Source organism: Chelonoidis abingdonii, chromosome 18 (genome assembly GCF_003597395.2).
Source record: "Chelonoidis abingdonii isolate Lonesome George chromosome 18, CheloAbing_2.0, whole genome shotgun sequence".
Taxonomy (NCBI): Eukaryota; Metazoa; Chordata; order Testudines; family Testudinidae; genus Chelonoidis; species Chelonoidis abingdonii.
Genome location: NC_133786.1, coordinates 2,525,139 through 2,666,150, shown reverse-complemented (window position 1 = coordinate 2,666,150; position 141,012 = coordinate 2,525,139). Strand labels below are relative to the sequence as shown.

Here is a 141,012-nt window from a genome sequence, read left to right as displayed (position 1 = left end):
CCTCCTTCCCCTCGGAGCGACTTTGTTCGAGGGCACGAGCTCACACGACTTCACCTCCTGGGTTTCTCCTTGGGCATCGCATCCCTCTGCCTCGTGCTGCTTCCACAGACCGAGCTCCACAGGCTGGGTTCCTGGGGAAGCCACTGGTTTCTTGCACCCCCACTTTGCGTCAGACTGACTCTCAGCCAGCAAAACAGAGTTTATTCTGATGGACAGGAACAGTAGTCTAAACAGGAGCTTTGTAATACCGCGATCCAGACCCTCGGCCGGGTCCACTTCGGTGGGCAGTGAACCAGACCCTAGGTGCTGCACTTCCATCCTTATCCAGTAGCTCAACTAACCAACCCCTCCAGCCCCTCCTCTTGCCTCTCTGCCTCCCAGGAGTCACTGATCCTTTGTCTTCCAAACCTGCTAGTGCGCACCTTATGCAGGAGGGGGGCACGGCATCAGTGCTTAGGATACAGAGTTGCCAGGCATTAGGTGTCAACTGGCCTTTGCTCTGCGAGGATAACTTAAGAACCTGCATAGGGACACTGATGGCAACCAACACGTATTCCAGAGCAGCAACATTAGGAACCAGATACCAGTTCGTCACATCTCTCCCCCTCGAGACCCGAACTGACCCAGGTCACTCTCAGCAGTGACCTCGGGGAAGTTCGAACCCCACCAACGTTCCATGGGAGTCCCCGCATCTATTCTCCAATTCCTTCGGTGTGAGTTACACCAGTCTCTCCCAGTTTGTCGCCCTCTCTTGGCTGAGTAGTGCTTGGATGGCACCTCGCAGGCCGCATGTGGAGGTTTTGCGGCCTTGTACCTTTTGCATCCCCATACTGATCTCGGGAGGGGTCTTCTCCAAGCACTCTGGGCTGCCAATCTCGGGCTCTTTGGTTAAGAGCCCAATTATTGGCCTTGCCAGCTCTGAGGCTGCGGCAGCCACGTCCCCACCTTTGGCCCAGATAAAACATCTGCCATCCCCATCTATATACTTTCCACTTTTTACATCAGTTCCACTCCTTGAGTGCCACGCGGTCGGAGAGGCCCCCTCTTCAGCCGCTGGGCACTGTTTCCTCCCAGGTTTGCGCTAAAGATGCACAAGTTATCCAGTGTCTGCCAAGTGCCAAGTTCTCCTCCCCCTTCTGCTGCGTCTAGAATCTCCCCTGCCTTAGGCGTCTTGTGTCTTTGCTGGCTAGGTTGGACAGCTTGTGATGGCCTTAAACCCGAAGTATGAAATCGTCTACCTAAGGATCACAATGGATGAGGTCCATGGGCTGTTAGAAAAGACGCCTGGATCGCATCCTCAACCTGCAGTTGCTCTCACTGACCATATCTCTCTCCAAGTGGATCTGGACTGTTGATAAAGAATCTCTCTCCCAGTGTAGTTACTCGAAACTGATTTGGTGCACTTGATCGCATGAGGGAAGATGGTTGCCCTCGGGGAAGAGAGTGCTCGAGGGCGTTCTTTTCCGCTTCATACCCAAATAATACCTCCTCTCGTCGGATTTCGTCTGTTTCCGGGTCTCCCTCGTTCTCTTTCCTCAGTGCTCCGAGCTAGCTTTGTAACTGTAGTGCTAGATTAGATGGGGAATTCCATGGCACTCTCACAGTCTATCCTTGCGCGCTTAGGGCCTCTTTTGATCTTCTCTCTCTCAGTAATCCTTCCTTGCTCTGTGGTGCGAGTCGATTCCGAGGAGACAGGGTGGATCCTCCTCCCCCACAGGGCCTGTCTACTGTGATGACCTGCAAGTGCTGTATCCCGAGGAGTTTGCAGCGCTGGTGGTACTGAGCCTTGTAGGGGATGGCATCAGCTCTGCGGTGAGCCCATCTTTATAGCAGTGGAACACATATTGGCCCCATTGTGTAAGGTCAGGGTATTGTAGGAGAGTCTCTGGCTTTTCCCAGTTAGGGCTTAGGAGCCACACTTTTCTTCAGGCTTGTCAGGCTGTTGGCTTTTATATCTTGCATTGCAGAACTTGGGGAAGATGAGCTTGTGCACCCTGGGAACAAAGGCTGTCACAGCTGGTGGAGTGAGCTTGGGGCAGCACAGGAGAGTAGAGACCCTGGCACACTTAGTTCTGACCTGGGTCTGGCTTAAAATCTGCTTCACTAAGGAAAGCATCTCCAGTTGTAATGCTGAGCCTTCGGCTAACGAACTGGAGCCCTGATCCATGCAGACAACCATCTTTCAATCCTAGACAAGCTCCCTGCTTTCCTCTTCCTTCCAGTCCGTGTAACATCTCTCTGCTTGCAGGGACATCAAATTGACTTTCAGTCCTAGAGGAACAGAAAGAGACCCAGACTTCCTGGCAGTTCCCCCCTTGCCAGTGAGGACTGGTGACCAGCGCCATATATGCGCTCCCTCGTGCTTGTCCTCCAGCAGAATGGTATAACGTCATTGACTATCTTCTGCTCTCGCTCACTGGCATGTGCAGCTGGGATTTCAGGCTCGCTCGGGTCAAGGGATGGGATGCTTCCCTCTCACTGTGTGAGCTGGAGGTCACAGGCATGCGATCCCTGAGCCTTGTCCCTTGGATAGCTCCCTCTTTGAACTTACTTTGATCGGTTTCGCTAGCAGACATCTGGACAGGCAACCCTGTTGTGGCAGCTGCCTGCCTTGCCTTGGGGTTCCCCCACTCAGCTGGGTCTCCTCCCCGGTCCTCCGAGCGCTGCCTGGCTGTGCCCTTGCGTTAGTGGAGGGCAGGCTAGCGAGCTCCTCTGCTCTGGTTTTCAGGCTATCAGAGCCAGCAGTGAGCCCCCTCTCCTTCTGCTGCTTGGCAGGGAATGAGCGGGGTGCATCTCGGTAACGCTGGCCGTCTTTGTCAGTCCCTAGTGGTGAGTCTGCGATCTCCTCATCACGGATGAGCAGTGCCAATCTTATTATGGTTCCTGCTGTAAGAGCCTGCCTCGTTCTAGTTGTTGTTTGCGCGCGACCTGAGCCTTACCCTGTAACCTCACGCGCCGTGTTTAAATTGGCTTAACTACACTCCTCTCTAGGGCGTTAATGTTTCACACTCCAAAGGATCATAGCTAAAGTCCAGCGTAAGTTTTTTAGTGTATACCAGGCTTAAAGCCTGAGTGAAACCACACACCATGCTGCCCTTTAGTGTTACCACTCCACTACTGATACCTTGTCCGCGCATTGAAGCTGACTGGCATCGCTCATGTCTAAAAGCACGCCCAAAGTCCTGACTGGCTTTGTGGGGAGCAGTTCCAGAGCATCGCCCGGGGACTCCGTGACATGGAGCACCAGTCCCTTCCTTCGCTCAGCACCACATGGCCTCTCAGCCCTTCTCCTCCAGCCGACAGTGTCTGGTTCACATGCAGTGGATGCACCTTGCAGTGGGCTCCCTGGCCAGTGTGGCTGTCCTTGGGCCTGGGCTGGTGTTGGGGAGCCGTGTGGTACTGCCAGGACAACGCTGTGCTGTGCCTGGGACAGTCAGTGGCCCCACTGCTGTCATGTGCTACATATGCCCTGAAAGCTATTGCAGAAGGAGAACAGACAGAGGCTTTGCGGCAAGCTGAGCCGGAGGGGGAGCCCAAGGCGTGGGGCTTGTGTAGTTCACTGGACAGGCCCCATGCCCTCCCCCCTGGGCTGGTCTGGGACTGCCATCCTCTCTTTGCTGGGCCCAAGCTCCACGGAAGCAAAACTGCTCTGAAAATGGCAAGTCAAGTGTCAGAGAGTGGCCAGGATGGGGTTTGTGAACAGCGAGTCCTGGTCTCCAAATGGGAGCTGCACTCCTCAGTGGCTGTGCGGAGTCCCTGGCTGAGGGTGCTCTCCTCTGGGGGCTGGTGTCCATCTCCCCCCCACTCCCCGCCTTCAGCTTTTCTCTCCTTCCGTCTTTGTCCGGGAACTTTTCCATGTGAATGTGTCTGCAGAAAGTGATTCTCCCTGGGAGCAGGACTGCACAATTGCAGCATTGTCCTGCCTGGAGAACAGCCCTGACAGGCAGTGAATGGCGCATGGCCCCACAGAACCAGAGCACAGGGAGAGGCTCCAGAAAACAAACCAGGGGCCATTGATCCCTGGGCAAGATCCATCCCCAGGAGCACAGGCCCCTCCTGGCACAATGCAAGGACCCACTCGCTGCTGTCAGCCCAGCCAGGGCAGGGTTACAGCGAGGCTGGGGCCTGGCCTCACTGCCCGCGGGGTCGTGTCTGAACAGCACTGGGGCGGCTGATGTCAGCAGGTCACCAGAGAGCTTGGTTCATGGTAGTACATGTACCCCTCATCAGAACCCATGCAGGGGATCACAAACAATTACAACCCATCTTGGGACCAACACGGCTACATCTAGTCTGACCTCCCAGGGGCGGCTCTAGGTATTTTGCCGCCCCAAGCACAGCAGGCAGGCTGCCTTCGCCGGCTTGCCTGCGGGATGTCCCCAGTCCCGCGGCTTCGGCGGCACGCCTGTGTCATAGCTTTCCTACTCCAATTTGAACCTTAGCGTTCATAACCTGAGAAGCTAGCATGAACCCCTCTAAGTTTAATTACCAGCTCACATTTGATCTCGTTGCCACCATCCAAAAATTCCAGGGTTTTGGCTCCCTCTGGTCTCCCCAAACCCTTCCCTGGAGAGACCCCAAGACTCAGAGACTCTGAGTCTCACAGCAAAGGGAAATAACCCACTTCCCTTCCCCCTCTCTCTCCCACCCAGACTTTCCTCTCTGGGCTAACCTGGAGTTACTGATGCAATCTCTTTACATCACAATACCAAGAAGCATGTCTCCTCTATTCCACAAAGAGACAAACCCCAAATACAAGGAAACAGAAATGATTCTATCTTCTTCCCCTCCCACCAATTCCCTGGTGCTGCAGAGTTTCACCCTCCGTAGATCTAACACAAAGAGAATTCCCTCCCCTTCGTTCCTTAGCCTACCCAGAGAGAAAACTCAAACAAGTCTTAAAAAGAAAACTTTATATAAAAAGAAAGAAAAAAGACATAAGAATATAATCTCTGCATCAAGTGACATACAGGGCTATTGCTTATAAGAAAATATGAATAAACAGTCTGATTCAAAAAGATATCCAATTTGAAACATTCCAGCAAGCTACACACATGTAAATACAACCAAAACAACATAAAAGCCTTATATTGTTTTTCTACCTGTACTTACAATTTGGAAACAGAAGATTAGAAGATAGAAAGAACCTCTCATAGCTGAGAGCCAGACAAAAGACTCAGACCCCAAAAAATTCCCTCCCTGACTTTGAAAATCCTGTTTCCTGATTGGTCCTCTGGTCAGGTGTTTGGTTCCCTTTGTTAACCCTTTACAGGTGAAAGAAACATTAACCCTTAGCTATCTATTTATGACAGCCTGCGGGAGGTCCGCTGAAGCCGCGGGACCAGCAGACCCTCCGCAGGCAAGCTGCTGGAGGGAACCTTCCTGCCGCCCTCGCGGCGACCAGCATAGCGCCCCCTGTGGCTTGCCGCCCCAGGCACGCGCTTGGCGTGCTGGTGTCTGGAGCCGCCCCTGTGATCTCCTGTATAGCACAGGCCAGAGATCTGCCCCAAATAGTCCCAAGATCAGAGCTTTCAGAAAAACAGCCCATCTTGATTTCGACATTGTCACTTGTCAGTGAGAGAGAATCCACCACAATCCTTGGTAAATTGTTCCAAAGGTTAAGTTTTCTCAGAGTTAAAAACTCATGTCTTATTTCCAATCTGAATTTGTCTAGCTTTAGCTGCCAGCCATTGGATCACATTAGACCTTTCTCTGCTAGACTGAAGAGCCCATTAGTAAATGTTTGTTCCTCATGTAGCTACCTATAGACTGTGATCAAGCCACCCCTTAACCTTCTTTGTTAAGCTAAATAGATTGAGCTCTTTGAGTCTCTCACTATAAGGCAAGTTTCTAAACCTTTAATCATGCTGGTGGCTCCTCTCCAGTTTATCCCCATCCTTCTTGAATTGTGAGCACAGAACTGGACACAGGACTCTAGCAGCAGTAGCACCAGTGCCAAATTCAGAGGTCAAACAACTTCTCTATTCCTGCTTGAGATTCCTGTTTATGCATCCCAGGATCACATTAGCTCTTTGGCCACAGCATTGCACTGGGAGCTCAAATTCAGCTGATTATCCACCACGACCCCAAATATTTTTCAGAGTCACTGCTTCCCAGGATAGAGTCCCCCATCTTCTAAGTATGGCCTACCGTCTTGATTCCTAAATACACACATTTACATTTAGTTGTATTATAGTGTATATTGTTTGCTTGCACCTAGCTTACCAAGCAGGGCCGGCTCTAGCTATTTCGCCGCCCCAAGCACGGCGGCACGCTGCGGGGGGCGCTCTGCTGCTCACCAGTCCCATGGCTCCGGTGGACCTCCCGCAAGTGTGCCTGCGGATGCTCCACTGGAGCCGCAGGACCAGTGGACCCTCCCCAGGGACGCCTGTGGGAGGTCCACCGGAGCCAGCTGCCGCCCTCCCGGCAACCGGCAGAGCGCCCCCCCATGGCATGCCGCCCCAAGCACGCGCTTGGCGCGCTGGGGCCTAGAGTCAGCCCTGTTACCAAGTGATCAGATCACACTGAATCAGTGATCTGTACTTTTCATTATTTATCACTCCCCCAATTTCTGTGCCATCTGCAAACTTTATCAGTGATGATTTTATATTTTCTTCCAGGTCATTGATAAAAATGTTAAATAGTGTGGGGCCAAGAACCGAACCCTGTGGGACCCGACTAGAAACACACCCAACTGATGATGATTCCCTGTTTACAGTTACATTTCGAGACTTATCAGATAGCCAACTTTTAATCCATTTAATATGTGACATGTTAATTGTTTTAGTTTTCTAATCAAAATGTTGTGTGGTGCCAAGTGAAATGCATTACAGAAGTCTAAGTATATCCCATGACCACTGTTACCTTTATCAGCAAAACTTGCAGTCTCATCAAAAAAAGATAGTTTGAAAGGATCTATTTTTTGTAAGCCTTAACTCTGCCGGCCAGAGATTTCTTCTTGTGTCCCTTTGCTTCCCTTATTGATTTACTACAGTTCCTAACTTCTGATTTATATTACTATCAACTTCCAATTATCCACTGACATATCCCATTATCCAGAAAGCCCCTCGTTGGGATGTGTCATTCCATATCCCACCCTTTGGCCTGCACAAGGCACCAAGGCCGCTGCAGAATTCAGTAAACCAGGAGACGGATCTCCCCAGTCACAGCAGCACAGAGCAGCAGAGGTCAGATGGCGTGCAGCAGTGAGCCCAGAGCTGGAAGCCGGAACTTGCTGACTCTAGTCCAGTCCGCCGACTGCCTTTTCTAATAATACTGCACATCCACTGCACTTTGCAGGCCATTTAGCCAGGCTGCCCAGCCCCTGTGAGGTCTGGAGAGTCGTTAACACCCTGCCTTGCCAGCCGACAGGTTAGGTGACATGCCCAGCGTCCTGCGGTGACTCAGGCTCAGAACCAGGCATTCATGCCAGGCCCAGTGCAGTTGTACCACCCTCCCAGCCAAGTCACTCTGGGCCTGATTCTCCAGCCAAGGCAAGGCCCCATGCTGACAGGAAAAGAGGTCTTAGTGTGGAAGCAGGTCACATTTCCTGATGCTGCCAGAGTGCGGCAACAGAGCCCCTATCCACTTTTCCTGTGGTGGTGGTGGAGAAGGCCTCTCCATTGAGCCGCTTTGACATCCTCTGACTGTCCCTCCCCTCCCACACATTTCTGGATGTGGGGCTTTGGACTATGATGTGCTGGGCCATTGCCTCCCTGCACCAGGGCCCTGACGGTGGGAGAATCATGGGATTTGTTCTTCACCTTAGAATCTGAATGTATATATAAACGTGGGCAGGTCCTTACCGGTGAAGGGGATGAGAGGTTGTGTCTGCAGCTGCCGGAGATGCACACAAGGGCCATAATATTAGAACAGAACATAAGAATGGCCATACTGGGGCAGACCAATGGTCCATCTAGCCCAGTGTCCAGTCTTCTAACAATGGTCAGTGCCAGGTGCTTTACAGTGAATAAACAGAACAGGGCAATTTATCGAGTGATCTATCCCCTGTCATATAGTCCCAGCTTCTGGCAGTCAGAGGTTTAGGGTCACCCAAAGCATAGGGTTGCTTACCTGCCCATCTTGATTAATAGCCATGAACGTATCTCATTCCTTTTTTAACTCAGTTATTCTTTGGGCTTTTGCAATGTCCCCTGGCCATGAGTTCCACAGGTTAACTATGCGTTGTGTGAAGAAATACTTCCTTATGTTTGTTTTAAACTTGCTGTCTACTAATTTCATTGGGGGTCCTGATTCTTGTGTTATGTGATGGGGTAAATAGCACTTCCTTATTCACTTTCTCCACACCAGTCATGATTTTATAGACTGCTATCATAGCCCCCTTAGTCGTCTCTTTTCCAAGCTGAACATTTCCAGCCTTTTTAATCTTTCCTCATAAGGAAGCTGCTCCATACACCTAATCATTTCTGTTGCTCTTCTCTACACCTTTTCCAATTCTAATATATATTTTTTGAGATGGGGCAACCACATCTTCATGCAGCAGTATTCAAAAGTCCCATGGATTTATATAGTGGCATTATGAAATTTTTCTGTATTATTGTCTATCTGATCCCCAATGGTTCCTAACATTGTTCGCTTTTTTGACTGCCACTGCACATTGAGTGGATGTTTCCAGAGAACTATCCACAACAACTCCAAGATCTCTTTCTTGAGTGGTAACAGCTAATTTAGACCATCATTGTATATGTATAGTTGGGATTATGTTTTCCAATGTGCATTACTTTGTATTTATCAACACTGAATGTCCTCTGCCATTTTGTTGCCCAGTCACCCGGTTTTGTGAGATCCCTTTGTAACTCTTCGCAGTCTGCTTTGGACTTAATTATCTTGAGTAGTTTTGTATCTGCAAACTTTGCCACCTCGCTGTTTACCCCTTTTCCCAGATCACTTATGAATATGCTGAACAGCACTGGTCCCAGTACAGAGCCCTGGGGGACATCACTATTTATCTATCTTCATTGTGAAAACTGACCATTTATTCCTACCATTTGTTTCCAGTCTTTTAACTAGTTACCAATCCATAAGAGGACCTGTCCTCTTATTCAACGACAGCTGAGTTTTCTTAAGAGCCTTAGGTGAGGGACCTTATCAAAGGCTTTCTGAAAGTCCAACTACACGCATCAGTCACTAAAAGCCCATAGTGCCAAAGAGCAGGACAGGGATGTGCCCCCGTGGCTGCAGTGCCTGGATCCCAGCCACAGCCTGGGCTCCGTGAGGACCCAACGGGGGCCATACAACCTGCAGGCTCTGGGGTGAGATTGAGCCCTGAGGGTGATGGGGTGGAGGTGACACTGGAGCTGGCTGCAGCAGGGCTCCAAGGTGCACAAATGAGAGCAGTAGCTCTCCCACACTTTGTAGAGTGTCGTGTGCTCTCAGCCAGCTCTGGCAGCCATCGCCCCTCAGCCTGATCCCGCTGCCTGGCCTGCAGCTTGCCGCAGGGACCACCCTCCCCACTGGAACTGAGGAGGAAAGGGGGGCTTTCGGACCCACTTGCACAGTGGACAGCAAGAATGTGGCACTGGGGTCCATTCTGCTCCCGGAGTAGGGTGACCAAATAGCAAGTGTGAAAAATCGGGACAGAAGATGGAGGTAATAGGAGCCTGTGTAAGGAAAAGCCCCAAATATCAGGACTGTCCCTATAAAATCAGGACATCTGGTCACCCTATCCCGGAGACACTGTTGAGGCTTCTTATCTAGCATCAGGTAGAGCTGCAAAACCCCAGAGGCCTCAGCCCAGGTGAGAAGGGTTGATGCCGTGGTGCTGGGTGATGCCAAGAGAGCAGGGAACTGCTGGAGGATCAAAGAAACTGAAGTGTGCCCCACAGTTAGAGGAGAAGAAGGCTGGGCCAGTGCTTTGGGCACTAGCCTGCCACAGAAACAACCAAAGTCAAGTCCCTGCTCCCCTCAAGCTTCCTGTGTGACTCTAGGCCCTCCTCTTCCTCAGCCCAAACAAACAGAAACTTCTGTCCCAAGCAGAGCTCTGCTCTGGACCTATAAAGAAAGAAATGCCAGAGCCTCCATGGAGCCCTCTCGGGAGTTTGCTAGTGATTTTCCCCTGAAAGGCGTTCAGGTACTCCAGTGATGGGTAGCAGGACAAAACCCTAACACAGAGAGCAAGATAGTTCATCTGGGTAATAGGGGTTCACATCACTGCCCTAAATCGTGGGGGCTGTGTGGATAAATACAGCCAACTCTTTCCAGCACTCCAATCCCATGACAATGGGGCCATGCCAGTACCAGAGACATGGGATCTGATCCTGCCACTAACATGTGAGCGTTCCTTCCTTATAGGACTAGGATGGTTGCCACCTTTCCAATTGCTGGTAACTGGCCCCCGAAGCCCCCCCCCCACCTCTTCCTCCCCAGGTCCCACCCTTGCACCACCTCTTCCCCCAGGCCCCACCCTTTCTCTGTCTCTTCCCCCAAGGTCCCTCCCCCCCGACACTCACTCCTCTCCCCCTCCCCTCATCGCTTGGCTCCCTCTGCTCTGGGGCTTGGACAGGAGCTGCTGCAGCCCGACAAAGAGCCTGCCTGCAGGTAGAAGGTGGCCCTGGCTGAGCAGGGACTGGCACATGTTAATGACCTGGCGCCTGCCCCCATCCTGCGGTAGCTGGACTTTTGGTGTCCGCTCAGTACATCTGACTGGACATTGCAGGTGCCCTTTTCAACTGGCCTTTCTGGTCGAAACCTGGCAACCCTAAATGGCACCTGGACACAGAAACCAAAAATTGAACTGTCCAGGTAAAACTCAGATGGGAGACAACACCACAAGGCCGCCAGAATTAAAAGGTTGGGAAGCGCTTGCCTCATACGAAGTGCTGGCACTACAAGGGCAGAGTTAAGGGTATCGGACTCAGCATTTCCACGTTGTTGTAGGTTTGCGTATGTGCATGTCTGTGTCTGTGTAACATTAATTCTGAATTTCCTCCTTTTCAGTTGTTTATGTTATTTTAAAACACACTAATGCTGCATTCTGCTTTCTTTCCTTTCTCGCTTCTGATTCCTGTTTACAGCCCTAACTGCAGGAAATGAAGGCCCTTTTGTCTGGCAATTACTCTCCGTTCTGTAGAGTAGCTGCAGGGTCCGACCCCTGGAGCGAATGCTCAGGGACGCCAGCGGGAGCTTGGCCACTGAGAACGTTTCGAGCCCGTGTGAAAGAGGATAATTTGCAGTGACTCAAAGCTGCATTGTCCCTATTCAGAGTTCCAGAACTGCTCTAAGTGTTTCCAATGCTTCTGTCACCCGCCTGTGAAGGGACAAAAAGCAGCTTTGCCACCTCTGTGAGCAGAGACTGATCCGGCTGGTGGGTCTGTGCCGACCCCAGGCAGACTCGGCTACACCCCAGCCCAGCGCTCAGAGCACTGCGCTGCCAGCACTGGCACCTGAGCTGAACACAGAGCAATGGAGGTCGAGAAGAGCAGCCTCTGACCTCGAGGCACTCGCTGTTTGAGACCTACAAAAGGAAAGACAACAGCTCCATCCCAAGGAATCAGCGTTTCCCTGGTTGGTCTGCTCTGGTGTTCGGCTGATGGGCCAGACCCAGGAGCTGTGCTACATGGGAAAGAACTGCCAATAAAATGGGTTAAAGACAACCCCAGCCTGGCAGTCTGTCCTCCCACGGCCACACCCGGTGGCCACTGCACATTGCCCAGCTCTCTTCTGCCAGTCTCAGGGGAAAGGCAATTCCAAGCAGTAGGAAATAGCTCGCCAAGAGCAGTATGAGCACTCGCTCCTCCAAGGACACCAGCAGACGTTCTAAGGCAGGGCGTTCCCGTCTTACCCGCAGTCAGTGCGGAGAAGGAAAGTAACAGGCTATCCCTGCCTGCCCCGGTCAGCCCTGCTGGCTATAACCTGCCACAAGGACAGTGCCAGGGGCCTGGCCTTGGGAACGAACTCACCTTCCAGCTGCAGCAAGGCTGCGCCCAGCAGTAGCCCCTGCAGTGCAATCCACACTGCTGCCATGCTCTCCCAGGCGCTGGGACGGTCGGTGAAGATGGACTCGAGGCAAAGGGTGAACCTATTCACTCGCCCCCAAGCTGCTGCGCTGCACGTGGGCCTGGGGCGCTGTAGCTCCCACCAGTTTGTCGTCCACACACCTCAGAAGGCTCCTCTCCCTGCTGGGTGCACGCTGGTGCCTGTTGGCTGAGTGGAGGGGAGTGTGTGTGTGAACTCCAGCTTTGTTGCCTGCAACTTCAGTTTGAAAACAGGGCTGCTTAATGAGCCCTCCTCAGAGCGCAGGCAGGAGGGGGTGAGCACAAACCTTCCTGTTTCCTGCTGCATGGCAGGAGAGCTGGGATCCGCCCCTGCCAAGCCAGTGTCGCAGCCAAACAAGCCCCTTGCCGTAGGAATTTGCTTTTTCTAATTCCTTGAACGATAACTAGCTGCCCACCCCTAGCCCCAGGCCCAGGCCTGGTTGTATTTACAGCCCATGTCCTGTGCTGTGTCCTTGTTTAAACGAGTGGTGCAAAATGAGAGTAGGTTTCTTCTCTGCTCCCCCCTTCCCCGGATCCCTGGTCTGCCAGACTAACCAAGCAGGAGCATTTGCTGCACTCCAGACAGACAAAGAGACAGACAGACATTTACCAGGGTGCCAGTCCCAGGCTGGGACCGCTTTTTACCATAGCGTTGAGCTTTACGCATAGGCAGTTCTGTAGCATCCGATCCCCTGATACAGGGTATAGTGTTGCCCAGCAGTTAGATCACAGACTCACACCTTAGGAGGTGTAGGCTGTTGTCTCGGCTCTGTCACACATGTGCTGCTCCAGCACTGCCCTACCACACTGGGAGGGCTTCTTCATGAATGCTGGTGAAGTGCTTTGAGATCCTCGGCTGGAAAGTGCTACAGAAGGCAGTGCCCGAAGTGCAGATCAGTGCTAGAAGGATGCAAAGGGCTGGGTGGGCCAATGGTGCTGGTGCTGTGCCAATGTCGGTGCATGCCTCATTGTGGCTAGCCCTGGGCTGCCCCAGGTCCCAGTCCCATGGCGTGTCCAGGGACCATTCCCTATCCAGAGAGCTATGGCCATCCTGCTGTGCAGAGACTGGTCTTGGAGCACACACAGAGCTTGCAGCACCACTGCTCTCTGGCAGTTTTGACCTATCAGACACAGGGATCCCGCTGGGTCGAACTAAACCCCAATTTTTTTTTTTAAATGTCGACAAATTGGAAGCACCATTGTTTTGTTTTGGGCATTTTTAACAAAAGCAAAGGAATTAAGGGCTAGAGTCACAGACCTGGAGGGGGGCAAAGAGGTGGTGGTCCTGTGCCCCCTGACACTCTGGAGTCCAGTGGTTAGAGAACTCCCCACGCTGGTATCCCCACTCTAGACAGGGACTTGAGCCCGGCTCTGCCCCCTGCTGGGTGAGTAGCCTCTCACCTTCGCTTGTTGACGCTGTTCCACGTGGCATCAAATCCTTGCCCAGGCCTTGGGCCGGAGTGAGACAATGAGAACGACTCTGTAGCCCAGTGGGCGGGACACTTAGCTGGGGGTGAGGGAGACGAGCCTGGGCTTCAGTTCCTGCTCCCCTGAATACTGATTTATTATACAAAGTGAAGCAGCTTCAACAGGAGAGCCTGAGAGTGACCACCCGCCAGTAGTCCATAGCTGGTGCTTAGCACTGCTCCAGAAGGGGGGTCTCAACACGGGTGCGTTACCCACTGGCTAAGGGTCACGGAAGGGAATGGGACCGGAATCCCCTTGGGAATCCAGTCCAAAGTCCCAAGACACTTCACTTGGGAACAATTGAAACCCCACACATCCCAAAACCAGGAGTCCAGCCCCCAAAGCGTGAGACTGGCTTCCAATCAGGAGATTCAGAAAAAAAATACACTGTGGAGTGGGGGTGGAGCTTTGCTTTCTGGGGTCCAAGCATGGAGGTTGCACTCGGACCACATTTTTCCACATCTCTCCAGTCCCAGAGGCTGGAACCAGGCTCCTTTTTTCTATGAAAGTCGAGATTTATTCTCCTGGTTCCAGGCGAGGGGACTTCAAGAAAAAGCCCAGTTATCACGAGACTTGAGATAAAATTGCAAGAGTTGGTGATGCCTTGAATTGACTAGATGTTGCTTGGCTCTTGCCCCAGCCAGGACGGCGCATCGAAGCCCTGCGCTGTAATGTGGCCCCACCCACCCTAGTTCCACAGGTGTTTAGTGCAGGGCAGAGGCCGGTAGACGCTGTAGTGCCCGCAGGCGGTGTCTGCACTTGATTTTGCACCATTTCCACTTTGAGGCAGGCTGGCCCCAGACCTTCCAACCAGTGTCAGTGAACCCTGTGTGACACTGGACAAGGTAAAATATCGGAGGCTGCTGGCGTTTTTCTAAGCCAGTGCCCCTCTCCCCCCCCGACTGCTGCCCTCAGCAGAGCTGCACCGGTTCTAGTGATGATGGGAGACTGGAGGGAAAGAGACAAATGCAGACAAGGCCCTGAGTGCACAGAGTGGCACTGGGATGTTTGGCCAGTCCCTGCAAAGGGAAACACCCCACTCAGAGCACATGCAGCGCTCCTGCTGCAGAACCAGACTGCGCAGAGAGCCCCTGCGCCGAGCGCACTGGAGACTGGGTCACAACACGGGGGCAGGAAGGACGGGAGGAGTTTGCACCATCCCATTTTAAATGGTTACTACCGAGGTTTGATCCCAAGGACTATTCCTATCGTTCACCCCATAGCAGGACTTGGCAGGGAGCTGGGGCTCACAATAGCAGGACATTCCAGAGCAGGCAGGAAGTGCTGCAATGAATGTAAACAGAACATGCTTGAGGAGAACACGGCTACCTAGCAGGAGAGGTGCTGGGGCAGCTCTAGCCAGCCCTGGTTTGGTTCTCAGATGCTCTCTCACTCCCTAGCACCCCGCTCTCAGCCTCTAGCAGGTGGCAACTCTCGAACAGTCAGGGGTCCCTCGCATGGCTTCAGAAATCCACCCGCCTCCTGGCCAGGGCATGAGCTTGTGATGCAGGATCCTGCAGGGAGGGACCAGAGGGGAGAGACTGGGTGAGTGTGTGCATCAGCGAGGTACATGTAGGGAAGACAGTGAACCCTTGTCCTTTGTCACCTGCCCCTAGCATGGTCTGAGCCATCAGTGGCAGCTCTGGGGAGGGCAATTGGAGACTGCTGTGCAGTGTGCACCTGCTCTGAGCATGACGCTTAATACACCCCCCCGCACTAGCTTCCCACTTGGGGCAGAGGCAGTCGACATTTTTGGCAGCAAAGCCCATTGTAACTGCAGCCTGAGAGACGCTGGTCGCTGGTGAATGACAACAGCGTTGTCAGAGGTGTGTTAACTGGCCATCAGACAATGCAGAGCGGTGGAGGGAAACATGGCCCTGATTACAAGGAGTTTGTTTAGAAACAAGAGAATCCTTTATAGAAGTGATCCACCCCAGAACACGGTAGCAGCCGCAGTCTGACTGGGGCAATTCGAAAGAGGGTAATAGGCTTTGGGGAGATGCTCCCCTAACACCTGCTCTCAATTTGGTCCATAAGAGGCAGGGGTCAGTGCAAGGAGGCTGCATTTGTAGCATGGTGCAGTTGCAAATGAATGGAAATAAGCCGCATGTGCAATTGGAAAGAAGTTTTCATACAAAAGTGGGGTCCTAGTCTGAGAATGACACCCAAGTCTGCCACGTGCGTGTGCAGGTGCCACACACACTGTAGCAGGGAGAGGGGACTGTGCTTGCATCTCTTTGCTCACTAGCACAGACCTCCTGTCCTGCCTGGGCCGTTGGGTGTGTAATGTCTGTGTCTCTCACAGCTCCTGCTCCCCTCGACGTCTGCACCCACCGAAAGAACCTCTGAGCTTCTCCTAGATGCTCTGTGATCTGGATGGGGCAAGCCTGGTGCATGTTCCTCTTGCTCTGTAGGAACTTGACCTTCTGCCATGTCATTGGCAGGTGATTTACCTGGGCTGAGCAATGTATTCTGGGGCCTCTCTGCATTGACCATGACATCAGATGTGCAGAACTTCCAGCCTCGGCGAGCAAGATCGTGGCTTATGAGCAACATGGGCCCCGATGTGGCAGCTGACCTCAGTTGAACTTGAACTCCTGACTCTGGAAGGCTGAGCCATTTCCTCTAGCTGCTCCCTGGCACTCAGTGCCATGCTTGAGCCGTGCTGATCCCTTTAACCTGAACACACCCAGCAGGTGCAGCTGGGTGTTCCTCACCCCCCTGTTCTGTAGCGTGGGGTTTGTACACACCCCATCGCAGTCTGACACCGCACAGCTCACTCCTCTAACAGGTGTTATCCAGCATGAGAATGACCCTTCCAGCTCTGACACCCGCTCACACCCCCAAACCCCAACACCCCCCCAACAACCTACACTTGCACCCTCTTCAACCCCCAAACCCTGACACTAAACCACCCCCCATTCTACCCCCCAACCCTGACACCAAAACCCCTTCTACCCCCAGACGCTGACCAACCAAACCACAAACTCAAACAAACCCTGAAAATCCATGGTAAGAAAATACATTAATAACGGTGAGCTAACAATATTTAACCTCCCCCCTCTCCAGCAGAGATTTCACCCCAAAAAGGGAGAAGTGCCACAAACTCCGTGAAGTTCATTAGGAACTTTGCTGTTGTTCTTGATTTGACATGGAAGCTGGCAGAATAAAGCCCTGCGATAGACCTGAAGATGAGCTCGGCATGGCTCAAAAACTTGTCTCTCTCACCAATGGAAGTTGGTACAATAAAAGCTATTCCCTCACCCACCTTGTCTCTCTCATATCCTGGGACCCAGACGGTTACAACGACACTGCATGCGACAGGCCGCCAGACGGTCAGATCAGACAAAGGCAGAACAAGAGCCAGTGCCTGGAAGCTGGAGTCAGCCAAGTTCAAACGGCAAATAAGACGCTGTGGATACCAGTGAGGGGAATCCCTAGATTGCAAGGGATGTGGGGGTTTCCCTCACTGGGGAATGCTCTGTTCTGACCAGTCCGAGCCATGAGGTTGGTGCAGGGATTTTGGGGTGAAGTTCTTGTGATGCAGTAGGGATGGTCTGCATGGGGGATGGGAGAGCAGAGGATGACTTTAGATGAGGAACAGTACCTGAGCCTGTAACCTGAGCCAGGAAGCGGGGTGGGGGGAGTCAACACCTTTGCCCGGGAAGCTGGACAAAGGAAGAGTACCTGCTGGAGAGGTTTTTAGTTTCAGTTTTGGGCTGGCTGGGAAGAGGCAGGGAACCCCAAGTCTGGGGTCTAAGATCCTTGCCCCCCAGAGGGCCCTGACTGAGGGGTCCTGGTTGTACCTACAAGCCCTACTTGGGACTGTGTTCCTGTCGTCTAATAAACCTTCTGTTTTACTGGTTGGCTGAGAGTCACGGTGAATTGCAGGAAGTGGGGGATGCAGGGCCCTGACTCCCCCACACTCCGTGACAGTTCTGTGCTGGCAGGTCAGCCTGGGTGATCAGCTGAGAGCTCGCCGCGGAGGTCCTTGTAGGGGGATGGGCGGGAGGCAGCACTAATTGCTATAAAGGGCAAAAGGATTTTTTCACCCTCTCAAGATCCCGGACTGGCTGAGAGGATTGGGGGGAAACCCCAAAGCTCAGCTGTGGGCAGAAAGATGCCAGCTTCCCTGGGACTCAAGCAGAGACTTGGGCACTGCTGGGCTGGGGTCATGGGGCGGCAGGGACTTGCCCAGGGGCACGTGGGGAATTCGTGGCAGCGTTTGTATATTTGTGTTTCTGCATTGATCAAAGTGTGGCCCAGGGCTCCCAGTGCCCTGAGAGAAACCTGCTCACCCCACGGTGTTCTGCCCCCCACAGAAAGGAGCTGCCCATTGGCACCACAGCGATGGGACCACTACAAGGAATCCCTCAAGGCTCTGCAATGGCTGGCGGGCTGTGCAGCCAAGGGCTGGGGGTGCTCCACAGGCGGGGGCACTGTCACTGTGAATGGGGCACAGGGCAAGGGAGGAGAGACGAGCTTTGCTCTCGTCTTATTCTCCTGTTTTCTGGCGTGTTCAGGACCCCCCACTCCACCGCCCTACATGACAGGTGGTCCTCCTTGGAGCTTCCTTTGAGAGAGGGTGGATCATCACACTGCAGAGGTCTGCACGGCTTCATGTCAGGGGCCGAGCCTGGGGCCTCAGGCGTGGGAGCTGCTGGCTCTTCCTGGGAAGGGGGAGGAGGGGTGCGATGGGAAAGGCCAGGATTGTCAGATGACTCAACGTTTCCAGCTCTCATTGTGTTTGATCCGGCCCACTGTTGCCATTAGATGGTCTGCTGAGCGTGGCTCAGCAGATCAAGGCTGGGACAGGAAGTGTCCCTGTCGCCTCTCCATCCTGGGGTCGCTGGGGAGCAGCGGTGGGACCGGCAGCTGCAGGCAGGATTTATATATCTGGTAAAGGCTGGGGGGAGGGAGGAACCCCTCACCTGGACCTGTCACGGAACTGAAGCTGCAGGGGGACCCCCTACTGGATACAGAACAGAGGCTGTTGGGGGGAGCCCCCACCCAGCACAGAAGCAAGGCCACAATAGGATCCAATCTGGAACAGAACCCCCCAATCCACTGCCCCACACACATCCAGCACCGTGACCCCCCAACCTCTGTTGCTCCCTCACCCAAATACGAGTAACCCCTGTACTCAAATCCATACTGAGCCTCTCCCAGCCCTACTGTGTCCCTCCCCAGAGGCATTGTGTGCCCCCTGCTACTTAGCCAAGAAGGGCCAGGGCTGAGCTGTGTTGGGCCTATGAGGGTGTGAGGGGGATGTCAGAGCCTGAAAATCACGAGATTAGCTTACGAATCACGAGACTATACACTCCGAACAACACTGGCTCTCGTCCTTCACCTTCTGGGGCCTGCGCCTTTGGGGGATGGAGAAGGTTCAGGACCAACTTATTCTTTGCAAAGGACACAGAGATTCTCATGCCCCTTGGAGCTGGGGGTCCTGGGCTGCGAAGTTACAGTAGCAGCTGCTCAGTGGGCTTCCAGCTAGGCCAGCCCGTGGGCACACCTGGCTTGCCTGCCCGCTGCGCTGTAAAGGTGTGAAAGTGCCACACGTTCTGGGCAGGGCCACATGCGCTGCTGACTCCCTCCGGGAAAGGAGCTGGAGCAGAGCCCAGAGCCTGCAGCAGCAGGACGGGGTCAGGTCACTTCTCATGGTCAGCTAGAGGATGCGGGCAGATGGGCCAGCCCCACCCCTCATGCCCTGAGCAGTTAGGGGGAGGGCACAGAGGGCAGTTGGGTCTTACCCAGAGCTGCCAGCCTGCTCCCCAGCTGAGGAGGGGCATGGCACAGTGGGAGCTCAACCCTGCCTGCATGGGGACAGGGATGGACCACTGGCCACCTGGTCAGCTCTGGTGGAAGGGCAGGGCTGGCAGAGGGCCATGTGGCTTGAGCTGAGAGCCCAGCCTGCTGCTGCAGGGAGCAAGCCCAAATGCAGCCTGGTCCTGGGGTTGGGCGCGGGCGTGAGGGGAGACCAGCCCAGGGAGCATGACCACAACCAGACTGGGAGAGCAGCCCAACCCTCAGGAGGGAGCCCTGACCAGCTTGGCCATGCAGGGACAGACCCTGGCATTGCAGCAGGGCCTCTGGACTTGCACTGCACCCAAGCCCCAGTGACACTGCATGGGCCAGGAGGTGCCTCTGTGAGGACTACGGGCAGAAGCTGGGCTGAGTGAGTGGAGATTGGGCTGGTGGTGGCTGTCTCAGGTGAGACCCGGCTGCTCTGCACACTGACGGGTCAGGGAAGCAGTACATTGTCCTGCCTCCCCTCAGGCTGTGTAGGGGAACCAAGCAACAGGGCCTGGTGGGAGGCCAATGGAGGCCAAGCTCCTCCACCCTCCAAGCTTAGAACCTCCCTGACTCTGCACTGAAATATCCTGGCTCCTGTCCCAGCCACTCTAAGTCTGCCTCCTCCCCCTGCCTTCCACGGAAAGAGCCACAACTCAACTCACTAGGCTCCTGGGGGCACTGTCTGGGGGATGAGACCTGGCATGGGACTGCTCTGCGAAACTGGCACTGCTAGCAGGCATAGTAGTAAGGGCGCTGGCTCCCCTCCCAGCTGAGAGAGACGCACACACACACACATGCACATACCTCCTACCTTCCTCCATGCTCCCCAGCCAGATCACACTTTGTTTGTCATGGCAGCAGGGTCTGAATGAATGCTTCCCTGACAGCAAGCTGGGTGTATTTATGTAAATACATAACTGCTCCTGCTCTGATTACATATTCAACTTTGGTGGGTGTTGGGTACAAATCACCTTGGTACTGAATGCAGGAGTAGTGAAATACGGTTACCAATGTTGTAATCATTGTAGGAATACAGGAAAGCAGGACTGTGTTTAACCTGTCCCAAATGAGGGGGCCACCCTCAGTTGAAAGAACCCTGTTAAGCTAGGGACTTGATTGTCAGAGCCCTGTGACAAGAAAAAGTGGGGGACAGATATCTCCAGTCAGAAGGCTGTACATCCTCAAGGGTCCTCCCCACTGTTCAAAGAATAAAACTAAATAGGCTTTATTTATTAATTGCTAAATGCCCCAGCAGAGCTGAAATCAGTTGTGGTAGGACCGTGTTTCTACCCTACCTGCTAAGAACTAAAAATCAGTGAGAGCTGAAATCACTTGAGAGGGGGCAGTGTTTCTGCCCAGACAGCAAAGAGCTGAAAATTACTAAGAGACTGATGTGCGGAGAGGCAGGTGGCAGCCGAAGGTACGAGTGGCTGCTGCGATAGAGAGGTGTGAGGTGTGATGAGTGAGCCGTGCAGGGTGGCCGGCAGAGCGGCGTGGCGAGCGAGTGCCCAAGCAGCGGAGCGAGTAAGGTACGTCTTTACCCCACCCAGAATCACAGAATGGTTTTAACACAGTTACGCACAGATGTCACAAAAGGCACAGAATTAAGGTAGCCAAGCCAAGTGCTCCAAAGTCAGGAACTGCCAGAAGGAAGGTCACCTGAGCAACCTGACTCAGACCCTTGTGCTTATACACCCAATCTTTAGTGACATCAGCACATGCCAGCTTTTCCAGAGGACCCTTCCCCATCAGTGCCCAGGCTGGGCAGTGCTCGCTGAACCAGGCAGCTGGTCCCCTTCCTTATTTACTGCCCACTGTTCAGATCCTGGTCTGAAGGCAGGGGAATCCTTTGTTCCTGGGTCTCACTATACCACTCATCACTGGAGCATCGGAGTACGTCCCAAACATTAATTTACTCCTCTTCCCAACTGTAAGGATAAGGCCTTCGTCTGCAGCCAGATTAAAAGAGCAGCCGAGCAGCAGCCATTAGCTGAGAAGCAGGAAGTCACATCCTCACATTCCATCTGAATTACATTAAAACAATGTAATATCAGGTTGTTAAGAAGGAGACTCTGTCCTAATGGCACCCACTGTCACCAGATAAAGAAACAGATCTGAAGATGGTTAAAGAAAACTTAGTTTGGCAGCATCCTGTCCGTCAAGAAACCACTTTTCAATAGTTGTGGTTGTGAAATCCCCATTTCTTTATTGTCTTGTCATTATGGTCCCCACTTTCCGATTGTTTATCTCTTATGGTCTCTGTCCAGTTCTTTGATTGTTCAATGCCTTGTCCCACTGCCATGCATCAGAGTATGCAAACATGGTCACTGTGAGATATGAGCTCCTTAGGGAGGGACTGGCTTCACTTGTGTCTTCCCCAGGGCTGAGCACATGGTCAGAGGTAAGAACTCACACCTGACCAATAGTCACAGGAATAAATAGTAAAGAACCTAGTTCCTCAGTGTGGGTGTCAGATGGCATCCGGAGCCCAAGTGCCACTGAGAGTCATGGGGACCTGTGCTCCTAAGTCCCACAACCCCTTTTGAGGATCCTGCTGTGAAGGACTCTGTCCTCTTGCATAGACGATAAGTCAGTAAATTCTCCCCTCTGAAACTCCACTCTGTGTTGAGTGTCACACCAAGATGCCCAGTTGCTAAAGTCTCTCTAATGCACGCACAGTCAGAAATCCTGCTGGAGGAATATCCCATAAGGACGTGTTCTCAGCACACCCAGCCCCAAACAACCAAGTACCGCTACAGCTGCAAGCCAAGAAGTCACAAAAGAAAAGCTGACAGCGCTTCACACACACAGCGGAGTCTTTCCTTTTGTTGTCAGCCAGCCAGGCTCCCCATACCTTTACATACAGACAGAGAGGATTATTCCAATGGTAGGCGCTCACTGCATGAACAGACCCGACTCTGCGCAGCCCTCCTTAATTACAAAAATCAGCCACGAGTATAAAGCACATGTCTCTCAGCTACTGGTGATAACAATAAAGATGCTATTTAATCTCAGCCAGTTACACTGATGCATAATATAGAAAATAAGGCAGGTGAAACTTAAATTGTTAGAGAGGTATTTCTTATCTAGGAAATATGGGGCTGGTGAGAAGTCGGTGTGACGGGTACCTCCTGGGTGCCACCTGGAATTAGGGTACCATTGAGCCCACTGACTCACCAGCCTGGGCTCCCTATTAGCACTGTACTGCTGACACAATCTGCAGACCACTCCGGGTCCTACACTCCCACCAGCATTCACACAGGCAAGGACACACCCAGCTGCAGTTACATGCAGTCTGACCAAACACTGCATGAACCAACAGCAATAGAGAGGCTACAGCCAAGATACCCCCAGCTTCCCAGCCTTGTACCCCAGAGCTCTGCCATCTTCCTCTGGTCAAAAACCCAACCAGTATGAATTTATTACTCCGTTTACCCCTCCATCAATGTGGAGAGGAATATGTGCACTTGTGTTAACCAAGCTGAGATTTTTCCCCAGACACTTCACTCAGAGGCACACTGGTTTAGAGAAAACAAAAAATCCCCAAGTTTATTAACTACAAAAAGATAGATTTTAAGTGATTATAAGGGACAGCAAACAGATCAAAGCAGATACCTAGCAAATAAACAAAACTACAAACTAAGCCTAGAATACTAGAAAGACAGGATATGAATTAGCAAATTCTCACCCCGGCTGATGATACAAGCAATCCAACAGGTTTCCATACACAGGCTAGACATCCTTTTAGCCTGAGACCATCACTTCCCCCAGTTCAGTCTTTGTTTCTCAGATGTTTCCAGGGGTGTCCTTGTGTGGGGAGGGAGTCCCCCAGATGATGTCACACCCCACCTAATATAGCTTTACTATATGCCAGGAACCCTTTGTTCCAAATTCAGTTCACAGCTCAGTTTGTGGAAAAATGCAGGTACCCAAAATGGAGTTCAGTATCGTGTGGTCTGATCGCATGCCCTTGCTGAGTCATAGCAGCCGTTACTTACAGGCTGGCTGAAACATTTACAGGAAGGCTAAGTCCTTTCATAGTCCATTGTCCTTGCTGATGGGCCATCAGCACTGTCTAGCTTCTTCATTGTTTATCTGAAAGGCTACCTGTGGGTGTTACTCAGAGTAAGCATATTTGGAATATAGATACATAGTAAATATTTATAACTTCAGATACAAAAAGGGTACATGCATACAAATAGGATAATCATATTTAGCAAATCATAACTTTTTCAATGACACCTCACATGACCCATCGGGTACAAAATGCATCATAATTACATCATAATCATACAACTATGAAGACTATGGGCTGCAGTGGCACAGTCAGTATCCATAAACACAAGAAGTTCATTAGCTTTCATATACAACCAGAATGATGTAGGGATCCTATAATCCTGGACTCACATGAGTTGTCCTTCCTCCTGTGCGTAGGGCTTGGAAAGGGTTTCATTCCAGGATTCATCCACAATCATGCGCAAAGTGTTACAAGAGCTGCAAGCTTTAAGCCACCCTCTGTGACCACATTCCTACTGCAAGGGACTGTCTCTCCGCACGCAGGACATGACAAACACCCCACTGCCTTTGGTTCTACACGGATCCTTCTGGGCAGGGCAGCATGCTCCAGGAATGGGGGGCAAGAGAATAGGTGGCTGTGATCCAGCTTCAGACTAATGAGATGGAGCTGTTGGAGTCAGGGCAGCCCATGCTGCCTTTAAGACTCTTGATTTTCATGCACAATGCACTAAAGTGACTCTAGAGGAGGCAGCTGCCATTACTAGCAGAATGCTAGGTGGAAATGACACTGTTCAGCCACTAGGGGGTGCAGTGTGTAAAATACTGATTAAGCGAATCTCCAGTGAGCACCTCTGGTGCACACCTGTCTGGGAAGGGTGTTCTGTAGTCAGTCTGTATCTGCTACTCCTGCAGTACTGTATCTGGTACTGTAGCCCTGCAGCCTAGGTCCCAGATCTCAAACCAAACACCCACAGTCTCTGGGTTTAAACCTGGTGCTAGGAATGTCCTTGAGCAGAGCTGGTGACTCCAAAGCACCAGCGTGGGTGGCCAGGTCACCTCCTGGGGCGGGACAAGTTCCCTTCCTTTGCCAAACCCTATCCCTAAAGGAAGGAAGCCCACTACCACAATGGACAAGAACTGGTGCCCCCTGCTCTCCTGTCTGCGTAGCGCAGGCATCTGTGATTGGCCTTTGATGTCACATACCAGGCAATGCAGGTCAAGGAGGGCCATGCAGCCGCAGCCTGGAGTGTTGATATTTAGAGGCCACAGGAATAGGTGTCTGAGAAATGGTCTAAGGAATACCTCAGACATGCAGCAAGGCAAACAGTGCTGTGCTGTTGTATTACACCTGCAGTGTGACTCAGACACAGGCTTTGGGGTGGCAGAGTCAGCTTTTCCAGTCTGCAGAAAAAAGATATTACACCACGGTGCTCGAGTGGTTGGCTGATTCACCCTGCTGGGTGCACACTGTGTGCGCACAGTGTACGACATCTGTGTGAAAGCCAGGCTGGGTGGCAGCATTTGTGCACACGTCCTGCGTTCTGTCCAACACCAGTGTTTTCTCCTGCTGCTAGTTTCTGAGGGCATAAAGCAGTGGTCTCAAACGTCTGTATTGGTGACCCCTTTTGCACAGCAAGACTCTGAGCACGACCCCTCCTTATAAATTAAAAACATATTTTTTATATTTATCACTATTATAAATGCTGGAGGTGAAGTGGTGATTGGGATGGAGGCTGGCAGCTCGCATCCCCCATGTAATAACCTCGCGACCCCCTGGGGGTCATGACCCCTGGCTTGAGAACTCCTCGTATAAAGGATCAGTGTGAGCCCCCTGGAAGTTCTTGGGGCTTGGGTCACAAGTACAGTTCTGAAATCAGATGATCTGAGCTTTGGGGATCAGTTTTGAAAGCCATGAAGAATAAAGAGAAGGCCCTGGCTGGTCACTGAGTTTCAGGATAAAGATTGACTGAGGCAATGGGTTAATGACCACTCAGTACAAACAGAAAGCACTTCCTCCTCTCTGACTGCCTCGTTCTCTTCTAACGTGGCCTGGTAATTACAACTCTCTTCTCCAGATGTCCCCCAGACCCCGGTCATTAGTTTGATCACCATTTTACTGGGAAGTGTCAGGCTCTTGAAACTTTGCTGAGAAAGTGCATTGATTCACCTACCTGGCTTTTATCTGAAGAGCTACTTGGAAACAACGGAAAGAGACACAGTATCTATGAGGATTGGAGGGGGCGGCAGTGGGGACACCAATGGGGTCAACATAGCCTGAAGGACAAATATGATCAAATCCCTCTAAAAACACCTCTGTGGTGCCCACCAGTTCTGAGTTCCTCTCCCTCCGAGTTAGTCCTTCCACTGGATTTCCCAGTACGTCCTATCTCCTAGCTTGTAAGTTCTTTGGGGCAGGGACTGTCTCTTTGCCATGAATGGCTCTGAGCACTGGTATCTAACCAAGAATAAGTAGATAATAAACAAGTAGCTTTTCTCCCTATGCTTGGAGAATCCAGCGCTGCCATACCAGTTCTCCCAGTGCAGTCACTACTCCTACCCCCATCACCAGTCCTCATCCCCAATCATTGCTCCGACCCACCACGATCACCCAGACCTCCCTCTCTGTCACTTCAGACATTGCTTGTGCATATAGGCTGAGACAAGCTTTTACAAGGAGGTAAATATTTGGAGTCTCTTTCACCAGCCTCTAAATCCCTGGGGTGCAGCATCCTCTCAGCCGAACAATTCCCCAGAGGTAAGAAGTAGTAAAAGAACCATCCCGCAGCCTGGTGGCTCTTCCCACATGCGCTGCAGTGACAACAGCCACTTGGGGTAGCCAGGTGTTTGTGGGGCATGCTGCTCCACGGGCTGCCTGCCTCTAGTCGAGCCGGCTGTGGGACTAGGAGTCTGGTGAAAGGTGCTTACCTCGCAGCCGGTGCCGATGCCTGCGCTGATGGTGCTGGAGCTGTCTCGTCTGCCTGTTGGGCCCCTGCAGGCCCCTCCTCCCCTGTCCCTCTGGCCAGGTGCAGCAACACTGGCACACCTGGAAGCCCCAGCTCCAGGGGAGGGAAGCCAAGCCCAGCAGGAGGAGTGCCGAGAGCATCTCGAGGAGAAACACTCCCAGCCAGATCCTGGCTCCGAGAAGCAACTTCCCACAAGAAGTTCTTTCCAGTCAAAGGATCCAAAGGCGAGGCTCCTGCTCCCACCCTGCCTGGGCGGCTCTCCCCTCTGCCTGGCTCCAGCCCCTCCGCTGGGGAAGGTATTGGGAATTTGTTATGAAGCATGTTTTTCAGTTGCTTTTGTACTTTTTTCCTCCTTTTTTATCCCCCCTTCTTCTTTTTGAAGTTGCGGACAATGGGGGAGGAAGGCATGTAGGCCCCATGCTGTGAGGGGGCTGCGTGGCGCCACAGGGGCTGCTTTCTCTGCACCATCTGTGACATCAGAACAGCGAGGGGGGGCAGCACCACCAGGAGTTGGGCGCAATATTGTGCAGAACTAAATTAACTGATCAGTGGAGAAAAAGGGCAAACAGCGTCTTTGTGGTTCCTTCTCAGCACCAGCCATCTCTGCCTTTAACCCCTTTCTCTGCCGTGTCTGCGCTCTGAGCTGGCCCAGCGAGACTGGCTCCATAAAGGAATGCCCTCCGCTTTAGAAAAGGCTGTTTTCAAACAAAATTGACCGTCCCCTGATAGATTTAACCGCTTGTCGGTTGCTCCTTTGTCAAACTGGTGTGAGACGGTGCAGCTCGGAGGGGGCCTTGGACATGTTCATTTGTCACAAGGAGACAGGCACTTTAAATGGTTACAATTACAGTTACTGCACTGGCTCCAATTATTTCATCATTCCACTACTGAAAATCATGGGGGCTTCTTTTGTTCTTATGGTTCAATCCAGTTTTTCTCCAGCCCAGTTTCCCTTTCCCCTTGTTTTCTGGGACTTTTTATTCACTCAGACAGATTTAGCAAACATAATTAAATGAAAGATTTGTACCCAGTTAGCTCCTATGCAAAGCCATCTAGCTTCCCAGCTTCACCTAGCTCCTCCCCGCCCAGCCATCCGCCCACCCAGAATGCAGATGCCCAACAAGGAAAAAACTCTCTCCTCCGGGCCCCTGCCTGCCCCCAGTGAGCAGAGCCATCAGCACCCTGCCTCAGCTCCAAAGGCAGAGCCACGTCACCTCATCTCTGTAGCTTAGTGCCTTGAGGGCTGACCCCAAACTTGAAAGTGCCCAAAGCGTGGGGCTGTTGGGTAGCACAACGCCGGCACGGCCCATGCACAGACAAGGGCCTGTCGGAAGCTTCCTTCCCTGCTGCCCAGTTGTGGGTTTGGTTTGGGCCCATCATGACACAACTGGAGCTGGCCCAACAACGCACAGAAGGAGTCACAGCCTTGTTGACAAATGTCTGCTGTGAGTTCAGTGCACTCCTGTAGATTCATAGCTGACAAGGCCAGAAGGGCTCATCCTGACCTTCCAGTCTGACCCCCTGCATAGCCCAGGCCAGAGACATCTTCTCCCCACCGCGCCCCAGTGACTCCTGCCTCCAGCCCAGCACTTTTGGATGGGACACCTCATCTCGAGCTAAAGATTTCTGGAGATGGAGCCTTAGCCACATTGCTGGGTAAGCTGTTCCAGTGACTAATTCCCCTCGCTGTGAAACATTTATTTCCAGTTTGAATTTGTCCAGCATCAGCAACCAGAGTCATCTGCTCTCAGAAAACTCCTCCCCGCGTAGGCACTTGTAGACCCCGATCAAGGCACATCTTAGTCTTTCCATTGTTAAGCTAAATAGACTGAGTCCCTTCAATCTCTCTCACTATTAGGCATCCATTCCTGTGGTTCTTCTGTGAACCCGCTCCAATTTATCAATATCCTTTGGCTGGGTGGATGCCATTTCAGTAATGGCCTCACTAGTGCCCAATACCGAGCTAAGCCTCAGCTCCCTGCTGCTGCTTGATTTCCCTTTTATACATCCCTGGGTCATGTCAGCGCCTTTTGTCACAATGCTACACTGGGAGCTTGTGCTCGGCCAATTATCAACAACGACCTCAAGGTCCTTTTCAGCAAAAGTCAGAGTCTCACGAACTTTAGCCCCAGTGTGAGTGGGACGGTGTTGCTATTTACTCTCCTGCTTAAGAAGTGTCTGTAGTCTGGTCAGAGAGCAGACACAGTAGTAAGTGACTAGCCACACGCTACAAATTATGAAGAGGAACTTGCTGGAGTGAATGGGGGCTACAGTTGTCCACAGGAATGACTTGGTGAATACTTATGAGTAACAAAGAGGCTCCTAGAGACCAGGATCAGGACATGAACAGACAAAAATGATTTATACAAATGGAATAATTCCCCCAGATCTAACTACAGCAATGTCTGTGGGGTGTGTGAGACTGTGCAATGCAGTCTTCTTGTGATGTGCAGGGGAAGGCTAAGTTGTGGTTGCTGCTGGAACATCACTGCCTGACCTTACAGCAGACTTATGGCCTGAAAAGGAATGCTATAAAAATGGCATCATAGGCTCCACTTGGGCCTTGTCTCTAGGTGTCTCCACACCCGTCACAAGGCTGCTTTTCGAACTGCCTGCCCTGCAGACTCGAAGCTGAAGCAGGAGCTGAAAGTCAAACTGTGTTCTTTCTGAGGCTTAGGCTACGTCTTCACTACCGGCCGTATCGGCGGGTAGCAATTGATTTCTCAGGGATCGATATATTGCATCTCATCTAGACGCAATATATTGATCCCCGAACGAGCTCCTGTCGACTCTGGACCTCCACCAGCGCGAACGGCGGTAGCAGAGTCGACAGGGGGAGCCGCGGATGTCGATCCCGCGCCGTGAGGACGGTAGGTAACTCGATCTGAGATACTTCGACTTTAGCTACGCTATTCACGTAGCTGAAGTTCAGTATCTTAGATCGATTTTCCCCCCAGTATAGACCAGCCCTTAGTCTAACTAGAAAGGCTTTGCCAGTTTAGCTACACAGGTCCATCCACACTGGCAAACCCCCACACCCACGCCACTTCCATGGCTATCAGTGCTGGGTGACATTGCAAATATCTGACAAGACACTGCGACAGTTAGGGAGTACATAAAGATCATGGCAAATCCCACACTACTGCCCCACCATGGCTGAGAACGGCCCTCTTGCCATCAAGAAAACCCATCTGGTCTTGTGCCCCAGCCCTCCTTACAGAAGAGGACATTCACAGAAGATGGTCTGAAGCCTGGACAGCTGCCATGCACCAAACAAAAATCTAATCAATGACCCAGCTGTGCAAGTGCCAGGCTTTCCTCCCCACAGTGCATATTGACAGCTCTAACCCACACATGCTTACTCTGTAGAGGGAAGGTGAAGGAATTGCTGAATGATGACTGTGGTGTGGTGCAAACTATTGGACACATCACAGATGACTGCCCAATTCATGTTCATCCTGGAGGTGTTGCAGCCATTCACATGGCTACCCTCTGCTCTTGATAAGAGACCTTGAGATCTAACTGGAGCCACTCTGTTGCTTTTACTGTTCCACTATTGCATATGAAAGAAGATGATAGGCAAATTCTTCTAATGCAGGCAGAGCTTAATTATAGAATACCAGGGTTAGAAGGGACTACTGATCAAAGCAGGGCCAATCTCCAGACAGATTTTTGCCCCAGATCCCTAAATGTCCCCCTCAAGGATTGAACTCGCAACCCTGGGCTTAGCAGGCCAATGCTCAAACCACTGAGCCATCCCTCCCCCACAAAACTCATACTGGTAAGACCACTTGTGCTGGTATAGCTTATACCACTTCCCCAAAGGGATACACTGTACCAATGTCACAAAGCCACAGGATCGGTGCCATGCCCCAGCTTTTCAGTAGTGTCTTGGAGAAACCACTGCCATGGGGCAGCCCCCCTAAGGAGCCTAAATCATCCTTCAGGGCAGGCCACACTGCCTCACCACCTCCTAGGCTCCAGCACTCCGTCTTCACACTGTGAGCTCCACCCAGCACATCCAGTGGAGACAGGCTTCTGGCAGAGACTTGTATACACTTCAGGGACTAGTGCACCTCAGCCAGTATTTGCAGTGACACCCAAGCAATGTTTTCCAGACACAATTGGGTTTAGTAGCCGACTGGCACACAGCATAGTCCAGTCTGGTCACACCAGAGCAAGTCACCAGCCCAGCTGTAGCGAACTCCATGTCGATTGTAGAAGGTCTTGGCCTTCGCATGGCTCTTCCTTCTTCTCTGTTGCATGTTCCACCCCTGCCCGTTGTAGTAATGCTGGGGCTTTCAGCACTAAGGATGTGACAGCTCGGCAACGGGAGAGACTCCCCACCCTTTGCCCCGTTTGCAGAGGTAATCCGCCAAACGACTCACCACCTCCATAGAAGTCATCCCCTTGTTCTTTTGAATGCCCTGAAACCTTGTCCTAACAGCTCTGGAGTCAGTTCAGATTTAAGCAGCAATGCCACTTTAAATTGCTCATAATCCCTGCACTCTGAGACATCCATTTCGCTGTAGGCCTCACAGCTTTGCCCCAATAAGGGGGTGAGGAAATGGAGGGAATCCGATTCAAGTCACAAGGCTTTTCAAAGATGGGGAGACAGCCAGCAATATCTCCCCCTCCTTTAACTGGGCAACAGCTTAGCATTTCTGCCACCTGCAGAGTTAGCGTCCCATGTCCTGCCCCTGCTTACTGGTTCCCCAGATCTGACTCCTCACATGCTCAAGGACCAGCTCCTGCTTTGTCTGTCAGTCTTGCTCTGGTGCTGTGCCACCTTGGGCTGGTGTTCTCTAGCACAGCCAGCAAGCAGCTTCTCCTCGTGCTGTTGGGGCCAATCCTGCTCTGCACTTTCCCACTCATGGTCAGTCAGCCTCTGTCACTCCAACTTTGCTCTCTTTAGCTGCAGCTTTTCGCACTGCAGACACGGGGAGCTGTGACTGGATGGGGCCTGGTCACTGCATATGCTCCTGATATCCTCCTGCACACCTCCCTCTGGCAGCTCATTGCAGCCTTGACATCCCTGCTGGTCCATTCTGGCCTGTGTCTCATGGGGCACCCTGTAATACGGCAGAGCAATCACTGGCACAGTGCCTCCTGCTGGTTGGTCTGGGAATTAGCTCTTCCAGCTTCTGAGTGCCTCCTGCTGGCCAGTGTCTCCCTTACTGCCGCCTGCTTCTTCCTTTTCTCCACCACACTTTAGTTCAGGCCTCGCGTCCCTCCCAGCCCGTAGTGCCCCTGTGCTCAGGCACTGCCCCCAGCAGTAACTCATACTCAGGAATCCTCCCGTCCCTGAGGAACCTCAATTCCCTAAAGCCCATCTTGCCTGTGACCAACTGCTAGTCTTCATCTAGCCCTTTCCCTCACTGGCAAACTGCAGTTTGAAGTGGCCACTCATCATTTGCAAGGGGGTTTGGACCTGCTGCCTCTTCCTGGCCTGGCTACACCGCTGCAGCCTCAGTACCACCACAGGCCCTTTTAACACGGCCTCAGCCTGGGGACTTGCCTGGCCAGAGTTCCCCGACTCTGCCTGTCCTTCCCCAGCACTGCTCTATTTCAGATACCCTTCTCTCACCAGCAGCCAGGTCCTTCCCACTCCACCACTGGAGTGAGACTTCCCTTGCTTAGCTTCCAGCCCTTTTATCAGGGCCAGCTGGACCCTAATTGGGTGTGGCCATACCTGTAGCTGCCTGCCCAATCAGCCTCGCTCAGCTGCATTCAGTCCCAGCCCTCTCCAGGGGCTGGCTTTTAACCCTTTCCGAGCCAGAGCGGGATGACCACCCCGCTATACACCCACATGTCCTGCATGAGAGCAGAGACCCTCTCCCAGCTCCTGCTCCACTCTGCCTTTGGACAGCTTCATGCAGCAAAGCTCTATCCTCTTCAGCTCTGCAGAGTTTAGCTTCCTTTCCCTGGACAGCTCCCCTAGCTCCTCTTCCCTGAGGTGTTCACAACTCACCATCTCTGTCAGCTCCTGTTCTCTTCTCCCAAAGAGCCCAGGACATTTTTCTCCTGTATTTCTTTCTACAATACTTGTTTCTACTGCTGTCGTCACTTGTTGGAACTTCACCACTTTCCTGTTCCACATGCACTGCCACCGAGATGTCACCATTACTGGACTTGCTGCACCTCTGGCTGAGTGGATCCCCGCGGTGTCGGGCGTCCTGCCCTCACCTCTCCCAGGACAGAATGCTACAGCTCTCTCACTCTTAGCATGGGCCCTGAGCTACTGCATCCTTCATATCTACCAGGCTTCCCCAGCAGGGCTGACGGGGGTTGGTACTAGAGGCACTGGAACAAGGGGGCCAGGGCCCCATCACTTTTGAAGTGGGAGGCCTGTGCCCTTCCACTTGTTACCAGCTGTAAGGGTGAGTGACAGAGAGAGGGGGCAGAGAGAAGTGAATTGGGGTCTTGGGTCTTGGGAGGTAGAGATGGACTGAGGGCAGGGCCGCAGGGAGAAGGGGCTGCGTGAGGGTGTGGCTTCAGGGAGAAGGAGCAGCGTGGGCACGGGGCCATGGTTTGAGCACCGGTGCCCCACCTACACACTTTTAGGGAGCTTCCATCACCCCATGTCAGCACTGCGGTGCTTTCCTCCAGGAGTCTGTGACCAGTGGTGAGTACAGTGACCAGGCAGCCGTCTCACACCAAAGCTGTGTGTAGATTATGGTTTGGAACAAAGCATTCAGAAGAAAGGATTGTCAAAGCACCCAGTCCACACATAGCTCTCGTCCCTAGAGTTCTGCTGCTCCCTGACAGTGATCTTGGCAGGCCCAGCTTCTTTAGCCACCCCAGTGAGTGCCTGTGTCAATCTGGACAGCTCCGCTGCAACTGCCTCTTCCCTGACGAGAGTCTCTTTCATCCAGCCACAGTGACTTTGCAATTGGATTTCCAGGCTTTGGGCCCTGCTTGTCAAAAACCAGCTTGGTACTGAGCCAGACTCCTCTGAGCCAGTGGCTCTGCCATCGTCCCATAACAACCCCCAAGTGTTTGCTGAGGGGTGGCTTATTTTGAGCTATTCTACTTCCTTTCTGCTGGTTTTCCTTACATCCACTACTGAACTAAACCAAGGTATCCCCATGGTAACATCCTGGTTACCAGGCAACACACACAACTCTCAAATTATTTCAGAGCAGCAACACCCCACACCCCAATCCATCACACTATGCACATAAGAAAAACTGATGTAGGGACCTGGAATAGCTGGTATGGCTGGTCACTGAGGGGTTAAAGGAAGGTGTCAATCAGCGAAGTCATGATTAATATGGAGTCTCTTGGAGTCACACACACGGGAGGCTGCCTTGGTTGTTGATTCCCAGGAAGGAACCAACTTTCCTGAGGCCCCCCTCTTGCGTTGCTTCAGTTTCCCATAGTTAGCATGTCCCATTGCCTGGCCATCCAGGGCTGGGCTAGGTTGCCCAAGGGGACGGTCGGTACATTGGGCAGCTCCCAGGAGCTGAGAACTCCAGTTCCCCCCTTTGACACTGTACACCCATAAATCACCATGGGATGGAGTGACACTAACGCTGGTTGGCAAATTTCAACAAAACCCATTTCTTGTTCATTTTTGTCTAAATGTTCATTTCCCTCTGAAGCTACTCGCTGAAAATCGCCAGCTGTGAGCAGGCACTTCCCCCACAAATCTTCACTTCACCAGAAACCCCATTTGCCACTGAGAAATGCCAATGACAACATTTTGACCAGCCCTAACTGACACCATGTGATTCAGCCTGAGTACGGGGCCGTGCAGCTCCACATTGGCCCAGGAGCAGAGCAGGGGCATCACAGGGCCTCGGAGCATCTGACATTGGGCCTAGCTTCCCCTCTGCTCCATGGGGCAAATACACTACACTAGCCTTTCTCCTGGCCAAGCTCCCTTCCACCTCCACCCCTGCTGCACTGTGCTGCACTGGCCAGTGCAGGGACTAGGCAGAAGGGTCTTAGCTTGCTTCCCCACACATCCCGCCCGCACAGGCCACTGTTCCTCCAGGACACAACCTGCGATGCAGGTGGCCAGTACAGGGCAGGCAGGTGGCGCTTGAGTGAATGCTCTAAACTCAGTGAAAAACTGTTCTGAGCTGAGAACATTTTACACTCAGTTTGCACTGGTGTAAATGCACAAGGTGCAGGGCAATGGAGAATCACGCCCTTTGTGTCAGCAGCTTGTACAGGGTTTTGTGCACATTAAAGTTTCTAGGTTAGACAGCTGTGAAGGAGAACACGGCAGTAATGGAACATTCTGTAAGTCAGGGGGCCTGCCATCTTCCATCAGTGTGACGCACACAACTGCAGATAGACAGCATGTGCAGGTAACTCAGTAAGTGCCACACACATCCAGCACATGCAGGTATGCGGTCTGTCTGCCTGTCCTGGCTCATCTCTGTGTATTGCTGTCTGTCTGCCTGCAACCCGTCTCATCGCTGCTCTATAGCACCCAGCACTCACAGGCCCTGGTCATTCTCATGCTACAGCGGGGAAGTTGAGCCCTGGAGAGGCTGAGTGACATGCCCAAGTTCTCACAGGGAGTAAGCAGCTGAGCCAGGAGTTGAACCTGAGGCCTGATTGCCAGCTCTGCCCACTAGGCACACCCTCACTCCCCCCTCCGCAACCGACACAAAGGACTATGCATTGATCTGTTACCCATAACCCCCAATGAGGGCTGGAGGCTGTACAGGCCTTTGTGCCCCGCCCCCATCTGGTGCTGGCAGCAGAAGGGGCTCCCTCTCCATCTGATCACTTCTCAGCCCAACTGCCGCGTGCCTGGGAACACATCCGCCCCTGCTTTCACCTGTGAACCAGCGCAGTGGGGGCTGTGTAGACACACTCCTGCCTGGCAGGCAGGTAGCCCCGCATAGCTCCGAGCAGCAGGGGCCTTTATAATCTGGGGTTGACCTTTAAATTGGTCCCTAATCATCCCACCGGGAGGACAGGGCTTTCGGATGCCTCCCAAGGAGAGGCCATTTGCCCGGAGCCACAGGCCTTTGTTGGCCTGGTGTGCACGCTGACAGCTCGCAAGGGAAGGGAAGCGCAGCAAGGGCAGCTGGCTGGGAAAGCCCCCCCATCCGCTCCCTCCCTGCAGGTGAGCGCGTTGGGGGACGCCTTTCTTCCCCACGGAGCTTATTGTTTCCCTTAGCAAAGGCGATGTGCTGTTCCCATGGCAATCGGTGGGCCAGCCCCAGCCTCCGGCCCATTCACCTCCCCGCTGCCAAGCCTGCACCCTGAAAGGAAGGATGGAGTCTGGGGATGTTTCCCTGAGTTAGTTAACATAGAACGTCCACCTCCTTCGTAGGCTGCCCAGTCCAAGGGAGCTTGTTGGGGAGGGAGGGAGCCGTCGGGTGTGGGGGGGGGTTGTGCTTCAACAAAGAGCAAAGCAAAGTGCTGAGGCTACGACCGACTTCTGCTTGACTGCAGCTCAATGGAGGTGGCCCAGGCTGCAGGGAAGGGGCTTCTCTTTGTGCCTCGTTGCCAGCTGGCATCTGACAAAGGGGGCTGCTCCGAGCCCCCAGTGAAATATCGCTCCAGCCCCGCTTTGTTCCACTGATTTTCCCACTAGTCTGGGGGAGTGGCGGGGGGAGGGGATGTGTGTGAACAAGGCAAGGCGCTGCAGAGCCGAGGGAGCCGCCACGCTGGAGATGGGCTGTGGTGGACTCATAACACAAACCATGAGCAAAAGACCCATCTCCAATTAAGTTTGGCAGTTTCCTTTTCCTCTCAGGGTCTTAAGTCCAGCAACCCAAAAATCACCCAAAAGTCCAATACCGCAAAAGTCTCTGTCCCTGGTCAGTGCAGCCCCCGAGTTTAAAAGTTTATCTGCAGAGTTTTACCTCCCGGCCTTGGCGGGGGGGGTGGAAATGGGCGGGGAGGGGCACACAAGGGTGTTAAGGGGCACCTTACATGGTCCAAGGCTGACTGCCCTGCCTCTCCGTGGGGTTCTGCTGCAGCCTTCACCGTGAGCCGCTCCAGCCATTCCATGAACTGCTCCGCTCCACCAGCCACTCCTCTCCCCCAGCTGTCCCCCAACCATCCCACAAACTGCTTAACTCCACCAGCTGTCCCACAAACTGCTCTGCCAGCCACTCAGCAACATATCTTCAGGCCCCCCTACAGCACTCAGTGATTTCAGCTTGCAGTAGGGGAGCCTCAATACTAGTGCACCATTAGCCCAAGGTGAATTCAGCTCAACAGCCTGTAACTAGACTTCTAATAAAATTAATATTAGCTCTGATACTCCACAGCAGCAAGACCATATGATTGGTGCTTCAGACCCTCAAAGGTACCAACACCTATCTCCAGCCTCTGGATTTTGGAACCCATGTCCCTTGTCTAATGAGTGCTATTTATTTGATGGCGAGTCCCTCTGTCATAAAATAGTTCCACTGTCTTTGATTCACATAATCAGGGTAATAACACTTTATTCTGCCTGCCCCAATAACAAAGAAACTGGGGATCCCACAGCAGACAAAGTGACCATTTGGGGAGCTGTGGGCTCATGCTAGGCAGGGTGGGTGTGCCTATGCAAACAAGATCAGCCCCTGAAGTTCTTTTCCACAACTCACCACAATTCACCACCAGATGTCAGGCTAGAGCTCATCCTGACTCTGCTTACACCTGCACCTGCTCCTGCTCCCCCTCAGCCCTGACTGCATGGAGGAGGCGCCAGGCCCCGTTTGCCAGTTCTTGGCCTCTCTGCTGGGCCTGTCACCAGGGGCCACCTGGGGATACGGACAACTATCCGCTAGGAGCTGGACTGAGAGGCACACACATGTCACACAGGCCCCCAGCAGCTAGCTCCAGGCCCCCAGTCACTGCCAGCTGAAGCCATATTTGAACCAGTGACCTTGTGGTGAAGGCCTCCATACCCTGTTACCTCACACAGAGCTTGATAATCAGGTGACGCTAGGAAACAGCACTGGCTGTGAGCAACTGGCTCCTGTGCTGAGCCCTGGGCAATGGAGAGCCAGGAAAGGCACCCCTCTCATCCACTGAAAATGGCCGGCATGCCCCCCCCGACCCCTGCCAGCTGGAGATGGTGCTGCATGCACTCTGCTCTAGGGCTCTGCAGAGAGGCAATGAGAGTGGGGAGCTCAGGGGACTGCACCAGGTGAGCAGTGGAGTAAGGCAATTATCTCAGAGGTGTGTTCTTTCCACAGGGCCCTGGGGGAGAAGGCATGAGCATCCTGGCTCTGGCAATGGGGGGAGACACTAGGGAGCATTTGTTCCTGGGGGAAGCTTGCTCTGGATTCTTGTGGCCCAGTGACTGTGCTGAGCACAAGTGAATCAGTCCAATTCACTCTTCCTGCTGTCCTGCCCCGTGGCCTTTGCTCCTCTCTCCTCTCCACTCTGCTCCCACGGAGCCCAGGGAGTAGAGTAGATGGAGAAGCAGTTTGGAATCCATACACATTCCCATCCGCGCCTCCCTGATTGTCCAGCCCAGGCCTCTGACCCATCCATGGTGTTTTGAGGCATCTGACCATTCTGAAGACCCTGCACGAGCTGAGGAAAACCATGAGAGGGCTGCCTGGATTAGAGGAGTGATCTCTGCAGCAGGGAGGCCAGCCTGTTAGTCCAGAAAAGGCAAAAGGAGGTGGAAGTACCCTGGTCTCCATGCACAGAGCCTTCCAGCGGCTCCTCATAGTCACTCCAAACACCTACAGGTGCAAGAGAAATGTGAGAGTCAATGGAGGCAACAAGGGACATAGGAAAGCTATAAAGGGCTACGGGTAGAATTCATAGGGTGCTACAAGAGATTAAAACCCCATTTATTAATAGGTTAGATAAGGCTTTTGATCAACATAATCACCATTCTCCCCACCCCTACATGAGGCTAGAATTAGGAGAAGCCCCAAGCCAGAGGCAAACCCACAGCTGTGCTTTGCCGCTATTCTTCAGCAGCACTTGCTAACATTTGGGCTAGCAGATATGAAGGGCTTTAACCTGCTACAATAAATCAAGCTCCTGCAGCAGAACCAGGTGTCTTAGCCACCTGCCTGCATGTCTCTCATTAGCTACCTAAGACACGCTCTACAGCTGCAGAAAAAGTGTTTCACCGCATATAGTGGCATTCTTTATTGCTGAGCACAGAGGAGGTCGATTCTGGAGTAATTTTTTTCAGCAGATCACAAACCTTCATGTGACCCAAACTGCCTACCTCACACTAAATGGGCTTGGGTCCTATAGGTTTAGCTGAGAAGAGGCAGCACCACTCCTTACTCCATTGCTATTGGTTATGGTGGCGGCACCTCTGGCAACTGCAAAATGGCAAGGAGAGGGAAGGGACGGTATTGGGGTTAACAGAGTCCGGAATAGGGGTCACTTGATGTTGGTGACCTTCTAGTCTCCATTCCCAATACAACCAACACTCAAATTGCTTCAACAGAGACAAGTCTTGGGGATATAAAATGAACCTCTCAGAATCAGCCACTCCTCTTATGTGGGAGCTCCGCTTCTTCCAGGGGGAATCCATTTTGCATTCTGAATTGCCTGGGGAGCCATAAAGCACTTAGTTATATGGGCCCAGCTAACCTTAAAGTGTTTGATTTCAAGGTAAAAGCTTCAGTGAGCCAGAGCAGCAGAAAAGGCAGGCAGATGAAGGGATCAGCCATTAACCTTCGGGGGCAGACATGCGGTGTGCTTGCTCCAAATGTGTTGTATACAGCAGGTGTGTAATTAACCCTGCAGGGCAGCTCTCCTCTGCATAACCTATTTCACTGCAGGGAAGAGTGGCAGGTAATGCCACTAAGGAGAGAGGGAAAGATGGGTAGGAAAATGATGTCTGGAACGGACCTAGAGCACTGTGATACCACGTGCTAGCAGACCAAGTAGGGACCGGGAGCAAGTCCCATAAAAATCCAATCTCTGACTCTGTCATTAACTCCTGATGTGACTTTGATGTGCCCCATGCCTCAGTTTCTCCACCAGTGATGGGGGCATACTGATACCCACCCATGTAGAGCACTGGGAAATTCTCCGACAATGCACATGATTTTTTCCATTCATTTATCACTTCTGAGCCCCTCATTTTGAAATGATCCCATCATGCTTCTGTAAAGGCCCTGCTCCCGTGGCACTGTCCAGCGCCAGGACTCAGCAAAGGGAAGAAGCCTCCTGCCCTCCAGTCACCAAGAATAATGCAGGAAGCTGGGGAGACTGTGGCCAATGAGAACAGCTGGAGCAGCCCCAGGGAGTGAGGCCCCCTGGCCACAGTCACCTGAGATGGGGCCAGCTGTGTGTATGATGGGCACTGAGGCTGGGCGCTAGCCCTGCACACCTGGGCCCATGCAGAGAGCACAATCAGGCAGCAGGCTGCGGACTGGACTGCTTACAGTGGTTCAGAGGGAATACAGGAACCTCAGCACCCTGCGCGCCAGGCCGGGGGATGTCTCCGAGGAGAGGGGGCTGCTGGGCTGGGGAACCAGGCTGGGGTGTCCTCTTGGCTTTGTGCTTTGGTTTAGCTCTTCTGCACTTTAGAAACCACAAACCCAACCGACCTTGTTTGTTACTGAGGCACCTGATGGACTCCACCCACTCACGGGGAGCCAAAACTGCACATTTGGGAGACTGTGAGGGGAATCTGAAGCCCAAGGAAAACAGCAGAAAGAGTAACCCCAAAGCACCCGCAACTCCTGTGCTGTGTACCATGCAGGGGAGGGTCTCTGTGTGCGATGGGGAGGGAGTGATCCTTGTTCCTTCCCTTCCAGGGACTGCCCTGGCTCAGCGCTGTCTGCTGCCTCTGTAGGACATGGATCACTGCAGATAAAGAGGAGCAGTTTGAGTTCTCCTGTTCTAGAGGCCAGTTGTTGCATCACAAACCTCTACCCTGTTGGTCTCTGCTCACTAAGGCCTGACCCTCCACTGCTAAAGTCAATAGGAATGTGGCCATTGACTCCAGTGGCTGCCATATCTACCCCAAGGAGCAGAAGGTTTGTGGCAGGTGCAGTAGCTAGGATACAGGAGGAGGTGCGCTAGCAGGGGTATGTGTCAGTGCAGTGAGGCGGCCTGAATCCCAGCTGCCACAGAGAGGAATGAGCCTCTCCAGATGCCAAAGTGGCGGAGCCACTGGAGACTGCGCCCGCCCCCCAGAGGTCAAAGCACAGGACAGGAAGTATAAAAGCCCAACCCCAGGCTCAGAAGCTGCCTGGCTGCTGGAGAGGCCAGACGTTGGTGCTGTAGCTCTCGCTGGGGAGACTCTTGCAGCCTGTGACCGGCCCAAGGACTGGTCATGCCAGTTGAGGCTGGATGCTGACCAGATGCTGGAGAAGCTGGTAAGCCTACCTGGGAGAAATGAGCCAGAGGAGTTGCCAAGCCTACCACTTGTGGAGTACCCCGAGGAGCCCATGGTGCTTGATGCCGTGGAAGACGCCAACCAGACACAGGCACTGCAAAGGGGGAGATCAGAAGTAGCCCAGGGCCAGCCAACCCTAGTCTGGCTGTGGCACACACAGAGCCGATGTCAGTGTGTTGAGGCCAGGATCCCCACTGACACAGCAGCGGGCCGCTTGCCGCTGTTAGGGCCCCGGGCTGGGACGCAGTGGAGTGGGTGCGCTGCGTCCCCTCTGCCCAGCAGTGTATTATTGTCTAGGCCAACAAGGCCTCGGACTAGGGCTGCAAATTTGCAGGGGTGGCAAATTTGCTCATGACCCCTTCCCAACTCTGCCCCTTCCCCAAATCCCCGGCCCGCCTCCTCCCCCAGGTGCACCATGCTTCCCTCCTTCCACCTCCCTCCCAGGCTTGCCGCGCAAAAGCGCTGGGAGGGAAGGAGAAGCAAGTAGCAGTGTGCTTGGAGGAGGCAGAGCAGAAGTGAGCTGGGGCCCGCAGGCACGGGGAGTAACCCAGGGGGGCTGGGAACCGCTTCCCGCCCCAGCTCACCTCCGCTCCACCGCTGCCATTCCCTGGGCTTGCTGCAACTTCCCTTCTCCCACCTCCCTCCTAGGCTTACCGCGGGGAAGCAAAGATGAGTTGGTGGGAGGCTTGCAATTTTTTGAGGGCCTAGGGGCACCAAATTTGTTAATCTGTCACTGCCCCTGCCCCCCCCTTCACGGGTGGCAGCCTCCCCCTCGCCCCGACGCTCAGGATCAGGAGCCTGGGTTTTGGTCTTGAACTATTTGCTCAGCCCCTGCCTGAAGGCCTGTGCGCCAAACTGTTTGTTTGCTGCCCACCCTGACCCAGGGCCTGGGCTCATTCTTGAACTATTTGCTCAGCCCCTTCCTGGGGCCTGAGCCCTTGACTGTTTCCTGCCCACCAGGCCAACTCCCTGACTCACCAGACCCAAGGAGTGAGGTGGCCTGGCTCCCAGTCACCCCAGAGAGGGACGACCTCCAATCGAAACCTTCTATAGTCAGGTACACTAGCCAGGGGAGGAGGTGTCACCATTAGCCCACGAACACTAACACAGGTTTACTGATAAGCAATGGGAAAAAGAATCTATCACCCCCCACTGACGAGAGCCATCGCCTTCATTTTGCATTTGAAGCTCTTGACCAAAACACAGCTAAACTCCCTTAAAAATCCTCCTGAATCCCCTCGTTGTTCAAGGTTGGACCTAAACAAGAAAGTGGTTCATTTTGTTACAGTTCAGTTTTTCCCACTCTTCGGCTTATACTCATGGTGAGAGCCTTTCTCCCCCTTCCTGCCCTGTCCTCTACCTCCAAGCCATCTAGGCCGGAACTAATAGGATTGACTCTGTTTCATTAATTCCCTTTTCTGTAGCCTGGTTGGATTTCCACCACACATAGCCCCTTCTTTCCCAACATTTATCAAGGCTTAAGGAATGCAGGGAGCCACTGAATAGCAATAGCAATTGGTCTGCAAGTCGAGATGACTCATGTTTGCAAAGAGATTCTTACAGGGGACAATTCAGTGCTGTGTTTTGCTGCTATCCCTTCACACACAGACTTTCAGAATACTCTTGTTGGCCTGGCTTCTCGCAGTGAAACATTTTGTGAGGCAGGTGAGAAATTCTAATGAGCTGGAAAACAGGTGAGGTGTCCCTGCTAGAACTGGATGTTCCATAGCACCCTGAGTCTGGATAGCACAGGAGTTTGCTGGAGTGGAGCCCAGGAATAGTGGCACCAAAGCTCTTCTGGCTTTCGGTGCCTTGCGTTTCTGGGAGCAGATGGTGGCAGGTGACTTAGATGTGACACAGAGCTGGGCTAGGACACATCTTTGTTAATTCCAGCCTGCTTACTGCCTGGAAGCAAGAGTGACTAACGGGGCAATAAATACTCTATGGGACAGACAGCCAGGAGAGGATCCTCAGACAAACAGTTTTAAGTACCTGGGTCTCCAGCCACCCTGTCTCTGGCCCAGCCACCCTCAGGCCCAGAACTCTTGAACTCACCCGGCCTCTCCTTGTATAACCTGACTAGCCTCCACTGTGGATTTCCCTCCGAAGGCAGACACAGCCCCAGTGCAAGGAGCAGCCAGAAGGGGTATGTGTTGAACAAAAGGAAGAGAACGGCGCTAGAGGGAAAGAAGCAATGCTGGAGGACAGCTGACCTACAACAGCAGCTGCATTGCCAGAGACATCAGTGCTGGAGAGCTCACTGCCTGTTGTGCTGTTTTGCTACAGAAGCTGGGAGTCTGTTATGTGGCCTACTCACCAATGAAGGCCCCTAAGGAGTGGTCTAGTCCCTGGGACAGGACACAGGGTCAGACATCTGAGCCCTGAGACGTCTATCTGAAATGTGCCAGAACCAGCAAACCCCAGCTCTGCAGTGAGACTGACTCCAGCACCCTGGGAGCTCTTGCTGATAGGGACCTGCCATTACCATCACAGTAGAGATTTATCCAAACAGCTCGTTGCTCTAAACTCGCTGAGGGAGATGCAGCCCTGGGGGCATCTCTCCACTGGCCTCAGCAATACGGTTTGAGCCAGTCAGGGGGAGAAATGAAATATGGTGCAGAAAGGCCAGCAAGATGGAGGCAGGAGGCAGTGCCCTCACTGCGACTGCAGGCACGCCATGGGGGAACGGGCCCAGGACAAGGCTAAGACGAAGGGAGGGCAGCTACCTTGGTCCCACTGAGGAGCCCTGCCATCCCAAAATGGTGAGGGGTTGCCAGAGGCAGAAAGCAGGGCCAAGCACCCTTCCTCCATGTTCAGTTGCACAGAGAGGCCACTCTGCATGTGCCTTCATGCCACTGCTGGAGGTAGATAGTGAGATAGAGAGACGGCTGTGGGTGCAGTGCTCACTGTCACATCCCACCGATCACATGCTAGCCTAGCACAGTCAGACTAGGGCACGGCATCTCCAGTTTACCGCCGACCCCAAGAAGGGAAAGCTGCCTAGGGAACGGTAATGCACAGACCACACACTGGGGAAGACAATCCAGAGAGAGTGATTGTGCACCAAGTACCTGTGCAGAACCTGCTGGGAGGAGGGGCAGCCTGTGACAGGGGCCTTGCACCCGGTGCCGAGGGGACATTGGCCATTGCACAGTAAATAAGAACCAATGGAAACTGAAACTTGTTCCCGCCAGCACTGCTGAGCCAAAAGGCACTCTGGCAAGTGCCTCTGCAAGTGGAGAAAGAAATGAGAATGAGGATCTGGGCATCTCCGAGGAAGCTGGCGAGTCAGCAACAGGTGGGTCTCTGCAGCAGAAACTGCCCAGGAAGGCTTTTAGTGACACAATGAGACAAAAAGGCTGAGGCCTTCTGCCTTGGGTGAGATCCTTTCTACACAGCCAAAGCCCCTGTCTGCTTCAGGAGGGTTTGGGCCAATACGCTGCCCCGAGAGCTGCGCACCAGGGCCAGTCCTGTCTGAAGAGCTGCCTTGGGTGGATTCTGTTTGGGGTCAGTTCCTCACTAGAAGCATTTCAGTGGAAAGGTTTGTGCTCCGGGAGGGTAGGATGCAGGGCGATAACAGGTGGAGTTCTCCTGCACGGAAGGTGGGAGCAGGCTGGCTGACATGCTTGCCCCGATGAGGGAATCAGGCTGAAAATGACTCAAAGAAGGGAGACACGGTGGGTGAGGGAATATCTCCTATTGGACCACACTCTGTTGGTGAGAGAGACAAGCTTTCGAGCGGCACAGAGCTCTTCTTCAGGCCAGAGGCTCCAGCACCACTGCCTGCATCAGAGAAGAGTGTCTGATTCAGAAAAGGGACCTGCATTTTAGTCACGTGATTAGCAAAACTGGACCAAAGCCACGAAAGAGCTCTCAGTCCAGTGAATGTCAATGTGATATGAAATTGTCTCCTGTGACCCACAGTACAGCACCATCCCTCTGCCCAGGACGTCCCTGTGTCTGCCCTCATGGAGGTGTAGTTTTGGGGCAGGGAACATGCTCAGGTATGGGCTGTCTGCTGTGGAGAGAGCAGATGCAAGCAGCTCTGTTATATGACAGGACAAGGGCCCCATCTCACTGGATGGCAAAGGGCAGATTCTATGTCCAGTTCTGGTCCCTTGGCCAGGGTATCAATCCAGGACTCTGTACACACCTCAGTCCAGAGCAGAGCTCCCACGCATGCCTTGGGGAAGGCTGCACAAAGACCAAGGGTGGGACAGGGCCCATAAAAAATAAATGAACATTAGTCATCATTGTGTGTTGTTCGGTGTCACTCAGCGGGAGAATCTGCCCTTTCTCAGGCCAGCATCATTCCTGCCCCACCCTCCTTTCCTTGTCCCTGTCCCTGGGCCTCTGTTCCTCACCTTGCGTTTCCTTCCCAATCCCCCTGTGGGACCCACCCACACCAGTAAGGGCTTCTGCCAGTGCCCGCCTAGTAACCTGGGCAGCTCGAGGTCTATTCCCTGGCTCCAGCAGCCTGCCCACAAGCACAAGGTCTCACCCTGGCTTCCACCTAGTTACTCCTTGCAGAGTGACCTCACTTTGGCACCCACATGCCACACAGTTTGCGCACCAGAGACCTGCTTGGGATAAAAATAAATGAAATGTTTATTTTAACAGAGAACCCATCGATTCAGAGATGGACTAGTGAGAGGAAAGTAACAGAGACAAGTTACACCGAAAACAAACAAAAACCTGCAACCTCAGGCCATACCCTTCCGGATTAGATACAATCTTTTCTAATCAGAGCTACCTATTGCCTTTAAACAGTTTCCCCATGTCACACTGTCTGGAGTGGCTCACAGGTGTGAGTGCCTACTTCAGGGCAGACTGTCAGGAACAGGGCTGACACCCCAAGCGGTGTGTTCTGTAATTAGATTTCACCAAACCAACAACAGATGTGAACGCCTGGATCACTATACAAGCCTTACTATGGAGGCACAGGCAGTCCCCTAAGACTCTCCAGACTATCCTGCCACCCAGACAACCTGGAGTTTGTGATTAAAAGATCACAAACCAAAAATCACAGCACATCCGGTTGCTCCCAGTCCCAAGAGACCAGTCACTTACCCAGATCTATTGATACTCTGGATGTTACACCAAAGACAACGCTGGCAGTCAGTGCTATAGTAAACTAAAGGTTTATCAGCTAAGAAAAGGAAGTGAGTTATTGCGAGGTTCAAGCAGGTAAAATGTATGCACTGGCGAGTTACAGTTTGTAATTCCCAGTGGTGGCAGTGATGTAATAAACTGCCACTTTCTCTAAAGTCTTGTCAGGGGACCCAGCTTGTCTCTGGGGGTCTCTGCTTTGCATCCGGTGCACTTCCCTGCAAGAGTCCAAACTGTGCAGAGATGAAGGAGCTTTCCTAGAATGCTGCATATAGCTGCTTCTGACAGAGAGCAAGCTGCCAGTGCCTCCACCCCCGGGGCCTTTCCCTCTGGTGAGGGTGAGTGAGGAACGCACTTTGAGTCTTTGACCTCTGGGCACTACACACAAGGGCCACTTTGAACTTAGCACTTTTCTGTTAAAGTCCTTCACTAGCATTCACAAGGCTTCATTGATGTGTTATTTGGTTACTGGGGTGCACACAATGTAAATGGGGGCTAGTACACTCTAATAGGATACAGCTGAGTGAAAACAAGGCAAGTAATGTTCTATTAGCTTTATGAAGTCTAAAAGCCAAATGCACTCTTCTCCCTTCAACAGTCACTTAACAGCTATACTCTGCTTCATCAAACCATTTACTAGTCCCTTGGACAGGAGAAAAGAGCTATCTGACTGTCCCCCTTGTGGATGCAGACAGAAGGGAAGGTGGAGGTTTCTCAGGACAAGGATGGAGGGTTCTGAGCAGTCTCTGTCTCCCTGGATAATTGCATGCAGTGCTTTGCACAACAACTGTGAGACCAAGAAAGCCAGTCCTGGGAGCCGGAGAGCTGGGCTTGCAGAGAGGCTGCCTTGCAGCTGGTCAGGGAAGCGTTGTGCTGTACTCTCAGGCCAAGGTGGGGTGCGGAGAGCCAAGGAAATGAACAGAATAGATCTGCTTTGTACAGCGATGCTATTAGGAATGGCCATTGCTCAGGGGAGCTGAGCCTCATTGCCGTTTCCCAGCAAAGCTGTAAACACAAACCCTCTGCTGACCCACCCAAGAACACAGGTCACAGTGAAAGCCGATGGAACTGGCGAGGTCTGCCCGTAGTGTGAGCCACTCATTGTTGGGAGGGGTGGCAGGTGCCAGAGGGCAGAGCAAACACGTCATTATTATCTCAAGCCCAGGCTCCAGCCCAGCAATGATAAAGCATTGTTTTCTTCTCTGTTTTGGAATTCCTTCCCTTTCTGCTCTCCCAGGCTGTGATGCCTTGGAGATGGTCAGCAGTGTCTGTCTTATTTCTCTCTTATGCAGGCCCCCTGTACCAGTACTGGGCAGCTGGGCTTGGGAAGGAGGGGCCACCCAGAGGCCAAAGGGTGTCACAGAAGCCCCGTTTCCCCCAAGGGGTCAGCACGAGCTCCAACCCCTGACCGAGCTCATACGCTAAGGGTAGAAGTGTAGCTGTGGAGGCGGGAAGGGACTCGTTGCCTCAGTACAATCCCATCCAAGGCCACAGCTATATATGGGGGCAGCTAGACCCCCCAGCACTCTCACCCCCATGGCACCACTGCTATTTCCCATTTGGACGGACACACCCACGCTAACTCGATCGGCACTGGCAATGACAGCTCCTGCTCCAGCACAGCCGGACCCTCAGGAGGTAACTCCCTAGCGTCAGCCAAGGCAGACCTGCAGGCCAGGCATCGGAGAACTCCGCAGGAGAAGTCTGGGAGCCACCTGTCCATTATCTGCAAGGATGCGAATGTTGCCAAGGCAGACACTGCTAGCTGCAGTCCCAGGGTGATGGTGGCTAATTGGGGAATTATTCACTGTTAAATTTCACAGGATTTTCCTACTGGGGATCCCTGCTCAGAGTTGACAACCAGCTTCGACAATAGCAAGTAAACCCTGTGAGGCTCATGGAAAGAGCAATCATGCACCAAACCTCGCCAGCCCCTCGCATGCTCCTGTCCCCTCTGGCTCCCCATGGATCCAGCCCACCTCTCTCTGGGGCAGGGACCACATCCCATCCTCCTGTCTGGAAAGCACCTTGCACTGGTATAGCAGAGCCCTCTCTCAGAGGGACGCTGGCTTCTCTGGGGATTTCCTGTAAGTGCACCTGGATTTAAGCATTGCCAGTGAAGGAGAACCCACCACAACCTTCGGTTAAGCCCAGCCGCTGAGGAGCAGACCTCTCAGCCATAGCTCCATTCCCGGCCATGCAGTAAATTTCCCAGTGTTTTGCCCTGCGTAGCTTTCAGTGATTCAGGATACAAGCTTCCTACCACTCCCCAGACCAGCAGATCTCCCCTTCCTGGAGCCTGCAGAGACGTTTGCTGCATATCCTGTTGTCCTTATGGCTCCTTGTGACTCTCCTGTACAGGGAGAAGAGAGGTTCCCAGGTTACAGCTGCTGCCAGCCAGCGCATGGAGCGTCAGAGTGCTTCTCTCAGACCTGCTCTGCCTTTGGTCACCTCCTTCTCTCCTGCCGCATCCCTGGACAGGCCGAGCTGAGCAAACAGAACCTCCCCTGCCAGCTCCCAACCCCCTGATACCAACAAATGCTTCCCAGCCAGCCCTAATGAGTAGGGCCTAGTTCAGCCCCCTTGGGGCTCTTCTTGCTCTGTGAGATGGGCCAGCCCTGGGGCAAGAGCTGGTGTCACAACCTCGACTCTGAGACACAAGCCCAGGCCTGCTGCTTTTGAATCCCCAAAGAATGACGTGTGAAAAAGTTCTTCTGCACGACCAGCCAGAGGAGGCCGTTTCTCCACAGGCCCTACCTGGCGGCGTGCGGGTCCTGGGGCGGTAGCACCAGGGAGTCTGTGGGGGCCTGCCAGAATGCCCCTGCCACTTGAGGTCAGTGGGGTACTGTGCTGGGTGCATGCAGCACGGCTGCTGTGCTGGGACACAGGAGGGCTCGCTCTGCACAAGCTAGGGGTGAATATTGTCCTGCCGTTGCACCGGGGGGCTTGTCACCTGGATTGACAGGCTGGGAGCTGATTTTCCTCCATTTAATATCGTTGCCCTTGGGAAGCCATTGGGCCTGATTCTGTGCAGCCCTGGTGCACAGCAAGCCAGGCAGCGCTCACCCCACCACACCCGGGCGTCGGAGATGGACAAGATGCCAGGCAGGGGACATAGGCCCTGCTTTGATTCTGTGTCCGGCGTCTCCCTGGGGTGGTTGAGAGCTGCCGTGCCAGCTGTGCCTGGTGAGTGCCATTGGAGGGTACGGACAGGCCCTGTCCCACTTGCAATCAGGGGTGTGTGTGTTGGGGGCTGACTCTGACACCGGGGGAAAATGGCTGTTGTTCCAGATGACCATTTATGTGAAACTGCCCTGTTTTTTCTGACTCCTCCCCCTTCCCCTGGCATTCTGGGAGGCAAAGACTGTGGGGGGCTCGCAGGGCCCACTCGGCCACACTCGGTGCTTATTCCAGCCAACACCGGCATGCTCAGAAATGCCCACTTAAAAAACATCAGGTTCAGCCATTCTGTGGGAAACACGAAACAGGCGTTTGGAGAGAGGGCATTGCCAACAGCCCCGGGACAAACCCCACACCTGCCACATCCAGGGGCCCCAGGACGGGGGAGAAGAGACACCCATTGCCCTCCTTTTCCATCAGGCCCCTGCATGGTGGGAACTCCATACAGGGGGGCTCTAGGGGCAGCGGGGAAGCCCCACTCCTTTGGGGGTGGAGGGTGTGCCAAGCCACCACTACAGCTTTCTGCTTTTCCACTCCCCTGGCATCACAGCCTTAATTCCCTCTTGTCCGTGTCCCCTCTAAGGTGATGATCCCGGTCGTTTCCATCTCTGTCTCCAGAAGAGCTTTTCCAGGGCCTTGATCTTTGTATTCACCCTCCTTTAAACTCCATCTAAAGAAAACGACAGCTTGGTAGCAAAACTGCTCATCCAAGACCAACTAGACAAAAGCAAAAGCTGGCAGACATGCGTCCTGTGCATTTTCTTTAGGCTTTTTAATTGCTGGGTCTCCCTTTACAATATATTATACCCTTTCTACATCAAGTACAGCTGGGAACAGAAACTAGGACACACAGAAAGAGGCCAGTTTTCCCGCTATAGCGAAGTTAGTCTCATAATGAGGAAAGTGCAAGGAGGAGTGACACGTACATTGCCATGGAGAGCGGAGCTAACGACATAGGGTGCGGCAGGCAGGTCCATCTCTCAGTCCAGTGTGGCAGGCCACAATCCAGGTGAAAGAGACATGTGACTGTACAAGGCCCCTACCCCCACACTTTGTAATGCATTCATTTTAAAAGAAGGAAGCTACCCAAGCACCCTCTCCAGCAGGAATCCCCTCTCTCCTCCCATGGCCCAAAGGAAGACTAGTGTGACTTTTACTTCTCCTCTATGATGGGAGAAGTCGGCCTCAGACTTTTACTGCAAACCTAGATTTTTCTGTCTGATTTACCGTAGGAATCTGCATCTGCCGAGAACATTTCCGCAGTGACTGTGTGCTCAGTATCTGAGTGCTGGCTAGGATCTGGAGAGGGCCATTCCAAGAGCTGCACCCGTCCAGTGGAGTGGAGACTCAAACAGTCCGATTGCCCCAATGATTCTAACCACATACTGAGCCCAAAGCCATTCCACTTTGCAGCCATCTCTATGAGTGGGAAAGGGCCAGAAAGGGCCCACCAACCAGCAAACAAGCTTTTGCACCACAGCTCACCTATAGCTGGATCCAGCCACCACCTGCATGCTCATACCAGTGACGGGAGTGACGGGGTGAGCACCAGTCCCTGGCTATTACAGACGCCAGGCGCTGATCCTGAAGAAGGGCCGTTCCTCTCCTTCTGGCGGGGTTCATGCATCTTTCTCTTTAGTGTGTCCAACAAACAGCTCTATAAACAGCTTCCTCAGATTCTGGATCAGCTCATCCTTCAAGCACCAACCCTGGGGTCATGAGCTGGCCAGTCCTGTGGGACAGGCAAGGAAGCATATGGACTTGGTTCATGCCACACCCAGTTACAGCAGGGACCACATTCTGTGTGTGCTGTAAGGTGCATTCTGTCCCAGGGGGAACTCTACGTGGCAAAAGCTCTCAGATGAGCGATTCCTCATTCCTTGTTCACAAGCACTGGGGCTATTGTTTGGCTTTGGCATGACAAAGTTGGCTGAGGATTGTTCTGCCTGGAGCCAGCCTTAGAATTAACCATCAGAGCTGGGCAAAATCTTCCGGCCCAGGCTTTTTTTCACCAAAAACACAGATTTGGGTTGGTGGAAACATTTCACAAATCTGGGTTGAATTTGCCTAATAAACAACAACAAAAAAAAAAACCCGAAAACCCAAAATAAAAATTCTTGAAAAAATCAGAACTTTCTGTTCTGATATTTGACCTCAGTTGTATGTTTGAAAGAGATTAAAAACCTTAGAACCGAAGTGCTTTGTTTCAGATTGAACAAAATGTTTCATTCAATCAGAAATTCGATTTTTTCAACTATTTCAGTTCACTGAAAAAAATTTCATTTGTAGCCAACCTGAAACAACTCCCCCCCTGGGCCCCAAATTTTTCACTCTGCCCAGCAAACTGGAAACCCAGCTTTGTGTGCAGCTCCACCCATGCCAGGCCTGACCTGGCTCCCTGGTGTCTCAGAGGCTGCTACTGGGAGGAGACGGGTGCTGGGGCTCTGGCACAGGTTTCCTTTAACCAAAGCATTAATGAGTTGTTGGCGTTAAATGCCTGGTACCAGCAAATGGGTCTCAGGGGGTTTCACGGCCTGGTGACAGCCCCCCACCAATGCTGCTGCTTGTGCTCACTTCCCTCCTGCAGCGTCGCCAGTGTCTGGTCTCTGCTCCCCACAGAGTTTCCAGCCTAAACAGGACCTGGGTTTCTAAGGTAAAAAATGAAGTGAAACTGAAGGGTCTCCTGGACACCCTCTTGGTCTCAGTCCAGCTCCTGTGGGTGCCCGCAGTCCTCTCCCCCTGGGCACCAGTTGCTCCCTTGGCAGCAGTCTGCCAAGGTGATGGGGCCCCAGGGGCTCAGACTCTGACCACAGGCCCCTTAGATCTGCCCTGAGGCCGGTGGGGTGGAGTCAACTCAGCTGTGCTCAGGCTCTGCCTGCCCTGTGCTTTGGGCTGGGGCATGGCACGCAGGATGGACTTTGCCCCCTCCTTCCCCTCACACTCTTTAATTGCGGGGTTGCCAAGGGACCAGGTTTTCCCAGGATCACCCCACTTTCGAGGGACTTGTCCCAGGGAATCTGCCCGGGGCTTAGCACTCCTGGCTAATTGTCCAGTTCTGTGGGCTCAGGATCCTCCCAGGTGTCCCAGGTGCAGAGGTGACAGCTCCTCCCATAGGGTCTGTCTTCACTGCAGTTAGCCTGGCTCTGCCCGGGCTCCACCCCATCCCCTCCCCGAGTCTGGTGGTGCTTTGAGCCCAGGCCAGCTAGCTTGGCTGGGCGGTGGGCTGGAGTCTGGCACTGCTCTCCCTATGGCTGATGATCTGCCTGCTTTGCAGAGAGGATGTAGGTTAAATCACTCCAGTGCTGATGGTCCTCCAGTGCTTTCCCACAATCCCCCCAGGAGGTCAGACGAGTTCTCCGACTGTTCACCGGGGAACAGTTAAAGAGCAGGTTCCTCCCTGCAGCACAATGAACCCTGGGATGTACCCCCAGCAGACACACATCGGGGCATGCAGCAGCAAAGAGGATGCAGTGCTACCCACTGTCTGTGGCAGATTCACTCCTGCTTTACACCAGTGTAGCCCTACTGCCTGTGGTGGAGTCACTCCTGATTTACACCAGTGTTACCCACTGTCTGCACTAGATTCACTCCTGCTTTACACCAATGTAGCCCTACTGTCTGCACTGGCATCACTCCTAATTTACTCTGGTCTGGCCGAGAGTTGGGTCAGGCTGTGAGCCAGTAAAGCTCCCTCCTTCAGAGAGTGAGATGTTTTTCTGGGCCTTCAGCTCAGCCCATCTCCTCCTCAAGGAGCAGAAAGCGCCTGACCTGAGAGGCATGTTGGTCGTGTTTTGCCCTCAAACGTGTCTACATGTGGAAGGTGAGGCTGCAGGTTCCAGCCAGGCCAGACCCGTCTGTCTGCGACGTGCACGGCTTGGGCGCCAGGTTTCGTTTGGTAGATGAATGGAGCAAAGCAGCCAGGCTGGAGGGTAGTAGGTTTAGTTTATTAGTCAACAGTGTCTGCTCTTACAGGGATGCAGTACAAGCTAGTGGGTGTGAGGAGGACGTGGGGCCCTAACCCCTCCTGCCTAGATGGCAGCTTCTCTCACCACACATTGCTGGGGGTTGGGACGCTCTTCTCCTAGCTACCGTCCCCAGAGAAGTCAAACATGAATATGCACCAGTGTCACGTCTCAATGTCTGTGTAAAGAACAGGCAATTTTCACAGAAAATAGAGACATGGTAGAGCTGGCGGGGGAAAGGAAGACTGCAGTCGGGCTAACTAGACACCTGTCAGGCAAATCCCAGGGCCCAGCGTGCTAGGAGCCAGTGGACTGTGAGGGAACATGGTCCGTGCAGCCGTATGTCAGACGGAACATAAAGCTATTTCACAGCAAAAGAACATACCCCAAGCTGTGCTGGGGTTCCAGTCTGGGCCCTTGAAAGTCCCCCCCCCCGCCCCCTGCCTGCGGCAAAGGGCTGGAAAGCTGCAGGTTCCCCTCAGCTGAAGAACCCCCTGGGCATAGGTGCGGGGAGAGGTCCCAACTGGAACAGCCAGCTCCTAAGCCGGCCCTTGTGCAGCCCTGGGCATACGCATGGCTGGAAGGTTACTGCACTAGCTGTTCTCAGCCAGTGTGCTGCACCCTTGGGGCCACAGCAAATTGAGATCTGAGGTGGCTATAAAGTACGCTGCGGCTGGGGCCCCCTGTAACTGGTCCCATGATCAGGGACCCACAGTGAGCTTCTTTATGGCTGTCAGCTCCACCCAGTGGCCTTTCTTTCTGCCTGCTTTTCCTGCACAAGCCCCTTCCAGCCCTGCAGCAAGCTCTGTAAATGAGCAACGGCTCACTACTCTGAGAGTCCTGGGCCTCCGCTCCGTTCCCACAGCTCCGAAACCAGCCCTGCAATGCTTTGTGAATGTCTGCCAGCCCTGGCCAATGAACAGCCCCCCGCCCAGAGGGACATGGCCACACGTGTGTGCCCACAGACATGCTCCACTCCAACAGCAGCCCACAGGGGCGTGTGTGCAAGCTCATGTGCAAATGTACTTGTCCACAGGCTCACATAATGTCACATGGAGAGGCACATTGAGGCAGACAGGCACACCTAGTCACACTCGGAAGCATGCCTGCTCACACACGCCTACTCACGCTAAGCTGCACACACACATACACACACACACACATACAGGTTCTCACGCACATACATACACGTGTAGAGCTGCGTAGGGACAGATCTTAAGTGTGAGGGAATTAGTCTGACGCCCCAGAAAGCCAAAGCTTAGTGAGCTGCCTGGGATTGCCCTAGAGCGTTAAATAGCAAATTAGTGTCTTTAAACCCGCTGAAGCTTGAACATTGAGGCTACAGTAAATTTTAAACTGGGCTCATCCAGCCAGCGGAGCAACGCGATTCACCTTTATCTACAGGCAGTACCTGAGCCCCATTCACCACCTGGAACACGCGGACATACACACGCCTGAAATCAACGCGCTGCCACCTGTTAGAGACCCATTCCTAGGCAGCGGGAGCTTCCTGTTCACATGAGCTGGATGCTCTCAGGCTTTGATTTCAACAGAGTTGGCCTCCTCCTGCTCCCGGATGATATGAACGCCAGCAGTCCGCAGCATGCGTGTAGCACTCCGGGAGCGCACCGGAGAGCCGGGCGACCTGGGCGGCGATTTATGTGTTCTGGAGGAGGCTGGAGATCGGGCTGGGGAGCGGTGATATCTGCGAGCCGATCGAACAGGAGGACCTGGAGATCTGCCAGGAGGAGAGCTGGAATAGCTGGGCAGTCCTTGCTCGGCTGCGGTTCTTACATGCAGAGGGGAATCCTCTTCTGCCTCCGGAGAATCCTTCAGGAACACAAGAAGAAGCAACAGGCAGTGTTCAGGATGAGCTGGGCAAAGACAGTAGCAGCATTGCACCTGGGGCAGCAAGCCAGCAAGAGCCAGATCCTGCAGTAGCGCAGTAGCTGGGTTCTCCATCCAGCGCTTTTCCATTCCCAGAGACACACAGGGGTTAATGCTTGTGTGAGCTCCAAGTCACAGCACTAGGAGTCATGACAGCATGGCTTACTATAGTTTTCAATCTGCTCCATCCTCCTCTGAGCGCAGAGAGGCCTCAGGCCACTGCAGAGTGGGGACAGATCATGCCAGAGAGCATTTGTAAACAGCATCAATCGTGTTTGCTACCAAGGCAGGACCCCCGGACTTTTGACGGGGTTTCCCAGCAGGTGCAGGCCCTTAAGCGCCGCTCAACTGGCGCTTTCTGATGTCCTGAGCTGCGGATTATCACACACACCAACTCCCTTCCCTGGAGAAGGTTCAGCCAGCAGAGACTCAGAATGGCATGTTTTGCTGCCCATGCCTGCAGTGCTTATGGGGGCTTCTCCACAGCACCCTGCTCTCTGCACATCTACCAGCAGGTGTCGCCCTTGAGTCACAATATGCTTGACTGAGACAAGCCAGGATGAGCAGGCAGAGGAGGATGGGAGGCATTGTTGAATCTGAACTTGTCTCCCTTGCTTGTTCTTTTTAATAACAGAGCAGGTGAGAAATGAAGAAGCCACAGTCCATGGTTAAGGATGTGAGTCAGCTGCCATTAAAAGGCTGTTTTTTATATCCCTCCCAGGTTGCATTCTGAAAAAAAGGCCCTTGCCGTTTGAAATTCCTTGGGTATAGAGTTCAGCCAGGGGAGAATGACTTGGAAAAGTTTGGACTTACCAAGATGGGTTTGGGATTTAGCAAACTAGGGGGAGGGGAAGAGTTCAATTTTTAAAGAATCTTGACATTTCTCTTTTCTGTTCTGCCTCTGTTAGGTCTGGGGCTGGCTACCCCCTACGTGTTTGATAATTGGTTCAATGAGATGCTTTCGCACGGGATCACTGTCACACTGAGCAAATCAGGAAGGCCTGCAAGATGCCCATCCTGCCACACCAGTGCTGTGCTGCTGGACATACTTAATACACTCCCAGGATGCTGAAAGAGTTCCCAGCCCTGGCAGTACTGGAGCAGAAGAGCCCAGCAGCCACTGTCAAAGGAGCCCACATTCTGGGCCCATGGGAAAAACTCAGCTGTGCAGAGGCCTGCCTACACAGAGGGGTTCTACTGGAGCTGGGTGGGAGCAGGGCCGGCGCTACCATTTAGGCAGCCTAGGCAATCACCTAGGGCGCCAGGATTATTGAGGGGGCGGCATTTTGCCGGGGAGGCGGCAGGCGGCTCCGGTTGACCTGCCGCAGGCATGCCTGCGGAGGGTCCATTGGTCTGCGGCTCCGGTGGAGCTGCCATAGTCATGCCTGCGGATGGTCGGCTGCTCTCGCAGCTCCGGTGGACCTCCCGCAGCCATGCCTGCGGCAGCTCCACCAGAACCACGGACCAACGGACCCTCCGCAGGAATGCCTGCGGCAGCTCCACCAGAGCCGCGGGATCAGCGCGGGGGGCGGCGAAATGGCCGTGCGCCTAGGGCACGAGAAACCCTGGCGCTGGTCCTGGGTGGGAGTGAAAGCCGGGGCATGCTATTTTCATATACTTAGTGAGCCGGGCTCCTCCACACCCAGATAAATGGAGTCTGATATCCTGGGCTGAATGTTCCACTGCAGCCAGCTACTTGGGACCTGCCAAACTCACAGGTGCCACAAATCCCATTGCTACCTGCAAATGCGCTCTTGCCTGTGCTGATACAGCTTCTTGTCATGCATGGCCAGTTTGTTAGAGCCAGATGAATCTCAGCAGTTTGCTTTGGAGGCGCTTGACTGGCCATTTCCAGGCTGCGTCCCTCTGGGGTTCACGGCCCACAAGTTTTGCTTTGAGTTTCTGGCTCAAACAGACTTCAGACCTCAGAGGAATTCAATCAGAATGTCTGGGTCTCTCCCTATTTCACCTGAAACCACAAGTCCTGCTCAATTTACATGCACGGCTCTAAACTGATCCAAATTTGTCCAAAACAAACAGCTTCCCCCAAGTAGTGCAGGAGACTCAGCCAAGCGAGTCTATGACTCGCGCTGGTAACAAAAGTTGCTAGGGCCTCACTGGAAGTGTTTCACACAGCTCCAGGATTGTGAGCCCGTTTACAGGATCTGTGCCCGTGCCTCCATGTGAACGTGTCCCCTTTGGCCTTGCCTAGAACAACGCTGTCTCACTCTCTTATATGGAAAGAAATTGCCCTGCGCCATCCCAGGGGAAAGCTGTGAAATTATTGGCCTACAGACCCGATGGGTTACAAAGCATAACACTTACTTTGTCCTTTAAGATGTAGAGAGCGACTGGATTCCTGCATTCATGTTCTCCGCTGCGGGGGGCAATCTCAACTGTACAGAAACAGCAACAAACTTCGGTGACATTTCTGATTAATAACTGGAGAAGGACCCTACACACAGCATGTGTGCGTGTCTGTGTGTATGTATGTGTGTGTATGTGTGTCCATCTCAGCTGGTGCCCAGGCCAGACCTGGTGTGTGGGTGTTAGAATCCTCCTGGTTTTGCTTAGATTCAGGAGCAAACTTTGTGGGCAGCCCCCCAAAGGCTGCATCATAGCAGGAACCTGAGATCACAGCAATCAGCTACTAAAGTTTAGAAAGAAAGAGCCAGCAGCTGTAAGGGTGGCCTACGGCATATAGGACCCCTCCTCTCCTGGGCTCCATATGAGAAATTGGTCAGATGCAGGAAAGGGAAACAGGACTTTTTTGCTCAGATTCATGGTCTGTGAAAAATCAAACAGGAGCCAGGGGTTTATGGAGGATAGGTCCATCAATGGCTATTAGCCAGGATGGGCAGGATGGTGTCCCTAGCCTCTGTTTGCCAGAAGCTGGGAATGGGAGAGAGGTAATCAGGGCCAGCTCCAAGTGTTTTTGCACCCCAAGCAAAAAAATTTTCCCCGCCCCCCCAGGCCCTGCCTCAACTCCGCCCCTTCCCTGCCCCATTCCAACCCCTTCCCCAAGTCCCCGGCCCTGCCTCCTCCCCAGAGTGTGCCGCATTTCCCCTCCTATCCCTCCTTCCCAGGCTTTCCTGGGAGGGAGGGTGGAGAAGCGGAGCAGCGGTGTGCTCGGGGGAGGAGGCAGAGGTGAGCTGGAGGGGAGAGCGGTTCCTCTGCCCCCCCTAGGGTTACCTTCTGTGGCCCTCCCCACAGCTCACCTCTGCTCCACCTGCTCCCCTGAGGGTGCCGCCACCACTCTGCTTCTCTCCCCTCCCTCCTAGGCTTTCCACAAAACAGCTGATTTGCGTGGCAAGCCTGGGAGGGAGGGGGGAGAAGTGGAGCGGCGACGCGCTCAGGGGAGCAGGTGGCAGTGGAGAGGAGGTGAGCTGAGGGGTGAGCGGTTCCTCTGCTCCCCCACGGTTACCTCCTGTGGCCCTCCCCACATCCCCCTCCACCGCAGCTCACCTCCGCTCAGGGCCGGCTCCCAACTTTTTGTTCCCCAAGCGGAAAAAAAAAAAAAAAAAGGAGCCGGAGTGCCGCCTCGTGGAAAGTGCCGCCTCAAGCACATGCTTAGTATGCTGGTGCCTAGAGCCAGCCCTGCAGGGAATGGATCACTTGATGATTACCTGCTCTGTTCATTCTCTCTGGGGCACCTGGCATTGGCCATTGTTGGAAGACGGGATACTGGGCTAGATGGATCTTTGGACTCATCCAATATGGCCAGTCTTATGTTCTTATACAAGCCCCTTTGTACCCTCCCCCACCCCAAACAGGCTGAGTGACACAACACTTGCTTTAGGATCCCATCTGGCCTCTGGTTTCATGCATGCATACAGAGCCCCAGTGAAGGAACAGGGTCTTAAGCAGAAGCCAGAATAAATGATGGGACTCAGGATCTAGAAAGCAGAGAAATCTGAAAACAGTTTTTTGCAAAAGCATAGTGCTCCAAAGCCTTCAGTGCATGAGTCACAGCCACAGACTTCCCACCTCCATGTGAAGCAGGGCTTCCGTTGAACAGATGCCGCAGAGGAGTGGTTACATGCCTGACCGTCCCCATGCTGGGAGCTCGGGAGTAACAGCTGGAAGAATGCACAACTGAAAGAGCATGCAAAACATCACAAGGGAAATTGTGTATGCACATGTGGGCAGGAGCCACCAGTGCTGTGTTTGTTAACGCTTGTCTCTTCCTGCTGGTTTGTCTCAATGTGAAAAGCGTGGGTTTGGTTAGGCCTGAAGTCCATTAATCCTGGCTCTGGGATGGTGCACAGCACCCTGAGCACAGGCAGGGACATTTAACGCACACATTGATTATTCAGGATAACGACATGATTAAACATCTTCAGACTGACTTTCCGGCTAATGCATCTCTGGGAAATAATTGCTCAGGACAGAGCTCTTTGTTATACAGGAAGCCAGGACAAAATTTAGCCTGTTGTTATTTCATAAAATATTAGGGTTGGAAGGGACCTCAGGAGGTCATCTAGTCCAATTCTCTGCTCAAAGCAGGACCAATCCCCAACTAAATCATTCCAGCCAGGGCTTTGTCAAGCCTGACCTTAAAACCCTCTAAGGAAGGAGATTCCACCACCTCCCTAGTCATTGTACATGACTTTGACATAGCTAGCGTTTACTAGTGGCCCCTGTGCTACCCAGCCTGAGGAGTCCCCCGGTGACAACTGTGCCCAATGGCAAGGGTTTGCAGGTCGTAAGAGTCATTGCATAAAAGGGTCACTAAGGAGCCCTGACAACAAGCTGTTACCAGCTGTTTTCCCAGCTCCCCAGTGTGTATAAACAGGAAAACTCCTCTTTGACTGTTTTCTTTGCCTGCAGAGGTGTTGTGTTAACTGGCTGCAAATAGCCACAAAAGCCATGTTGGCAGGATTGGCAACAAGCCCTGTGAGGCTCCAGCCATCTGTGCCCTGCAGAGAGTTCAGAGTAGACAGAATCTCGGGACAGTTATTTACCTTCGTGCTTTAAATGCTCTTCGTTCTGATCCACGTATTCAGAGGAGCTTTGCTTGTCCAGCTTCTGTTTGTCTCTGTTAAATGTACAAGGTGTTTTGTAAAGAACAAGCTGGGAGACTTGTGCTCAGATGCCCTTTACTAACCATGTTTTCGTCCCAGGGGAAGGTGCTTTGTGTGCTACTTGTCCTGCAATGCTCACGGCTCTTCTGCTCCAAGGCAGCACAATGGCACTGAGGCACCGCTGCTGGGGAGGTTTTCCCAGCTTTATATACAGCCCAAGGCCACTCCTGAGGAATGTGTTCAGTGGCAGAAGGGAACAAAAATCCTAGGACTGCAAAGCGAAAGGAGGGTGGCAGCTGAGTCTTGGAGATGCTGCTGCTGGACCCTGCCTGCTCCAGGACCTGTCGCCTCAGCTACTGCAATACTGGCCAGCAAATTCCTGGGACAGCAGGATGGTTTGAAATGCACAAAGGCTGGCATGGGGCAACGTGGGGAAACAGTCAGGGAGCGAATGAGTGTGAGAGAGTTGAGAGGATTTGGGAATTGGATTGGGAGGCGATCCCAGCTCTGAGGGGACAGAAGGGAACAGCATTGCAGCAGTGACTCCAAGGAAAAGGCAGGTAAGGAATAGGGGTTCAATATACACCAAAATGGTGCCACACGAATCAGGTCAGAATCCACTGCCTGGAGCAAACAAGGAACTGACTTGTAGCCTGGGTTCTATGGCAGCACTAGTTTGTGGGAGGGGGCTGGGGCTGGGTCAGGCTCCTCCACTGGGAATGGCTTGTCTTTTTTCAGGGGTTTATGTCTAGGAATAGCTCGGGATGCATGAGAAGCAGTTAGCCCAGTCTGCCCTATTGTCAAGGTGGATATAAGCTGGTATTTAGCCTTCTCCAACTTTAAACATTTCTGGTTTTTAAAAAACCAACTCACCACTTTGTAAGAGACTATTTGCAAGTGAACTATGGCAGGGGTGGCAGTGAGGGGGAGTGCCAGCTGGCTGTGCAGCAGCATTACACTCATGCACATTATTTCTGGAAATGTGAGGAACTCATCAGAACTGCAGGACACAAGCAAGCCAGGCTGTTTGTGGTCCTGGGGGAATCAGTGATGGGCAAAGAGAAACCAACAGGAGTCAGGTTTTAATATTCCAGTGACATTTCTGGGGATAGGGAATCCTCCTGCTCTTCCTAAATGCTGACATTATCTCATGCAACAGAATGGGATTTGTTCCAAAGCCTGACCCTTTGCATGGAAGCCATCCCCTCCCTTGTATCATGTACAATCATAGAATATCAGGGTTGGAAGGGACCTCAGGAGGTCATCAAGTCCAACCCCCTGCTCTAAGTAGGACCAATCCCCAGACAGATTTTTACCCCAGTTCCCTAAATGATCCCCTCAAGGATTGAACTCACAATCCTGGGCTTAGCAGCCAGTGCTCAAACCACTGAGCTATCCCCCCCACCCCTGGCTACTTTTGTTCTATGGTGTGGGCTCCATCTGCCAGAGAGATTTTGCTCCCCACGAACCCTGCAGTGCAAATAGCCACAGACATTCCCATTCCCAGCCCGATTGTAACACAGAGAGGGCGCTACCAGCAAGTCAAGGCCTTTCTTCATGGGTTTTGGGAAGGGGGTGGACAGAGCTGGACTCTTGGTCCTTATGAGGCAGTGCAGCGAGGGCAGAGATTGCCCTTCACCTGAAATAGGAACCCCCCATGGGACTAAAGCCAGCAAAGCTCACTCCCACACCTCCCTCACCACAGCCCCCAGTGATGGGAAAGGGATGGGGAAGGACCGGCCCTGGGCACCTCGGCAATCTCCACTGGGCTTGAGGTCCCTTCAGTACGGCAGTCGCCAGGCTATTCTGTTCTGCAGCCAGGGCAAATAATCATACGCCATGCCCAGCCCTGTGACAGTCCCTCCTCTCTGCACCCCATGGGGACTCCGCCCCACTGGGCGTATGGGGTTATGGGGGTTATTCATTAATTCCGGGGTTGGGGGGCAGTTCATTGTGGGTTTGACTGATTACAGAGTTTGTCAAGTTTAAGTGTCCAGGGCTCTGGGAAGCCCCTTCTGGGAGAGAATAAAGACACCAAGGACATGTTACTGGGGTTGTATTCCCCGTAGCAGACAAAAGGCCGCTGGGCCCTGGGCTCCATAGACAGCCCAGCAAACCAATGGAACCATTTGCTGGGAGATGGTCCCCAGAGAGCTCCCAGCTTCTCAGCCAGCCCCACCCCACTAGGGTGACCAGATATCCTGATTTTATAGGGACAGTCCTGATTTTTGCCTCTTTTTCTTATGTAGGCTCCTATTACTCCCCACCCCTGTCCCGATTTTTCACACTTGCTATCTGGTCACCCTACACCCCACTCCCCTTGTCGGGGCTGGCATGGGTGAGAATGTGCAGCATGAGAGGACAGATTGGAAACAGAGACTAGGCCACAAGGAAACAAATACAGATAAATATTAGTGTGTCGAAGAGAGACAGGCCTGACAGAGCAGGGGGAGCAGCCAGGGGGCGCTGTGTCCCTCTGCAATCCCCCCATTGAGGCTGGGAGCCTGGTGCGGGGGATCCATCGGGGGTGCAGTGTCCCTGTGCAATCCCCGGGATGGGGCTGGGAGCCAGGAGCCTGGTGCAGGGGATCCATCGGGGATGCTGTGTCCATGTGTGATCCCTGGGATGGGGCTGGGAGCCAGGAGCCTGGTGCGAGGATCCATCGGGGGTGCTCTGTCCCTGTGTGATCCCTGGGATGGGGCTGGGAGCCGGAAGCCTGCTGTGGGGGATCCATCGGGGGTGCTGTGTCCCTGTGTGATCCCTGGGATGGGGATGGGGCTGGGAGCCAGGAGCCTGGTGCCAGGGAGTAGAGTAACAGATATTTTTTTCAAGTTATGTGAAAATGCTCACTTTTTGGAGGGTTTCCAGCAGGCACAGACCGTCACCAAGGTGACAAGGAGGAAAATGCCCCCAGTGGAGAGGATTATGTAGAGGGAGCTCCTTCCTAAGAGAGAGAAGGCAGAGGAATTACCGCTCACACCGCTGCGGCTGCCGTGTCATTGCCTCAGCCTTTACAAAGCCCATTCTGCTCTCTGCAGAGAGTGCAAGGAGGAACCCAGCATCAATCTGCCCTCAGCAATGCTCAGCTTGGGGTCACACTGAAACCTTGCCAGGGATGCCCCAGATGGAGGAGAACCCAAACAGCCCAGGAGATGAGCACAATCCTCTGTTTCTTTCAGTTCCAACACACACAGCTGGGGAGAGCTGGAGGAGATCTGGACCAGCCTCTCTGGGCCCCTAGCATGAGGGAAATGAAGCAGAAAGAGACAATTTGTTCCTCTTCCAAGCTTCCAGCCTGACCCCCTGGGACCCAGTTAAGTGCCCTGTTTTATCACTTCCCAGGTGTTTGTCAAACACCATACCCAGCAGGGATGCTGCAGAGGCAGTGAATGCCAGTGACTAGCAGAGAATGTTTGCTGGCCCTGGGTCTTGGACACACTGGAACTTCAGTGCCCGGGTTGGGTGGGGTCTGTGTTAGTGAGATTCAGACCTCAGGGGTTCAGGAGCCAAATTAGTGTCAACATTACCCAAAAGAGCCACAATCATGTGAATTCATTGTGCCATTTACTATAATACTATTTGTAATAAACAGTATGACGGGAAAATTTAGTCTATATTGTGACGGGGCAAGGCCGGATGGCGATAGTAAAGTAGTGGGAGACAGATACATTAGTCACAGGCTAAACAAATTCCTGTTACCAGGATAAGCAAATGGCAGCTGCTCCAGGTCAATTAAGATACCTGGGGCCATTAAGATCCTTCCAGAAGGCAGGGAGGACATCTAGGTTGATTGGGACACCTGAAGCCCCTCAGGGGCTGGCTGAAACTAGTTTCAAACCTCCCCGTTAGTCAGGTGTGTGTGTGTGTCAGGAGCTGCAGGGGGAAGCCGTGCTGTTGGAGAGAACGAGCAGTATAAACCATATCTGGCACAAGGAAGGAGGCCCTGAGGTAAGGGTGAAGAGGATATTGAGGAAGTGGGGGCTGCTGTGGGGAAGTGGCCCAGGGAATGGTACGCGTCCCTGTTTTCAAAAAGTCACCTATCATAGCTGAAACTATTAGGGTCCCTGGGCTGGAGCCTGGAGTAGAGGGCAGGCCCGGGTTCCCACTTTTGCACACACACCCCCAATTAATCACTGAGACTGGGAGACAACAGAGACTGTGCGAGGGAGGGTAGCTTCTCCTCACCTCCATTGCTGGCTTATGATGAAAATGGCTCAGCATGCTGTGACCCGTGCCTCTAGAAAAACAATGGCTACGTGGAGGGTCACAGTGAGCCTCTGAGGCTAGCGAAATCCACCAGGAAATGCAGGACCCATGGAGATAAGCTACAAAACTGCTATGTGAATGCCTGTTCTCACTTTCAAGTGACATTGTAAATAAGAAGTGGGCAGCATCGTCTCCTGTAAATGGAAACAAACTTGTTTGTCTTAGCAACTGGCTGAACAAGAAGTAGGACTGAGTGGACTTGTAGGCTCTGAAGTTTTACATTGTTTTGTTTTTGAGTGCAGTTATACATATAAAAAAAATTTCCATTTGTAAGTTGTACTTTCACGATAAAGAGATTGTACAACAGTTGGCTAATAACATAGTGAAAGTACCCTGACTGGTTAATAGTTTAGATTGGTTAATAGTGTTTTAATAACATGTGCTGCAAAGAGACACAGGAGACACATTAAAAAGCCCCTAGCCTGCCTTACCCCACTGTGCACCGCTGCCACCCTGGAGCCGCTCGAGATAAGTGGTGCCAGGTCAGAGCCTGCACCCTGAACCCCTCCTGCACTCCGCACCCCAACCCCCTGTCCTGATCCCCCTGCTGCACCCTGTACCCCTCTTGCACCCCAACCCCTGGCCCTGAGCCCCTTCCTGCACACCCCAACCCCCTGCCCCAGCCCTACATTCATGGCCCTGCATACAATTTTCCCACCCAGATGTGGCCCTTGGGCCAAAAAGTTTGCCCACCCCTGGGCTAGAGTCACAAGGGGACTTTGGTGCTGTTCACCAAGTAGTAGTGGAGGAAATTCCCACTTGACAACTTTTAGCCCCATGGTTAGTGCACACATAGAGAATGTGGGAGACCCACGTCCAAGTCCCCCCTTTATCTGCAGTGGAGCAGGGATTGGAACATGGGTCCAGCCCTCCCAGGAGAGTACCCTAACGGCTGGGCTCTGGGGCTCTCACACAGGCTGTTGAAGCTGTTCGACTTTCTATAAATAACTAAACAGCCAGTCAAGCACCTCACCTGCCAGGTGAGTGCCCTAAACACTAGACCATAAAGTCGTTTATTCTTTCACTCTTTCTGGCCCAGTGACTAGTTCAAATGAAAAGTTTCCTTGGCTCCAAAGCAGACATTCCCAATTCACCAAAAACTTCTGAAGTTTTTGGATTTGGTTTGGGTCAAACCACTTTTAAAAAAATTATTTTTTGGAACTGTCAGTGAACCGAAAAATCAGTTATTTGCCCAGCTCTGCTACAGAGGTTACGGATCTGCTTATCTGCCTATCTCAGTGATCACTAACTGGATGTCCACTTGGAGGCGCCAAGGGCCTGATTTTCATTAGTACCTACAGCAAATATTGATTTCAGCTGAGGATGGATTGCTCAACTCCTCTGCACGTGTTATAAAATTTGGGCATCAAGTTTAGGCACAAATTCTCAAGTGTTACCATGAATGTAACAGAGGGTGAACTTCCCTCCTAGCCCCCTCCGCCTTCCCTCCCTCACACAAGGGGGGACTTTCACTGTTGCCAACTCTCACAATTTTATCTTGATAATTGATGATCATTTATTGTGATAATTGGTGCACGTCTTTGCAATAACCACAGTCTTGTAGCAGATAAGCCCGATACCAATTGGAATGAAAAACAATATCCAAAGAAGTGGATATTCACCCACAAAAGCTCATGCTCCAAAACGTCTGTTAGTCTACAAGGTGCCACAGGATTCTTTGCTGCTTTTAATATCCGTAAAGGAGTAATTCCATTTGATGCTACTGCTTTGCAGCTAATTCTTCATTGAGCAAAGGCTAAGGGAGAAAACCCTGAACTAAATCCACTGCAGAGAAAGTGGCAGGTGGTTGGCACTGCAATTCAGCTTTGCCCTCTGGCGTTTCCTGCAGCTGTGCTGGCTTCCAAACATTTTGGTCTTCCAAGCCTCTGGGCGCAGTCAGTGCTGCCAAGAGGAGGACTTTGATCCTAAGGCACACCTCTGTCTGCTGAGGCATCCACACTGAACGTTCAGGTAGAATGGTCACCCTCTTCAGACTTGCTTGTTGGAATGTGAGGACAATGTGCTCTGATATGCTAAATGATCTAGAGGAGGCTAGTGACCCTAGGAAATCTGCCATCAATGGAAGCCATCTCTCTGAAATCAGACTAACTGACAGGCTCTCTGCACCAGAGGCATTACACTTTCTTCTGGCACAGAAAAAGCAAACACCACCACCATGAACATGGGGTGGGTTTTGCAGGCAGAAACTCAGTAGTAGCCATGGTTGAATGTTCCATTGAAACATCAGAATGAATTGTACCACTCAGAATATCTACCAAAGGAGGCTTTGCCAACGTCATTAGTATATCTGCACCACCACTTTCCAGCTCTGAAGGGAAGGACTTGTTCTATCAGCAACTCGACAATGCCATCAGCAAGCTATCACCAGGCAAGCAACTCTGTCTACTGGGAGACTTCAACACAAGAGTCAGCTCAAGCCACAGGATGTGACTGCTATGCATTGGTCACCATGGATTGGGGAAAATGAACAACAATGAGCAAAGCCTGGAGCTCTGCACCCCCAAGGACTGAGCATGACTGACACCTGCTTCCAAGGCAGTGTCTTGCAGGACGGTCTTGTGGAGACACCCCAGATGCGGATGCTGACACTGATTGAATTTAATTGTCACCTGCAGAAAACCTCTACAGGATGTTCTCCATACTCATAGTTTTAATGGTGTGTAGCAAAATATGGCTTTCACTATGGAAATTCCATCATACCCAACAAAACTGTTGCCCACGTATTAACATCAACAACACAAAAGACCAAGGAAGATGTCTCCAATTCACTACAAATCTCCTGGAAGCTATGTCATCAGTTGCACTTCTCATGAATGCTGATGCAGCATGAATACACTCAGAATGAATATACATATAGCTGCAACCTTAGCTTTTGGTAAAAAGACTGTACAAGATAAAGATTGCTTTGCAGCATATTCCGAAGAAATGCTTCCAGTTATTGAACCAAAGTGCACAGCATATCTGCACCATAACATGAACTCCTCTCCTGAGACATGGGCTAACTGCAGAGTGGCCAAAGCACAATGCAATGAACAGCAAGACAATGTGTTAAATCATACTGGCTCGATCTGTGTGAGAAGAGACCTCTTGGATCTCCATTCTCAATGGATGCTTGTATGTAATGATGCAATCAAGAAAGCAACAGATACATCAGCCAAAAACTCTGCCTCATTAAAATCTCTTAATGGAGACATCATCATTGACGGATGCAAACAGATGTAGTGATGGGTTGAACACTATCACAAAATTGATTAATGTGAAACCACGGTTTCTGAAGCAGCACTAAATGCAATCCCCAAGCTTCAGACCATCCAACAACTTGATACAGAACCATTTAAAAATGAGTAGTACATGTAATCAGCTTCCTAGCAGCAGGAAAGGCTGCAGAAAGAGATGGAATTCCAGCTGAAGTACTGAAACAAGGGCAGGTTGTACTGAAACTTCCACACAATGTCTTGCTTGGCTACTAGAGGCAAGGAGGGGCACCGCAAGACACGAAGGATGCCAACATCGTAACATTGTATAAAACTAAAGGAGATTGCAGTGATTGCTACCACTACCGAGGGATTGCTCTCCTCACTGTTGCTGGCAAGGCATTTGCATAGGTCATTCTCAAACCATAAGTTCTGGCTGAACATACGTATCCACAAAAGCAGCAAAGAGATCTGTGGCACCATATAGACTAACAAACTTATTGGAGCATGAGCTTTCATGGGTGAATACAAATCCACAGTCAGTGCAGCTTCCATGCTGGTAGATCTACTATCATCATGGTCTTCACACTAAGACAGCTGCAAGAAAAGCATCAAGAACAAGGAAAACCTCTCTAAGTTGCCTTCCTGGATCTTACCTGGTTAGCAGAACAGGCCTTTTTCAACTGCTAGAGAGAACTGGTTGCCCCCTAATCCTCCTCAGTCAGATTCAATTCTTCCATGGTGGCATGAAGGCTATAGTCTAGTATTATGGTGATCAATCTGACAGATCGGAATTGTGCTGTGGTTTCAAACAGGGATATACTTTGGCCCAACACGCCTCGATCTATACTGTTTGCAACTCTGTCATGCTTTCTCCTCTTCATACAAGCTCAAATGGAAAAAAAATCTTCAATATTCCAGCACCTGCTGATAAGAGAATTTCTTTTTGCCAACAATGCAGGACTCATCACACACACTGAAGTGGTGCTGCTGCAACTTTGTAACAGCTTTTCGCTAGCTTGTGATACATTTGGACTAACCATCAGTCTAAAGAAGACAATGAATATGGCACAAGGTGTGTTGATTGCACCAGAAGTTTCAATAGCTAACACCATGCTCAAAGCTGTGCACAGGTTCTGCTCTCTAGGATCAGCTATGTCAGAATTTATCTCAAGATGAAGAGTTTAAATCTCACAATAGAAAGGCAGGTCCTATATTTGGCCAAGTGACTAAGAGTGTGTGTGTGTGTGTGATAACAGGAAACTAACACTGAACACCAAGGTATGAGTTTACCAAATGTGTGTTTCGAGCATGCTGCTGTATGGTGGCGAGAACTGGACCTCCTACAATGGGCATAAAGAAGACTAAAAACCTTCCACATCCATTGTCCACACTGTGCTCTAAATATCAAGTGGGAAAGCAGAGTTCCTGACACCAAAGTAAAGCAAAATTGCCAGGTCTAATCACTAATCTCAAATACAGACATTTCCGGTGCCTTGGTCTTCTGCATCAGATGGAGGATGGACCCATTCCAAAGCATCTCCTATACGGAGAACTTGTGGATGCTGCAAGGCTATTGGGCCAACCTAGATTGATGTTCAAGGACATTTGCAATAGGGACCTGAAAACTTTCAAGATCTGGGAAGATCCAGCTAACAGGCAGTCCTGCAGCACTAAGCTATGCCAGGGAGTCAAATAGGGTGAAGAGGGGTGTTTGAGAGAGAGGAAAGTGAAGAGAGCAAAAAAGAGAACAGTGGTCACTGTTTTGATGTTCTTCTTAAAGCCCTAGGTCCTGGAGTCATGTGATGACATGAGAATCTCAGCTCTCATTTTTAAATGAGTACATTTTTAGCTCACTCAAACTTACTTTCTAGCTTACAGAAGGCCAAAAATACATATTTTTTAAATCTCATGATTGTTTGAGCCCAGCTCATGATTTCTGAATGTTTGAGGTTGGCAATGCTGTATTTTTAACATCATGAATGGAAAAGATTCCTCTCCTGGTGGGTGAGATGCCCAATGAGCAGCACAGGGGTTATAGCAAGGTTATTGCATCAACTGAAAGGCTCATCTGACCAGTGACGATCAGCATCCTCAACTAGTCTTGAATGTGAACCATGACCAGGCTAAAAATGGACTGTGAGTGGGCTTAGTAGATGGGGACTCAGGAGAGCTGGATTCTGTTCCTGGCTCTGCCATTGATCTGCTGGGTGACCGTGGGCAAGTCACTTTCCCTTCCCAATGCCCCACTCTTTGCTTAGTCTATTCAGACTGCAAGATCTTAGGGGCAAGGACTGTCTCTCAGTCTGCTTCTGGGCAGCTTCTGGCCCCATGGGGGCCTGATCTTGATCAAGGCCTCTAGGTGCTAGTGTGATGCAAATATTTACTAAGGAAAATCAGCATTGAGCACGAAAAGACTGAACTCTTTCTCCTAACAAATGTAATCAATGACTGGAAGGACTTGCTGGTGGGAGGTGAAGACAACAAATTCTAGCCATGCATTAAATGAACATTGTGTGTGTATTAGAATGTTATAAACAACTAGAACAGAGTCTATTGACAGTAGAATGTTTAATTACCCTGACCTCGATTGGAATTGAGTAACATTCCTGGCCTGAAAGCCCTGACGAATATGGAAGACATTCTAGGCGCCACAGGAGACTTTCCCCCTAAGGGACAAATAAGAGAAGCCAGACCCAAACTACCCTCTCTTCTGAGATTGCACCTGGTGGCTGGCCCCAAGAATCTGCCTAAGCATCCTGATTTCTTCAAAAGTAAGTGGTCCCCATCCCACTCACTGCTATAAAGTTGGCAAGGTTTCCTCAAGCCCTGGCTGTGAAAAGCAGCATTTCAGTGACTAGGATACTTCTGCCATGAGCATCAGACCCAGAAAATCCTGGCACCCTCACGTCCACCTGTAAACATTCTGCATGGGTCCGGTATTAAACTCCATTTATAACTGGAGCCTGTGCTTACAAAAGGTGGGATAGGCTCTGGCCCATCCCCAGGCTAACACAAGGCACTGATGGTTGGGCAGGACAGAATTGTGGCACTTTGTTATGGGAGAGTCCAGACAGCATGACACAGGCAAGGGGGTCAGGGGGATCGAACTGTGCAGGTCCCTCCCCCATAGAGAGGACCAGGCAGGAGCCCCCCTCTTTGAACGCTATGTTTCTCTGACACAGGTACAATCGGGCTTTGTATCCTGGCTACAGGGACAGAAAAGAAAGGAGTTGCGACAAGCAAAGAAAGGCCTCTAATTTAGCTCTGTTTACCCTGCAGCTCTGAGGCCAAGTTCAGCACATCAGGGACTCTTCCTCACTTCAGAGAAGAGTTTAAAGGCCAAAGAGGACACAGATTCCTGCCTTCTCACCCTCAGTCATTTCCAGCATAGAACCAACATTTAACTCCTTGGAACCAGTCGGGTTGTTAACATGACAGAGACCTTAGCAGCCTGGCTGACGTTTGGGTTTTGCATCACAGACTGGGGTGGGAATTGCAAGTATTTTAGTGCTCTGTTAACTTAGGGAGACTTTTGAGCTCAGTAGCAGTGAAGTGAGGGCTGTGCTCAGCAATGCAGCTTAGCCCCTGGTCTGAATGCAGCAGGAAGTGTGCCCCAGCAGGGATACAATATTCCCTAGAAGACAGAGCCTGCAGGATGCCTGACAGACAGTGCAAACAAAGCCCCCAATGTGTGTGAGGCTCACATACTGCAGCGAAGACACCCACGGACACAGACCTGCCCTGTCAGTGCCAGGTTTGGATGGTGGTGGCAGGCGAGGTAGGGCCACACACTGAATGTCTCTGTCCCTTTCCACCAGTCCCCAGCCCCCTGTTCTGCCCTGTCCCCAGCCTGGCCTTGCCCTATGCATTCAGCCTTCCCTGCAGCCCCTCGCCCCCCATGCTGCTGGGCATTGCAGGCGAGCAGCAAGCACAGGACAGAATCATAGAATATCAGGGTTGGAAGGGACCTCAGAAGGTCATCTAGTCCAACCCCCTGCTCAATCCAGGACCAATCCCCAGATTTTTACCCCAGTTCCCCAAATGGCTTTCTAAAGGATTGAACTCGCAACCCTGGGTTTAGCTGGCCAATGCTCAAACTACTGAGCTACCCCTCCCCACCCCCAAGAGTCTCCCTGCTCTCAATTCCTGTGCCTGGTGCCCCACTGACTTGGAGGAGCAATTGCAGGAAGAGCCCAGCTCAGCCTCACAGCCCTGGGCTGGAGCTTGCTCCCTGTGATGGACTGCTCTGAGATTTTACTACTTGTCTTAACAGATGTCCAGTGAGCATGTGCAAGTGGTGATTTTTCAGGTGCCAAATCTGGGTAGATGTATATGGGGACAGCAAATGTCATTTCCCTGACCCCAAGGCTGCCGTCCTGCCAAATTTCAAGTCCCTGCTCCAAAGCACAGTGACACTAGGGCTTCTCAAAGAAATCACATGTAGGAGTTTTTTGACATGGACTAAACCACCAGTGTTAACTACATAGGCTAACTTCATAGTTCATAGGCTAACTTCAGCTGCAGCATATATTATCCCAAGAGAAGATCACAGAAAGTGTTTGTGAGCGTTAGTACTGAGACAGTATCATTCACTTCTCGTGCACTGGGAGAGGGGAAGGATCTCCATAACACTTGTGCCTTGCATTGGGGTTGCACAGAGGGAAGGGTGAAGTGGCCATTCAGTGGTACCTTGGCACCTCTTTTCTGCCACAGGAAGCACTGTGTGGAGGGCAAAGGCGGTCTGTGCTAGGACTAAGAAATGTACCACAGGATCTCTCCAGGCAGTCAGTGTGCAGGGGCCAGACTAGCCAAGTGGCCTCAGAAGACTGCACTGCAATGCCATGCTCTAGCTGCAGATGGTAGGCGGATTTCACCTGCACTTCACCCACACAGAACTGGAGAGTGGCTATTTCAGATACAGTGAGAAGGCAAAAGCCTTCTAAAAGATCAGCCACCCCAGAGTGGGAACCTGGCCCCACACATTGTGGGCTCTGCACATGCAGCTAATTACTGCTTTTATGCAACCCTGAGAAAACACAAGTAGTTATATCATTTGGCATTAGGGTGACCAGCTAGCAAGTGTGAAAAATCAGGACGGGGTGGGGGATAATAGGCACCTATATAAGAAAAAAATTCAAGTATTGGGACTGTCCCTATAAAATTGGGACATCTGGTCACCCTATTTGGTATCAGCAAATACCAATTACTCAGTCACTTCCTGTAACAATTAACTAATTTTAGTAATATAGAGCAATCACCAGTAAAGGGCATGGAATTCGTTTATTTGTTTTCAGTTATTAAAAAATTACTATGTAAATGTTGCTTTCAGGTTCTAGATGAGGAGGCACAGAACTGCTAGCACCTCGCTGGGGCATTTGCGTCACTACTGACACAAAAGACCAGCATACCTCTCATGAGTGACTTACCTCCCTCTCTGTAGCACTGGGCTCTCTATCAGCTTACTGTGGGTCTTGAAGTCAATACTGACCCAAGAAGCAAAGAACCTCCCACTGAGCTACTGGCACCCTTCCTGCAGCGCAGAACTCCCTAGTGCGCTGCTGAAGGGCTGGCTTCATATCGGGGCTGAGTGAAGAAGGGCCCCTTTTACACCTATCAGCAAATTTCCACCACAGGTCACAACTGTGCACTGCTCTCCATGGGCATTTCACTGGATTTAAACATGTCCTGCCTGAAACCACCATGTCATGTTCCCCGTGTGTGCCAGGCTGGAGAGTTTCTGCAGCATGTGGAACGGACAATGTCACCGCACTAACTGTATGCCTTCCCCCACGTGTCCACACCATCGGAATACTTACTATATACCGTCAGCTTTATTGGGACGCTGCGCCCGCTACTAATGGGATTTTCTACCAGACAGCTGTAAATGTCATCATCAGACATGAGGACTCTTGTGATGGTGAGCACCTTCTGATCGTGGGAGAGAAGGAGCCGTGAGTCATTGCTCAGGGGCTTGCCGTCCTTCAGCCAGGTGTAGGTGGGCTTTGTGCCATTCTCGTGGGAGCAGTTCAGGGTGAAATACTCACTTAGCTCCAGCACGGTGGATGATGCAAGGACAACATGAGGCTTTGAAATTGGAACTAGAAGAAAAAAAAAAGAAAAACACTTCTAATTAACACTACGAAAGAGACGGCCCCTCCACGCAGTTCTACAGATCCCGCTCCTGCTCCAATACCTTTCCCATTCCCGGCCTGAGGAGAAACTGGCATAGCCAGTAGCAGAGTCCTGCTCACTCATTGCACTTGGCCATTTTGGGGTTCTTTGGGGTTTTCTTTCAGACTCAGTGAGCAAATGCTCTGACTTTGCTGTGGCCGGGGAGGGGTTTGTCACAGTGCCAGATGCTAGGGAGGCAGAACGTGGCAGCCCTGACCGTAAAACCAACCCCCCGACAATCAATCGGACTGCAAAAGAGCCACGAAAGAGTCAGGGGGTCTGGCCATGGAGGAGCACTGAAGAAGAGGGAATCCCTATGTCCTTCAGGCTCAAATCACTGGGCCTTAGCAAACTCTGACTGCAAAGCACTGCTGAGTTTTCCAGCAGTCCTCACATGTCATTATTTGTTTGCACCCAGAGACCACAAAGGAGATTAGGGCCATATTGTGCTGGGTGATGTACAGACACATACTGGAAGAGACAGCTCCTGCCCCAAAGAGTTTACCCTCTAAATAGACAAAGGGAGGGTCATTCTCTCCCCATTGTACAGATGGCACCTGAACCCAGAGAGATGAAGAGACTTGCCCAAGATCACAGAGCTGGGACTGACCACAGAGCTCCAGGGTCCCAGCCCAGCACCTAAACTACAAGAATGTTCTTCCTCTTCTTACAGGTTAGCAGGCGTGTTTGTGAGTCTCTCTCATTTTTTGTTCTTTTGTTTCTGATTCTGCCCTGAAGCTTACTGTTTGACCACGGCCCTCGGTCCCCAGCTGCTGCTGGGATTCCATTCACTGTGCACCAGTGACAGCACAAGCCCCTTGACATGTTAATCAGCTGTCTGAAATCCCAGCTCCTCCTACTCAGGGAGAGGTTTCCCCTCCCACACTTGGTGCTGGGAGGAAATGACATTATGACGTTAACCAAACACTGGTCTGTGACAACCACAGAGGCCCCATGTCACATGCCATGACCCACCCTCCATCAATTGCCCTGTCTGACCTGATGGGGGACAGAGACAGGAGCTAAGGAAGCTCTCACTAGAGGAGGACACTGCCACTCCAGAGCGAGAACGCTGTCCTACCCAAGTGGCTGCAGGTCACCTGGCTGTCTCTGTTTTCACTTGTTCTTAAATGTAGATCAGCTCATATGGGGATCTTGCTAACAACCAGAGCTGGTCAAAACGAATTTCTATTCTGCAGGAAACTTTAACATTTCAAAATTTGTTTTCATTCCAAATTGGACTGAAAAATGTTTTCAAAATTTCCAGAAAAATTTCTGCACATTTTCAGTTTCAGAAAAATTTCAGTTCAGAATTGTGAAATTTTGTTTAGAATGTTATGTTTTGTTCATGTTTATGTTTTTATCATTATTTTTACATTATTTCATAACGTCAGTGGTAGTAGCGCATAATGATTTGTGTCAAAGTGACAAACTATTCCATTCATTCCAACACAAACAGGAGACACTTCAGTTGAGAAAAAAGAGAAGATGTTTCAATCTGTGCTAAGCAGCAGCTGCCTGTAAGGATCTTAAATGTAGATAAAATAAAAATAATCGACTATTTCAACTGTTATGCCATATTATGGTCTGTGAGTAATAGGAGAAGTTCATATTATGCACTGCTGCTATGGAAATGGGAAAAACCCATAAAATAAATTTGAAAACAAAAGTTTAAAATTCCGTGAAATTAAAAATTTTCAAAATGGAAAAAGAGAAGACATTTTCCGTGGGGTTTTTTTTTTTTCAAAATTGACACATTTGACACAAAAAATATTTGGCAAACCAGCACTACTAGCCACATGCCTATTAATTGTCACAGGTCAGAGCAACTGCACCTATATTTCCCTCTCTAGGGTCCACCAAGCGCACACAGCCTCAGGCTTCCAGCTCCCCAGCCATCACGGCTCTTGGGCAGAGTCCTGTGCCTCTCTTCCTCCTGAGTGGCATATTTCCAGACTGCACAGTCCCCTGCCTATAGTGTGAGTTCCCCAGCAAGTCATACCATCTAAGTAGACCTGCTTTGCCTTCTCCTCAAACAGTGTAATTGCCACGGTTAAGATGACACCTGACTTTTTCTAAGCAAGCATAGCTATTCTGAAAGTGAAAGCATTATAGAGAAAACATGTTATAAACAGTACAAGAATTTATGCATATGCTAATAAACTTACCAGAGATCACCCCACAAGGGCTCAGGCAGTTAAACAGTCCTTCAAATCCTACACCAGGGTTTTTGTGTGGATACAAGCTCCTAACTGCTTTTTCTCAGAACAAGAGCACTCATGCAAAGCTTAGTCCCTCCTTTATATGATATGGGAATAGCTAATTCATAGACAATGGGTTTCTCCTTAGAGTGTAGTTTCCAAAGGACAGGGTTTTGCAGAACCAGAGGAGTTACATTTGCGTACGCCTCCCCCTAGAGATTTCTTGGGGAACCCATTTAACTTAAAAAGTTCACATTGTTCCAAATAGTTCTTTGAAGCTCATAACCCTTCCCAAGCTTTTCATTAGTCAGGTCTCCTCCCTGGAGACATCACACACAATCCCACAATAATATGTGAACATTTGGTGTTTTCCATACAATGAACTCCTAAGATACTTCAATTTAAGTCAGTAAGATTTGTCCAAGATATTGCAGGACATTGCTGTCATGCTAATTACTAGACTTCTCTTGGACTGGATATAGAAAACTAAACATTTCTAGAGGCTCTTGTGAACATTAAAATGGGAGGAGTGGTAGATACGCTGGAGGGTAGGGATAGGATACAGAGGGACCTAGACAAATTAGAGGATTGCCAAAAATACCTGATGAGATTCAGCAAGGACAAGTGCGATCCTGTACTTAGACGGAAGAATCCCATGCACTCTACAGACTAGGGACCGCATGCTAGGCAGCAGTTCGCAGAAAAGGACCTAGGGTTACAGTGATGAGAAGCTGGATATGAGCGACAGTGTGCCTTGTTGACAAAAAGACTAACCGCATTTTGGGCTGTATGAGTAGGCATTTCCAGCGATCAAGACGTGATCATTCCCCTCTATTCGACATTGTGAGACCTCATCTGGAGTAGTGTGTCCAGTTTTGCCCACACTACAAGAAGATGTGGAAAATTGGAAAGAGGCCAGCAAAGGCAACGAAAATGATTAGGGTGGAGCACATACTTATGAGGAAAGGCTGAGGAACTGGGATTGTTTAGTCTGCACGAGAGAATGAGGGATTGTGATAGCTGCTTTCAACTACCTAAAGGGTTTCAAAGAGATGGATCTAGACTTTCTCAATGGTAGCAGATGACAGAACCAGCTGTAATGGTCTCAAGTTGCAGTGGGACAGGTTTAGATTGGATATTAGGAAAACTGTTTCATAGAGGTGTAAGCATAATGGTTCCCTAGGGAGGTGGTGGAATCTTCTTCCTTAGAGGTTTTTAAGGTCAGGCTTGACAAATCCCTGGCTGGGATGATTTAGTTGAGGATTGGTCCTGCTTTGAGCAGAGGGTTGGACTAGATGACCTCCTGAGGTCCCTTCCAACCCTGACATTCTATGATTCTATGATCACTACTGAGACTAGCGATAGCACTTCGTATACCCATTCAAAACAGCAGCTTTCCATAGTCTGATCAGGAGCGATTCTGGCCCCACTGAAGTCAATGGGAGTTCTGAGGTCATTGAGGCCAGGATTTCACCCATATGACCCAATGAGGAACAATGGGACTCAGCAGGAAGCCTTGCACCTGGTAGCATTTGCAGTTGTTCTGACTCTAGCTGCCTAGCTGTCACCATCTTCAAGAAGTAAGGTCATGCTTTTCGGTGCTCTGGAGTTGCTAGGTCCTTGTCTTTGGCATTTCTGAAGTAGTAAATAAACTAGAAATCTTAACGCATGTTGAATAATAGAGCTCCACAGCCTGCAGGCAAACAGCACATTCAAGCAGTGTTGCACAGAGCTGTCTGTGCATTAGTGTTTTGTACAGGGCCAGGAATATCACCAAACAACGAAATCTAACAAGGGTTGCTAAGGATGCTTAGCAAATGAGAACGATGAATAATGAAAAGCACTTCGCGTTTTTCGTGTAACCCATGGTAAGGTAGGAAGCCTGTCCTGCTGCAAAGCCAAACAGCTACTCCATAAGAACATATGAATGGCCATACTGGGTCATATCTAGCCCAGTCTCCTGTCTTCCAACCGTGGCCAATGCCAGGTGCCCCAGAGGGAATGAACAGAACAGGGAATAATCACATGATCTGTCACCCATTCCCAGCTTCTGGCAAACAGAGGATAGGGACACCATTCCTCCCTATCCTGGCTAATAGCCACTGATGGACCTATTTTCCATGAACTTATCTAGTTCTTTTTTTTAAACCTGATATAGTCTTGGCCTTCACAACATCCTCTGGCAAAGAGTTCCACAGGTTGACTGTGTGTTGCATGAAGAAATACTTCCTTTTGTTTGTTTAAAACCTGTTGCCTATTAATTCATTTGGTGACCCCCTAACTCTTGTATTATAAGAAGGAGCAAATAACACTTCCTTATTTACTTTCTCTGCACCAGTCATGATTTTATAGACCTCTAACATATCCCCCCCGAATCATCTCTTTTCCAAGCTGAAAAGTCCCAGTTTTATTAATCTATCCTCATATGGAAGCTGTTCCATAACCCTAATCATTTTTGTTGCCGTTTTCTGACCCCTTTCCAGTTCCCAATATATCTTTTTCGAGATGGGGCGAGCACATCTGCATGCAGTATTCAAGATGTGGGCGTACCATGGATTTATATAGAGGCAATATGAAATTTTCTGTCTTATTATCTATCCCTTGCTTAATGATTCCCAACATTCTGTTTGCTTTTTTAACTGCCACTACACATTGCATGGATATTTTCAGTGAACTATCCACAATGTCTCCAAGATCTCTTTCTTGAATGGTAACAGCTAATTTAGACCCCATCATTTTATATGTATAATTGGGATTATGTTTTTCAGTGTGCATTACTTTGTATTTATCAACAGTGAATTTCATCTGCACTTTTGTTGCCCAGTCACCCAGTTTTGAGAGATCCTTTTGTAGCTCTTTGCAGTCTGCCTGGGACTTAAGTATCTTGAGTAGTTTTGTATCATCTTCAAATTTTGCCACCTCGCTGTTTACCCCTTTTTCCAGATCATTTATGAATATGTTGACTAGGACTGGTCCCAGTACAGACCTCTGGGGGATAATCACTATTTAGTTTTCCCATTCTGAAACTGTTCATTTATTCCAACTTTGTTTCCTATCTTGTAACCAGTTACCAATCCATGATAGGACCTCCTTTCTCTCTGTCTCTCTCCCCTTCTCCTCTCTGTAACCTTCTTTCTGCACTCCTCTGTGAAGGATTCTCTCTGTGTTCCTCTTCTCTCTCTAAAGCACTGAATCCCCTCTACAGTAGAGCCCTGCAGCCTGACCCAAACCTGACACAACCCAGTATAAGTGTCAGGGCTGGGTCAGGTCAGGTGGGAAAACAACCAGATGCTCTCTGGCTCAGGTCAGGTGGGCTCTCCTCCTCCTGCTGCCTGTGGGGTTGGTGTGAGAGTGGCTGCATGCCCCAGTCCTGCCAGCCTCTAGCTTACTGCACCCTGTGTATGGCAGCCTGGAGCAAGTCACAGCACCTCTCCCTCTGCAGCACACAAAGTGGGGCAGCTGCAAAAGATGGCAGGAGCAGGGCATGCACCCCTGGTGCATCAACCCAGGGCAAGAGGAGGAGAGACACCCTAACGAGATGGCAGTGCCAAGTCAGATCATGTTGGGTCAGGTTGGAAAATGACTTGACTCTCTTGGGTCAAGTTAGGTGGACTTGGGTCCAAGTCTGTCCTAAAAGTTAGACTCAAGCAGACCTCTACTATAGAGGGCCTGGGACCCAGGACTGCCTCTGGACAGGGCAGTATGCAAGCACTGGCCACAAAGCTAGCAGCTAATGCACAGCTCAGAGAGATGGCACACCATGGGCCAGGAAATATCTCCAAACCGAAACCACACTGCTTTCCCCGTGTGAGCTGTGGGAAAACCTCCAGCTCCACTGAGGACGAATATTCTATAACACTCTCAGTACAGATAAGGAGCCAAGCAGTATTTGCCCTTCACTCTGGGGGCAGCATTACTGAGGTGCTATAAATACAAAGACAAAGGCTTGAGTAAGGATTGTGTGACATGGACTAAAAACTGGTGGAAGGCTCATAAACAAAGGGGAACGAGAAATGATAGGGCAATGCTTTGAGCTGGGAGGAGGGAGCAGTGTTAGGCTCAGCCTTATCTAACAGCTTTGTTAATGGAGTAACAGCATGTTAATGGTCCAGAAAGGTGACACCAGATTAGGGGAAGTTGTGAGGACAAAGCAATTCAAGAAAGGCTAAAAACATGATATTCAACCGGGGGCGAGGGGAAATCCAGAGATGATTGATATTGATGATCAGAGGCCTGACAGGTGTGAGTGAAAGATCTAAATGGGCCAAACTCATGCTTGGTGTAACTCCAATGAAATCAGGGATAGATTTGGCTTGATGTGCATAGTTTACCTAAACAATGACTAAAAGTAGGGAGACAGGGACATAATGGCTAATAGGGTGATGTGTGAGAGCAAACTAGGAATAATGGACTGAGCAAAAAATGTAGCATGAATAGCACATAACAATTCCTGGGTGGGAGATGTATCAGTGTGCGGAATGACCTCCTGGGGAAAAAGTAGAAGCTCCATTGCTTGGGACTCTTCAAACTAGACAAGACAGAATAATAAAAACTCTAGGAGACAACACAGCACACTCCAGGGAATTGATTTCTAGAGCACTTAGCGAAACGGGCCCCATGGCTGGCTGGCCCTTAGGCATTACCGTAATAAACATGATTGACACTAATAAAAACTGGATGATTTTTTCTATCCCTCACTCCTCTGACTCTCTGACATGGTGTCCAGCATGATACCTGCATTGCTTATAACACCCTCAGCCCCAGCCATTCAAGTACATAGACAAGTGTGTCACTTGTTAACTATGGTGATCTTAAATGTAGAGCCCTGCAAATTCCTGGCTATCTGCAGATATCCACATCCGCGGATGCAAATATCCATGGATCATTTTTGTGGATTGTAGATCGGACATGGATACAAATTTTGTATCTGCGCAGGGCTGTACTTAGAATCATAGACTATAAGGTCAGAAGGGACAATTATGATTGTCTAGTCTGACCTCCTGCACAACGCAGGCCACAGAATCTCAGCCATCCACTCCTGTAACAAATCCCTGACCTGTGTCTGAGCCATTGAAGTCCTCAAATCATGGTTTGAAGACTTCAAGGTGCAGAGAATCCTCCAGCAAGTGACCTATGCCCCATGCTGCAGAGGAAGGTGAAAAAACCCCAGGGCCTCTGCCAATCTGCCCTGGGAGAACATTCCTTCCCAACCCCAAATATGGTGATCAGCTAAACCCTGAGCATGTGAGCAAGACTCACCAGCCAGTACCCAGGAAAGAATTCTCTGCAGTAACTCAGATCCCCATTCTAAGCATTCCATCACAAGCATTGGGCATATTTACTACTAATGTCAAAGATCAATTAATTGCCAATTAGCCTATCCCATCATACCATCCCTCATAAACTTTCAAGATTAGTCTTGAAGCAAGTATGTCTTTTGCCCCATGTCTCCTTAGAGGTGTTCGGAACTTACTCTCTCTACGGTTAGAATTGTTAATTTCAAGTCTAAAGTTCCTGATGGCAGTTTATATCCCTTTGTTCTTGTGTTTACTTTGGTACTGAGCTTAAATAATTCTCTCCTCCCTGGTATTTATTCTCGATGTATTTATACAGAGCAATCATATCTCCTTCAGCCTTCTTTTGTAGGCTAACAAGCAAATCTTTGAGTTCCTTTCATAGACAGGTTTCTATTCTCGGACATCCTAGTAGCCTTCTCTGTACTATTCAGTTTGAATTTTACCTCTTAATATGAGAGACCAGACTGTACACTGTATTCAGATGAGGTTCATAAGTGCTTGTATAACGGTACTAAACTCCTTATCTTTACTGGAAATCCTTGCTGATGCATCCTAAAACGCATTTGCTTTTTAATGGCAATCATTGACGGCTCATAGTTATCCTGTGACCAACCATACTCCAGGCTTCTCTCCTCTGTTACTTCAACTGATGCGTCCTCAATTTATAACAAATTCTTGTTATTATCTCTAAATGCATGACCTTGCACTTTTCACTATTAAATTTTATCCTATTGCTTCACTCCAGTTACAAAGCATCCAATATCCTGTATGATATCCCATCCTTCTCTGTGTTAGAATACCTCCACAGTTTGTGTCATCCACAACTTTCTTAGCACATTCCACTTTTTGTGCTGAGCTCAGTAATAAAAGATACATAAGATTGGTCCCAAAACCGAGCCTGAGGAATCCACTAGGTAACCTCCAGCCTGACAGTTCACTTTAGTATGATCCGTTGTAGTCTCCCTTTAACAGTTCCTTATCTACCTTTCAGTCATATTGCCTATCTTTTCCAATTTAACTAGATAATCCCCATGCGGAACATATCAAATGCTTACTGAATCAAGGTAAATTAGATGCACTGCGTTTCCTTTGTCTAAAAACTGGGCTTTCTCAAAGAAGGAATCAGGTTGGTTTGCATGATCTGCCTTTTGTAGACCATGTTGTATTTTGTCTCAATTACCATTGAATAAGTCTAACTCTTTTCTTCAAATTTTCCAAGAAAACTGACATAACCCTGCCACAATACAGACATGAGTTCAATCCATCTAGGTGCAGATTCATAGCAGAAATGATGAGGAGTCCAGTGGCACCTTAAAAACTAACAGATTTTTTGGAGCATAAACTTTTTTGTGGGTAAAAAACCCACTTCTTCAGATGCATGGAGTGAAAATTACAGATGCAGGCATAGATATACTGACACATGAAGAGAAGGGAGTTACCTCGCAAGTGGAGAGCTAGTATTAACAAGGCCAATTCAGTCAGGGTGGACGTGGTCCACTCCCAATAACTGATGAGGAGGTGTCAATACCAAGAGAGGGAAAATTGCTTTCATAATGAGCGAGCCACTCCCAGTCCCTATTCAAGTCCAAATTAATAGTGTTAAATTTGCAAATGAATTGTAGCTCTGCAGTTTCTCTTTGGAGTCTGTTTTTGAAGCTTTTTGTTGAAAGGTGTCTACTTTTAAATCTGTTATTGAATGTCCAGGGAGATTGAAGTGTTCTACTGGCTTTTGTGTGTTACCATTCCTGATGTCTGATCTGTGTCCATTTATTTGTTTACATAGAGACTGTCTGGTTTGGCCAATGTACATGGCAGAGAGGCATTGTTAGCATGGGATGGCATATATCACATTAGTAGATGTGCAGGTGAGTGAGCCCCTGATGGTGCAGCTCATGTGGTTAGGTCCTCTGATGGTGTCACTAGAGCAGATATGGGGATAGAGTAAACAATGGGGTTTGTTACAGGGATTGGACATAAAGCTGGTGGATATTCCAATATTTAGATTTACCAAGACATCATAAAACAGCTTCTTTATTACCTTTCTGGTTACTCAGAAGTCCAAACAACAGTTCCCTTGTTGTTTTTGTGGACACAGACTAACACCTCTACCCCTCTGATACATAGCAGAGATGGTGAGCTTCATAGCTGCAAAGAGCTTTTCAGAAACTGTTCTGAGATTATATTCAGGGCATTCCAGCATAACTGGGACTTCAGTCCTGCAACTCAAACTTCCCCTGATGAAGCCTAAACAGATCTGCAATGACAGAATCAGGACCCACAGATCTTTTATACAATGTCATGTCTTTTGACAAGTTGGGAGTTCAAAAGATAATTAGAATGACTTCAAAGGAGTTCCATCACCGGTACTTAGCTATATGAATTAACACAAGGCCATTTGTTTGAAATGTACTGTGAATGGTGGAGGGACAAAGAGAGATGAATACCAAGATATCCCATGTCTACAATTCATTTACGTCATAGGACGTTCTTTTGACCTCTGAATTATCAGAATATAGCATAAACGGACTGTTGATTACATTGTTGACCCGACTCATACAGAATGTAAATACACAAACGTGATCCCTCCACATGGCTTTTGAGGGTTATTTATTTTGCAGGATGTTTAACCCTTTCTAGCCATGCATCACACCTTTACAGTGGACAGACTGGAAGCAGGATTTTGCAAGATTTCAGTTTGCTACAAAACTGTATTAGGAAACTGAAGGTATACGGGTATGCTCTTTAATTTACGGTATGGGGAAGTAGCTCTCAGGGGGAGGGATATCTCAGTGGTTTGAGCACTGGCCTGCTAAACCCAGGGTTGTGAGCTCAATCCTTGAGGGGGTCATTTGGGGATTTAGTTGGAGATTGGGCCTGCTTTGAGCAGGGGGTTGGACTTAGATGACCTCCTGAGGTCCCTTCCAACCCTGGTACTCTATGATCTTTAAATCCTTTCACTTTACTGAAGACAGTCACAAAGATGATAGGAAAAGGCTTTGGCTATGTTCAACGTATACTTTATACAGCATGTTTTCACCAGAGAATTCAAAAACCAGGATAAAATGTTGAATGTTTTATAAGAGCCCCATATGCATTGGCTGAAAACTGGGATTTCGGAACTGCAAATATGAAAATATCAGAAACAGGCTGGATGTTTAGTTAACGGATACAAACATTTCACAGCAGCTACAATTAAAGACAGACTTAAGCCAACACACAGCTATTCAAACAGTAAAGCAGTCTGAGCTGGTGAGATAGCAAAACCAAGAGCCACTTGCCCACGCTTGAAAAACAAGAAACTAGCTCAGAAGCAGTCAACAGAACCAGCAAGAGCACTACCATAAGATCCCTGGGGCAAGGAGAAATCATTCCCAGGCTGAGAGGGTTGAATTCCAGTCAGACACCAAAGCCTTGCAGCCTAAATGCATAATATGTGGAAAAAAATCATATCCCAAGAGATGATGCACATCCACCCAAAGGCACAAGGTGTAATAAATGCACAAAGTATGGACATTTTGCAGTTGTTTGCTAAACCAAAGCAATCGGGGAATTGACATATTACAGACAGACAATCAAGAGCCATTGTTTCTGGGATCGATCACATGTGATGACACAGTGTGTCTGGAGAGTGACACTGAATATGCATGGAAAGACTATTGACTTTAAAACAGACTCAGGAACAGACCTCTCAAAAGGGACTTAACATAATCTTCAACACTTCCACAGCTGAAGTCACCTGACACAGCTCTGACTAGCCCTGGAGTTATTCTGAATCACATGGGCCAGTTCACCACAGAAGCAATTTAAAAAGACAAAAGCTTTGCATTCAGAGTGCATGTGAACAAAGGATCAAAGATCAGCAACCTTCTCAGCTGCAACTTGGCAGTTGCGATGGGTCTAGTGAGAAAGGTGGAAGAACTCAGAGAATTTGGTGAAACTGGACTTTTGAAAGGAGTTTCAGAACAAATAAACTTAAGAATAATGCTGAACTATACAATGTACAAACACCTCTACCAGACAGACTAGCTGCAGGTTTATACAAATCCAGAGGTCATCATTACCTGTTTTTCCAGGTATATAGCAATAATGTACTCAAAAAAGACATAACATATCACCGTAAAAAAAAGGAGTAATAATTGTGGCACCTTAGAGACTAGCAAATTTATTTGGGCATAAGCTTTCGTGGGCTAAAACCCACTTCATCAAATGCAGAGAGTGGAAAATACGGTAAGCAGGTATAAATATACAGCACATGAAAAGATGGGAGTTGCCTTACCAAGTAGGGGGGTGAGGGGGTCAGTGCTAATGAGACAATTCAAACACATGTCGCATTCAAGAAACTTAAGTGCACTTTTGGTCACTTCAGTATTCCAGAACATCTAGTGACGGACAACGGACCATAATTCATTGCAGCAGAATTTAAGTAATTCAGAAGGAAATATGATTTTGATTGTATTACTAGCAGCCCACATTATTCACAAGCAAATGGAGAGGCTGACAGAGGTGTACAGAGAGCCAATAAAATCCTACAGCAGGAAGACCCACTCCTTGCTCTTCTGACACCAATAGTGGCTACTGGATATAGTCCAGCAAATGGGAAGACAACTCGGAAAGACTGTTCCAACTCTGGAAAAGAATCTGTCTCCAAAATGGCCAGACATGAAGAGAGTAGCCAAACTGGATGAAAAGCAAAAAGACCTTGCAAACACTTTTGCAACAGAGGACACTCAGAACTGCTCGGTCTAGAACCTGATGATTGTGTTCATGTCAAACTGGATGAAAAAAAAAGGATGGATAGCTTCTGCTGTCATGAAGAAAAATAATTCAGTGCCCAGATCATATGTGAGCAAGACCGACAGTGGAGAGTTGGAAAGTTCAGCAGAAACCATCAATATCTCAGTTTGTTCCTTAGAAAGAACAATCAAACAGAGCAAATTCTACAGATGGTGGAGGCAGAACAAGGAAAAGACTCAAGGATTCCAAACCAACCACAGCCAGTCATTAACTAGTAGACTGCCAGACGACCAAGTTGTTATGCATTCAAGGCAAATAATTAGAAAACCCGTATGGTTCAGCAACACTTAGACTGATCTGTATTGAACTTCAAAGATAGAATGATAGTATAAATATTGTAAATGGTAGGAATGTAGAACTTAAAGGGGGAGATGCAATGGAATGAGATGGGTGAGGTAATATCGCTTATTGGACCAACTTCTACTGGTGAAAGAGACAAGCTTTTGAGCTTACACAGAGCTCTTCTTCAGGTCCAGAAAAGGTGTTCAGAGGGTCACAGCTAAATGCAAAGTGGAACAGATTGTTTGGCATAAGGAGTTAACATGTTCTAAGAAACTGTTGAAGGTGAAGTGGGCAGTTAATATCTCTGCAGTCGAAGGACAACGGAGGGTTAGTGAGTCAGTAAGGGAAGGGCCTGTCTTTTTGTTGTGTGTGTATAAACCCAAGCATAAGGGGCCCCGACCCCTTGATGGAGCCCCAAGGTGTTAATGAAAGCACGTAATAAATAATAGCAACAGTCCAGGATGGTGTTCCCCTACTAGCTCTTTTAATGTGTCTCAAATCTGAGGTGCAACAACCCTTGCTAATCCAACTCTGTGCTCCATACACAGCTCTGCCAGTGACCCTGTTATCCAGTCCTTGGGGCCCCCACTGCACAGCTCTTACCAACATATCCACACTCCTCACTCCTGGCCTGCAGAACCTCACACTGTTCCAATGAAGGGTCCTACCCAGCCTATAGGATTAGACAGCTGGCATTCTAAAATGTGTTTGTTTGCGGAAGTTTGGGAAATTTCTTCCAATGCCAGGATAGGTGACAAACACTTGGAATAACGTGCAGTGCTGGATAGCTAGGCGGTTTGCTGAAATTGTGTCTCACATTTTCCAGCTCTCCTCCTTCCCTGTGACTGAAGCTTTGCTGGTACCTAAGGCCCGCTCCTTCATTTGGACTGAGTCTGCATGCAGCACCGGCTCCAGGCACCAGCGCAGCAAGCAGGTGCTTGGGGCAGCCAGTGGTTAGGGGCTGCACGTCAGGCTCTTCGGCGGCGGGTTTCTCAGTCCCTCTCTGAGGGAAGGACCTGCCACCAAATTGCTGCCGAAGAATGAAGCGGTGAGGTAGAGCAGCTGCCGCGTGCTGCCGATCGCGGTTTCTTTGTTTTCCCCCACTGCTTGGAACAGCAAAAACCCTGGAGCCAGCCCTGTCTGCATGATTAATTGGGAAAGTGAATCATCCATATTCTATTTGGAAACCACATGCCTGAGGACAAAGCCCGAATTCCCAAGACTGATGCAAAAACCAAGCAGGAAATGTCTGGGCCCCTCCACTAACCCTAACTACAGCTTTTCATTGAGAAGGTCGGAGCCCTTACAAATGTCCTTAATAGTTAACCAATCTGGCAAGAGAAATGCAGACTAGATGAGCTTGTGCTGTAAAATGGATACTTGGAGAGTGATCCTGCTTATGAAAGTCTAAGGACTCGGAACAGCTGTGGTTCTGAGAACTTTTACTGAGGTTCTTTCTGCATTTAGCATGGAGCAAAATCCCCCTAGCAGCTCTCTGCTGGGCTACAGACAGCTGGCCTGGATCAGTCCTTCAAGTTCTCTGTAATAAAGAGAGAACAAAGGGACTCCAGGGAGGATTTTACTGAAGAAAGGAGCTGTGCTTGTTTTCTTGGGACGTTCTGTACACTTACTGTCCACGGTAAGGTTAATGTTCTTCTCCCCGGTAAAAGTGTCATCTGTGATGGAGATCTCCACCTCATAGGTGCCCTCGTCTGACAGCTGCAGGTGACTGATCAGCAGAGAGCCATTCTCAAGTATTTTAATCCGGTCCTTGTAATCGGGGCGCAGGTTGCCAATGATCTCGGTGCCGATGGACTGTACCACCGTGGTAGGCTTGTCCCGCTTCAGCTGCCATTTGACCACAGGTTTATCGCTGCTGGTGCTGGTGTACCTCACCGAGAGCAGGGCAGGTTTGCCAACTGTACCATGGATGAGGAGAACTGGGCTGGTGATATTGACGCCTTCCAGCAGACCTAGAGGGAAGAGACAGCAGGGCAGGTTAAGGCAAGGCTAAGACTTGTGTTATCGCTGTGGGAATCTAATACTTGTGTTTAGCTTCTGAAGATGCCCAGATGTTTCCAGAAGCCTTGTCAGGCTCAGTCTTAGCTGCCTGCTTATGCAGTTAATGAAAGTACTGGGCCTTCTCTCCTGAGAGTTTATTATGCATTAGGCAGGAGCTCTGGCTAAGTGAAAACAGAACCGAGCCCTTCTCAAGACAATCAGCAAGACCTATTTCCAAGCATGATGCTGCTGATCCTTGCAGCTCAGGCTGCGTGGCCCTTTCCTCCTTACTGTGGTTTTAAATGCACAGCACCCCCGCCCCCCCATCAACTTTTAGGCATTTCACAAGGAAGAGGAAATCTTGTTCTCTGCATTTGACAGGATATTGAAAAGCAGAAAAATGACGTTCTTGCTTCAGGACACAACAAACCAGTGAAACACTGCTGACTCCAGTGCTCTTCTCTAGCCACTAGTGCACACTGCCTCCAGTGGACTGTGTACAGAAAACTGAGCCACATGAAGCGGGACTGACTTCCCCAAGGAGCAGGTCTGAATTAATTTTTTTAATCAATGTGTTCTCTGTCAGGGCTACATAAAGAACCCAGGCCTAGACATCCAGGAACCACCAAAGAACCTGCTGCCCATTGTCTTAGATACAAAGGCTGGGATACACTGCATGGAGGTAGGGCGGTAGAGGGCCTACCCCACTGGGTATAGCTAGCAGCTGGAATATTCTACACATACTAAGAAAGCCATTAGCCCCACAATTTACGGTGCTCTACCATTTCAGACACTGTGCACACAGCAGCTCCAGCGAGTCAGAGAGACCTGGCAGTGTGCTAATAAAATCATAGAATATCAGGGTTGGAAGGGACCTCAGGAGGTTGCCTAGGTCCAACCCCCTGCTCAAAGTAGGACCAATCCCAGACAGATTTTTACCCCAAGTAGCCCCCTCAAGGTTTGAACTCTCAACCCTGAGTTTAGCAGATTAATGCTCAAACCACTGAGCCATCCCTCCCCTGACAGGGGCCTGATGGAGATCAAACCTTCATCTTGCCCACTGCCTTTAACAGCATGGGGCAGGTGTGTGCTGTAGACCTGCATTGTCACATATAACTGGACCTCTCTTCTGATCCTACAATGCTGTGCAATGTCTTGGTGCACTGTGAGCAGTCACAGCCATAGTCCACCCCAGAAATGTCTGCCTTTCAATGGTGGGTAGTGAAATGATTTATTATAGCTGTCATGGTGGTAGCATCCTCTAGAGTTAAGACTGCGAAAGGGTGTGCATTAACCTGTACATGGCTAGGCCAATTAGGAGACATTTGCACAGACCTCACAGTGACAAGTGCAATATCAGTGCCTTTCATTGATCAAATAAATAAAATAGGAGCTAAGATAGAACTGGGCCCAACCTCTTTTACCTTAAACAAACCAAGGAAGTTAAATTAAAAAATGAAGACAATGTTAAGACTAAACACCGTTAAGTTCAGGGCAAATAAAAGTTAGGGCTGAACACGTAACTGTAAGTCCTGGGGTCAGGGAGGTGCCTATTGCTGTCCTCATGAAAACCCACCTAGATTTGGCTAAGTTATAAGCATCTAGAAAATGCTGTGTGAACATGTTCAGTAGATGCTTGCTGATAAACTCTCTGAACAGTCCATCTGCACTGAGCATGCTCCAGCCACACAGAGCTTCCTGTGCATCAACTGCTATAAGTTTGCTCAAGTTCCATAGAGTTTCCTACAAGCAAGTGGTACTGAGCATGCTCCTAGCCATCACTCAGGCTATGACTACACTTCAGTCATTGGGCCAAAATCTGCACTCCAAGTACGCAGACACCTCCTTCCGACTGCACTTACAGCTGCGTGTGTGTGGAGCGAGAGGGAATCTGGCCTGCAGAGGCTGGAGGTGGAAACGCTCTGCTAAGTACTCCAGTCCATCTATCTCATTGTCAGTGCAGGCTCGTTCCCTACAGAGTGTGAGCTAGCGCTACGCTCGCCCTACTGCCAGAGTCCATCATGAACATGCAGTGTGTGACACTAAAACATCAATGACTGCCATGTGGCAATATTTGACTTTATTGCAGAATTCCCTACTCTGCAACTAGGAAATACCACCTTCAGATGATCTAATAAAGATGAAAGATTGTGAAGTATTTTGAGATCTACTGAAGAAGAGCACTAGATAAGAGCTAGGCATTATTAATTATTTTATGACTACTGCAGCCAAGCAGGACATGCAGATTATTCTTTTAAATGGTGCTCACTTTGTTCAGAATATATTTTCCATATTGTTTTAAAATGCTCGTTTCTACTAATGGGTTACCAAATTAAATAGCCAGCCACAAACCCCTACAGCAGCTAGGACAAAATCCCCTCCCAAATGAGAACAAATGAGCCAAACATGAATCAGCCAGTTAAGAAAAGAGAGATCAGCCCTAAAGAACACAGTTCAAAGAGACACACCTCAGCCTTGGCTGATCCACTGTTACACACAGTTTCCAATGTTTTGGTGGGTATAATCCTTGCACTGCTGCTCTTAAATGCACATTTAGAACACTGTCTCTGAGAATCGCACTCTTGACTGGCATGTTTGAGGCAGGCTGATGGGTGAGGTCAGCCTCCCAGACACCATTAGGAAGTCTCCAAATCATTTTCCCCACCTTTGGCAAAGCAAACCAGCTTCAGACTTTGGCGGGAGGTACAGCCTGCCTGACCTTTCAGTCCCTCGGCACCCATGGCACAATGTCAGCAATGTGACGGGCTACTACACTAGCAAGTTAATTACCTAGAACAGTGTGTCTGGAGTGGGATGATGTACGAGCTTATCACCATTCAGCCAAACACAGTGACAGGAGAGAGGCCAGGAGAAGCCTCCCCATGTAAAGGGCAAGGAGCCAAGACTTAGCAAGAAAGGGGAGGTTAATGATTGCAATGGGCGACTGGCACAAGGAGATCCCTGCAATTCCAGGGGCCCATTTTAAAGACAGTGCTCTACAGTTCATATTGTACAGCAAGGATGCTGGGCCAGTGCTAAACTGGCGGAGGGCCTGTCTGATTGCCCTGCGACAGCCAGGGGCTGGTGAATAAGGGGTTAACTCCAGTTCAGGTCCCTCCTCCCACAGGTGTTCTGGGCTCTAAGGTCTGCCATTGCTGCAATCAGGGGCATGACTGCAGCACTTGCAGACATACTGGAGCTAGCTTTCGCTAGTAAGCTGGAATATCAATAGCAGTGAACCCGCAGCGCCATGGGCTAGTCACCAAGTACATACCCAAGGTCCTGGGTGTGCTCCCACAGCCTCACGGCTATTGTTCTTCAAGCTAGCTAGACCTGAACACTGGGGGGCTACACATACCGCAGTCACATCTCTGATTGCAGTGTAGACGTACTCTAGGGTTGGGTTTGAACTTAAATGTTACCTCTAGAGATCTGCTCTTGAGTTAGATCATTTCAGTCAGATCAGCCACATGGCAAAATAACTCGGGGGCTGCACAGAGTGGTTGGGTTAGCTGCTAAGTTGAGTTGTAGCCAGTACTTCCATCATTGGGGGAAGGAAGATCTAATGCAGGATCAAGGTCTGTGCAGCTGAAGAAAAATTCCACAAGGGGCCCAGCTGAAGCAGAACATATGTGTATTAGAGAATCCTGTGGCACCTTATAGACTAACAGACGTTTTGGAGCGTGAGCTTTCGTGGGTGAATACCCACTTCGTCAGACGTATTCACCCACGAAAGCTCACGCTCCAAAACGTCTGTTAGTCTATAAGGTGCCACAGGATTCTCTGCTGCTTTTACAGATCCAGACTAACACGGCTACCCCTCTGATATGTGTATTAGTTATTGGCCCTAACTCCAGTCCCGTTCACAAAAGCTTGATGGGATGTAATCAGTAAGCTGTGGACTCCAGTTGATGATGTTCTGCATTTCAAGCTGATTTCAGCACCAAGCCTCTGTTCCATTGAATGGTTCATTGTGGCTCCTTAAGGCTCCTTCAGGAGTTGTTGTTCTAGGCTCACAGCGCAGTGATTGCAAGAAAATCCAACTCCAGCCATCTCCACCGAAACCAGACAATGGAACAAAGAAGCAGAGAGAAATTTCCCTTGGTGACCTTGCACTTACAGGATTACCAGGAATGTACGCATGTAGGTGCATATTGTTATAGGGTGCCAGTCAGAAGAAAACACACTGCTGTCCCCATGAAAATCTGCAGGGCCAGTCACACCCATTAGTCAGGAGGCCACTGCTCTGAAAACCCAAAGCACCTCTGGATGTGTACAGCTCATAGGGCCTCGAGGGGGGTATGGAGCAGCCAGAGGACAAATGTTGCCAGAGGCCTGGCTGCTGAGCCCCAGCTAGAACCATTCCCCTGACCGAGCCCCTCTCAACCCGCTGCCACGCTGCACGTGGCTCTGAGAAGCCTAGGAGCGGTGTTTGTGCTGCTTTGGATCTGACCGGTCTCCAAACACAGTGATCAGTGCAAGAGAGAGAAAGGGGGCTGGAGGTCCAATACCTCTGTCCCAGGTGTTCTCCAGTGACCCTGCCTTAGCACGCCCCTTCTACCTCTGCTCTCGCACCTACTTCACCAAATGCGTGTGTGTGCTGAAGCCTCACTCCCCAGGACCGAGTGCCAACTTTCCCGCGTGCTCCATGCAGCCTGGAGCTGGGTGCTCCCTGTTAGTGTCAGAGCAGCTCGGCAGTCAGAGCCTTGCTCTGGGGCTCTCTGGTCTCACTCTAGTGATTCTTTTGGCAGGACTTGGATCAGGCAAAGCAAAATGTCTCTCTGTCCTTCTTTAAAGGGCTTTCATCACACGTGCACTAAACCCTACTATCCTGGCACCGGCCGGAGACAAACAGCTCCAAGACCAGTGAAGATGCAGGTTCAAGGGCGCCGCAGCCTATGTCGGCTGCGGCCTGCCCGAGGCCTTGTGTCTGCGGATAGTGGGGAGTAGAGGATTGAGGGGGACAGAATGAGGGCAGCTGGTTTCAGCAGTGTTACTGAGCATGCTCCATCCATGTGAGCGTGCTTAGTACAAGCCAAGCATCAAATCTGGGGGAGCACATGACCCCACATACCCCGTCTCCCATGCATCTCCTCTGAGCCTCACTAATATCAGGCAGCTGTGCCTCTGAGCCACAACACCAATCTGTGTGAGTCAGATCAGCTAACTCTACAGGCAGTGGGCTCCCAGGCTAGACTCCTACCCATAGATAACCTGTGCCTGCTGATGGGAGAATGGGGGGGGCAAACTCCCGGAACAGCTCGAGTCATGCCACCGCCCCCCTCCTGGAAAGCAGCAGCCCCTCCCCTCTCAGCTGTTCCTTTGCTCCAGCTCCTGGGCTCAACTGCTCCGCAGGGAGTGAGCTCAGCCATATCATGTGACCAAGCAATCGGGGGAGGCATGAGACCCCACATCCTGCCCCCAATATGTCACCTCTGCTCCCACCTGCACCAATGGTGTAAGTTACAACTCCCTGCACTGATTTGGCCCAGAAGTGGCCTTGCTCTGGACAGGACAGGCAGTGCCACTGCTGTCTTTCCAGAGGGTCACCCCAGCGGGAGTGGGTCCCTCAGGGTCCTGCCCTGCAGGCTGGGCAGAAGGGAGGGTTACCTTTACACAGTCACTCTTGTTTATGCAAGAAAATAACATGCGCTGTCCACAAAGGTGTTTCTCGGTAATAGAACGTCAGTAGTGAGATCAGCCCATCCCCCAGCTACTTTCTCTGTCCCTGTCCTGGCCAGGCTAGTGCTGTTTTCTACTGCCAAAGTCTCCTCCTGGATGGACTTTCTGCCAGGGCACCATGCAGCTGGCACAGAACCTGGGCCAGAGCTGTTACTCTACAGCCACCGCTTAATTGCTGTGCTGGGAATGGCAGGGGGAAATATTTCCCTGATTTTCAAAACCCATTGGGGTCCATCCAGCAGCATGGACTCAGGTTAAAGCGACTGCCTCCCAGAACTAATGGGGAAACTAGTTATTAATTCAATCCATGGTTGTAACAGTCAGTAAACCACATGGACCATGGAGTGAAATGTGTGCAGACCGCCCCCTACTGCCTCACAGCTCTAGAAGAGCACTGAGTGCTGCAGATCCTGGCACCAGGGCGGTGCTGAAGGGCTGAGACGTGGGGCCTGACTTCCAAACTCTCTGTATCTGCAGTTGGGGCCCAATTTTCAAAAATGCTCAGCACTCAACATGGAGACATTTCCTTTGGTGCCTAACTGGGAGCTGAGCTCTCTGGAACATCTGGCCCAGGAGCCTACTGTATGCACCTGCAGGACATCCTAGGACTTTGTCTTTTTGCAATGAATTGGTCCTAGAGGAAATCTGGAAATAGTGAAGCAAGGGACAAAAGTCTGCTCGCAGTTACCTGGTGTAAAACCGAAGCAACACTCTAAAATCCATGTGGGGTTAATGGAGAGCAGCAGTTGTCCCCATGTCATCAAGAAAGAAAAAAAATTGAATATTTTAATGAGATGGAACCAGATAAGACCCCTGTGGCATCCATCTCCTACAGAGAACACAAACTTCCTCTCTCGTTTTAACTGCTCGTCTAGATGAGGCTGAAGTGAGGGGCCTTCCTCTGACTCCAGGGTATTAAATGTCTAATTCTATCAGGTCAAGCACAGGTAAATCCCTCCTTGGTGTTGCAGGGGCAGAGGTGACCACACGGCTGCCCCACCTCTTCCCCCTGAGGCCTGGCCCCACGGTCAAGCCGGAAGCCATAGCCAGGCAGGGGAACCCAGGTCCCTCCATCTGCTTGGCGAGGGGGAGCCCGAGAGCAGCCTCCGACCTGTGTCCCCACCTCCCCGGATCCCCTGCCCAGGGCAGGTGGAGGATCCACGTCTCCCCACAGCTGCCTGGGCTCCCCAGGCCACTCATACCCTTTCTGGGGTAAGAGCTTCTGTCCTGGCCGGGGGGACGGGGCCTTGGGGGGAAGTGGAGGGACAGGGAGCTGGGTCCATGGTGAAAAGTGGGAGGGCCATCGCCTCTTGCCCCACCTGTTCTGGTCCCCCTGTGCAGAGGGGTACAGAAACCACAGCATAGAACTGTCTTATGTTAATATAATGCTCAGGTGACCAATCTGCTGCTGGGAACACCTGTTTCTGGCCCCTTAAGTATTCAGAGGGGAGCAGGGTGGGAATGCTGCATTCAGACACCTGTTGTCAAAGAGCATGGCGGAAGGATCTTTGTATCTTAAGGTGGTATTTTTAGATGATAAGGCCAGAAGGGACAGCTGTGATTATCTAGTCTGACCTCCATTATAACAGATGCCATAGAACTTCCCTGAATTAATTCCTGTTTGAACTACACACCTGAGTGCCTTCCATGTAAAAATCAGTGTCAATAACTGACCTGCTCACCAGCCAGGGAAGGAAGATCAGGAACTAAAAAGAAAAGTAAAGAAAAAGAAAGAAAGAAAAGAAAGAAAGAAAGATTAAATTCAGTGTAGGAAAGGCAGAGAGAAGCAGCAGAAATGCCTTGTCGTGGCTGACGGGAAGCACGCCAGAGAGATGCTGGACAATCTGTTCCCAGCTAAAGCTCTTTCTCTTGCTGCTATAGAAAGGGGCTATTCCTTGTGTCAGGTGTCATGGCAACAAAGTACTGGAACTGGCAAAGGGGGAGAGGGGCAGAGAGTGCTATAGATACAGGAGAACCCAGTGAGAGAGCGAAGGAAGCTGGATTGAGAAAGAAAGAGAGAGAGAGAGAATAAAGAGTGAGTGAAAATGTTTGATGGAAAGAGGGAGAATAGAGAAATGATTGAGAGAGCTGGGGAGAGGGCAGTAGGAGAAAAGGGAAATTGGCAGACGTGTGTGGAGGAGAGGGATAAAGGACAGAACTGTAAAGTGGTGAAAGTGGAGAATGGAGCCTACATTTCTATGGAGAAATACAGTCTTGGCGGAACTACCATTAAGTGGATACATAATTGGTTAAACAACTTCAAACAAAGAGTAACCAGAAATGGAATGATGTCAGATTGTAGATATCTCAAGTGGGGTTCCACAGGGATCTGTTCTGGGCCTTGAGTTATTTAACATCGCTATTAATGACCTGGAGTAGGAACAGACAGCATATTGATCAAATCTGCAGATGACACAAAGCTCGGGGGTGGGTAGGGTTGCCAACACTTTGAAAGATAGAGCTAAAATTCAGAGGGATTTTGATAAATTGGAGAACTGTGCGATAGGTGACAAAATGAATTCAGCAAAGAAGAGAAACCAAATGCACAAATACAGAATGAGGGGAACCTGGCTTGACAGCAGCACTGCTGAGAAGTCAACATGAGCCAACGTGATGCTGTTACAAAACAAGTAAATACAATTTTAGGTTGTATTAACAGAGGCATGCAGGTCATGGGAGGTGATAGTTCCACTCTAGTCAGCGCTGGTTAGGCCTCAGCTGGAGTATAGTGTCCAGTTTTGGTCACCACTGTATAGAAAGGATGTGGAGAAACTGGAAAAGATCCAGAGGTGAGCAACAAGGATGATCAAATGGATGGAACACAAGTCATACGAGCAAAGGCTGAAGGAACTGGGTATGTTTAGTTTGGAAAAGAGGAGATTAACGGAGGATATGATAGTTGTCTTCAAATACTTGAAAGGCTGCCATAAAAAAGATGGAGAAAAATTGTTTGCTCTTGCCACGGTGAACAGGACAAGAGGCAATGGATTCAAACTACGGGTTTGGCTACACTTGCGAGTTACAGCGCAATAAAGCAGCCCCGGGCATCCTAGCTCACTCCCCATCCACAATGGCAAAGTACATAGAGCTCTCTGACTCCGCAGCTACAGCGCTGCTGGTTCTCCACCTTGGCGAGTGGAATAACATTTGCTTCGCCCCTGCTGGAGCACCGCAGCGCCAGAGTGGACAAGGTGTTGCATTACTGCGCTGTGATCGGCCTCCGGAGAAGTCCCATAATCCCCTTAAGTCAAGTGATCCCTTGTCATTGTTGTAAAATCGGTTGCAGGAATGCAGAAATGCTCTTTCAGAGCTCCGTTTTGGAGAAGCCGGCTGCTTATCCATTTACTGTTTGCGTTGAGTGAGTGAGAGAGAGGCAAGGGGGAGGGGAGTCTGAATTACAAAACAGCATGCTGACACACTCTCAGCACCCCAAAAACCCACTCTCTCCCCCCACATACACAAAACACACTCCCTGTCACACTCCACCCCACCATCCCCATTTGAAAAGCACATTGCAGTCATTGCATGCTAGGATAGCTGCCCATAATGCACCGCTCCCAATCCTGCTGCAAAGGCCGCAAACGTGGCCATGCCAGTGCGCTGTCAGCTGTCAGTGTGGACAGATTGCAGCACTTTCCCTACTGTGCTGTACGAAGGCGGGTTTAACTCACAACACTCTACATCAGCAAGCGTAGCCATGCCCTAACTGTAAGCAGAGTAGGATGATGGAACAGATCGCCTAGGGAGGTGGTGGAAGCTCCTTCACTGGAGGTTGTCAAAAGGAGGCTGGATGTCCTTCTGCCTTGGATGGGTTAAATACAACAAATCCTGCATCTTGGCTGGGAGTTAGACTAGATTACCCTTGCAGTCCTTTCTAACCCTATGGCTCTAGGTTTCTAAGATGTGAGTGAATGACCCTGCCGGCTGGATAAAGTGATGGGAGATTGAAATCCCATTATAGGGCAGGGGGAAATGCTGGAAAAGGTCATTGAATATCTCTGATGTCTATGGCTAAGGCCTGCACCAGGATCTTGGCAGGGATGGGGTTTTGGAAATGGCAAGGCTGACAGTGCTGGCAGATTAGTGACTTACAGATAATGGAGGATGTTTGGGTCCTGTGGTGACTCCAATATTTTTGGACTTTGGAGCAAGCTAAGGCCTGAATTGTCCTCCTTGATTTTTTATCACTGCTTCTCCTCTGGATGTTCCTCCACAGGCTCTCTCATGGTGGTTCCTCCTCTCTTCTGCTATCTGTGCAGGCACCACAGGACTCTGTCCTTGGCCCCCTCCCCTTCTCATTTCACACTTTTTCTTTGGGTGATCTCCTCAATTTGTATGACTTCAGCTGCCTTCTCTCCACTCAGGACTCAATCTGACCTCGCTGGTCCTGCCTCATCTCCCTCCATCCATCCTGCCACAGGACCTGTCTGACATTCTCTTCTGCAGGACTCACTGCCAGCTTTAACTCCACAGGTACATCTACACAGCATTTTGGAATGAGTCTTTGACAGACTTGGGCTAGCGAGGCTCATCCCAGTGCTCTAAAAATAGCTGTGTAGACTGTGCATTGAAGTTGTGGCTCAGGCTGGAGCTTGGGCTCTGAAGCCTGGGGGTGGGGGGGTGAGGGAAGGGAGGGGCTACTTCACAGCACAGTCTGTACAGCTATTTTGAGAGCACTGGGGTGAGCCCCACTAGCCCAAATCTGTCGATTGGGGCTGGGAGGCTCACTCCAAAATGCCATTCAGACCTACCCTAGATGGCCAGAAACTGGTCTGAATGGATTCCAAGGCCAGCAAGGACCATTGTGATCATCCAGTCTTCCTCCTGACATAACGCAGACCTGCCTCCAGATAATTCCTGTTTGAACTACAACTGAGCTTTTAGAAAAATAATTGTGATTTAAAAACGTCCAATGATGGAGAATCCACTGAAGCCCCTGGTCAGCTGTTCCACTGGTCAATCACCCTCATTGTTATGGTTTATTTCCGGTCTGAATTTATCTATCTGTTAGATTGAAGAGCCCATTGCCAAATGGAAGCCAGTTGTGGTGCACAGGTGTAATTTATAAAGTCATGTGTATAAACCTGTAAAACTGAAAATGGCTTGAAACTTCAAAGCTGGACAGCAACAGACCACCCATCTCAGCGATGACTGACCTTGGTGATATTCTAACCCAAAGAGTTCTCAACCACGCTTGTAGCTGCTTCCATCTCTTGACAGCGACTCAACAGTCGTTCTAGGATTCAGAGTGATGTTTTGGGTTATGTGTGCAGGTTATGTTGATTAGCGTGTGGATTGTGTTGTGCTGAGAGATTGGTGTTGATTTGTGCTGGTGGGGAAGAAGGGTGTGTGCTGAGGTGAGGGGCTGTGTATCTTTGAATTATTGTGTGTGTCGGTTGTGTTGTCTGCACTTCACTCCTCGTCCCCAGCCAGCTCCAGACTAACAACCCCCCTCCAGCCCCTCCTTTTCTGCTCAGTTCCTTTCTTGGGCCAGGAGGTCACCTGATCGCTTTGTCTCCAACACTTTCAGCTGGCACCTTTGCAGAGAAGGGGCCCAGGCCATCAGTTGCTAGGAGACAGAGTGCCAGGCATTTAGGTGCACACACCCTTATTCCACCACCTAGATATTAAGAATTGCATAGGGGACACTGAAGCACCAACACAATATTCAGAGAAAACATTAAGAACATTCCTTCTTATCAACATCCTTAAAAACATTCCCAGTTCATCACACTTCCTTTTGTTTGTTTAAAACCTGACACCTAGTAATTTCTTCAGGTGACCCCTATATATTGTGTTATGTGAGGGGTTAAATTACACTTTCCTATTCACTTTCTCCACACTATTCATGCTTTTATAGACCACTGTCATATCTCCTCTTAGTCGTCTCATTTTTAGGCTGAACCGTCCCAGCCTTTTTAGTCTCTCCTAGTACGGAAGCTGTTCCAAACCCTTAATATTTTCATTGCACTTCTCTGCACGTTTTCCAATTCTAATATTGCTTTTTTGATATGTGACCATCAGGACTGCATGCAATATTCAAGGTGTGGGCGTACCATGGATTTATATAGCAGCATTATGATATTTTCTGGTTTATTATCTATCCTTTTCCTAATGATTCCCAACATTCTGTTCACTTTTTTGACTGCCGCTGCACATTGAGTGAATGTTTTCAGAGAACTATCCACAGTGACGCCAAGATCTCTTTCTTGAGTGGTAACAGCTACTTTAGGCCCCACCATTTTGTATGTATAGTTAGGATTATGTTTTCCAGCGTGGATCACTTTGCATTTATCAGCATTGAATTTCATCTGCCATTTTGTTGCCCAATCACCCGGTTTTGCGAGACCCCTTTGTAACTCTTCGCAGTCTGTTTTGTACTTAACTATCTTGAGTAATTTTGTAACATCTGCAAATTTTGCCTCCTCTGTGTTTACCCCCTTTTCCACATCATTCATGAATATGTTGAACAGCACTCATCCCAGTACAAATCCTTGGGGGACCCCTCTATTGACTCCTCTCCTTTGTAACAACTGACCATTTATTCCTATCCTTTGTTTCCTTTCCTTTAACCAGTTACTGAGGTGTAAAGAGATCTTCCCTTTTATCCCATTACTCCTTACTTTGCTTAAGAACCTTCGCCGAGGAACCTTGTCAAAGGCTTTCTGAAAATCCAAGTACACTATATCTACCCTTGTCCACATGTTTGTTGACTCCCTCAAAGAATTCTAATAGATTGGTGAGGTACGATTTCCCTTTACAAAAGCTGTGTTGATTTTTCCCCAAAATATTGTGTTTATCTATGTGTCACTCTACTCTAGCAACACCATCAGAGGACCCAACCACATGGGACACATCATCGGGGCTCATTCACCTGCACATCTACCAATGTGATATATGCCATCATGTGCCAGCAATGCCCCTCTGCCATGTACGTTGGCCAAACCAGACAGTCTCTATGTAAACAAATAAATGGACACAGATCAGACATCAGGAATGGTAACATACAAAAGCCAGTAGGAGAACACTTCAATCTCCCGGGACATTCAATAATAGATTTAAAAGTAGACATACTTCAACAAAAAAACTTCAAAAACAGACTTCAAAGAGAAACTGCAGAGCTATAATTCATTTGCAAATTTAACACCATTAATTTGGGCTTGAATAGGGACTGGGAGTGGCTGGCTCATTATGAAAGCAATTTTCCATCTCTTGGTATTGACACCTCCTCATCAATTATTGGGAGTGGACCATGTCCACCCTGACTGAATTGGCCTTGTTAACACTGGTTCTCCACTTGTAAGGTAACTCCCTTCTCTTCATGTGTCAGTATATTTATGCCTGCATCTGTAATTTTCACTCCATGCATCTGAAGAAGCAGGGGGTTTTACACACGAAAGCTTATACCCATGTAAATCTATCAGGTGTCACCGGACTCCTCATTGAAAAGGTTTAAGCTCACCCAAGTCCCATCACTTGACATCTAGAAATCTTAAAATGCATGACAATGTCACTCATTTGGAATAAGATGTGTAATTATATGAATCAGTGGGTAGTAGGGGCAGGAGGCTGAAGGTAGCTGTGACAAACTAAAGAGACGGGGGCCCTAGCAATGCCTAGGAGATCACCACTGGCTTTAAATGGCCCCTTTGTTGGCCACAGCAGCAAAACAACCAAGGGCTGCCTGGGCCATAATGAATGCCTCGGGCTGTGCCCAGCTGCCATGACTAGCAGTGACCCTGTAGGTATGCATTCAAGCCAACACAGTGACAGGGTGTGGAGGACACGTATTCTACTGCCACCAGCACCAAGCCTGTTCTGTAAATAGAGGTCACTTCCTTGGCTATGGCTGCATTACACAACCTTTTCCAGTGCCCTGAATACAGACTGTGTTGCAGACTTGTGTGAAGAGGAGGACCGGGGCACTCCAGAAGGCTTGGGGCCTGAGCAGAAATCCTAGGCAAAGGAAGATGCAGCAGGAAGAGACAGTGTCTGTTTGATGAAGGCCTTTTTTGCTCAGAGAGTGGGCTATTGTTCTGAGCTGTCTGATAGGAATGTCTCCTATCCTACAGAGACAAAGGGCCAAGTTAATCTTGCTGTCAGTCCTCGGTGTGTGTATGGCAGAGGGGTTCATTGTTTGATCTACAGGCCTGGAAGAGAGGGGCTGCCACTCTGCTCGCCTGCCCCCTGCTAGTCCATGCAGAGGCAGGGCTGCTATTTGCACTCAGTGCTTTGGAGTCTGGAAGAGAGAGCTGTGTAAACGCTGCCTGGCTAACAGACAGCACAGGGAGGAAATATTCCATATCTGATAGGCCGCCTCCGACAGGACATCGGCCTGCAGCCTGAATGCCGTAATCCAATGGTAAACAAAACCCGTATTGAAATGCAGCAGGGGAAAATGACTCATCTGGGTGACAATTCAGTATTAGATTAGGAGCTGTGTGCAGGAGCATAAGAAAAGGCTTAAACAAATCCAAAAGTCATGAGACCTATTAGTATGCAGAGCATCTCCTCCTTCCTGCTCCATGCAACCAGCAGAAAAAGCTACTTCTGCTAACGAGTGATCTAAAGACAAGGGCTGATGAAAAAACAAGTTTCTGATTCAGACATCCTCTTTCCCGGGGAGAAGGATGTGTGGGGCAGAAGTAGGGTGACCATATTTCCCAAAGGGAAAATGGGACATCACGAGGGGCTTGTCTGAACCCCACCATGTGGGGCTGACCTGGCCACTCTCCCAAGCTCTCCTCTCCACATGGGCTCAGGCGAGCAGTGATGCACACACTACACAGTGTGACCATATTTCCCAAAGGCTGGGGCTAGTATTGCTGCTTGACCAAGCCCTGCCTGCATCGTGCCAGAGCCCTGCCTTCCCCCACCACCACTCACATGGGGCTGGCATCACTGCTCTTCCCCTCCACCATGTTCCTCTGCACCCCACTTTCTTGACACGGTGGGCATTAGTCCCGTTTGCTCTTGCCAACTGATCAAGTGTCAAAAAAGTCAAGATGGCCGGGACAGGGCTCAAAAAACAGCCTGTCCCAGCCAAAATGGGATGTATGGTCACCCTAGATAGAAGGGGTAAGAACTAGAAGCACCCACTCCATGACTAGACTGTCCACGTTGCTAACTGTCACTGGGCAAGTTAAATGGGCCGACCCCCCTCCCAGCCTTTTTCAAATCTCCCTTAAACTCACTGCATGCTTAGCCAGGCACCCCTGATACCCTGGCTGGCCCTCTCTACTCTGGCTGCTCTGCCTGATCACTTGTGCTGGACCTGCCCAGCTAATGAGCTATGCTCCCTGGGGCAGGGATGTTGGGCCAGATTTGCAGTTTGCACCTACAGAGAGGTGCCTAGTGGACTATACTAAAGCACCTAACAGGTCCGGCGCCTAACTCCTATTGAAAATCGATGAGAGTGAGGCACCTAACTCACATAGGCATCTTTGTAAATCCAGTCCCTTTTCCTCTGTGTTTGTGCCATTCACAGCTCTAACAGTGTCTAGCTAACATCCAAGCCTGCCTCGGCAATGCCATGACCTCCCTCTGAGAGCACTTACCAAGCAAACGTTTTCACGGGTATTTATTCATCAAGCCTTGGGCCAGTCCTGACATCAGCAGGATCTCTGGCTCCGTGTGACATGAAGGGGGAGAGGCAGAAGTTATCCAAAGGCCCTGGGCACGGGGAGATTCTAGAAGCATGTGCCAGACTTTTCCTGCCAAGTAACAAGTGGGCTTTAGTCACCTGCCAAGAGCTGCTTTCTCCTGCTTCTGCATGATGGGGAGTAACACAATGAACATGCAGAGTCATAGAACTCCAGCAGGCCACACATAGCCACACACCACTGCTGGTTCAACTATCAGAGCAGCTTGCAGCTGCTTTGGCCATCATCTTCCCCAGGGTCCACTCACCTCGTCCATAAATAAGAATAGGGCAACGTGGTAGATACAGGTGAAACGTCCTCTTAGGGATGGGTTTCTATGGGGGAGGGTGGAGTGAGGCAGCTTCTATGCATCCCCACCCTATATCTTCAGGCTCCAGTGCTGGGGCTGGGAGGGAGGGATCTCGGGAGACACCCTGGGGCGCCTCGGGATTTCAGCACAAACCTGTACAGAGATGGAGCTGTGACAGAGGGGTGGGGTCACTGGCCCCAGCATGGCCAGTGGGGAGCCAAAGGAGGGTGAGGATAGAAGGAAGAAGTGGGAGAGAGGGGAGACCATGAGGGAAAGGACAAAAGCACAGGGGAGTGGGCTTTCCTCTTCCCCTGCCCCCAGCTGCCAAACCTCATCAGCACCTGCCTCTCTTCTCAGGGCAAATACCTCACACAGGGCCAGCACAACCCATTAGGTGACCTAGGCAGTCGCCTACAGCACTAACATTTGGGGAGCGGAGACCAGATCTTCGGCCGCCCTGGTCATCAGCAGTATTTCGGGGGCGGGACCTTCCGCTGCCTCTGTCGGGCCAGTATTTCGGGGGTGGGACCTTCCACCGCCTAGGACGCCAAAAAAGCTGGCGGCGCTCCTGACCTCACATTTCCCCTAGAGAAGGGGGGAGCAGGAGGAAACCATCTCCCCTTGTTCAGGGCAGTTCATGCAGGGCAAGTGCCCACAGGGCTGCATCACTCCATTTATCAGCAGGAAGGTATCTGATCTGTCAGCCACTTGCCCTGTTACAAAATGCCCCTGATGTAAATCACACCAGAAAGGAGGGGGATAAATGGCTGGCCTTTGCGCTGTCAGGAACAGGGGGCTGCGCTTCCAGGAGCTAGCTCCAGTTGTGGGGCTGAATGGGGTTGCCAGAAGCAGAGGGCAAAGTCTATGAGTGTTGGGCCTATCTCCCCCCGGCTCGAGGTTAAAGGCTGCAGTGCGAGGCAGCTCCCAAGGCAGCAGCACAGACACAGTGACCAAACTAATCAGCAGCTGCACAAAGGCAGCAGGGCAGGCTGGGCTTCAGCCAGGCCCAAGCAAAGCCAGTGGGGCCATTGTGAAAGGCCTCTCTCAGCCAATCGGTATCCAACTTTGCTCCGCATTTCAGCAGTGACTAAGGAAATGTATTTGGGGCACCTAATCCTTTCTATTGTACAGCAGTTTTAGCTGAATAAAGAGTCTCTCAATGCACACGGATTTAAGTAGTCCCGGTAATCCGCAGAGATTGAGACTCAGAGAAGGGGCAGAGCGGGGCTAGGCCTAGCCTGAAAAAGGACTTGCTTCTACCCTTCAGCCCGGAGGCAGCAGCTGGAAAGCTTGCCACATGGCAGGGGCCGCACACAGGCTTGCTGTGGTGGCAGCATTTCCCCAGAGTTGATCTGTGAGCCACAGAGCCCTCATTATCATAACACAGAATTATAATTAACCCTCGTGTTGGTTACATACAGGTGTCTAGAGGATAGGAGGGATGAGGGAGAGCATGGGGTGCTACCATGCTGTTTGGGGAATAGTGTGACCCAGTGGTTTCAGCCATAGGCGTAGTTTGTAGGGCTGTCAATTAATTGCAGTTAACTCACACGATTAACTCAAAAAAGTTAATCGCTATTAATCACAGTTTTAATCACAGTGTTAATAATAAAATACCAATTAACATTTATTAAATATTTTTGGATGTTTTCTACATTTTCAACTAAATTGATTTCAATTACAACCCACTGAATTCAAGTGTACAGTGCTCACTTTATATTATTGTTTTTTATTCCAAATATTTGCACTGTGAAAATGATAAATAAAAGAAACTATATGTTTCAATTTACCTTATACAAGTACTGTAGTGCGCTCTCTTTATGGTGAAAGTGCAGTTTACAAATGTAGATTTTTTTGTTGTTACAGAACTACATTCAAAAACAAAACTATGTAAAACTTTAAAGCCTATAAGTCCACTCAGTCCTACTTCTCCTTCAGCCAATCACTAAGACAAATAAGTTTGTTTACAGTGAGGGTAGATACTGCTGGCTGCTTCTGATTTACAGTATCACCTGATAGTGAGAACAGACATTCACATGGCACTTTTATAGTTGGCGTAGCAAGACATTTATGTGCCAGATATGCAAAATATTCGTATGCCCCTTCATGCTTTGGCCACTATTCCACTCATTAAAAAAATCATGTGTTAATTAAATTTGTGACAGAACTCCTTGGGGGAGAATTGTATGTCTCCTGTTCTGTTCTACCTGCATTCTGCTATATATTTCATGTTATAGCAGTCTCAGATGATGACCCTGTACATGTTTGTTTCAAGAATACTTTCACTGCAGATTTGACAAAACGCAAAGAAGGTACCAACCTGAGATTTCTAAAGATAACTATAGCACTCAACCCAAGGATTAAGAATCTGAAGTGCCTTCCAAAATCTGAGAGGAACGAGGTATGGAGCATGCTTTCAGAAGTCTTAAAAGAGCAACACTCTGATGTGTAAACTACAGAACCCGAACCACCACCAAAATATATATATATATATATATATATATTTTAAAAATCAACCTTCTGCTGGTGACATCTGACTCAGATGATGAAAATGAACAGCATTGGTCCATCAACTGCTTTGGATCATTATGAGCAGAACCTGTCATCAGCATGGACGCATGTCCTTGGAATGGGGGTTGAAGCATGTGAGGAAACGTGATGGAACATTTAAGTCACATCTGGCACATAAATACTTTTTTGAAGAATGCCAGGTTGTACAATAGTGTCATGTGACACCTTTCTCACAGATGACATTCTATTAAAACAAGAAGCAGGTAGCATTATCTCCTCGAGAAATTGTGACTCAGAAACTGGTTTTTCTCAGTGATTGGCGAACATTGATAGAAGTAAGGACTGAGTAGACTGGTTAGGCTTAAAGTTTATATGTTTTTGTATCTTTGAAGTGCAGTTATTTTGGCACATATTTACATTGTAAGTTCAAACTTTCATTGATAATGAGATTAGCACTACGTACTTGTATTAGGTGAATGAAAACAAATATTTCGCCAGGGCTGTCATCTAATTGCGTCTAACTCACACATATACTCCAAAAATTACTCATGCTTAACTCAGTTTTAATACACATGCTTAAACAATGGAGTAACAATTAACATTTATTAAACATTTTGGATGTTTTTTCCTCACATTTTCAATATTATTGATTAGTTGTTGTAATGAAATCAAGTAAGTGTTATTACAACTATTTGCAACTGTAAAAATGATAAAAGAAATAGTTATTTTCAGTTACAACACTTTGGATGTTACATTACTAGTGCCTTTCCTTAATTGCATTGGGGGAGGTAACTGCCTAACCAGGTCCACAGCAAAAACAGCAAAGTCACAACGCTGGGCTGTGGGAGCAGAAGGAAAGAAAGGCCATGCAGATGGCTGGTGGGCGACAGGAGGGGATTGGGGGCAAGGAGGGAAGTGACGAGGAACTGGTGGGAAGGAGGAGATAGAAGGCACTGGCAAGCAGAGGGCCTGAGCCTGAGGGGCAGCCAAGCCAGTGCTTTGGGAAAGAAAAGGGGCAGATCCTCCTACAGGTGAGGAAATCAGGATGTGTGTGGCTGGAAATCAAGTAATCAAGGGGAGACCGTGTTAGTCCCTGGATCTGTAAAAGCACAGAGATCCCGTGGCACCTATGAACTACAGATCGTTTTTGGAGCATGAGCTTTCGTGGGTGAATACGGCACTTCGTCAGATACGCAGGTCCTGCGTCCTGACAGAAGTTGGGGTATCACCCACAAAGCCACGCTCATAGAACGTCTGTTAGTCTATAAGATGTACCATAAAAACAGGATTCTCTGCTGCTTGTGACTGAAATTTGGTGGGTAAAGGACCAAGCCAAGCCTGCGATGGACAGAGAGGGAGAGGGAGAAGGAAGGATCTAGAGGGCCGCGAAAAACACGAAGTGGGACAAGCATCAATGGAAGATGGCGAATAGGGAGGCCAGGACGGAACGAGAGTTGAGAAGGCTGTTATGAGGGAAAGTGAGAGGAAAGGGCTGGAGCATGGGGAAATGATGGAAAGGTCCAGCTGGGAATGGGGACAATGATGAAGTCCAGATGTACAGCAAGAGAGGGAGACGGCCACCATGGGCATCTGCAGAGAAGGAGAGGAGGACAAGATACTTCTTAACAAAGTGCTGCAATGGCCATTGCCATATAGATGCAAAGACGTGACCCAGGAAAGCTGCCACATGCAGAAAATAGCCAGTTTGCTAGGAGTAGGGGTACTGCTTGTTCATTATCCTCTCCTCTCTATCTGTGTGCAACCTTATATCCCTATGCATCTCCTCTGAGCCTCTTTCCCCTGCAATTGATATCTTTACTGTGCTAAATTTATTTTTCTCTGACATTTTATCTCTCTCTCCCAGCATCAATGTCGCCTGCATGCTCTCCAGACTCCAATGTACAGGGGCAGTCCTTCTCTCATCTGGTACTTCACATACCGCGAGCTCCATTACTGTTCACAATCTGGCGTAGCCAAATGATCTAACAATTAGCTTCACGACAGCCGCAGTGATCCTCTTGATTGGAGCCAAACATAGCTTTTGAGGAGCATCTACTTGTAAGCCAGTGAAGAGCGGGCAAAATTTCATACTATTTTCTATCCCGACAAAAGGCGTTTCATGAAAACAGTCACAGAGCAGCCAAAAAGGGAAAACGAAGGTTGACTCGTAGACCTGTAACTCTCCCAAAGTGGGAAGTTTGAAATGTTACAGAGTGAAAAAGGGAAATGAAAAAGTGAGGGGGAAAGAAAACACAACAAAAACATTCATTCATTGCAAACTGATGACTGCAAAAAAGAAAAGTGCAAAAGGAAACGAAAAAAAATTCAAAACCTGATATTTTTGGGTTTCAATGACAGATTGGAACAAAACATTCTATTAAAATGAAAATAAAACAACAGAAGAACGGTTCTCCATGGTGGAAAAATAAAAAAAATGTGAATGAAAAATTTTCATGGAACAAACCTGTTTGTTTCCATCACCTCTAGCAATACATTGATCCCCAGTTCACTGCCTAAGCAAACAGACACTAGAGATTTGCCACAATACAATAGACCAAGTCAGTTTACCAAAGAACCTACGTTAAGAACAAGGTCTCTTGCTCCTAGGCGCCAACTGTCTAAGCATATAATGAAGTGTGTCACATGGAATTGTCAGTTTCCATTGATATTGACCATTATTAAGCATTTGAACTTCCTTGAAGCAAGCTCTGCCATAATGCTCTGAAAATGGGTGTGTCATAGAAGCACAACGTGCTCATTTCTGCAGAAGGTTTTCAAAATGTCAAGTGAGTTCTCCTGTTAACGTGGCTCAGATCAGGGTGTAAGTAGTAGGAAGGAATGTGAAAAAATTAGATGGCCCTACATTCTGTGGTTGCTAGCTAGCTGCATGAGCAAGTTGATTTTTATGGTAAAGGCGGGTGGGCGAGGGAGGATGTCTCAAAAATTAATTAAGGTGACCCCCGAAGCGCTGAGAATACATTGGCCTAGGGGCTGAACTAAGTCACCTTGCAGCACCACCCCTGCAACTTCCAGCACTCAATAAGCGGAAACAAGCTGTCAGCTATATCTCTGTAGTAAGGTCCTGCCCTCAAGAGGAGAACCTGAGTCTGACAGACCCGATGACACTAAGGGAGCATCAATGGAATGCCTCAACGTCTAAGATAACCCTGCTACTGGGTGGGGGCTGACAACCCCCAGGCAGCAGGGGACACCTGGGTTGTCAGCTCTGCCGCATTCAGTACCAAGCAGAGACATTCAGCTGCGGGTAATAGTTGTGGGGCCCTCCTGTTGCATCGCTGTTCCTGCTGGGCAGAAGATGGAGGACTTGATGCTCCTTACAGTGGGTCGGACCTTCTGATGCCTCTATCCACTGCCCTGTCTCTTTGGAGGAAAGGTGGTACCTGCCACACACATTGAAAGCGGACGAGCTAGCGGGGGCGCCATGTCATGTTGTGCTAGAGTGTCTTTGGATTGCCTAATCCAGCCCTGGCCAAGGCTGAATTACAAAGTGCCATGGGAAGTGAGTGTGCGAGTTGCTGAGAGGTTCCCCCTCTGCAGGAAGTAGAGGGAAGGCTGTGTGAGACTGGAGTGTATTGGGAGACTCTGGAGATGGACGGCCCCGAGGGCCAGGATCCCAGCCGACATGGGGCAACGCGGAAGACCTTAGCTGCAGACTGACTCTGTCCGAGTGGTTAACATCGGAGACATTCTAGTTAGTGGGGGACTTTAGTCAACAGGAGCCCAGGACAGGGCGGCAAGCATCGTGCAACTCATTTGTGAACCCTGCGTGTCGGCCAAGCCATATGCTGCTCATTGGCTCAGCAGGACTTCTATCGCCATGGGTTGAGCTGACTGAAGCAGCTGGCAGTTCCTAGATGGCCCTGCCTACCACCAGTTCTTGCTCTGGATCACTCAGTGGGGACGAGTGGCCCAACAGCCAGAGAAGGGAGTGCCTAGCTTCAGTAACTGCCTAGCACTGGTACCACTGACTGTCTTCTCCCTTCCCTCGCAGGCAACATTGGGCGGGGGGTGGGGGGATGTTCACGTCTGAAAGCTTGGGGGAGAAATGTCGCCTCTAGCCATCATGATTACAACTACAAGTGGGGGCACTGAACGGTCTGTTACCGTCTATTCCAAATATCCATTCGGCAGAGCCTTCCCTGACACAGACCAGAGCCACTCTTGTCCCTTTATAGTGACAAATATAACCATAGGGCATGTGCAATGTCAAGGTACCACAGGCCGGGACACTGACCACAGAGGCTCTCAATGGTACTCAAGTAGAGACTCCTATTGCTATTGCAGAGTAGGCGATCCTGAACCCTGGCAGAGGAATCCAGTGCAGGGATCTGATCTGTGGAACCCTGGGAGCCCTGCTGGCCCCGCTCTTTATTTTAACCCAAGCCCAGGGACAGGAAGTTGTCCATGGTCAAGATGTTCCCTTGCTGAGGGCCTGCTCCGAGTAACGACCTCTTCTGTCACCTGAACCCTTGCTGCCGATCCTGTCACATGACTTGACCGTAAGCCTCCTGCTAATCTGACCTGGCCTGACTAGGTCTCCTGCTCTGACCTAGGTCAATACCATCCATGTCCTGGTTGTGACGACTGTGACAATTTACATGGCTGACATCAGTAAGTGAAAGAGTCTGCTGTCCTGGAGATCACTCAAGACCTGTCGCACCCAGATGACCATCATCGCACTCATCATCCCACTGTGACCCTGGGGCCTGGTTCATCTCATTACCAACCCCAAATCATCCCATCTGTGACCCCTGGACCTGAGTATCCTGACATCTCAAGCCCATCATGCCAGCCTGTGACCCTGGAGCCTGTTTTGAGACACCTGCATTGGCCACTGGTTGGAAGACAGAATACTGGGCTAGATGGATCTATGGATCCTGATTCCAGTATGGCCATTTCGTATCCCATTACCCTGACCCCGATATCCCATCCTGTGACCCTAGGGCCTGGTATCCTGACAACGCTGACCCATATTCCTGGAGTACAGAGAGGGCTATTATATTTTGCACCAGTTTAAGTTAATATGAGTGCATCTCTAGCAGTAAACCCCAGTCTCTGAACATCTCTCCATCAGGCGGGAGAGAAGTGGAGATTGGTGTCCGGCTGGGTATAGCGAGGAGTGTCTGCTGACAAACTGGCCATCAGCAGCTAAAACCTTGTGCTTGGATTCAACATAGAAGTTCCTGGGGTTAGACCTCCATGTCTTTGGTCAAGAGCAAATCCGAACCAACATGGTAATGCAGATATCTAAGTCACAAATGGAAATCGCAGGACTCCCTGGTCGTGCAATGTAGTTTCACCAACAGACCATCAACATCTCACTCCTACTCGCCCAATATATAAATTGGAAGGGGACCACTCGCAATATATGATACTTGATGTAGCCATTTGGCTTGATCAGCCTCAGCTGAAATTGTAGATACACTGTCTATACCCAGCCATACAAAAGCACGCCAGCAGCTAAAGAGAGGAAAAGGCGGGTGGAGCTAGTTAGTCCAAGCACATTGCAGTCACTATTCATTGCATTTAATGGGAAGGAACAACGTTTCCACATCCAAAGATAATATCTTTAAATGATCATGGTGGCTGCAGAACCACATTTTGCAGACTGGTTCCTTCTAAATATAGGTTTATTTTTAAGAGTCCAACAGTAAATATTCGTTGGAGCCCTTACAGGTCGCAAGACAACCGACCCTCCCAAACAAGCAGTGTTCACTGCCTCGCAGCCCCCTCCTGGATGCCCCTACTGAAGAGGAAAGGCATTGCCAAGTATGTCTTACTGCTGGATCGCACGGCTGTCAATACCGATTGATCATCCCATCAGATGACAGGCAAAACCGCATCCCATGACTAGCAGATAGAACCTGTGTTTGGCTTGGTGGACCATGAGGCAGTATGGAGTAGGCACACCTGTGTGAGGTGGGCAGAGGAAAGCAATGTATAACTGAGTAAGTGAAAGCAGGACGGTTGGTCTGCATACCTAGCATGTGAGCTAGCCATCTGTCTCTCAGGTCACCTTGATGGACTAGCAGATGAAGAGCAGGATCCAGGCAGCTGTGCAACGGCATAGGAGTGGGCTACCCATGTAATATAACAAAAGAGGCGACTGGTAAAAAGGAGGAGAAGATAAAAGCCCACAAGTCAAGATGCTCAGAACAAATTAAACAAGGAACAAAGACAACAAAAGAAATTATTGATCCTTGTTATACACACTACTAGAGTGTGGGTAGACAAGAAAGATTATTGGAATTGTATCATTGAGTGCTAATACAAGCTAGTTGATAATGAAGCCTGGTGGATGAGAGTGCACAATGGAAATGTTAAAATCACGGTATAATCTATTTCAGGAAGAGTCAAGTAAGACAAAAGGGGAGCGGAAGTGGAGACACTGTCAAATAATGTATATTTGTGGTACTGGAGTCAACGTCGATAGGCTCACGAAGAAAATAAACTTAAATGTTTATGGACAATGTCCTAATAGACAAGACACAACTTGTGCTCATGCTAACAGGACACCAGATCCATGCAGCAGACAGGACGAGGCGGCTTCCACACACACTGTTCCAATGTGTAGGAAAAAAACTGTGTGATCATGAGGGACTTCAATAGATGACTTTCGGTGAGGGCTCATGCAGTCAGGTGCTAAAACATTCTGATTTTCTAAATATTATACATGACAATTTCTGGGGATTCTTTTCTTTATCCTACAGATAAAGAGGTGCTTATCAAGATTAACAATTAAATCGGTATCGTTAGGTGTCAAGGAGCTTGACTTGATTCACATTACTCAATGTAACCAAACATATAAAGCCCAACAGTAATATATATTATTTGGTGCTGTCCAGAATGTTTTAGTAGCACAACAGTAAAGCCAAATTCAGCTTGGAGAAGAAATTTAATCAGAACAGTTAGGTAAAGGATACATTTAGAAGTTGTCTAAGAACACCCACCTTCCCAGCAGTCTCCAAAAAGCAAATCCCACAACTATGAAGCAAGTTAAAAAAAAAGCTACTTAAAAAAAAAAAAAAACCTAGTTAGCCGGGGAAATTGAAGGCAGCTACAATATACCAACAAATGAAAAATAGAAAGTGATAGTAATTGAACAAAAATCTGAAACAAGAGTATACTTAAAAAATCAATTGATAGGGAAGCAAAGGGAGACACAGGAGAAATACTAATGGGCCAGAGACAAACGATATATGGAGTTTATATTATGTATATAATATACATAAAATAACTAGAAGCTAATTGGTACCACAGTACATTACGAGAGTCATGTAGAGCATTTATAAATAATAATGGAGAAAAAGAAGAAGTGTTCAAACTAAAACTTTCATCTCTGTAGTTTGGGGACTGAGATCAGATAACACTTTCTATTCCACTGTTATTCTCAGTGACATTAAATGGCAGCTAAGAAGTTTCGACATTGGTAATAAATGCTGCAGGTCCTGAAATTGCTATCTATAAGAGTTTATAAAGAAGCTGCTGACGGAGTTGGTGGATCCATTAAATGTATTGATTCCAGTCATGCTTGAATATCGCTAGCGGGCATAGTTCCAGAGAGACTTGGAAATGCGACTTTGTACCACTATTTTAAACAGGGTAAAATGGACTCGACCTAGAGATTATAGCTGTCAGTTGATATCAGTCCCTGGACAAGACAATGGAGTGGCTTGATATGGGACCAGTAATAAAAACCTAAAGGGTAAGTTAACTGATGCCAATCAACATGGGTTTATGGAAATAGATCCGGTCCATACTAACCTTGATATCTTTTTTAATAGGATTACAAAATTTGGGCGGAAAAGGAAAGTGTTTGCAAATAAGACACTGTTAGAACGTCTGTAAGGCATTGACTGTACCGACCTTCATATAATTGACACTTTCATATTTAGAAATAAGATAACATAAATATATATTAACGTTGCCATCATTAATGCATAAAATCTGGCTCACTGATAGGTCTGTAAAAAAACTGTAAATGGGGAAACATCATCGGAGGTGACTGGTCAGTGGGGCTACGAGGTGGACCGGTCCGCCAGCAGGCTCGTCATTGAGCTAACTCAATTTAAACATTTTATCAATTACTTGAAGAAAACATAAAATCATCTCTGAATAAAGTTTCGAGATGACATAAAATATGGGATGTGGTCATGAAGAGACAGGTCACTGATACTGGAGCCATCCGATTGCCTGGAATCTTTTCAGAACACTGCGTCAGGAGAGAAGCCCCAGCCCTGTAAGCATGGCTTTAACCTTCTCTGTTCTAAGAGTATAATTATCTACATATTAAAAACACTATTATATGTTTGCTTGCACGCAGTTTACGCCAAGCATCCAGATCGCTCTGTTCAACTGACTGTTCTACTTTATCACCTCAATTAGGTGTCAACTGCCACGACTATTGCAGTGACCATTTTATGTTTCTTCACAAACGACTGATGGAATGTAAATAGCGAAGGCCAGTGAGCTGGATTGCCCTAGACCTCACTGGAAACACACCTGCTTGATAAAGATCAAATCCAGTGTCAGTGCTTTAGCCCAAAAGCTTCCGGCAATCACGAGATGACCGTAGCTGCTGCAGCATCAGTGGAGCACCTTTACTGTGCCATTCCTGCCTAGCCCTTATCAGATGTACACCAGCTCGTGTTGGTTGGGCAGGGCTGAGAGTCTGGCTCTCCACTGGAAGGCCAGATCTCTCTCAACAACAACAACTCAATATGGACATTATCAGCAGTGAGCTACCCACCAGTTTTTGGTTTTCGTTTGTTTTTTTTTTTTTTAAGGGACCACAGTGCTAACCAAGATATGGAAAGGATAATGAAGAGCGGATAACATTTAGGATATGCATACAGATTTGCCAAATATGGCTTCCTCCTAGAAAGACCACATTTTCAAAATAAATACTATTCCTGTTTTATTAAATTACCTCTAGTCTTCTACAACCACCCACGTGAGGTAAGACTATACTGCCGTAGGAAAAACAGGCACAACTGCTTTGGATCATGCAGGGTAGATGTAGAGCCGCCTCCTTATCCACCTCAGGGAAGGCTGAAAGAGCGTGTTCAGATATACAGAGATGAGAGACTTGTAAGTACATGATGAGAGGCCAAGTATTGCCTAGGATTCTATATGCAGTGCAGTTTCCCATAAATCCTCTCCTTAACTCTCTTGTTTCTCTCTTGTTCTCTTTTGCCTACTCATAACCTGGCCAGAGAGAACAGCCTAAGGTCCACTTGGACCCTTGAGATACAGGCTGAACCTCCAATTAAAAAGAGAGGGCTGCACTCCGATGCTAATCCTGGGTGTTCCTCAAAAGCTCCTTAGTTTGGGGATTTGTCAGCAATGCCATCGTGAAAGCTGACCCCCAGTTTTAAGATTTCTCCTGACAATAATATCCCTTTTCCCCATTACGCGGGCTCTTTCTCTGTCTCCAGTGCTTGTCCCACGGAAAGGGCATCCAGATGTAGTTACAGATTGGAGGAACAAATGTCTGAAATAAAGGTAGATATTGGTAAAGTTAGTTTGTACTAAGATGGAGGGATAGGCAGAGAGAATGTTTCCTAGACTTCTACTTCTGGACTCCTTTTTTTTCCCTCATACGTTCATGTCCTAGACATTTTTCCAAATGGGGGCACATAGAGGCTGATGGCCTGAGATACCAATACACAAGGACAGCAGGAATTGAACCATGGGGAAGCTGAGCTTTTCATTTTAGGGCGAGGATTAAGAGAACAACATCATCACCAAAAAACAACCACGAAACACACAAATGAACAACAGTGGATGTGCACACGTTAACATCACTGCGTTGGAGGGCATTCACAAAAGAAAACTGACTGAATGTAGATGGGAATACTTTCCACACCTATTGAAGTGTCTATTAGCTATCTGACATCAAGTCACCTGCTTGAATCCATAAATTGTGTCAAAAAATGCATAACCAACTTTTATACAATCGCATAGATCATGATGGCTGGGAAGGACCCTCGAGAGGTTATCTAGGAACAGTCTCCTCGCCACTAATTTTCTGCATGGCAGTTTCTGGGCTCACTGTCTGCATCTATGATGCAATGGCCATTCAGCAACTTGTAGAATAGAATCTTCCTCCTCCTCCTCTCTGCAGATGCCCATGGTGGCCAGTCTCCCCTCTCTGCTGTACATCGACTTCACTCATTGTCCCCACTCCCAGCTGACCTTTTTCCATCATTTCCCCATGCTCCAGCCCTCTTTTTCCTCTCACTTTCCTCAAACAGCCTTCCAACCTCTCGCCTGCCTCCCTATTCCCCTCTCCATTGATCCTCTGCCCATCTCTTGTTTCTCGGCCCTTAGAGTCCTCCTTCCTCCTCTCCCTTGTCCATCGCAGCCTTGGCTTGGTCCTTACCCACCACATTTCCAGCCCAAGCAGCAGAGAATCCTGTGGCACCTTATAGACTAACAGACGTTTTGGAGCGTGAGCTTTCGTGGGTGAATACCCACTTCGTCAGACGCAGGTCCTGCGTCTGACGAAGTGGGTATTCACCCACGAAAGCTCACGCTCCAAAACGTCTGTTAGTCTATAAGGTGCCACAGGATTCTCTGCTGCTTGGGCTGGAAATGTGGTGGGTAAGGACCAAGCCAAGGCTGCGATGGACAAGGGAGAGGAGGAAGGAGGACTCTAAGGGCCGAGAAACAAGAGATGGGCAGAGGATCAATGGAGAGGGGAATAGGGAGGCAGGCGAGAGGTTGGAAGGCTGTTTGAGGAAAGTGAGAGGAAAAAGAGGGCTGGAGCATGGGGAAATGATGGAAAAAGGTCAGCTGGGAGTGGGGACAATGAGTGAAGTCGATGTACAGCAGAGAGGGGAGACTGGCCACCATGGGCATCTGCAGAGAGGAGGAGGAGGAAGATTCTATTCTACAAGTTGCTGAATGGCCATTGCATCATAGATGCAGACAGTGAGCCCAGAAACTGCCATGCAGAAAATAGCCAGTTGCTAGGAGATATGGGTACTCTTGTTCCTCCCTCTCCTCTCTGTCTGTGTGCAACCTGTATCCCTAATGCTTCCTCTGAGCCTCTTTTCCCCTGCAATTGATTTTCTTCTGCTTAAATGTTTATTTTCTCTCTGACATTTATCTCTCTCTCCCAGCATCAATGTCCCCTGCATGCCTCTCCAACTCCAATGTCAGGCAGTCGCTCTCTCCATCTCTGGTACTCACATGGCTCCATTACTGTCACATCTGGCCAGCCAATGATCTTTAACATATTTAGCTTCACACACCGCAGTGATCACTCTTTGTTTGGAGCCAACATAGCTTTTGAGGAGCATTACTTGTAAGCCAGTGATAGAGCTGGGCAAAAATTTTCAACTATTTTCTTCCCCAAAAGGGCGTTTCATTGAAAACAGGTCACAGAGCAGCAAAAGGGAAAACGAAGGTTTGACTCTGACACCCTGTAACTCTCCCAAAGTTGGGGAAGTTTTGAAATGTTACAGAGTGAAAAAGGAAAATGAAAAAGTGAGGGGGAAAGAAAACACAACAAAACATTCATTCATTGCACTGACTGCAAAAAGGAAAAGTGCAAAAGGAAACGTAAAAAAAATTCAAAACCTGATATTTTTGGGTTTTCAATGACAGATTGGAACAAAAACTTCTATTTAAATGAAAATAAACAAAGAAGAACTTCTCCTGTGAAAAATAAAAAAAATGTGAATGAAAATTTTTCATGGAACAAACCTGTTTTTTCCATCACCTCTAGTCAATATCATGATCCCCAGTTCACTGCCTAGCAAACAGACACTGAGATTTGCCCCACATCATAGACCAAGTCAGTGTTACCAAGAACCTACGTTAGAATCCAGGTCTCTTGTCTCCTAGGCCAATGTCTAAGCCATTAGATGACAGTGTGTCACAGGAATTGTCACTGTTCCATTGATATTGACCATTATTAAGGCAATTTGAGACTTCCCTTGAAGCAAGCTCTGCATAATGCCCTGGAAAATGGGTGTCATAGAAGCACCGTGGCTCATTTCTGCAGAAGGTTTTCAAATGTCAAGTGAGTTCTCCTGTTAAAGTGGCTCAGTCAGGTATAGTATGAGGAAAGAATGTGAAAAAATGAGGCCTAATCTGTGGTTTAGCACTGCTAGCATGGATATGTTTTTTATTCTTATGGTAAAGGCGGGTGGGGAGGGAGGGTGTCTCAAACATTTGACTAATAAGGGTGACCAGCCCGGAAAGGCTGAGAAACATTGGCCTAGGGCTGAACTCAGCCTTGCAGCACCACACCTGCACTTCCAGCACTCATAGCGGAAACAAGCTGCAGCTATATTCTCTTAGGTAGTGTCCTGCCTCAGAGGAGACCTGAGTCTGCAAAGACCCTGAAGCACTAGGGAGCATCTCAATGGAATCCTACCTTCAAAATCCACTGCTCTGGGTGGGGGGCTGACAACCCCCCACCAGCAGGGGACACTGTGTGTCAGGCTCTGCCCGCAATTCAGCCAAGCAGAGACAATTCAGCTGACGGGGTAATGTTGTGGGCCCTCCCTGTTGCCCGCTGTTCCTGTCTGGGCAGAAGATGGGATCCTTGATGCTCCTTACAGGTGGGCGGGCCCTTCTGGATGCCCTATGCCACTGCCCTTGTCTCTTTGGAGGAAAGGTGGGTACCCTGCCACCACCATTCAAAACACGGGACCAGAGCTAGTGGGGGGCCCATGTCATGTTGTGCCTAGTGTCCTGGATTGCCTTAATCCAGCCCTGGCCAAGGCTGAGATTACAAAGTGCCATGGGGAAGGATGTGGGGTTCAGCTGAGAATGGTTCCCCTCTGCAGGAAGTAGGGGAAGCTGTGTGAGACTGGAAAGTGTATTGGGAGCTCTGGAGATGGACTGCCCCAGGGCCAGGGATTCCCAGCGACAGGGGCACGCTGGAAGACCTTAGCTGCAGACTGACTCTGTCCGAGTGGTGACTCGGAGGAGCCATTCATTCTGAGTGGGGCTTTAGTCACAGGAGCCTAGGACAGGGCTGCCAAGCATCGTGCAACTCATGTGACATCCCCGTGTTCGGCAGCCCCATCATGCCTGCTCATTGGCTCAGCAGGATTCTCATGCCATGGGTTGAGCTGACTGAAGGCAGCTGGGCAGTTCCCTATGGCCCTGCCCCACCAGTTCTTCTCTGTGATCATCAGTGGGTGAGAGTGGCCCACAGCCAGAGAAGGGAGTGCCTAGCTCAGCAACACTCCTAGCCTGGAACTGACCTCTCTTCTCCCCTCTGCCAGGCTCAACCATGGCGGGGGGCGGGGGGGATGTTCACCTGAAAGCTGGGGGAAATGTCTGCCTCTAGCCATTCATGATTACACTACAAGTGGGGGCCACTGAACGGTCTGTTACCGCAGAGCCTTCCCTGACACAGACCAGCCACTCTTCTTTTAGTGACAAATATAACCATGGGCTATTGGCTGCATGTCAGGGACCACAGGCCTGGACCACTGGACCACAGGGCTCTCATGTGCTACTCAACTCCGACCTGCTAATTGCTTGCCAGAGTAGGACCTGAACCCTGGCAGAGGAATCCAGTGCAGGGATCTGATCTGTGGAACCCTGGGAGCCCTGCCTGGCTCCCAGCTCTTATTTAACCCAAGCCCAGGGACAGGAAGTTGTCCATTCAGCTGGGTTCTCCCTGCTGAGGGCTGCTTCCCAGTAACACCTGCTTCTGTTCACCTGACCCTGCCTGCCTCCTGTCACATGACTGACTGTAGCCTCCTGCTATCTGACCTGGCCTGACTACTGTCTCCTGCTCTGACCCTAGGTCATACCATCCATGTCCTGGTTGTGACACTGTGACATTTACATGCCTGACATCAGTAAGTGAAAGAGCTCTCTGTCCTGGAGAGCACTCAAAACCTGTCAGCCCAGATGTGACCCATCATCCGACTCATCATCCCACCTGTGACCCTGGGGCCTGGTTATCTCATTACCCCAACCCCATCATCCCATCTGTGACCCTGGGACCTGGTATCCTGTTACTTCAACCCCATCATGCCAGCTGTGACCCTGGAGCCTGGTTTTGAGACACCTGGCATTGGCCACTGTTGGAAGACAGAATACTGGGCTAGATGGACCTTTGGTCTGATCCAGTATGGCCATTCGTATCCCATTACCCTGACCCGATCATCCCACCTGTGACCCTAGGGCCTGGTTATCCTGGTACCCTGACCCATCATCCTGGTAGTGACCTGGGGCCTGGCTATCCCATTCTTGCACCAGGTTTAAGTATATGAGTGCATCTCTTAGCAGTAAACCCCAGTCTCTGAACATCTCTCCATCAGGCAGGGAGGAGAGTTGGAGATTGGTGTCCTGGCTGGGTATAGAGAGGGTGTCTGCTTTGACAAACTGGGCCATCAGCAGCTAAAACCTTGTGCTGGATTCTACATAGAAGGTTCCTGGGTTTGACCTTCCATGGTCATCTTGGTCAACTGAGCCAAATCCGAACCAACCATGGTAGATGCAGATATCTAAGTCACAAATGGAAAATCCAGGACTCCCTGGTGTGCACATGTAGTTTCCCACAACAGACCATCAAACATCTCACCACCTACTGCCCAATATATAAATTGGAAGGAGGCCTCACTGCAATAATTCTGCTACTCCTGATGTAGCCATTTGGCTTGATCAGCTTCAGCTGAAATTGTAGTCACTGTTCTATACCAGCCATACAAAAGCAGCAGCAGCTAAAAGAGAGGAAAAGGCTGAGCTACGTTAGTCCAAGCACATGTTGCAGTCCTATTTCATTGCATTTAATGGGGAAGGAACAACGTGTTCCACATCAAAGATGATATTTTTAAATGATCAATGGTGGCTCAGAACCACATTTTGCAGACTGGTTCCTTCTCAAAATATGTTTATTTTTAAGAGTCCAAAGTAAATATTCGTTGAGCCCTTACAGGGTGCAAACACCTGACCCTCCCAAAAAGCATGTGTTCACTGCCTGCCGCCCCCTCCCTGAATGGCCCTACTGAAGAGGAAGGCATTTTGCCAAGTATGTCTTACTGCTGGGATCCACGGCTGTTCACACCGATTGATACCCCATCACTGACAGCAAAACCCATTCATGACTAAGCAGAAAGAACTGTGTTTTGCCTTGGTGACAGAGGCAGATGGAGTAGGACACACCTGTGTGAGGTGGGCAGAGGAAGCATGTATACTGAGTAAGTGAAAGCAGCCGGTTGGTTGGCATTACCTTACCCTGCATGTGGTGCTCCATCCTGCTCTCAGTCACCTTGAATGGGACTAGCAGAGAGAGGCAGGATCGGAGCTGTGCAAGGCATAGGGTGGGGCTGACTCATGTAAGTAATAACAAAAGGGGATGGTAAAAAGGATGGAGGAAGATAAAAGCACAAGTCAAGATGCTCAGAACAAAATTAAACAAGGAACCAAAGGACACAAAAGAAATTATTGACTTGCTTGTATACCACTACTAGGAGTCTGGGTAACAAGAGGATTTGGAATTGTTCATTGATGTGCATAATTCAAGCTAGTTGTAATGAAGCCTGGTGGGATGATGTGCACAATTGGAATGTTAAAATCAACGGTTATAATCTATTCAGGAAGAGTCAAGTAGACAAAAGGGGAGCGGAAGTGAGACTGTCAAAAATGGTATTATTTGTGTCTGAGTCACTGATAACTCAGAAGAAAATTAACTTAAATGTTTATGGATCAATGTCCTAATAGATAGACACACACTTGTGCTCTGCTACAGACCACCAGATCATGCCAGCAGACAGGACGACGGCTTCCACACACACCTGTTTCCAATGTGTAAGGAAAAAAAGCTGTGTGATCATGAGGGACTTCAATTAGAGTGACTTTCGGTGGAGGGCTCATGCAGTCAGTGCTAAAACATTCTTGGATTTTCTAAATATTATACATGACAATTTCCTGGGGGAATTCTTTATTAGACTTTATCCTCACAGATAAAGAGGTGCTTATCACAGAATTAACAATTAATGGTATCTTAGGTGCAAGTGAGCTTGACTTGATCACATTTATCATGTACCAAACAATAAAGCCCAGACCAGTAATATATATATTTGGTGCTTCAGAATGTTTAACACAAGTAAGAGCCAAATCAGCTGGGAGGAAGAATTTAATCAGAACAGTATAAATGATAATTAGAAGTTGTCTAAGAACACCTTCCCAGAAGCCCAAAAAGGCACAATCCCACAACTGAGGAAGAAGTTAAAAAAAAGCTAGTTAAAAAAAAAAAAAAAGACCTAGTTTAGCGGGGAATTGAAGGCAGCTACAATATACAACAAATGAAAAATAAAGAAAGTTGATAGTAATTAACAAAATCTGAAACAAAGTATACAAAATTGATAAGGGAAGCAAAGGGACACAAGGAGAAATCTATGGCCAGAGACAACGATAATGAGTTTATTATGTATATTAATATCTAAAATAATCCTAACAATGGTACCAGTCCATTACGAGATGGCACTGGTAGAATTATAAATAATAATGGAGAAAAAGAAGAAGTGTTCAATAAACGTTTCTATTCTGTAGTTGGGGAAAAGTCAGATAACACTTTCCATTCCACTTGTATCTCAGTGACATTAAATGGCAGCTACAGAAGTTCGACATTTTAAAATCTGCAGGTCCTGATAACTTGCATCTAAGAGTTTTAAAAGAGCTGGCTGAGGAGTTGGCTGGACCATTAATGTTGATTTCCAGTATGCCTTGGAACACTAGGGGAAGTTCCAGAAGACTGGAATAATGCTGATGTTGTACCACTATTTAAAAAGGGTAAATGGATGACCTAGATAATTATAGGACTGTCAGTCTGATATCAGTCCTGGACAAGATCATGGAGTGGCTGATATGGGACTCAGTTAATAAAGAACTACAGGAGGGTAATGTAACTGATGCCAATCAACATGGGTTTATGGAAAATAGATCCCGTCATACTAACTTGATATCTTTTTTTAATAGGATTACAAATTTGGCTGATAAAGGGAATAGTGTTAAAATAATACACTTAGACGTCTGTAAGGCATTTGACTTGGTACCACATGACATTTTGAATAAAAAACTAGAATATAATATTAACGTGGCACACATTAAATGCATTAAAATCTGGCTCACTGATAGGTCTGAAAATGAAACTGTAAATGGGGAAATCATCATCGAGCTGGTATGCTTCCAGTGGGGTCCCGCAGGGCTCGGTTCATTGGCCCTACTCAATTTAACATTTTTATCAATTACTTGGAAGAAAACATAAAATCATCCTTGATAAAGTTTGCAGATGACATAAAAATTGGGATGTGGTAAACAATGAAGAGGACAGGTCACTGATACTGAGCCATCCGGATTGCTGGTAATCTTTTTCAGAACTACTGCTTCCCAGGAGAGAGTCCCCCAGCCTGTAAGCATGGCTTACCTTCTTTGTTCCTAGATGTATACATTTACTCATATTAAAAAACACATATTGTTTGCTTGCACGCAGTTTACCAAGCAATCCAGATCGCTCTGTATCACTGACCTGTCCTCTTCACTATTTATCACCCCCCAATTTGTGTGTCAACTGCACACTTTGTCAGTGACCATTTTATGTTTTCTTCCACATCGCTGATGATAAATGTTAAAAAGCGAAGGGCCAGTAGCTGATCCCTGAGGGACCTCACTGGAAACACACCTGCTTGATAAAGATCCAAATCCAGTGTCAGTGCTTTAGCCAAAGAGCTTCCGGCAATACGAGATGACCTGTAGCTGCTGCAGCACATTGGACACCTTTCTGTGCCCTTCCTGCCTAGGCCCTTTCAGATGTAACCCAGCTCTGTTGGGTTGGGACAGGCTGAGAGTCTGGCTCCTCCATGGAAAGAGCAGATCTAACAGCCCTAGTGTTTACCTCACATTCCCATGGTTTACCTCCCTTCCTGGAGGCCTCTCAGCTTTAGCATCTGATCAGTCGGCATCACTGTGGAGTGTGGGGTTTAGAGCTATTTGAACATACAAGCCACAAAAAATAGCACAGACCGTTCTAGAGAGAAATATCTTCATTTAGCTACTGAAAGGACTGGGACAAACTGTTCCCAATGTGCTCACTGCACAACCAGAACAGTTGAGTGGGACACTGGGGCACTCACAACTAACCAGCTACTGGGCAGAGTCTGTAGCTGGCAGGAGGGGACTAGCATGAGCACAGCATGGTACCAAAAGGGACTTTTCAAAAGGTAAATTAAAGTAGAAATTTTCTCTCTCAGGAAAGCCCATTCCAGAGAGTGTCTGTACAATGCATGTGTGGGCTGCCACAAGAAACAGTGACATGGGAGACAGTTCTTCCCAGTAGCAGCTGGTTAAATCAAACTGGATCCAGGCTCACAGGCAGCACTCATTCAATTCCACATCTCTTGGGAGCTGGGATGTCGATATGAACATAGAGAAGTTTGTGCAGGAGCAAGCTTTTTAAATAAACTACTTTTATGGTATTTCTACAGTAATATCAGGAACCAGTTACTTCCCAAATGTGATCCGGTCTCTTTTACACTTTGACTAGGGCGTGAGTCAAAACGTATAGCCAGCAAGCATGGCAGGAATGACATAACATTTTGTTTGAACTTTCCAGCATCTCCAGAACTTGGCTTAGCATTAAACACAGCTGAATTATGGGTCTCAACTAATTTCAATTGTCTTTCCAGAAGAGGGTGTTAGAATAACTCACGACAAACTATCCTGCTTCTACAAACTCATTCAAACAGAACAAACACTCCCCAGGCGCGATTCAGTGTCTGATTTCAGAAGCACAAACCAACAATGTGTTCTACAAGAAACTGCTCGTTAATTCTTTCTCGTTATATTGAAATGCAGCTGGAACAATCCTTTCCCAAAGTCAGAAAGCTGCTGTGTGAGGGAAAAGAAAAGGTATTCAGGAATGTTGCTTGAATGAACATCCCCTGATCATGTAGGGGCTAAGTAGGCTCATGAACACCAGCATTCAGCTCCAAAGCCTCACCTCACCCCCATCTTCACGCCACACAATGACATCTGCACACCCTCTCCCACTTCCCAGCTTCTTAAAGAGATTCGCTTTCCTACCTGGGTGGATTAGAAGAAGGCACACTAAGTGCACGAAAGCTGGAGCACTAGGGACTCTGGATAAGGCTTCCCTTTCTCTCTTCATTTTGTGTTTAGCTTTAGGTCCCTCTCGCAGACAATTGGCATGATTTGTCCACTCCAGGCACGTCCCTCAGTACTGCTTGGAGTTGTTCTGCCACCGCTCAGCCCTGCCAACTTCTCTGTGAATAGACAGACCTCTGTGTGTTGTTGAGTTTGTCTTTTCTTTTGGTCAGACCTGACATTTTCTGGTTTCATGAACCCTACACTCTCAGCATCAGGAGATTAGCTGCCAGGACTGAGAAATAATGAACAATATCTCCAAATCTTCAAACACAAAAGTAACAGCAAAGGCCTGACTTAAATCTCTGAAAACAAGCAGCTTCTGAATCCCAGCTGACAGTGCCTTTCGCTCGCTCCTTGAGAGCGCAGTGCACACTACATTGCATGTGCAGTTCTCCTTGAAATGCACTGGCAGGGCAGTTATACAGGGCATTTGCATTTCCTGGCCTCTTGGGCTCAAGCCAGACACTTAACATTGTTTTAAAGGGGTTGCGTTCTTTGTGGTAACTGTGCAGTGGAGTTTGCCAAGCTTCACTGGCTCATTGGATCACAAATAACTGTGCTCTGATGTCTCAGATGGTCAAAGCTCCTGAGGTTCATTAAACAGGACTTTCTTTATAGGAAGCAGCATGAGGAAGGGGGGGACTGCTGCCCCCTAGAGGAACCCCTACTCCTGTAAAAAGGGTTTAGATACCTTAACCAATACTTTCCCTTCCTCATGGAGGAAGGGGCTCCTTCCTGATGCAGGATGCTATCTACTGCCCATTCTTAGAGCAGTTTAGGCTGAGGATATTTGTTGAGATTCCCTCCAAGACCTTTTCCACTTGGCTTATCCAACCCTACAACATTGCCATGAGTGGATTTTCCATACCATACCCTTCTGCTAGGCAGTGCCAGGAGCAATAAGGGCTGAGTTCACTATCTAGGGGTTCCTCTTAATGTTACAAAACCAAACCAGCTCAAGCCCCTCTGCCCGCCCCCCCAAATCTCGGAAAACTACCCCCCCACACACACAGTGCCTCTAAGGGGCAATGCTTCCTCACTCGCAAACACCAAGTCTGGAGATAACAAGAGAATACAGTTATTAAAAGGGAGTGGCACCTCAGCATTCATTTGGGAAAAACACCATGATTCAAAAGTGTGCAAACCGTAAGTAAAGGCCTACCTCACGATATGGGGGCAGTGTCTTTGCCTCAGCTTTCCCCCTTGCAGTGTGAAAATCCAATCGACAAATGTCCCATTAACACACCACTTCCCTTCCCCTCTGCTGCACTTGCAAAGCCCGAGAATTCAGGGGTGCTCTTGCATGGGTTCGCTTCCCATCCCTGCAAGCGATGCCTCTGCTGCTGTCACTGCTCACCCCCACCGCTAATGTCTCTGCCACTGCTTGCCCCTCACCACTGCCTCCAGCTGTAGTGACATGTTCTGAGATTCCCACACTGAGCCCAGTTCTCGGTGATTTCAGCAGTGAGTGGGGAACCTTGCTGCTGCTGCGTCCTTTGTGTGATCTCTCACTGCAATGCTCTGCCCAAATCAGATGAAAGGCTCAGTCCCCCAGACCTGCTGATCAGTGATTTCAGCTCTATTGACCCCTGAGCAGAACCACAGGCTCTAAGTGGAGTCTGATCAGCTCTCTAAGTCCTGGAGGTGGAGGGTTAAATAGGATTCTTTAAACAGAGGCCATTCCACCAGGTAGAAACACTTGTCAAATCCAAGGGAAATCTGAGGGAGTGGACATTACCCCCTGCTTAGCAAGTGAGGTGTAGGACGTGTTAAGTACAAGTTTGTTGTCTTTTAGGCATACAATAAGGATAATTACATTTCATTACCCCTGCGGTCAAGACTAAAGTGAATTTTAATCTAAAACAGCCAAAACTAATCAGCTAAAACAGGTCTGGCTGCTGAGCACCTAGGTCAAGGGTAGGCAACCTGCAGCATGCAAGCTGATTTTCAGTGTCACTCACACTACCCGAGTCCTGGCCACTGATCCGGGGGGGGGGGGGGGAGCTCTGCATTTTAATTTAATTTCAATTGAAGCTTCTTAAACATTTTAAAAACTTTACTTTACATACAATAGTTTAGTTATATATTATAGTCTTATAGAAAGAGACCTTCTAAAAACGTTAAAATGTATTTCTGGCACGTGAAACCTTTAATTAGAGTGAATAAATGAAGACGCAGCACACCACTTCTGAAAGGTTGCAGACCCGTGTCTTAGGCCTGGTCTATGCTGGGAGGGGGAAATCGATCTAAGATACACAACGTCAGCTACGAAAACATTAACAAGAGTGTCGGATGAAAGATATGGAGGTGATTGCCCCCCTTTTAGTTCTAAGACGACTGAGAGGGAGCCTGATAACAGTCTTTATAACAGCCAGTAATAGATTTGAAGAGGACCGCGATCAATTGTTCTCCATGTCCATTGAGGATAGGACAAGTAGTAAAGGGCTTAATCTGCAGCAAGGAGATTTAGGTTAGATATTAGGAAAAAAATTCCCCTTATAAGGATAAATTCTGCAATAGTCTTCCAAGGGAGGGCATGGAATCCCCATCATTGGAAGTTTTTCAGAACAGGTTGGGCAACCCCCCTGCCACCAAAATGCCACTGAAGACCCAGAGTGGAGCCTTCCACCCCTGTCGGGCATGTAAAAGAAATAAAAAAGATGCAGGACCCTCCTAAGCGCGGGGCCCGATTCCGGGGAATCGGCTTAAAGCCGGCCCTGAGCCTTTGGGCTAGAGGGGTAAGCCAGAGGGATTTAAAGATCTCTTGGCCTTTGGTTTGTCACTGTGGTGTTTGGGACAAATTTCCCCTTCTGCGTGGGAGCTACCGCTGAGCATGGAAAGGCTGCTGTGTTTGCTGTACTGACACTCAGTGATGGAGTCATTCATTGTACCAAAGTGCTCTGCCACATTCATCAAAAGCAGCCCGTCTTCTAGCTGCAGATCTGGATCTTACATCACCAAAGGACACAGCCACATGACACCAGATGGTGCCCTTATGTCTGCAGAAGACATAGTCATCAGTGACAGTATCATCACAAACAGATCCTACATCATTGCCAGAGGCAGAACCACAGTCTCAGAACCAGTGCTGAAGGCTCAGCCACTACTCAGAAAGGCAGCACCAGCCACTGGATCCCAAATACAGTAACTCCTCGCTTAACGTTGTAGTTATGTTCCTGAAAAATGCAACTTTAAGCAAAATGATGTTAAGTGAATCCAATTGCCCCATAAGAATTAATGTAAATGTGGGGGTTGGGTTCCAGGGAAGTTTTTTGTCTGGTGAAAATTATAGATATACACACAATATACATTCTAAACAAACTAATACTGTTCACAGCTATGATGATTGTGAAGCTTGGTTGAGGGGGTGAAGTTAGAGGGTGGAAGAGGGAGAGATATTTCCCAAGGAATGCCTTGCTGCTAAATGATGAACTAGCAGTCAGCTGAGCCCTCAAGGGTTAACACATTGTTGTTAATGTAGCCTCTCACACCAGGCAGCATGAACACGAGTGAGGGGAGACAGCATAGCAGATAGAGACAAATATACACCTTGGGTCTGGGAGAGAGAGAAACGCACACTGCGCCTTTAACTAAGCTGACCCACTCTTAAGTGCATTGTCTTTTTAAGTGGATCAGGAAGTTGAGAGAGCAGCTGCTGCCCCAAGCTCTCTGTCAGTGTCCTTACCCTGCTCTATATGGACAAGGGGTAAGTGGGGTGCAGGAGCAGTGGGGAGGGGGACACCCTGACATTAGCCTCCCTCCTGCACAGCAAGCAGGAGTCTCTGGGAGCAGCTGCAAGGCAGAGGCGGGAAGGACAGCTGAACTGCTGATTGCTAGCCTGCTGGGCAGCTGCAGCACAGGGAACTTAGGGGAGCTGATGGGGGGGCCTGCTGGTCCACCCTGGTTCCAAGCCTCCACCAGCCAGCTGCAATGGGCTGCTCTTCCTGCAAGCAGTGGACAAAGCAGGCGGCTGCCAAACGATGTTAGAAGGGAGGATTGCACAACTTTAAACAGCCATGTTCCCTAATTGATCAGCAACATAACAAGGTTAACTGGAACAACTTTAAGTGAGGAGTTACTGTAGCCTGGTGTGTAGCCATTTGTCTCTTCACAGCATGTAAATAGGGCCCTACCAAATTCACCATCTATTTTGGTCAAATTCATGGTCGCAGGATTTTAAAAATTGTAAGTGTCATGATTTCAGCTATTTAAATCTGAAATTTCACAGTGTTGTAATTGTATGGGTCCTGACCCAAAAAGGAGGTTTTATTGTGTGTGTGGGGGGGGGGTTACAAGGCTATTTTGGAAGTGGCTGCAGTCAATTTTCCCTCTAATTTTTTATATCTATGTGTGGAATGAATTTTGTGCACCAATATGGAGGGTAGGGATAGTGTCATCTGCAAACAGAGTGCAGTCCATGCCATCCTCCAGATCATTATGAAGATATTGAACAAAACCAGCCCTAGGACTGACCCTTGGGGCACTCCACTTGAAACCAGCTGCCAACTAGACATGGAGCCATTGATCACCATCCTTTGAGCCTGACAGTCTAGCCAGCTTTCTATCCACCTTATAGTCCAATCATCCAGCCCATACTTCTTTAACTTGCTGGCAAGAATACTGTGGGATACTGTTATCAAAAGCTTTGCTAAAGTCAAGGAACAACACATCCTCTGCTTTCCTCTCATCCACAGAGCCAGTTAGGCAGAAGGCAATTAGGTTAGTCAGGCGTGACTTGCCCTTGGTGAATCCATGTTGACTGTTCCTGATCACTTTCCTCTCCTCTAAGTGCTTCAGAACTGATTCCTTGAGGACCTGCTCCATGATTTTTCCAGGGACTTCTCTCAGTTGCTTGTCTGCCCTTTCCCTGCTGAATGGATGAGCTAAGCTGTGAAGTACCTCAGAGGCTAATGAGAACATGTGTATACCAATGGATCACAGGGTGTTTACTGTTAAGAGATTTAATTCTTGTAGATTGGAGGGAGATTGTGAAATACTGAGATTTTGGAGCAGTGTATGCCTCTTGCTGCAGTTTTTGCAAAATTTAAGCACCAGTGTGGGACAATATATGTATTTGAGTGGAGAGGTAGGATCCCCTTTCTCAAACAGTATAATCTACTAGAGAGGCAGCAGATTCGATCTATGTGGTTATTGAAAAGTCAGAAACAACAAAAAGCAGCCATCTTTCAAGGACTGTCTCTGGCACTACAGCTTTGCAGCTGCAAAATGAGTATAAAAGGCAGAGAGAAGCTTAAAGGTGCCAAATAAATTGGCAGAAAACTGTCACTCTGCCCCATATGATAGAAAGTTTACATCCCGGGATTTAGTGGCTAGTGAGGCCTTGGGAAGTGTCTTGTTGGACAATGAAGAGCTGAAGCTGAGTGATGTAAAGAAAAGTGATGTTAGTAGGAGCTTTGGCACAGACTAAGTTCACTGCAGAGCCAAGAGTGGACTAGATATTCGGGAATAGTGGAAGTGTTAAAGAGGATGTTAATTAAAAAAAAGGGAACACACCTAGTAAGTCAAAGAAAAATGACTAACACTGTCACCAAAACTGTATTGAAATCTTAGTTGGTGGAGACTCAGAAGAATGAAGAGCTCAAAAAATGGCAGTAAAACAGAATGTTGCTAAGAGCAGCTAACAAAGCTCAGGCCAAAAAGTTATTTCACCTTTGAACACAGCAATCAAAGCTTAAATATAAAAATAAAACCACAGTTAGAAATGTGAGCTGCTTAATTTAGGGGAAGCCCAGTGAAAAATGAGAAGCTATTTCCAGTGGCAAGGAGCATGAAGTGGGAGATTAGGGAACTTATGCAGTACGTCTCAGATAAAAGGCCAGTTGGGAAGGTCCGTACTATGTAATGGATTGTTGAACTACTGTCATGCAAAATTTTAGAGCATCAGTGGGTGAGGTGGAATTGGAGGAAATTTGGTAGCCTGAAAAGGGAGAGGGTCATGGGAAGAGAGAGAAAACAGATATAGGAACAATACTGGTAGTTGGGAATAATAGCATGGAATCATGGATATCACAGTATTGTGGAAGGAAAAATCAGAGCGGGAGAGTTCAGTTGAAAAACCTGTTAAAGTGAAATAAACAACAAAATGAAGATATAACGGAGGATTTCAAGAATGCAAAGATACAGGACAGCTGTTTAGGGAAGTGGAAGTAGCATTCAATGAAATGGGAAAAATAATGAACCATTCTTTTCTAGTGTATCAAAAGTTACCTGTTTGTGGTATGGCAACTTCCTAATACAGGAGCTAGAGATAGGACTGTAGGAAATTCAAAGTGGCAAACCGTCTGTATTCATAACAAATAAAAATTTTGACTCAATGGACAAAAATAAAAGGAATAGATTGGTGCAGGGTTAGGCACTATCCAAGGGTCAGTTATGTTGAGAAGAGGTGCAATTTTGATGAGACATGGAGTCTTCCTGTGAAGGAGCAGAAAAACTGCCCGCCAGGAGTTAAAGAGAACCTTTTGGCCCAGCAAGCCCTGCCCCGTATCTCTGCAGCCAATGTTAGGCCCAGAGTGCGGAGAAAAGGAGACCTTGGCTCAGTTTGGGGCTGCCTAGCAAAGAGGCAGGAGCTACTGCCTCCCTACTGGAAAGGAAGGGTCAGTAGCCCACCAGCCAAGACAGCCACTAAGGAGTGTGAGGACGATCTTCCTGGCCAAGGGAAACTGCGGAGGAGACCTAGGAGCCTCTTGCACCTGAGGTGACTGCATGACTGCTGCCTAGAGACAGTGTGGGGTTTGCCCTCACCAACCTTATGGCTGCCATGCCCAAAGGAGCCTGGGATTGTGGCAGGGTGATACTCAAGATCCATGAGGGGGTGCTCTGGGAAGAAAGCCACCCCAGTGAATTGGAATATAGGGGCCATGCTCCCTGTTCAGGAGTAGACTCATACAGGGCCCTGGGTGGAAACGGAACACCTATGTCCCTCTATACCACCCCTCCTCCCCCACCTAAAAGACTGAGGCACCTCAACCAGGGAAACAAGGGGCCAGAGGTAAAGGGCACCACCCACTAGGCTGTCTGGCTCTCCAGGCACCCTGTTACCTTTCTCTGGTAGTAGCAGTAGCCACAGCCACAGAACTAAAATCACACGTTAAGGTTATTTGATGTCCAGTCCATAGGTACATTGGAATTTATCATGGCAGGTTACATCTTAAAGGAATATGTTGCTCAACCTCAGATACTGGTACAGACAGCTGGGGCAGTCTGAAACCCCCCAGATAAGTCATGTTGCCCCAAGGGGAGTGGCACCTGGTTATGTCATGAGGTACTTACCTTGGCTGAAGAAACCCCAAATTATACAGTATAGCTGAGACAATGGGAACAAGGTCAAGCCAAGGTTGCAAAGGCCGGAGAAGGCAAATATTGCGTAACCTTGCGGGCTGGACACTTAATAGGGCACATAACTGGCCAAAGTTCTGTTTTGCTCCAAGACAGGTTACCTGAATATGGGACAAGGCAATTTTTCCAGTTCCCCACCAGAAGATCACCAACATATCAGCTGCTGCCCTAGTCACAACAGTACAGTTAAGCCAAGTCACACCACCATTGCACTGAAGTGTGCAGACCTTATGGAGTAGGTGCTGTAGCAGAGCTCCAACTTTGTCCCCATGGATCCCGCACTTCTAGGCAGTATACGCTAGTCTCAGTGGCTCATTGCAACCCTCCACGTAACCTCTCTCCAGGGTTACAGTCTACTGAGCCCTTTTCATCATAAGCCAGCAAGGAGGTTGGGGAGAGAATTTCTACAGTCTCTGTTGTCCCTAGGGACTTATTTCAAGACAGTTTAGCCTCCTGTCCTGACAGGGGCCTGGCTTCCCTTCCCAGACGGTGTTTCTGTAGTGGTGGGTTGGGAGGAACCCAGGGCTGCCCTCTACTCCAGGTTCCAGCCCAGGGACCCTAATGGCAGTAGCTGTTAGCAGCCAACCTTTCACCACTAGAGTTGTTACATTTCCCTGGGCCACTTCCCCATAGCTCTCCCACTTCTCCACCCTTACCTTAGGGCTCCCTTATCAATGACTTGATTATGTCTTCATTAACTGGCCCTTCAACCACACTTCCTCTCCTCTAGTTCTCTTCAGCCTGATTGGAGTGAGCCCTTTTATAGTATCAAAAAGGGTCTTAAGTGGAGTCAGGTGTTCACATTACCTTACTGGCCTCACCTGCAGGTTAATTGGAGTCAGGTGTTCTCATTAGCCTGGAGCAGCGCCTGCTCTGGTCAGTCAGGGAACAGAAAACTGCTATCCAGTGGCCGGTATATCTGCCTTTGACTATTTTGTTGTACTCAACTGGCCTGGGTCTATCACAGCATCTAGAATGTTTGTTGACCTTAAGTTAGGAAAGCTGAAATTTTCAAAGTGATACAGATATGCTGGGAAATTCCCCATGCTGGAAGTTAGCATACAAGACTGGGGAACATCTGTGGATACAAATGCAACTACGCAAGCTATATTGGTGATCATGTTAATTACTTAGATTTGAAAAGAGGCGCTTGTTTAGGCAGTTTAGAAAGAAGAGATGTAAATGAAATACAGGCCTTGATGAAGCCTTAAAAAGATTCTATAGCTTTATGTGAGGGAGTGTTAGGAGGAAAGGCATATTTAGGCCTGACTGAAGCCAGCTGTGATCCAACAGTTTTACAGCTTATTGTGTTTAATGTTGTGCATGTGTAAGAAAGACACAGAGTAATCATGTCTGTGAGCAAAACAAAAGATAAAGTAATCACAAAACTAGAAGAAACTGGTTTGCACTAACATCAAACCTATGTTGACAGCAAAGGAGAGTTAACATGGAAATGACAGACTAATGCATATGTATAAGATAGCAGAAAGTAATATAAAGGGAAGCTGAAGCTGTGTATTGTCTGGTGCTGGATGTGATCATGGTGAGACCATCCTGATACGTTTTCCACTTGTAAGTAACTGATACTGCTTATGAGAGCTTTGCCTTAATGAAGATTTGTTAGATCCATCTGCTGAGTGGTGAACTGCAATCCAAGAATGTGCAAATAACCCTTCCTCTGTGCCGAATGCATCACCCCCTCGCCACGAGCAGAGACAGCAAAGAGACACAGTCATGGGTGCTGGAACTAGGGGTGCTGAGATGTTGCAGCACGCCCTGGCTTGAAGTGGCAGCACGCCCTGGCTTGAAGTGGCAGCACGCCCTGGCTTGAAGTCGTTTCCATCATATCCAGGGTTTACAGTTTGGTTCAGTGTCTCTCAGCACCCCCACTGTACACATTGTTCCAGCCCCACTGAATGCCGTGATGAGGTATTTTCATTCCAAAGCATATTACACACATACAGCTCTGCCGAAACCTGCCCCAAGGCCTTGCACAGTTCCAGCCCCTTCCCTAAGCAGCTCCCCCACCTGGCCTCAGAAAGTCTGTGGTGCTTAGTTAACAAGGACAGGACATGGCCCCCATACCTCCATGTTCCTGCAGGCTATGAATCCAAAGCCAAACCACAAGCAAGCATCGGCAAGATCAGTCCAGCCTGGGATGTTCCCATCTTGAGCTGATTTTGGAACAATGGATGGGTAGGATTGCCAGCTTTCTAATTGCACAAAACTGAACACTCATGCCCCACCACCTGCCTTGAGGCCACACCCCGCCATACCCCCTCTCTGAGGTCTTGCCCCCCTCTCATTCCAGCCCCCCTTCCTCCATTGCTCACTTTCCCCCACCCTCACTCATTTTCACTGGGTTGGGATGCAGGAGGGGGTGAGGTCTCCAGCCAGGGATGTAGGCTCCAGGGTGGGGCCAGAAATGAGGGGTTAAGGCTGCAGGAGGGGGCTCCAGGCTGGGGCAGGGCTCAGGAAGTTGGGGTGCGGTAGAGGGTGCAGGGTGTGGACTCCAGGAGGAGGCTTAGGGCTGGGGAAGGGGGTTGGGGTGAGGGAGGGAAGGAGTTTGGGGTGCAGGCTCCTGCAGTTTGGATGCAGGAGAGGGCTTGGGTTGCGGGAGGGGCTGCAGGCTCTGGTAGGGTGTTTGGGTGAGGGAGGGGGTTCTGACCTGGGGCAGGGGGTTTGGGGTGCATGCTCTGCAAGGGAGTTAGGGTGTGGGAGGGGATTCTAACCTGGGGTTTGGGGTGTGGGCCCTGGCCAGGCAGCACTTACCTCAGGCGGCTCCTGGTTGGCAGCACAGCAGGGCTAAGGCAGGCTCCCTGCCTGCCCTGGCTCCGCACTGCTCTGCAAAGCAGCTGCTATGTCCGGCCCATAGGTGGAGGCATGGCCAGGAGGTTCTGCACCATGAGCGGTGCCCATGCCCAAAGGTGCCACCCCACAGCTCCCATTAGCCACAGTTTCCAATCAATGGGAGCTGCGGAGGCAGTGCTGGGGGAGCGCGCAGAACTTCCCTGATTGCACCTGCACCTAGGGGGCTAGGTGGCTTCCGGGAGCTTTGCGGAGCCAAGGCAGGCAGGGAGCCTGCATTAGCCGTGCTGCGCTGCCGACTGGACTTTTAACAGCCTGGTCAGCAGTGCTGACTGGAACCGCCAGGGTCCCTTTTAGACTAGGCACTCCTCTCGAAAACTGGAAATCTGGCAAACCTATGGATGGGGTGCTGCCCTGGGGCAGAGGAATCATTAGAGGCCGCATAAGGTCCTTCTTAGCATCAGGCTTGGCATGTGGCAGTGGGGAAAATCCTGTACAAGTCTTTTCGTTCTCCTCCCACCCATCTGCTGTCAGCCAGGAGTCAAGGATGTGAAGGTGGCATAAAAGGCTGCAAGTGAGACCAGAATCAGGCCCAGCCTGGTCTGGGTGACATCCCTGTAAGAGGAAAAGGAAAGAAGTGTTGGTCACAGAGGGGTCCATGGCACTTAAAGCTCGCAGAGTGGGAAAAAAGGAGAGGTCAAAGTTACCCGAGGGTTGGCGAACAGGAAGTTGGTGTGGGCAAAGTAAGGGAAACTGTAGAAGCAAGAAAGTAGCTAAAGCAGAAGAGAGGCAGAGGGAAGCAGAGAGCCATACCTGCAAATATGGCTCTGTCATAGCTTTCCTACTCAGATCTGAACCTTAGAGTTCAGAAAATAAGTTGTTAGCATGAAACCTCCAAGCTTAATTACCAGCTTGGATCTTATAGCGCTGCCACCAGCCAAAAATTCTAGTGTTTGGCTCACTCTGGTCTCCCCAAAACCTTCCTGGGGACCCAAGAACTCAGATACCCTGAGTCTCACAACAAAGGGAAAACCCCACTTCCTTCCCTCTTACCTCCTCCAGGCTCCCACTGGGTTACCCTAGAAGATTACTGTACTTAAACTCCTGAATTACAAAACAGAGAGGACAATTCACCTCCCCCTCCTTCTTTTCCCCCCTCCCAGTCTTTCCCTGAGAGAGACAGTAATCACTGGCACAGAGATCCTCCCTGAGCCTCAACTAGAAAGAAAATCCAACAAGTTTTAAAAGAAAGCTTTATATAAAAGAAAGAAAGACATAAAAATGGTCTCTGTATCAAGATGACAATATACAGGATCAATTGCTTAAAAGAAAAAATGAATAAAACAGCCTTATCCAAAAAAGAATACAATTTAAAACATTCCAGCAACTACACACATGTAAATACAAAAACAATATAAAAACCTATATTGTCTTAACCTGACTTACAACTGGAACAGAAGATTAGAAGCCTGAAGGTAGAGAGATCCCTCCAGAGCGAGAGAGCACTAGAACAGAACAAAGAACACCCCCCGAAAAACTTCCCTCCCTGAGCTTTGAAAAATCCGGTTTCCTGATTGGTCCTCTGGTCAGGTGTTTGGTTCCCTTTGTTAACCCTTTACAGGCAAAAGAAACATTAACCCTTAGCTATCTGTTTATGACAGGCTCCCAGCTCCCCTGCTCAGGGGCATTTGCTAGGAACTGCTGCCTGACTTGGGATTCCTTTAAAATAGAATACCAGGCTGTCAGATTCCTGCTGCAGAGCTGCCCTGCACTAGCAGTGGTGTCAACAAATCAAAGTTGACCCTCCTCGGCCCTTTGAGAAAAGCCTTGCAGATGCCTCCATTCTGGTTTGTGAGTTTTCTATTGGAATTGTCACACACCGTCTGAGCTGGAGCTTCTCTGTCCTTGGAGTCCTCAGAGTTCCCAGGGGTTCAGGTGTCCTGACCCGCCTCTTGCTCTCTCAAATCTGGCTGCTGCAGTGCTGCAAGTGTGCCAGGCTGTTCTATGTGATGCTGTTGAGGTTCTGCACTAAAGTACAATTTTCATAGAGGGTAAGGCTAGAAAGGACCATTAGATCATCTGCTGTGACCTAGGATGATGCTGGGGGCACACTGCCCCCCAGTTTCTGTTAGAGGGGTAAGTAGGCCCTTGTGGAACACATCAGTGTGTTAATGACTGTGAAGGAGGCAACATGAAGATGGCAGTGAATGTTTGAGATTTTGTCTTTAACTTTCTGGAGTGGTGGATGTGTCCTGATGCTTCCTTAACAGTCAGGAAATGAAGGCTTGTCTTGTGTTAATTCCCTGTTGTATATACATGGTTTGTACCTATGACAGAATTTATCCCTGTCTTGATACCTTATGCACCACTGTAATACTGTTTGTATGAAGATATCATGGAGGATAGGTTCATCAATGGCTCTTAGCCAGGATGGGCAGGGATGCAACCTCATGCTATGAGCGTCCCTAGCATCCCTGAACCTCACACTGGCCTCAGTCAGAAGACAGGATTCTGGGCTACATGGCCCATTGGTATGGCCATCCTTATTTTCTGAAGTATGCCTTTTAAGGTATCATTTGCAAACTCATAATTTTTGGGTCATATTTGCCCTCGTAAAATATGTGTGGTGACATGGGATGTGAAGTTATAAGATTTTCCTGTATGATGTTATTAACATGTTCCAAACCACAGCTCTGCCAAAGCAGAAGTTGGCAAACAGATCTGTCTTAAAAAACAGAATGTGTGCTCTACTTAATTTGCATTGCTCTGTTTCTGCATTAGGGAAGCTAGTTCACAGTGTCACCAGTTCCTTGATTGTATTGTGAGTCTCACATTATTTGGGGGTTTCCTTAAAGCCCCAGATGCTGCTGCTCCTCAATGAGGAAACGTGGTGTTCAAATAGTTACTTAAATGACCACGAGGTGTCACTGCTTTTCCATAAATTCCAAACTCCTTATTTACCACTAGGTAGCAAAAGTCTCTACTGCAGTATTGAAACGGAGCTCAGTTCCATAGCTGAGATGTGCGATCTGGGATCTAGTGCACAGCCCCACAATTCAGTGGTAGGAAGGAGTACATGCTACATTGTCATGTTTGTATTTGGTAACTGCAGAAGGGATCTCTTGCTTGAGACCTGAGCCCAATGTGTCACGGCACCTGCAGATCCAGACCTGTATTCTGGCATGCACACAGCTAGAGCTATGAGTGCGACTGGTCGCTGAACAATCAAGATCTCGCCATCCAGCAGCTCAAGTGAGAGGGGGAACCTCCCCTCATGTGGTTTATGGGGGCCACAGGGAACAAAGAACACCCTCTACAAAATGTGGAGCTCCTGAGGAAGGGATCCCTGCTCCAGCAGATTTGGGGGACTCTGGAAGACAGAGGTTGGGTGGTACTACTGGGAGTACAGCAGCGTTGTCCCCATACCTGGGTACTGAACTCTGCAGTGGGCTCCAAGGAGACCTCCCTTGGCTCACCACGAATCTTAAGTCTTGTTTAGATAGAAACCATACATAGATGCAGTTAGCTATATAATAAGATTCTAGGACTGTCACTCTGTGTATGCAGCGTTGTGGTACCCATGTTGGTCCCAAGATATTAGAGAGACAAGATGGGTGAGGGTAATATATTTTATTGGACCAACTTCTGTTGGTGAGACAAGCTTTCGAGATGTTGGTCCAATAAAAAATATTACCTCACCCACCTGTCACCCTGAAGCCCCAAATGGTTTGAGTCAGCTGGAAGCTGCTACCAACAGGGCTCTGTTTGTTGAGACTATCACCAGCCTCAGTCACTTGGAGCCATGAGCTGCTACTGTCCAATTTTTAATTTTTTTTTTCTTCGGTAAACCACACTTTACAAATCACGCCCATGAGCCAGCACAGGCTTCTAGCTAGCAGTACCAGGTAAAAGGGCTCATTACAGGCAGGGCTGGTGGCACCATCCACTAGTGATGTCACCAGCACCTCCTGCTAGAAGATGCTGTTTTATAAACAAAAAAAACAAAAAAAGCTAAACTTTAAATGTTCAGGCTAAAATTTTCCACACTGGGCGTCAGCCTCAGGCTGTTTCTGTGAGTTGGGCCTGAGAGCCCCCAAACCAGCTCCCATTGTGGCTGGGCTGGCACAGCAAGCTCTCCTCCTCCCCAGTACTCCTGCACAGGGTCATGCTGCCTGAAGATCAGCTGCTGCTCTTTGCCACCCCCTGCCCCCCCCCCCTTCAGCTGCCCTCATGATGCTGGTAAACCAGGTGCCAGCTCTTGCCAATGCTGGAGGTGTCATAGCTGGATTCAGACCAGCTCAACTGTATATTAATATTGTTCAGGGTAGGTGTTAGACTTGCAAAGATGCGTTTAGATTCACCAAAATGCTTGTAAGTTGCTGTGCACATTAATCTTACTTGTAATGCCTGTATCCCATGCTAAGGTAATATAGGTTTACTTTATAATTGTAGAAATGCCTGCTTCAAATCTGTGCACCTGGGCAAGGAGTGGTTCACCCACCCACAAAGAAGGGCTATCAAAACTTAATGGGGCACTGTAGGATGAGAACTTCAGCGAATTGCCACATCCACCCGCAAAGAAGTTACGTGCAGGAGCACTTGTCCCATGGGTTTGAACTCTGGGGGAAGAACAGGTAAAGATGCTCACAAGAGGAAAGTCATCTCTTTGCTCACAAGGGCTCAGAAATAAAAGCAGATATCCCCATGCCATCTGGGGCTCGCCTTAAAAGGCATTCAACAGACAGGTTATTACAGCTCTGTCACTCTTTGGAACCACTGCCCATGACTCATTGGTGCTTACCTGTTGGCTGCTTTAACCTGTCCATAACACTCCTGTTGCCTTTTTCTAGTTAATAAATCCATAGCTAGTTTACTCTTGGACTGGCTACCAGCTGTCTTTGGCTCTAAGTTGCCCACCGATCTGGGCGAAGGAGCTGGGTGCAGGCCCAATATGCTGTGCATTTGGTATAAGTGACCACTAGCCAGCCATCCTGCGGAGCCAGAGCAGCATCCCTGAGGCCTGGTCTGGGGCTGTCTGGCAGGCCCATCTCACTGCCCCGGGTCACCCTTGTCGCTGGTCTGGGGAACTAACCCTATGGCGCTTAGTTGGGAGTCTCTGGAATTGGGCTTGATCTCCCAGAGGCTACTGAAGCCAATCCGGGAGGTTTTAGACCACTAAAAGTCTGATGGTGCAGCAGAGGCATCTCTGTGCACCACCCCCACCCCCAGTGCTGACTCCGCAGTTCCCATTGGCTAGGAATGGGGAACTGTGGGGGTGATGCTTGTAGGCAGGGACCGTGTGCAGAGCCTGGTCGCCTGTGAGCCACTGCCAGATATGCCACCGCTTCTGCGAGCTGCCTGAGGTAAGTGCCTTCTAGCCAAAGCCTGCAGCTTGAACCCCCTCCCACACCCCACCCCCTGACCCCTTCTGCACCCAAACTCCCTGCCCCAGCCCTGACCTCTCTCAAGCACCCCAACCCCTCTCTCCCACCCCAACTCCCTGCCCCAGGCTCAGCTGGGAGCCCCCGCTCCAACTCCCTCCTGCACCCCAACTCCCTGCCCCAGGCTCAGCCTGGAGCCCCCCCAAACTCCCTCCTGCACCCCAACTCCCTGCCCCAG

General features: G+C 49.4%; 2 protein-coding genes across 2 annotated transcripts in view; both read right to left on the bottom strand.

The window, feature by feature from the left end:
• Positions 1 to 26,540, bottom strand: part of ROBO4 (roundabout guidance receptor 4) — a 381,615-nt gene extending 355,075 nt beyond the window's left edge. Inside the window, exon 1 of the mRNA XM_075073581.1 lies at positions 26,199 to 26,540. Within this exon, the coding sequence (XP_074929682.1) occupies positions 26,199 to 26,376 (178 nt within the window). The 5' untranslated portion in view covers positions 26,377 to 26,540. The remainder of the gene's footprint in view (positions 1 to 26,198) is intronic.
• A 27,398-nt stretch (positions 26,541 to 53,938) lies between these two features.
• On the bottom strand, positions 53,939 to 125,549 carry HEPACAM (hepatic and glial cell adhesion molecule). The gene is made up of 7 exons (XM_032767147.2): positions 125,143 to 125,549; positions 87,549 to 87,890; positions 72,989 to 73,270; positions 62,539 to 62,632; positions 59,629 to 59,702; positions 56,990 to 57,060; positions 53,939 to 54,607 (listed from the first exon to the last, which is right to left on the bottom strand). The coding sequence occupies exons 1-7, from the start codon at positions 125,225 to 125,227 to the stop codon at positions 54,311 to 54,313; spliced, it is 1,245 nt and encodes a 414-aa protein (XP_032623038.1). The 5' UTR covers positions 125,228 to 125,549; the 3' UTR covers positions 53,939 to 54,310.
• Positions 125,550 to 141,012: the final 15,463 nt, after the last annotated feature.

Coding starts and splice junctions, on each gene's coding strand:
- HEPACAM (XM_032767147.2), bottom strand. CDS start 125,227: ATGAAGAGAGAAAGGGAAGCCTTATCCAGAGTCCCTAGTGCTCCAGCT. Junction 73,271..87,548: donor CATTAACCTTACCGTGGACA/GTAAGTGTACAG, acceptor TTTTTCTTCTAG/TTCCAATTTCAAAGCCTCAT. Junction 59,703..62,538: donor TGCTGGAAACCCTCCAAAAA/GTGAGCATTTTC, acceptor TACATTTAACAG/AGACAAACAGAAGCTGGACA.